The sequence below is a fragment of the Giraffa tippelskirchi genome, chromosome 4 (genome assembly GCF_054371585.1).
Source record: "Giraffa tippelskirchi isolate mGirTip1 chromosome 4, T2T-mGirTip1v1.2.pri, whole genome shotgun sequence".
Lineage (NCBI taxonomy): Eukaryota > Metazoa > Chordata > Mammalia > Artiodactyla > Giraffidae > Giraffa > Giraffa tippelskirchi.
In genome coordinates, this window is record NC_137278.1 from 174,240,077 (window position 1) to 174,384,255 (window position 144,179).

At 40.5% G+C, this 144,179-nt stretch overlaps 2 protein-coding genes, 1 long non-coding RNA gene and 1 other non-coding gene across 36 annotated transcripts; 2 read left to right on the forward strand and 2 right to left on the reverse strand.

Annotated features, from left to right (window-relative positions):
* The first annotated feature begins 370 nt into the window (after positions 1 to 370).
* Positions 371 to 81,811, forward strand: AMN1 (antagonist of mitotic exit network 1 homolog). Of its 30 annotated transcripts, XR_014082425.1 has the most exons (10): positions 371 to 509; positions 4,230 to 4,290; positions 27,894 to 27,990; positions 36,208 to 36,340; positions 37,820 to 37,964; positions 40,365 to 40,582; positions 40,893 to 40,949; positions 52,046 to 52,157; positions 56,638 to 56,863; positions 62,555 to 64,053. XR_014082425.1 is itself a non-coding variant. In XM_081591647.1 (9 exons), the coding sequence occupies exons 4-9, from the start codon at positions 36,224 to 36,226 to the stop codon at positions 80,189 to 80,191; spliced, it is 723 nt and encodes a 240-aa protein (XP_081447773.1). In that variant the 5' UTR covers positions 371 to 509; positions 4,230 to 4,290; positions 19,050 to 19,159; positions 36,208 to 36,223; the 3' UTR covers positions 80,192 to 81,811. The 30 variants fall into 30 exon arrangements, 24 of the variants coding, with proteins under 24 accessions (XP_081447773.1, XP_081447761.1, XP_081447769.1 ...); XR_014082423.1 differs by lacking the exon at positions 4,230 to 4,290; XR_014082424.1 differs by lacking the exon at positions 4,230 to 4,290 and having other exon boundaries at positions 371 to 489.
* Positions 81,812 to 88,334: 6,523 nt separating this feature from the next.
* On the reverse strand, positions 88,335 to 97,808 carry ETFBKMT (electron transfer flavoprotein subunit beta lysine methyltransferase). Of its 4 annotated transcripts, none has more exons than XM_081591629.1 (5): positions 97,676 to 97,808; positions 96,933 to 97,184; positions 95,148 to 95,530; positions 92,828 to 92,958; positions 88,335 to 89,569 (listed from the first exon to the last, which is right to left on the reverse strand). In XM_081591629.1, the coding sequence occupies exons 3-5, from the start codon at positions 95,471 to 95,473 to the stop codon at positions 89,226 to 89,228; spliced, it is 801 nt and encodes a 266-aa protein (XP_081447755.1). In that variant the 5' UTR covers positions 95,474 to 95,530; positions 96,933 to 97,184; positions 97,676 to 97,808; the 3' UTR covers positions 88,335 to 89,225. The 4 variants fall into 4 exon arrangements, with proteins under 4 accessions (XP_081447755.1, XP_081447754.1, XP_081447753.1 ...); XM_081591628.1 differs by having other exon boundaries at positions 95,148 to 95,582; XM_081591627.1 differs by lacking the exon at positions 96,933 to 97,184 and having other exon boundaries at positions 95,148 to 95,582.
* Positions 97,809 to 121,160: 23,352 nt separating this feature from the next.
* On the reverse strand, positions 121,161 to 131,249 carry LOC145546017 (uncharacterized). Its single transcript, XR_014082427.1, has 3 exons — positions 131,053 to 131,249; positions 130,458 to 130,650; positions 121,161 to 124,192 (listed from the first exon to the last, which is right to left on the reverse strand). It is a non-coding gene; the product is annotated as an uncharacterized LOC145546017 (long non-coding RNA).
* A 192-nt stretch (positions 131,250 to 131,441) lies between these two features.
* Positions 131,442 to 131,550, forward strand: LOC145504021 (U6 spliceosomal RNA). Its single transcript, XR_014052014.1, has one exon. It is a non-coding gene; the product is annotated as a U6 spliceosomal RNA (small nuclear RNA).
* Positions 131,551 to 144,179: the final 12,629 nt, after the last annotated feature.

Genomic DNA, 144,179 nt, shown 5'->3' on the forward strand with positions numbered 1-144,179 from the left:
AAAACACGCCCTCTGACGGTCATGGTTTCTTTACCTAAGAGGGTCTCCGGTGTGCGTCCACTAACGCTGGGCCCAGCATGGACTGCACCCCTGTAGTAACAGCGGCCATGCGCAGAGGCGCGAGGTTCCAGGGGGTACTAGGGGAGGTCCGGCGCCTGGCTAGCCCACCAGGGAAACCGCCCGAGCCACGCCGGAGGGACTGCAGAATGACAACTCCCACAGTCCTTCTCAGAGCCCAAGACTTCTCTCTAGTTTATCACACTGTCGCTCCGGGGCAGCGTGCAGGGTTCCGCCCCGAGGGGGCTACGCTATCCCTCCGTAGTCGCGAGCGCGCCGGCGCCTGGTCACCGGAAGAGGCGGGTGACGTCACGAGGTACTACGCGTTGCGCTGGAGGCGGGAGTTGACAGACGGTCTCTGGCTGAATCTCCGCGGCCCCGAGACCGTGGAAGAGGCTCCGAAGGGCGGCCGCGATGCCCAGCCCCGAGCGGGTCAGTCAGCTCCTGGATCTGTGAGTCCGCCCCGGCCCGCCTTCCCCTCGCCCCGCCCCGGCACAGCCCGCGCCCGCCGCTCCTCTCGGCACCCCATCCCCGCCCCCTTCCTGCCTCCCATCGAGTAGGTCCACAGGCTGTTTCTGCTCCTGGGTCCGAGATTTGTCCTGTCCTGGCTGAGGACAATCGTGCCAAGTGGGCTGCCCGGCAAGCTTGCCCCTCTGTCCCCCGATAGGTGTCCGAACTCAGCCTTGACAGCTCCTCGCCCAGGCGATTCCTGGCAGTGGCCTGTCTCTGACGGGAGCTAAAAGCCTTAGTAAAATAAAACAAAACACTGGATGGGGCTCTCAAAAGCCTTCAGCAGAGTTACACCCAGTTACTGTAATGGGGATGATTATTGATTCTGTGACACAGCGCTTAAATCCCTGATTGCGCTTGCTGGGTTCAGCTCCCGGGTCTACCATTCTCCAGCTGTATGTCTGTGGAAGAGTAGCTTAACCTTACTGTACCTGAGTTATGGATCAACAAAGTTAGTATAATAACAGTACCCATCTCATGGCGTTATGTGCTGTGCTTAGTCGCTCAGTCGTGTCTGACTCTACGACTACATGAATTGTAGCCAGCCAGGGGGCTGGCTGTCCATGGGGATTTTCCATGCCTGTAAAATATTCATATCAAGTTAAGCTCTCTGAAATTTCTGTTAATACTAGGCAGTCTTCTAAGGATTTACGTATGTTAAATTTACTCCTCCCTGTAACGCTATGACCTGTAACTGGCTGGTATTAAAACAAATTTCAGACCCCCTAACTTGATATGAATATTTTATAGGCATGTCGTTATAGGATGGCTTATAAAGTGAGCATAAGGAAGTTCTTTAACCTTTGCAATGGTTTATGACATTAGGAGTTTACAGATGGTAGGAGACTGGTTAACAGTGATTACTTTAGGCTATTTTAAGACTATTTAAGTTGATTTTCAGAGGCATTTACAAGAAATAAGTTTCACTTATGTTCATGATATAAACTAGATTTGGTTTTGCTTATGTGACTTAACTGGTTTGGTCACCTTGAGGGATTTTTCAAGTCTGATCTCCATTTATTTTATTTAAAAAAATCCCCAACTGTCAGTCATTCTCTCAGCAAGCTGAGAGTGAACCAATCTAGTGTTACTCTCACTACTCCTTCAATGTAGGCATTGGGATGGATGGTCATGTAATTGCCCTTGCCGGCAGTTGCATAGTCACCCTGGACACTGGCAGTGGGATCTTTGTGTTCTTCCAGTTGTCTTAACACTAATGGATAACATTTGATGTGTGAGTAGCCACTGAAGACATTTAGAACTCTAAAGAGGATACAATGCATTAAGGAGGCTAATATGATGACTATCAGGAGAATAATAGCCAAGTATTGAAAAGGATTCTCCAGAGCAGAGATTTCCAACTAAATAATCAAGAGAAGCATGTATGTGTTAAGTCACCTAAGTCATCTGTGACTCTTTGCGACCCTATGGACTGTAGCCTGCAAGGGTCCACTGTACATGGGATTCTCCAGGCAAGAGTACTGGAGTGGGTTGGCATTTCCTTTTGCAGATCTTCTTGATCCAGGGATTGAACCCGTGTTTCAGAAGTGTTGCCTATTTGATGAAAGATTGTCATCTAGTCTTTTAGATCTTTTTGGTATGTTAACATAGAAATTTTTTTTTTTAAACCAGTTATGCTGTTAACGAATCACAAGTCCGTGTGCCCAGTGAGGCGCATCAATACTAAAACATTAAGAGTTTGAAACAGATTTATTACAGATTCATACAAGGAGATGAGTGGCTCATGCCCTAAGAACCCCAAAGTTACTGAAAGCTTTCAGCAAGCCCTTTAAAAGTAGAAGGTGAAGGAGAGGTGTGGTTAGTTGTTACAAACTTCTTGTGTCAGATCCTTTGCTCTTAAGGTCAGGTCATGGTCAGGTAACAACATTCCGGTAAATCTCTACCAAATGAATGTTATTCTGTGTCTTGACAAGAAAGGCAAGGTCCCAGGGCACAACTTTCACCCTCCAGGAGCCCAGTCCTGGCTAATAGGAGGCAGATCTCAGTTGGCTGCTCTCTCAGGGCCAGGTTCCCACATCCTGCCCAGATGTCATCTCTAAGGGAGCCAGGCGCCCAACCCAACTGGCCCTCAGTCTCCTCAGGCCACCCAGATGGGGAGACCAGGTTCAAGGCCTGGGCCAAAGCTAGTGGAGGGCCTTAGTAAGGACTTTGGAGCCCTATAGAAGAACATAGTTCTTAGTGTGTTCCCTGGGTTCTCCAGCTCACCTGCTGGCCCAAGGCTGAGTGAGGTGGAGGGCCTCCAGGAGAAGGTCTGAATCTGCCTCTTACCTCACTCTTCATCCAATGACCACCACATGAACGACCCTTGGGTAAATCACTTCCCTAATGGTCCCTCATTGACAGTTGCTTGTGGGCAGGGCTCACTGAGGCACTGAGCAATGACTGAGCAAGCCCTGTTGCCTAGTAACAGGGTGCAGAGTAGTGAGGCACAGCAATGGCTGCCTGCTAAGGGCTGTGCTCATCTTGCTCTCTTACAATAGTACATGCGCCTCCATCTTGGGTAGTTAGGGTGTCTAAGGCTATGCAGTTGTCTAAAATAACTCTGGCTAAAGAATTTCTAGATTCTTGCTGTGATTATAGAGTTTTGCAGGGGATAAGGTCTCTCCTAGTGAGATTTAAGTGCAAGTTTTGTTGGTGTCTCTTCCAATAAACTGAGTCTCTAGGTTTTAATATATGAGGCATTGTCTTCTTTTAGAAGCAGACCACAAAAAGCTTTATGGACCTGGTGGAAATAAGCCTTTCAATATTACATTAGTGTCTTATGGTACTGAACTATGTCATGGTTACTTAGGATGGGATTAACATGCTGCTGCTGCTAAGTTGCTGCAGTCGTGTCCGACTCTGTGCGATCCCATAGACGGCAGCCCACCAGGCTCCCCGTCCCTGGGATTCTCCAAGCAAGAACAGTGGAGTGGGTTGCCATTTCCTTCTCCAGTGCATGAAAGTGAAAAGTGAAAGTGAAGTCACTCAGTCGTGTCCAGCTCCTAGTGAGCCCATGGACTGCAGCCTACCAGGCTCCTCCATCCATGGGATTTTCCAGGCAAGAGTACTGGAGTAGGTTGCCATTGCCTTCTCCGGGATTAACATGAAGATGCCTTATTTTAGGAAGTGGTATGATAGCTAACTGGAGAAGGCAATGGCACCCCACTCCAGTACTCTTGCCTGGAAAACCCCATGGACGGAGGAGCCTGGTGGGATGCAGTCCATGGGGTCTCGAAGAGTCGGACACGACTGAGCGACTTCACTTTCACTTTTCCCTTTCATGCATTGGAGAAGGAAATGGCAGCCCACTCCAGTATTCTTGCCTGGAGAATCCCAGGGTCGGGGGAGCCTGGTGGGCTGCCATCTATGGGGTCGCACAGAGTCGGACACGACTGAAGCGACTTAGCAGCAGTAGCAGCATGATAGCTAAGCTTCCATGTAAGTAAGCTTCTATGTGGTGTAAGCAATCAGTTATTTAATAACTATTTCTATGGAAACAAAAGAAAGGCAAAGATTAAAGATTAGTTGGAACAAATTATAAATGCAGTTGTTGAGTCTAGAGAGCAGCCAGTCAAGAAAATTTTTGGAGCTGAGCTTAGATTTTTAGATGGTGGAATGAAGATGGCAGTTTCAAACTGATAGATTTTCCTGGTTTGCAGTTTGAATGTCAGTGATGATGTCATCAGGTGTTCTGCTGAGGTCTGAGTGGCCTACATAGAAGTAAGTATGAAGGTTGTTTTTTTGTCTATGCATGATCCATTGTGGTGAATTCTCTGAAGTCTATATCAAGACCTATAGCTATATCTTGTAGGGTTTGAGGAAAAGAATAGTTTTAGTTTTAATTTCAAGTCAGAAGGGTGGGAGAAAATTGAAAATATTAGTTTGGAGAGTTGTAGCCAGATGTTAGAGAAAACCATAAGAGTTCGGGATCCAGTCCAGTTTACAGTTAGAAACAAAACCCCAAAGAAAATAAGCAGGACTAGAATTTGATTGTGGGTATGCCAAAGTTTTCTGTTTAAACATAATTTTTCTCTCTATAGTCATTTTTACTAAATATAATCATAGTAAGTAATCTGTTTGTAAAATGAGTCTAGTCTCGTTAAACTTGACTTGTTATTTACATAAATACAGCAAGAATAGATTTTATGTGCTCTCAAATATGATATTCCAATCAAAGCTTTGATAATATCCAAGGGCCTTTATTGACTCTATAGAGTCAACTTTAGGGACTTCTCTGGTGGTCCAGTGGTTAAGAATCCACCTTCCAATACAGTGGACCCAGATCCGATCCCTGGTCAGGAACTAAAATCCCACAGGCCCTAGGGCAAATAAGCCCCCACGTACTACAACTGCGGAGCCCACTAGCTCTGGAGCCTGTGTGGCAACAAAAGATCCCTCGTGTGACAGCTAAGACCTGTCACAGCCAGAAACAAACAAACAAACAAATAAATAAATAAATATATATTTTAAAGTCAACTTCAGATACTTAAAACTGACTTAACAAGGAAACTCAGGTTACATCTTTAAAAGCCTCTTTATGCTAAGAAGCCAAGCCAAGGACTTAGCAGTTATGTCCTATTACAGGGAGAACAAATTCTTATTGAATTTATGCAAATATGTATTGCCATGAAAATAAGGATGCTCAATAACAGGGTTTTTAAAATTTGTTTTAATTCTGAAGGAGTCAGATAAGGAGAAAAAGAAAAATGTTTCATTTTTGTTTACAAAAGTATACCAAATTGTTGTAGTTTTAGATAACTTAGAAGGAGAGGGAAAAAAAGATTTTTAAATCTGGAAAACAAGCATTAAAGAACAACGTTTCAAGAAAAGTCATAAAAGTTAGTTATTTTCATCAGTTCATTTGGTCCCTTGGAATTAATCTTTATTTTCCCTAATCTTGGGTTAGCAGTTTTATGAATTAAGCAGTTTCTCCATTAGAGTTCTAGAAATTCTTACTCAGTTTACTGGTGTGATCTTAAAATTATCAGAAAGCTATATTTTAGAGTACTTGTTAGGGTCCTTTCTGTGAATCTCCCCAAAGACAAAGCATTCTGGCCTGTAGTTGATTGTAAATGCTTTCCGAGAATTAAGAGTATAACAATAACTCTCTGTGAATGACAAAAGACTTAAAAATAGCCATGGTTAAAGATCTGATGAGAGTTCCCTATTAACAAAAATGATGAAATTGTCAGATAAATTCAGTTATTTCTACGACATACAATATTTTAAGATGACTGATAACATTATACTAGGATGTGTCAGATTTCTAAGAATTTCATGCAATTTCTGGAACACATATTAATAACATTTTGCTGTTGTTCAGTCACTCAGTTGTGTTCGACTCTTTGCAACCCATGGACTGTAGCACACCAGGCTTCCTTGTCCATCAGCAATTCCCGGAACTTGCTCAAACTCATGTCCATTGAGTTGGTGATGCCATCCAACCATCTCGTCCTCTGTTGTCCCCTTCTCCTCCCGTCTTCAATCTTTACCAGCATCAGGGTCTTTTCCAATGAGTTGGCTCTTTGCATCAGGTGGCCAAAGTACTGGAGCTTCAGCTTCAGCATCAGTCCTTATAATGAATAATCAGGATTGGTTTCCTTTAGGATTGACCAGTTTGATCTCCTTGCAGTCCAAGGAATTCTCAAGAGTCTTCTCCACCACAGTTCATAAGTATCAGTTCTTCTGTGCTCAGCCTTCTTTATGGTCCAACTCTCACATCCATACATGACTACTGGAAAAACCATAGCTTTGACTAGACGGACCTTTGTCAGCAAAGTAACTTCTCTGGTTTTGAGTATGCTGTCTAGGTTGGTCATAGCTTTTCTTCCAAGGAGCAAGCGTCTTTTAATTTTATGGCTGCAATCATCATCTGCAGTGATTTTGGAACCCAAGAAAATAAAAAGTCTGTCACTGTTTCCATTGTTTCCCCATATACTTGCCATGAAGTGATGGGACCAGATGCCATGATTTTAGTTTTTTGAATGCTAAGTTTCAAGCCAACTTTTTCACTCTCCTCTTTTAGTTTCATCAAGAGGCTCTTTAGAGAACCCCGTGAACCCCATGAACAGTATGAAAATTCAGACAAAAATTAGTGTAAATAAATAATTTTTTTTATAAAACCAAAAAGCCTTACCTCTTGTGATGTTGCAGAGGTTCAGTTTTCCCAACTAATTACAGACCTGATAAAGATAACATGAAGCACAGGAAATTAATTTGCTAAGACACAGAATCTTTAGTTTCTAGACAGATTACACAAAAGGTAAAGAAAAACCTTTTATAATATCAAGAGCAGACCAGTAATCTAAGAAACGTTTTAACACCGGGGGCAGGGAACCTTCAGTTTGTGTCAGTTTATTACTGAGCTCATTTTTAAAACCCTTATAAATAAATCTATGTAAGTTTAGCTAAATTTGACCTTTCAACATAAAATTTATAAACAAGCAACTTTCTGTATTCATTTAGACTTTGAATTAGTCCTTTTTCTCATTTTGAAATAATCAGTAATTTTACTTTACAAAGTTAGTGTATAGAATTACTTTGTTTCTTTCCATAACAAAAGCAGAACCTATTCTTTACATACTCTTCCCTGATAGCTCAGTTGGTAAAGAATCCACCTGTGATGGGGGGACCCCAGTTGAATTCCTGGGTCAGGAAGATCCCCTGGAAAAGGGATAGGCTACCCACTCCAGTATTTTGGGGCTTCCCTGGTGGCTCCATTGGTAAAGAATCCGCCTGCAGTGCAGGAGACCTGGGTTTGATTCCTCAGTCAGGGAGATCCCCTGGAGAAGGAAGCAGCTACCCACTGCAGTTTTCCGGCCTGGAGAATTCCATTGACAGAGAAGCCTGGCAGGCCACCGTCAGTGGGGTCTCAAAGAGTTGGACACAACTGATCGACTTTCACTTTCATATAGAAATACATCCCATTTCTCTCTCATACCTTGTATACAAAGTTGTTTTCTTTCATTTTTGTTTCTAGTATTTATTTTTGTATATTGATTATTAAATTTAACTTTTATTAACATTTATTTTCCAGTGGAAACTCAGAAGCATGCAGTTGTTGAACTGTCTGTCATATAGCAGCATCCTGTAGTAGATTAGCAAATTCATGAATACATAATTACAAAACATTATATTTTTAGAGACATGTTTTTTTACAGTACAACTTTTTCTTACAGTTTCATTGAGAAATAATTGACATGCAGCACTGTGTAAGTTTGAAATATACTGCATAATGACTTGACTGACATATACAGTAAGTTCAGTGAACATCTATCATCTTATAGATACAAAATAAAATGAAAAAAAAAGATTTTTCTCATGATGAGAACTCTTAGCAATTATTCTCATAACAACTTCTATATGTGACATACAGTGTTAATTGTATTTGTCATGTTGTACATTCCATCCCTAGCACCTATTTATCCTATAACTGCAAGTTTGTACCTTTTAATGCCTTCATCCAATTCCTCCTGCCTCTGGTAATCACAAATCTGATTTCTTTCTATGAATTTGGTTTTTGTTTTTAAAGTATAATTGTCCTACAACATTATATTAGTTCCTGTTACACAACATAGTGATTCAGTATTTCTACACATTTCAAAGTAATAACCGCAATAAATCTAGTTACAATATCTCACCATATAAAGATATTTTATAGTTATTGATTATATTCTATACACTGTGTATTTCATACCCATGACTCGTTTATTTTGCAACTAGAAGTTTGTACCTCTTAATCCCCGTCATCTATTTTTTCCTCACCCTATCCCCTCCCTCTGGCAGCCATCTGTTTGTTCTCTTTATCTGTAGCTATATCTGTTTTGTTATGTTCAGTTTTGTTTTTTAGATTTCACATATAAGTGAAATTACATAGTATTTGTCTTTCTCTGTCTGACTTATCTCACTTAAGCATCATGCCTTCTAGGCCCATTCATATTGTCGCAAATGGCTATATTTCATTCTTTTAATGGCTGAGTAATATTCCATTTTGCAATATATATCACATTTTTATCCATTCATCTCTTGATGGGTGCTTAGGTTGCATCCATATCTTTATTACAAGTAATGCTGCATTGAACAAAGTGTAGTATATATCTTTTTAAATTAGTTTTTCTTTTCTAAAGATAAATACTTAGGAGTGGAATTGATGGATCATATGGTGGTTCTATTTTAAATATTTTGAGGAATCTCCATACTGTTTTCCATAGTGGCTGCACCAGTTTACATTCTCACCAGCAGTGCACATGGCTTCCTTTTTCTTCACATCCTTGTCAGCACTTGTTACTTCTCTTTTTGATAATGTCCATTCTAACAGATGTGAGTTGATATCTCGTGGTTTTGATTTGTATTTCCTTGATGATTAGTGAAATGATCATCTCTTCACGTGCCTCTTGGCCATCTGTGTGTCTGGAAATATATCTATTCCGGTCCTCTGCTCATTTTTTAAGTTGTTTGTTTTTTAATGTTGAGATGGATGAATTCTTTGTATATTTTGGATATTAACCCCTTATCAGATATATTGTTTGCAAATATCTTTATATGCACTTTTGTTTTGTTGATAGTTTCCTTCACTCTGCAAAACCTTTTTAGTTTAATTTAGTCTCATTTGTTTATGTTTGCTTTTGTTTCCCTTGCCTGAGGAGACATAACCCTACAAGTATTGCTAGGAAAAAACGTCAGAGAGCTTAACTACCTATGTTTTATTCTAGAATTTTTATGGTTTCAGGCCTTTCATTGAAGTCTTTAATCCAGTTTGAGTTTATTTTTATATATGGTATGAGAAAATGTTCTAATTTTATTCCTTTAAATGTAACTGTTCAATTTTCCCAGAAATGCTTACTGAAGAGACAGTCTTTTCCTCATTGTATATTCTTGCCCCTATGTCATAGTTTAACTGACCGAAAATGTTTATTTCTGGACTTTCTATTCTGCTCTATTAACCTAATGTGTCTGTTTTTGTGCCAGTACAATACTGTTTTGATTTCTGTAGCTTTGTAGTACAGTGTGAAATGAGGAAGCATGATACTTCCATCTGTGTCCTTCTTACTCAAGATTGTTTTGGCTGTTGGGGGGTCTTTTGTGTTTCCATACAAATTGTCAGATTATTTTTTCTAGTTCTCTGAAAAATGCCAGTGGTGTTTTGATAGGCATTGCATAGAATCTGTAGATGGCCTTGAGTAGTATGATCATTGCAACAATATTAATTCTTTCAGTTCATGAACACAGTGTATCTTTTCATCTATTTGTATCATCTTCAATTTCTTTCATCAGTGCTTTATAGTTTTCTGAGTACAAATCTTTTACCTCCTTAGTTATATTTATTCCTAGGTATTTTATTCTTTTTGATGTAGTTGAACATGGGATTGTTTTTTTAATTCCTCTGTCTGATAGTTCATTGTTAATATACAGAAATGCAAAAGATTTCTGTATATTGTATCCTGCAAGTTTACTGAATTCATTGATCAATTATGGTTTTTTAGATGGTGGCTTTTGGATTTTCTATGTGTAGTATCATGTCATCTGCAAACAGTGATGGTTTTAATTCTTTGCTTCTTATCTCGATTCCTCTTATTTCTTTTTCTTTTCTGATTGCTGTGGCTCAGACTTACAATACTATGTTAAATGGAATTGGTGAGGGTGGGTATCCTTGTCTTGTTCCTTATCTTAGAGGAAATGCCTTCAACTTTTCGCTGTTGAATATGATGTTAGATGTGGGCTTGTCATATATGGTCTTTATTATGTTAAGGTATATTACTTCTGTACCAACTTTGTTGAGAGTTTTTATCATAATTAGATGTTGAATTTTGTCAAAAGTTTTTCTACATTTATTGAAATGATGATATTTTTCTTCAATATATTAATGTGGTATAACACATTGATTTCTTTGTGGATATTGAACTATTCGAGGATGAGATTGATTCATCCCATCCCTGGAATAAACCCCCACTGAACATAGTATATGACTGTTTTAATGTACTATTGAATTCAGCTTGCTAATATTTTGATGAGGATTTTCACATTTATGTTCATCAGTGATGTTGGCCTGTAATTAGCTTTTTTGTGATATCTTTGTCTGGTTCGGGTATCAAATTGATGATATTCACTCACAGAATGAGTTTGGAAGTGTTCCTTGGCCTGCAATTTTTTGGACTAATTTGGGAGGAACAGGTATTAACTTTTTTCTTAAATGTTTGGTAGAATTCACTTATAAAGCCATCAGGTCCTGAAGTTTTGTTTGTTGAGAGATTTTTTAATTACTGATTCAATTTAATTCAAATTCATAACTGGCCTGTTCATATTTTCTATAGTGTAATTTTTTAATCTGCAAGTTCAGTTCAGTCGCTCAATCGTGTCTGACTCTTTGCGACCCCATGAATTGCAGTACACCAGGCCTCTCTGTCCATCACCAACTCCCCGAGTCCACCCAAACCCATGTCCATCGAGTCAGTGATGCCATCTAACCATCTCATCCTCTGTTGTCCCCTTCTCCTCCTGCCCCCAATCCTACCCAGCATTAGGGTCTTTTCCAATGAGTCAACTCTTCGCATGAGGTGGCCAAAGTATTGGAGTTTCAGCTTCACATCAGTCCTTCCAGTGAACACCCAGGATTGATCTCCTTTAGGATGGATTGATTGGATCTCCTTTCAGTCCAAGGGACTCTCAAGAGTCTTCTCCAACACCATAGTTCAAAAGCATCAATTCTGCGGCGCTCAGCTTTCTTCATCGTCCAACTCTCACATCCGTACATGACCACTGGAAAAACCATAGCCTTGACTAGATGGACTTTTGCTGACAAAGTAATGTCTCTGCTTTTAAATATGCTATCTAGGTTGGCCATAACCTTCCTTCCAAGGAGTAAGCATCTTTTAATTTCATGGCTGCAATCACCATCTGCAGTGATTTTGGAGCCCAGAGAAATAAAGTCTGACACTGTTTCCACTGTTTCCCCATCCATTTCCCATGAAGTGATAGGACCAGATGCCATCATCTTAGTTTTCTGAATGTCGAGCTTTAAGCCAACTTTTTCACTCTCCTCTTTCACCTTCATCAAGAGGTTCTTTAGTTCGTCTTCACTTTCTGCCATAAGGGTGGTGTCATCTGCATATATCAGGTTATTGATATTTCTCCTAGCAATCTTGATTCCAGCTTGTGTTTCTTCCAGCCCAGCGTTTCTCATGGTGTACTCTGCATAGAAGTTAAATAAGCAGGGTGACAATATACAGCCTTGACGTACTCCTTTTCCTATTTGGAACCAGTCTGTTGTTCCATGTCCAGTTCTAACTGTTGCTTCCTGACCTGCATACAGGTTTCTCAAGAGGCAGGTCAGATGGTCTGGTATTCCCATCTCTTTCAGAATTTTCCACAGTTTATTGTGATCCACACAGTCAAAGGCTTTGGCATAGTCAATAAAGCAGAAATAGATGTTTTTCTGGAACTCACTTGCTTTTTCGATGATCCAGCGGATATTGGCAATTTGATCTCTGGTTCCTCTGCCTTTTCTAAAACCAGCTTGAACATCTGGAAGTTCACGATTCACGTATTGCTGAAGCCTGGCTTGGAGAATTTTGAGCATTACTTTACTAGCATGTGAGATGAGTGCAATTGTGCGGTAGTTTGAGCATTCTTTGGCATTGCCTTTCTTTGGGATTGGAACGAAAACTGACCTTTTCCAGTCCTGTGGCCACGGCTGAGTTTTCCAGATTTGCTGGCATATCGAGTGCAGCACTTTCACAGCATCATCTTTGAGGATTTGAAATAGCTCAACCGGAATTCTATCACCTCCACTAGCTTTCTTTGTAATGATGCTTCCTAAGGCCCACTTGACTTCACATTCCAGGATGTCTGGCTCTAGGTGAGTGATCACACCATCGTGATTATCTGTGTCGTGAAGATCTTTTTTGTACAGTTCTTCTGTGTATTCTTGTAATATTCTGTGTAACCTGCAAGAGCCGTGTTTATTACTAAAACTTAATAGGTACTTCTCTTGTGGTTAAGAAAAAACTATTAAAAATTCCAACATATGGAGGCTAAACATCACGCTTCTGAATAACCAACAAATCACAGAAGAAATCAAAAAAGAAATCAAATTATGCATAGAAACGAATGAAAATGAAAACACAACAACCCAAAACCTATGGGACACTGTAAAAGTTCTGGGAGAATAACATTGAAACATGTATATTATCATATGTGAAACAGAACACCATTCCATGTTCGATGCATGAGACAAGGGCTCAGGGCCGGGGCAATGGGATGACCCAGAGGGATGGGATGGGGAGGGAGGAGGATGGGGGGTCCAGGAAGGGGAACACATGTAAACCCATGGCTGATTCATGTCAATGTATGGCAAAAACTATTACAATATTGTAAAGTAATTAGCCCCCAACTAAAATAAATAAATTTATAAAAAAAAAAAAAAGAATCTGCCTCCCAATGCAGGGAACTCGAGTTCAATCCCTGGTTGGGAAGCTAAGATTCCACGTGCTTCAGGGCAGTTAATCCTGCACGCCACAACTAGAGAGAAGCCCTCACACTGTAATGAAGAGCCTTTGTGTCACAAGCAAGATCCCAAGTTTTGCAACTAAGATCCAACATAACCAAAAATAAAATAATAATAATAAATATTTTTAAAAAATTAAAAAATAAACAAGTGTGAAAATTAAAAGGCAAAAGTAGGTAAAAATTTATGTTTCAGTATATTATCATATTTAGAAGCGGTCTAGAAAAACTATGATAGGTAATGAATATCCATCATTTAATTTAACTTAGTGTAAACTTTTGTCTTACATCTATTTAATCTACTTGTTTTTAATAAATATGCTTGGCCTTAAACATTAAACAGCTTATAATCATCTTATATTGTTTTTCTTGCTGACAAATTTTGTAGCATAGAAATAGCACAAACTTCTTTAACTATTAAACCTGGGTAGAATTGGTTGTGTGTTCACATTATATTTAATATCAACAACCCTGAGGACAAGCCTGTTTTATTAAACCGACACATTTAAGTTGGCTTTTATTTAGCAAAGTTTATTCCAGATTATACAAACTTGAAAAACATATGGGCTAGTCTCTATAATTTATATAATTGCTTAATTTCCTTTAAGTAGATTAAATAGAGCTCTTTAAAAATTATCACATAACATACATGAATTTGTGTATACATGCATCTATATGCATAAATAGACAGACCCAGAGATCATATAACTTTCATTTTAAAATTTTAGCCATGCATCAGGTACAATAATATAAAGCTTAAAAATAAATAAATAAATAAAATAGCTGGATCCACATTGTTTCTGACAGATAGAATAAATTAAGGTTACCTGCTTATGGCCAGAGTTTGTTTTACCAAAATTTTTCTGTTTGTGTGCTGTAAGGATTCTTTTAGGGAAGCTATTTTTGGTGTCATTTTGTCTTTTAGAAGTTTTTGCCTACCGTTGTCTCTTGAGAAGTTTGGGATGTTCTTTTTTTAAGGGTGTCACTAAGGTGGACTATCATATCTAAATTAAAGATTCCTCAAAGTGGCCGCTGCAAATCCAGTTATCCTTCATAACATTCACCCATTTTTTCAAAAAGTTGCAAGATCTTGGTCTGTGATTTGGACCAGGTAGAACCCATCTTCACCTTAGATTCTCTAGGACATCTTAACTCTGAGGGGTCCTGTTTTTGAACAGCTGTTCTGAAACCGGGGGATTACTCCTCCCCACCCCCCACTTTTTGAATAGAGTTGGGTACTTACCAAAAAGTTTCAGTAACAGTTCTTAGTAAAATTGGAGAGCTCAACACAAAAGGGAGTGATGCTTGGATCCAAGAGAGATTTACCGTGAAACTCCACGGTCAGTGAGAAAATAGTGAGCATAATGAACTCTATTAGTACTGGCACGTGTTTACTCACTAGGCTCTTGACTAATCAGGGGTTGTCTACAGGTCCCACTTCTGACACCAAAAACTGTCAAAAGAAAATAAAGAGAGATTTATTTGTTATGAATATTTTTTTGAATGAGGAAGAAGCTATTCATAAACAGACTTCAAACTGAAAGTGGTTAGAAGTTCAGAGTTATGTACTTACAGATGGTTTATAAAGTGTGAATGAGGAAGTCATTTAACATTTACAATGATTGGCTATTACAGTGGAAGTTTATGGATGACAGGAATTTGGTTGAAAATGTTTAGCTTATACTATTTTGGAAGATGATTTAATTTTTGCCTATTGTTGTCAGAAGCATATACAAGAAATAGTCGAAGTTAACTTTTGCTTAAGTTCATGAAATAATCTAGAGTTTCACTTATGTAGCCTAACTGGTTTTGTTTTCTTGGAGGATTTTCAAGCTTGGTTTCTATTTTATTTTAACACTAGCAAGTAATATATACTACTAAATGCTAGTTATTATTATTGTCAATTATTTCACACCAGAAATTGTGCTGGAAATTGCAGTTATAAAGGCAATTGCTTATCTCCAGGAGCTTTCAGTCCATTAATATTGCCACAAAAAAAGTTAAGACTGAGAAGAACAATTGCTTTAATCTACCAAATGCCTTCTAAAAAATAAGATTTGACATTTATGTTATATCTCATAAACTTCTGGCCCTCAGTCCACAATCACTTTTCATAAAAGTGAAGTCTGTTGATTCTCCTTTATGTAGACTCAGACTTGTATAGAGTCCTGAATAAGTATCTTGGTTTAGTTCTTGGCATAGTTTTTATACTTCATCCAAACAGAATATCTTTTCTGTCAGTAAAGACAGAGTGGTTCGGCATCTGAGAAAGCCGAGCAGTCATGGCACATCAAAGGGTTCTTGGGGCACATCAGAAGTTTCCCAAGGCCCATGGGGGCGGCAGAGGTCTCCTCCACCCACCGACGCCTCAGCCTTCATCCATGGCATCAGCCTCAGGCTTCATGGAAGTGAAAACAAGCCAGGAGTAAGACAAAACCAGTACAAATAAATCCACAAGTCAAATTCAAGGAAAGCAAAGAACATGATAAGCAAAAGTTACCAGAAAGATGGCAGAGTAGAAGGATGTGCACTCATCTTCTCCTATGAGAACTCCAAAGTTGCAACTAATAGCTGAACAACCATCAACAGGAGAATGTTGGATCCCACCAAAAAAAGGTACCCCATGTCCAAGGGCAAAGGAGAAGCCCCAACAAGACAGTAGGACGGGCGAAATCGTGTTTTGAATCAAACCCCATACCCACTAGAGAAGCTCGAAGGGCTCAAACAAAACATTATGCGCATCAGGACCCAGGGACCCCACAAGAGACTGAGCCAGACCTGCCTTTGAGTGTTTGTCTCCTGTGGGAGCACGGATCAGCAGTGGCCTGCTGCGAGGACAGGGACTCGGGCTGCAGCAGACCTGGGAGGGGTGGCGTGTGAGCCCCACCATAGAACCACTGAGCAGACAACCCACAAACAGGAGAACAATTATACAAAAGAATTTCTCACGCTGTTGCAAAAGTTCCAGGGCCACAACATATTTCCCAACCTGGGGATCCAGTAAAGGGACTGAGAACCTCCAGGGAATTTGACTTTGAAGGCCAGTGGGATTTAACTACAGAACTTCCACAGGACTGGGGCAACACTCTTGGAGGGCACAAACAAAACCTTGTGTGCACCAGGACCCAGAAGAAAGGAGCAGTGACGCCAATAGAGACTGAGCCAAACTTGCCTGTGAGTGTCCAGGAGTCTCTGGGGGAGGTGTGGATCGACAGTGGCCGGCCATGGGGTAAGGAGCACTGAATACAAGAGTCCTGGCCTAAGCCCTTTTGAAGAAGGTCACCATCCCCATACCATAGTTTGGCCTAAGACCAAACTACAGGGAGGAAACAAAGCCCCACCCATCAACAGAAAATTGGATTAAAGATTTATTGAGCATGGCCTATCAGAGCAAGACCCATGTTCCCCCACAGCCAGGCCCTCCCATCAGGAAGCTTCACAAGCCTCTTATCTTTATCCTTCAGAGGGCAGACACAATGGAAACCACAATTACAGAAAACTAACCAAACTGATCACTTGAATCATAGTCCTGTCTAACTCAGTGAAACTGAGCCATGATGTGTAGGGCCACCCAAGACGGATGGGTCATGGTGGAGAATTCTGACAAGAAGTGGTCCACTAGAGAAGGGAATGGCAAACTACTTCAGCATTCTTGCCTTGAGAACCCCATGAACAGTATGAAAAGGCAAAAAGATATGACATGGAAAGATGAACTCCCCAGGTCAGTAGGTACCCAATATGCTACTGGAGAAGAGTGGAGAAATAGCTCCAGAAAGTAGGAAGAGGCTGAGGCAAAGTGAAAACAATGCCCAGTTTATACAATTATAATTATATGTGGAAGTGGCAAATAGATTCAAGAGATTAGATCTGGTAGATAGAGTGCCTAAAGAACTATGGATGGAAGTTTGTATCATTGTACTAGAGGCTATGATCAAAACCATCCCCAAGAAAAAGACATGCAAAAAGGCAAAATGGTTGTCTGAGGAGGCCTTACAAATAGCTGGGAAAAGAAGAGAATCGAAAGACAAAGGAGAAGAGGAAAGATATATCCATCTGAATGTGGAGTTTCAAAGAATAGCAAGGAGATTAGAAAGCCTTCTTAAGTGATCAGTACAAAGAGATAAAGGAAAACAATAGAATGGGAAACACTAGAGATCTCTTCAAGAAAATTAGAGATATCAAGGGAACATTTCATGCAAAGATGGGCACAATAAAGGAGAGAAACAGTAAGGACTTAACAGAAGCAGAACATATTAAAAAGAGGTGGCAGAAATACACAGAACTATATAAAAAAAGATCTTCATGACCCAGATAACCACGATGGTGTGGTCGCTAACCTAGAGCCAGATACCCTGAAGTGCAAAGTCAAGAGGGCCTTAGGAAGCATTACTACGAATAAAGCTAGTGGAAGTGATAAAATTCCAGCTGAACTACTTCAAATCCTAAAAGATGATGCTGTGAAAGTGCTGCACTCAATATGCCAGCAAATATGGATAACTCAGCAATGCTCATAGGACTGGAAAAGGTCAGTTTACATTCTAATCCCAAAGGAAGGCAATGCCAAAGAATGTTCAAACTACTACATGATTGCACTCATCTCACACACTAGCAAAGTAATGCTCAAAATTCTCCATTCTAGGCTTCAGCAGTACGTGAATTGAGAACTTCCAGATGGTCAAGCTGGATTTAGGAAAGTCAGAGGAACCAGAGATCAAATTGCCAACATCCATTGCATCATAGAAGAAGCAAGAGAATTCTGGAACATCTACTTTTGCTTCGTTGGCTATGCTAAAGACTTTGACTGTGGGGATCACAGCAAACTGTGGAAAATTCTTCAAGTGATAGGACTATCAGACCACCTTATCTGCCTCCTGAGAACTCTGTATGCAGGTCAAGAAGTATCAGTTAGAACCAGACATGGAACAGTGGACTGATTACAACTGGGAAAGGAGTACGTCAAGGCTGTATATTGTCACTTTGCTTATTTAACTTCTATGCAGAGTTATCATGTGAAATGCTGGACTGGATGAAAAACAAGCTGAAATCATGATTGCCGGGAGAAATAACAATAACCTCAGATGTGCAGATGTTATCACCCTTATGGGAGAAAGCGAAGAGAAACTAAAGCACCTCTTGATGAAAGTGAAAGAGAAGAGTGAAAAAGCTGGCTTAAAACTCATCATTTAGAAAACTAATATCATGGTATCTGGTCCTATCACTTTATGGCAAATAGATAGGGAAACAATGGAAACAATGACAGACTTTATTGTCTTGGGCTCCAAAATCACTGCAGACGGTGATTGCAGCCATGAAATGAAAAGGTGCTTGCTCCTTGGAAGAAAAGCTGTGACCAACCTAGACAGCACATTACAAAGCAGAGACGTTCCTTTACCGAAAAAGGTCAATGTATTCTAAACTATGATTTTTCTAGTAGTCATGTATGGATATGAGATTTGTACTATAAAGAAAGCTAAGCGCTGAAGAATTGATGCTTTTGAACTGTGGTGTTGGAGAAGACTCTTGAGAGTCCTTTGGACAACAAAGAGATCAAATCAGTCAATCCTAAAGGAAATCAGGCCTGAATATTCATTGGAAGGACTGATGCTGAAGCTGAAGCTCCAGTACTTTGGCCACCTGATGCAAAGAACAATGAGCCATCATTGGAAAAGACCCTGATACTTGGAAAGATTAAAGGCAGGACAAGAGAGGATGAGATGATTGGATGGGATCACCAACTCGATGGACATGAGTTTGAGCAAGCTCCGGGAGTTGGTGAAGGACAGAGAAGCCTGGCATGCTGCAGTCTATGGGGTCGTTAATAGTTGGATACGACTTAGTGACTGAACTGAACTGAATTGAAAGACACAGTAGGTTAAGAGTAGAAGTTAGGAAAACAGACTACCTGGGTTCTATACATACACTTAACTTTTGCTAGTTATATAGTCTTATACAAATGATGTAACTTGTCTTGGTTTCAGTTTTCTCATCTGTAAATGAAAGATCATGGTGATATTACCTGCCTTATTGAACTGCTATGAAGATTAAAAGCCAGTACATGTAAATTCCATGAAATAGTGGTTGGCACATAGTAAGTATTCATTTGTATTAGTTATTAATCTTATTTCATACCTACCATGAAAAGCAGTGTAACAAGGGCTTTGTTACCTAAGGCTTGGCCTTTTTTTCCTAAGATGTGGCTTAATTCCTGTCTCTTAGTTCTGAACTCTATTCTAAGGTTCCTTGAGGGTTCCATGCAAACGATCCTCTGAACCTCTGTGGGCAGAATCAAGTCTTCTGTCTCTTTGTACCCACAGTTTCTTATTTTTAGGAGTTAGCATTCAGGTAAGCACCCTCTTCCAACAACACAAGAAATGACTCTGCATATGGCCAATGTGTAGATGGTTGCCAGATGATCAATACCAAAATCAGATTGATTATATTCTTTGTAGTCAAAGATGGAGGAGCTGTATACAGTCAGCAAAAACAAGACCAGGAGCTGACTATGGATCAGATCATGAACTTCTTATTGCAAAATTCAGACTTAAATTGAAGAAAGTAGGGAAAACCACTAGACCATTCAGTTATGACCTAAATAAATCCCTTAAGATTATACAGTGGAAGTGACTAACAGATTCAAGGGATTAGATCTGAGAGACAGAGTGCCTGAAGAACTATGGATGGAGGTTCCTAACGTTGTACAGGAGGTGGCTACCAGAACCACCCCCGCAAAAAGAAATGCAAGAAGGCAAGGTGGTTGTCTGCGGAGGCCTTAGAAATAGCTGAGAAAAGAGAAGTGAAAGGCAAAGGAAAAAGGGAAAGATATACCCAACTGAATGCAGAGTTCCAGAGAATAGCAAGGATCAATAAGAAAGCCTTCTTAAGTGAACAATTAATGCAAAGAAATAGAAGAAAACACTAGAATGGGAAAGACTAGAGAGCTCTTCAAGAAAATCAGAGATACCAAGGGAACTTTTCATGCAAAGATGGGCACAATAAAAGAGAGAAACAGCAAGGACCACACAGAAGCAGGAGAGATTAAGAAGAGGTGCAAGAATACATAGAAGAACTGTACAAAAAAGGTCTTAATGATGTGGATAACCACAATGGTGTGGTCACTACCTACAGCCAGACATCCTGGAATATGAAGTCAAGTGGGCTTTAGGAAGCATTACTACAAACAAAGCTAGTGGGGATGATGGAGTTCCAGCTGAGCTATTTCAGTTCCTAAAAGATGATGCTGTGAAAGTGCTGCACTCAATACACCAGCAAATTTGCAAAAAACTCAGCAGTGGCCACAGGACTGGAATAGGTCAGTTTTCATTCCAATCTCAAAGAAAGGCAATGCCAAAGAATGTTCAAACTACGACACAATTACGCTCATTTCACATGCTAGCAAGGTAATGCTCAAAATCCTTCAAACTAGGCTTCAACAGCATGTGAACTGAGAACTTCCGGATATACAAGCTATATGTAGAAAAGGCAGAGGAACCAGAGATCAAGTTGCCAAACATCTGTTAAATCATAGAAAAAGCAAGAGAGTTCCAGAAAAACATTTACTTCTGTTTCACTGACTACACCAAAACCTTTGACCTGTGGATCACAACAAACTGTGGAAAATTCTTAGAGAGATGGAAATACCAGACCACCTTAGCTGCCTGCAAGAAACCTGTATGCAGGACAGGAAGCAACAGCTAGAACTGGACATGGAACAACAAACTGTTTCAAAATTGGCAAATGAGTATGTCAAGGCTGTAGTCACTCTGCTCATTTAACTTATGTGGAGAGTACATCATTGAAATGCCAAGCTGGATGAAGCACAAGCTGGAATCAAGATTGCGGGATGAAATATCAATAACCTCAGATATGCAGATGACACCAGCCTAATGGCAGAAAGTGAAGAACTAGAGAATCTCTTGATGAAGGTGAAAGAAGGGAGTGAAAAAGCTGGCTTAAAACTCAACATTCAAAAAACTAAGATCATGGCATCCAGTCCCATTGTGCATACAGGCTAAGTTGCTTCAGTCATGTCCGACTCTTTGTGACCCTGTGAACTGTAGCCTATTAGAGTCCTTTGTCCACCGGATTCTCCAGGCAAGAATACTGGAGTAGGTTGCTGTACCCTCCTCCAGGGGATCTTCCCCAGCCAAGGATCGAACCCACATCTCTTGCAGCTCCTGCATTGCAGGTGGAGTCTTTACTGCTGAGCCACCAGGGAAGCCCCCAGTCACGTCACTTCATGGCAGATAGATGGGAAAACAGTGGAAGTAGTGACAGACTGTACTTTCTTGGGTTCCAAAATCACTGCGGACAGTGATTGCAGCCATGAAATTAAAAAATGCTTGCTCCTTGGAAGAAAAGCTATGACAAACGTAGACAGCATATTAAAAAGCAGAGACACCACTTTGCTGACAAATGTCCATATAGTCAAAGCTATGGTTTTTCCCATATTCATGTATGGATGTGAGAGTTGGACCATAAAGAAGGCTGAGCACCAAAGAATTGATGCTTTAGAACTGTGGTGCTGGGGAAGACCCTTGAGAGTGCCTTTGACAACAAGGTCATCAAACCAGTCACTCCTAAAGGAAATCAACCCTAAGTATTCATTGAAAGGACTATTGCTGAAGGTGAAGCTCCAATACTTTGGCTTCCTGATGCAAAGAGCTGACTCATTCAAAAAGACCCACATGCTGGCAAAGATTGAAGGCAAAAGGAGAAGGGTCTGTCAGTAGAGGATGAGATGATTAGATAGCGTCACTGACTCAGTGAACATGAGTTTGAGCAAACTCCGGGAGATAGTGAAGGAGAGGGAAGCCTAGCATGCTGCAGTCCACAAGGTTGCAAAGATTCAGACACAACTGAGTGACTGAACAGCAACAAATTCAGTTAAGCATGCATTTAAAAACACACGTGGCATATGAACCACTATGCCAATGATTGTTGGGAATAACTAACATGAAAGAGGTATAGTCTTATGGGACTAGCACAAGTATATAAATAACTATATATAATATAGGTGGAATAATGACAAAAAGAGGGATTAACAAATGGAAGTACATTCAAGAGGAAGTAATAAGAACAAAGTCTGACAAACAGGAAAGTTAGAACTATGTGAGAAGACAGAAAGTAGTATTTCTGTCTGGCTGGAAAATACAGTATTAATAGTGGAATAGTAAGACATAAAACTGGGTAATTAGGAGCAGAATGTTGGCCACCAGAATGAAATTACTGTTTAATTCTGTAGCAATGGAAAGTTATTGAAGGTTTTGGAACCATGCTGGGAGAGAGAGAGAGTCGAATTAGGGAACAGCTAAGAATAAGGAGACAGGAAACTTCTAAAATTTTGGAAAGAGGTAGAGAGAGCCCAAACCGAGAGACATATGTGATGATGGTCATTGCAAAATTCATTCTGGTAAAAGAGAATTGGAATGTCCATCACTGGGAGAGGTGCCATGGAGTAGTATGCAGTTGCTAGGAGAGTAAAGAATAGATGTGTATATGTTCACTTGGATGGAACTTGAAAACGTAACGCTTAGTGAAAAAAGATGAAATGAGAACATATGAAGAAAAATTATCCAAAACTTTGAATTAAAACAAAAAGACTGACTACATGACCTTCATTGTCCTGTTGGAGTGTTGTCTCCCGTGTTAAGGCCCATATTTTCAGATAATATTTTCTAACCTTTTGGGGTCAAAATATGTTCAGACTAGTTATTCAGCAAGTGATTTCTGGAGTTACCTTGGTTTTTGTTACCTTCTAACAAGGTAAGGAACTTGATCCAGAATAGCAGTCAACTGTTACTAAGTGCACTGTTTAGTCCAGAGGAATGGGACTTCTCCATGATGTAAACTGCTTGGTTTACATCCTTGCATTAAGTTCCTAATCTCTTCACTGGGCCAGCATTTTAATAGCACTGCCTTTGGCTCTGAGCTATGGTGAGCAGTTTTGAATAAAGGGAACAAAGAAAGACAGAAGTTAAAAATTACTCCGAAGTTTTTAACTTTGTTGACCAGGAATATAGTGATATCGTTAGATAATTATGGAGGAGTGTCTTACCAGGAAAATTAATCAGTTAACATCCAGTTGAAATAACAAATAGGCAGTTAGAAATATAATTTTTAAAAATTTTAATTCAGTTTATTTAAACTAAAAAAAGCCCAACAGTTCACCTATTTCTCCCCAACCGCTACCCCCAGCCTCCACCTCTAAGAACCACCAGTCTGTTTTCTGCATCTGTGAACTTTTGTTTGGGTTTTCTGTTTTGTTTTGTTTTTATACTCCACAAAGAAGAGAAGTCACATGGTATCTAGCTTTCTCTGTCTGACATCTCACTTACCATAATGCTCTCTAGGTCTATCCATGTTGCTGCAAATGGCAAGATATAATTCTTTTTTATGGTTGAGTGATATTCTATTGTATATATGCCACATATTTCTTTATACATTTATTCATTGATGGACACTTAGGTTTTTTCCATATCTTAATATTGTAAATAATGTTGCAATGAACATGGTAGTGCAGATACCTTTTCAAATTATTATTTTCATTTTCTTTGCATCAGTTCAGTTCAGTCACTCAGTCATGTTCGACTGTTTGTGACCCCATGGACTGCAGCAAACCAGGCTTCTCTGTCCATCACCAACTCCTGGAGTTTACTCAAATTCATGTCCGTTGAGTTGGTGATGCCATCCAACCATCTCATCCTCTGTCATCCCCTTCTCCTCCTGCTTTCAGTCTTTCCCAGCATCAGGGTCTTTTCCATTGAGTCAGTTCTTCTCATCAGGTGGCCAAAGTATTGGAGTTTCAGCTTCAGCATCAGTCCTTCCGATGAATATTCAGGACTGATTTCCTTTAGGATTGACTGGTTTGATCTCCTTGCAGTCTTTGCATAAATAAATATTTCTTTGCATAAATACCCAAAAGTGGAATTCCTTCCTGGATCATATGGTAGTTCTATTTTTAATTTTTTGAGGAACTTCTATACTCTTTTCCACAGTGCCTGCATCAACTTACATTCCCGCTAACAGTGCACAAGGCTTCCCACTTCTCCACATCCTCTCCAATACTTGTTATTTCTTGTCTTTTTGATAGTAGCCATTCTGGCAGGTATGAGATGATATCTCGTTGTGATTTTGATTTGCATTTCCTTGATGATTATTGATGTTGAGCATCTTTTCATTGGCCATCTGTGTGTCTTCTTTGAAAAAATATGTTTTAATCTGAAAGAGATATCAAGGATTAAGTCTAAGATTAGGAATAAACTCCTTATAGATGGTAGGTGAAGCCATGGTTAAATTTAAGGAAGAGGATATAGGGAGAAGAAAAGGAGACCAAAAGCCAAATTTTATGCAGCACTTACATTAAAAGCAGGCATTTTGCCTGCAGTCATTTCTTTGTTAGATTAATTCACCATATAACTGATTGGCTAAATATTAATAAGTTGTTTCTTTTAACTATAAAGCTTAGGGCAATTTATTGGATGAGAAATCTATCTCTCCTCCCATCTCCCACCCCTCCCCCCTTTTTACAGCTTTTGCAGATTTATTAAGTTTTAGCTGACCACTTTTTATTTTTGTCTTGAGAATTGAGACCACCTGTGTTAACCTTTGGGATTAAGAACTAAAATTATTTATGTCAATATAGCTTTTTGCTCCAGGAAATTTTTGCCATCAGTTTATCTATGTAAACATTTGGTTATGAGGATAAACATTTTGATTGGTAGGGCAAACATTATGTTTATTAGGATAGATTTTTCAGAAAGCTTACTTTAAGACCCCATGTCCATCAGTGTTAAACTATTATGTCACAAATTTTGCTTAATCCTATCCCATTCCCTATCTGGGATGGAGAGAACCTTCTTAAACCCCTCAAGCTTATATCCCCAAATCCTGAATGTACTCTTCTCTAGCTTTCTGCTCAGGGCTTCCCTGATAGCTCAGTTGATGAAGAATCTGCCTGCAATGCAAAGACCCCAGTTTGATAGCTTTTCCCTATTAGCTCTCCCCTATTGAAACATTATCAAAACCCTGTTAAACCCTCACGGCAGTTAATTTAATAAACTTGCTCTGTTTGACCGACTTTTTGGATGGTCTTTGTGAGCCATTTAATAGTTCTCATAGCAGCATTTTAAGAAATATTTCATTTGTTTCTGTCCCAGATCTCTGCTAGTGCTGCTGGAGGGAACTGGAACAGAAAAAGGAAACCATTTACCATGTGGAATGCATGGCACAGCCTGAGTTCAGAGAAGAGGCCAAAAACAAAATGAAAAAGATCGAGAGAAAGAGAGGGGGGAGAAAAAGGGTACTACTGTAGAAAAAATTAAAAATATAGATGGATTGTGTATAAAGGAAAATATAAGAGGAGTGAAGATGGAATTTGATCTTTCTCTTCTTCAAACTAATGTTTTTAGCTTGGTCTTGTTTCATGAATGTTGGTAGAAGATTTGGGTCTTGGGTCAGAGATATCAAGAACTTTATTATTCATTGCACAATAAGCAGCATGAGCCTTAGCATGCTTATGTCACTTCCCCTTGACCTCCAAGACACACGGCAGCAACACAGAAGGCCAAGACAGATGTCTACCCAAAGGATGGGTTGTGTTACAGGAGAGAAACTCTGAATTTGGAAATTCTGCATTTTATAGCAAGCAGTAATAACCTCTTTGTCCTGGAGGGAGACATTACTTTATCCCACAGGTTGCTCATTGTAAAGAGAACCCTGAGAGAGGCCCAGATAGAGTATCAGGGTTTTGTTTTTTTGTCATTCTCAGCAAAACAGGCAGGACCATGAAAAATCACAGGGTAGTGCCTTTCCCAACATTTCACCTTTTTGCCCTACCACCTTGGCATCTGACAAATTATCACATGGGCATGACACTTCTTTACCATGCTGATTAATTGGCAGAGGCTAGGACCAAATGTATTTAATTTATGGCATATAGAAATCAACTAAGGCTATTAATGTTGCTCCCAAAAGGAGGATGAAGCCAACCAGCAATATTGACTTCAACTATGCCTCCAGAATCCCAGACTCAAACAACTGGGATTAATCACAGGGGAGACTAGTAGGTCTTATTTCAGACAACCAAGACATAGCATAAGCCCAGGATGGTGTCCGTTGTGACCTGCACAAGGACATTTACATTTTCCTGTTAATTTTTGGTGCTGTTATCAGTAATGACAGGAACAATAGATGGGCCAAAAAAGAAATCCAACTGAGAGATATCCCATGGCCTATTCTGTACATAGAAACATATGAAACAAAGAGATACTCTAGTTTGGATTTACTTTTAAACTTGATTTGGATCACCATGACATTGTTTTGTTTTTATCACATGGGACAATGTCTCTGAGTAGTTGCAGCCTTGATTGTTACACATAAAATAGCCCAAGATCACTTGAACATCAGGGGAAACCTGTGTTTATATCTGTCATATTGAAACAAGATTGTGTTGGTCAACTTTTTCATACCCTTATAAAGAGAGGCTAGGCAAAGCAGAATAGTTCAGGGTCTTCCATATTCACATGAATTTTTCTGTAATCATAGCACAAACACAATGATGAGAAATCTAGCAGTAGGTCAGATTGTCAGCTGCAGCTACTACTTGCCCCAGGTGGATCATATTAATTGTTTTGCCAGGGTGCAGTGCTGAGTCTAGAGGATGAATGGAACATGAATTTCTCCCCTTCCTTAAGTACTTCCCAGAATCTAAAGTGTTCCTTCTCCAGGTTCTGGAGTTATTGCTACCCTTATGATCACAAAATTGGTGTTCCCGTTACCAGTACACATGCTATCACTTTTTTCCAATCATCTCCTACTCAGCAGAGGTCAAGTGCAGAAGAGATAAGAGTATTTTTACAAAAGTTATAGGGATCCATTATATTTCCCACCATGATGGGCATGGGCTACTGCAGGGAGACTTAGTGAGCAGTTTATTCAACCGAGTGGTCATTATTTTCATAGGACAGAGGTTGGCAAACTTTTCCTATAAATGGCCAAAGAGAAATATTTTCAGCTCTGTAGGAGAGCTTTTGTAGATCAAAAGCAACAATAGATAATATATAATAAACTGTCATGGCTATGATTCAGTAAAACTTTATTTATGGAAAAAAGCAAAAGATCAGGCTCAACCCACGGGTTATAGTTTGCTGATCTAGATCTAGACTCCAGTGACTCTGATCTAGTATCAGTTCAGTCTGAAAGGAGAAACCAAGTGACTAAAACCAGATTAAGTTTGAATTCCATAAGCTCCTTTTTGGCCAGGTTGCCATTCAGGTGTACCAACCAGGCTGGCTTGGGGTGGCTGTTAGAGAAAAGAAAAATGCATCATGTTCAGGAAATATCATAGTAAAATTCTATTTCTTTATTGAGAGTGACTAATAAATATTAGTAGAGGTAATTAGTTAAGGTAATACTGGCTGTTACTTATAACCAATAAACTCCAAGGGTTTAGCAATGTCACACACAATAAGCTTATTTCTCATTCATGTAAATACCCAGTGTGGATAGTCTTAGTTGGCTGATGGCTTTCCTCCACATGGTAATTCAGGATCCCAGGCATCTCACATCTTGTAACTGTACTATCACCAAGGACCTCAGAGTGTTCTGCATCTAGCTGCTAGTATTAGAGGGTCTCCTGCAGAGGCAAGGGGAGGCTCTGGCCAATTGTGAGGACAAAGACATTGGAAGCAGCAGTTCTGAGAAGTAATCATCATTGTGAGCCCTCTCAGAAGCCACCATTAGCCCCACCAAACAGCCTGTAAAAAGTAGAATTCTAAAATTTCAAAATAGGTCAAGATAACCCCTTTCATCCGATCTTTGTCTAGAAGGCGGCCAAGAAGATGTGAACTCTTTCAGTGGATGCTCGCATTTAGTGACCAAACTACCTCAATAAGATGTATGGACCAGGAGAAGGTGAAGCAGGTAGAGTTAGAAATCTCTCTAGTTGACTTTTTTAAAAACTCCATTTATCTCTTACTGAAACCAACAGCTCAAGGATGATAAGGAATATGAAGTGTCCATCAAATACCTTGACTATTGGTCCAGTATTGACTGGACCTTTGCATTAGAAGATATCATACAGTCTGACTGAATATGGTCTAAAAGGCCAAAAACATAATACATTTTATGTTATAGTCATTGTGGCTGGAGTTGGTTTATCAGATTGGAACAGTGACACCATAAACTGAAAAGATAATGACAAGAGGGATCAGTGGAGATGCCAAGACAAGTGGTCAAAGGCTCAATATAGTCAGCTTGTCAGGAGTGAGAGGGCCTATTTCACTTGGAGACAAACAGGTTAACTTTGGAAAGAAGGTACAAGACTGGCATGTAATGGTAGTTTTAACATCAGGCACATGTAATCCTTACTTTCCTAAGCCATGATGGTGGACGTGTCACCATGTTCAGTATAATGATGAATTTCCAGTAGAAATGACAGGGATCTGGGTAGGGCATACTTAATTAACAGTGTCATCCCAGCCCATTCCATTGGAGAATGAGCCATTGCGATATATATATCAGCTATAATTTGTTTCTATAGTTCACAGTCCTAAAGAGGAATATCTTTAATTTGCCCATCTGTAGTCTTCCAAATTGCAGACCAAGTGACTAGGCAGTTGGCAATAGTCCAAAAGTCAGTAAAAACATATGGCTTAATCTTAGTAGTATTACATTGTCTAAGGTAGGTATTGGCAAACTGCTTATAAGTTCTAGACAGTAAATATTTTCAGTCTTTCAAGAAATACAGTCTCAGCTCTGTCATTATAGTGTGTAAGCAGCCATAGACAACACATAAATGAACAGACATGGCTGTGTTCTAAGAAAACTTCATTTATAAAAGCAAATAACAGGTCAGATTTGGCCCATAGGTCATAATTTTCTGACCCCTGGACCTAAGGGAGGCCCAGGACAATGGTAACAGCTTTTATTTACCAGAAACTACCTTTAAGAGGACTCAGATGTTGGACTTAGCAAAGATTTAAAAAAACTACTATAAATATGTTCAAAGAACTAAATTATGCCATACTTAGAGAAGTAAGGGTAAAAATAGTTTGGCAGTTCCTCAAAAAGTTAAACATAGAATTACCATTTTTACCCAGAAATTCACTCTTAGGTATATCAGTTCAGTCGCTTAGTCGTGTCCGACTCTTTGCAACCCCATGAATCGCAGCACGCCAGGCCTCCCTGTCTATCAACAACTCTTGGAGTTTACCCAAACCCATGTCCATCAAGTCAGTGATGCCATCCAGCCATCTCACCCTCTGTCGTCCCCTTTTCCTCCTGCCCCCAATCCTGCCCAGCATCAGGGTCTTTTCCAATGAGTCAACTCTTCGCATGAGGTGGCCAAAGTATTGGAGTTTCAGCTTCAACATCAGTCCTTCCAATGAACACCCAGGACTGATCTCCTTTAGGATGGACTGGTTGGATCTCCTTGCAGTCCAAGGGACACTCAAGAGTCTTCTCCAACACCACAGTTCAAAAGCATCAATTCTTCGGCACTCAGCTTTCTTCACTGTCCAACTCTCACATCCATACATGACCACTTAGGTATATACCCAACATAATTGAAATTGAGTACTCAAATATTTCTACACAAATATTCATAGCAACACTGATCACAGCAATCCAAATGTGGAAACAACCAATATGTCCATCACCAATGAATCAATACACAAAATGTGGTATATCCATACAATGAAATATCATTCAACCATTAAAAGGAATGAAGTACTGATATATGCTACAACATGGATGAACCTGAGAAACATTATGCTAAATGGAAGAAACTAGACATAAAAGTTCACATTTATATGAATAAATTTATATGAAATATCTAAAACAGGAAATTCCATAGCAGAAGAAGCATATTGGTGGTTTCCAGGTACTAGGGAAAGAGCGGAATGGAAACTGACTCCTTAGTAAATGTAAATTTTCTTTTGGGCTAATGAAACCATTTTATAAGTGGATAGAAGGGGTGGTTACACAATATGAATATACAAAATGCCAAGGAATTTTACACTTTAAAAGGTTAATTTCATATTATGTGAGTTTCACCTCAATTTCAAAAAAAAAGGAAAACAAAAGAAGTGAAGATGTGATGACAATGTCTCATGAAATAGATGAAATCGTCATCATCATTCAGTTGATCAGTGGTGTCTGACTCTTTGAGACCCCATGGACTGCAGCATGCCACACTTCCCTGTCCTTCACCATTTCCTGGAGTTTGCTCAAATGCATGTCCATTGAGTCAGTGATGCCATCCAACCATCACTGTTGTCCCCTTCTCCTCCTGTCTTCAATCTTTCCCAGCATCAGGGGCTTTTCCAATGAATCGGCTCTTTGCATCAGGTGGCCAGAGTATGGGAGCTTCAGCTTCAGAATCAGTCCTTTCAATGTACATTCAGGGTTGATTTCCTTTAGGATGGACTAGTTTGATCCCCTTGCAGTTCAAGGGACTCTCAAGAGTCTTCTCTAGCCCCACAGTTCAAAGGCATCATTTATTTGACGCTCAGCCTTTTTTATTGTCCAGCTCTCACATCCATACATAACTACTGGAAAAACCATAACTTTGACTATACAGACCTTTGTTGGCAAAGTAATGTCTCTGCTTTTTAATATGCTGTCTGGATCTGTCATTGGTTTTCTTCCAAGGAGCAGGCATCTTTTAATTTCATGGCTGCAGTCACCATCCACAGTGATTTTGGAGCCCAAGAAAATAAAGTCTGTCACTGTTTCAATTGTTTCCCCATCCATTGCCATGAAGTGATAGGATGGATGCCATGATCTTTGTATTTTGAATGCTAAGTTTTAAGCCAGCTTTTTCACTCTCTTCTTTCACCTTCACAATAAATTGTGGAAAATTCTGAAAGAGATGAGAACACCAGACCACCTGACCTGCCTCTTGAGAAACCTGTATGCAGGTCAGGAAGCAACAGTTAGAACTGGACATGGAACAATAGACTGGTTCCAAATAGGAAAAGGAGTACGTCAAGGCTGTATATTGTCAACCTGCTTATTTAACTTATATGCAGAGTACATCATGAGAAATGCTGGGCTGGAAGAAACACAAGCTGGAATCAAGATTGCCAGGAGAAATATCAATAACGTCAGATATGCAGATGACACCACCCTTATGGCAGAAAGTGAAGAAGAACTAAAAAGCCTCTTGATGAAAGTGAAAGAGGAGAGTGAAAAAGTTGGCTTAAAGCTCAACATTCAGAAAACTAAGATCATGGCATCTGGTCCCATCACTTCATGGAAAATGGATAGGGAAACAGTGGAAACAGTGTCAGACTTTATTTTTCTGGGCTCCAAAATCACTGCAGATGGTGATTGCAGCCATGAAATTAAAAGACACTTACTCCTTGGAAGGAAAGTTATGACCAACCTAGATAGCATATCAAAAAGCAGAGATATTACTTTGCCAACAAAGGTCCGTCTAGTCAAGGCTATGGTTTTTCCAATAGTCATGTATGGATGTGAGAGTTGGACGGTGAAGAAAGCTGAGTGCTGAAGAATTGATGGTTTTGAACTGTGGTGTTGGAGAAGACTCTTGAGAGTCCCGTGGATTGCAAGAAGATCCAACCAGTCCATCCTAGGGGAGATCACTCCTGGGTGTTCACTGGAAGGACTGATGTTGAAGCTGAAACTCCAATACTTTGGCCACCTCATGCAAAGAGTTGACTCATTGGAAAAGACCCTGATGCTGGGCAGGATTGGGGGCAGGAGGAAAAGGGGACGACAGAGGATGAGATGGCTGGATGGCATCACCGACTCGATGGACATGAGTTTGGGTAGACTCTGGGAGTTGGTGATGGACAAGGAGGCCTGGCATGCTGCGGCATGGGGTTGCAAAAAGTCGGGCACTACTGAGCGACTGAACTGAACTGAAATGAATGCCTACATTATTATTTGGTCTCTTTTGACTGTTTTTCTTTGTTTTCCACATTTCTCACTTCTCTGATTAAACTTTCTCTTTGTCTAAAGTTTTCCACAGACAAAAGGCAGACAGAGGACATGGAATAGGGGTAAGGACCATAGGGTCCTGCTCCGTTTCAAAATCTTACAAATTGGATTACTGTCTTTACAAAGAAGCTCCAGAGAAATCCCTAGCCCCTTCTACCATAAGAGGACACAGAAAGAAGGTTCCAGCTGTGAATCAGGAAGAGAACCCTAACTCAACCATGCTGGCACTTTGATCTTAGACTTCTAGCATCCAGAACTGTGGAAATTCTTTTGTTTAACAAATCTATCCAATCTATGGCATTTTGTTATTGCAATTCAACCAGACAAAGACAATGTCCTTAAGTGGAGGAAAACTCAAACTTTCACTATGAGGTTTGCTTTCACAACACAAAGAACACAGGATTCTCACGCAAACCTACTTCTGCCAAAGAAGTGTTAACAGTCAAAATTTACAAAGTACCTAAAGAACAAAATAGCATGAAAGAGACTCAACAGAAAATAGGACAATTGACACTTTATTAACTACGGACAATAGAATAACTTGAAAGATATTTTAAAACAAATATATTGGAAATGTTCAAAAACAAAGGAACAGTTATCCTTAAGAGATGAATATAGATAAAATAACAGATAAATTAAGGAAAATTAAAAGCCCTAAGAAAGAAAAATGTAGTCATTGAAATAACCACCTAAATTCCCTTGTATGTTTCATAAGAGGTGATAGACTGGACTTTGACCACATCCAGTGTGTTGAAAATAAGACCTACTGGTTCCCTTCCCCCACTCCACACTTTTTCACAGTTAGCTGAATCTGGGGCCCAGCAGTTACTTTTGAGGTCGTTACTGCAGGTTGGCCTTATCCTGCTGCTTGGAGTACTACTGATAGTTGTTCACTCACTAAGTCACATATCCAACTCTTTGTGGCCCTGTGGACTGTAGCACACCAGCCTCCTCTATCCTCCACTGTCTCCGACAGTTTGCTCAATTTCGTGTCCATTGAGTCAGTGATGCTATCTAACTACCTCATCCTCTGCCACTCCTTTCTCCTTTGCTTTCAATATTTCCTTGGATCAGGGTCTTTTCCAATGAGTTGGCTATTGATAGTAGCTTTAATTAAGTGCTTTAAGAGACAAACTGAACAGATTAGGTTTTAGCCTCTGTTGGTCAAATTAAAGTAGCTGATAGAGTGGCGTACTTCCATGAATATTTGAATTCAGCCAAGAACTTATTGGGGTGGATTGTTGGAAGAGGCAACACCATGGACCTGCACATTCTTGCTGGGTATACCAAGAATGCAGGGCCTTGATTACCTAGGCCTTTTTTCAAGGTTGCATTTGTAGTAAACAGCCTTGAGAGATGAAGTATTTCCTCCTTCCAAAAAGAGCAGACTTGCTTCAGTTTGCTATAAAAATGGTGAACCCCCTCAAGCTCAGTGTTTCTGTCTTGTAATATAACCCACTACATGAGTAAACATCTATCTGGACCAACCTTCCTACATTATACTGTAGGACCTGGGGCATGGGGAACCAACACAAACATGAAGCTCCAGCTACTACGCTTTTTCTTTTTTTTAATTTATTTATTTTTGACTGAGCTGGGTCTTTGTTGCTGCCCATGGGCTTTCTCTAGTTGCAGCGACCAAGGTCTACTCTGCTCATTGCGGTGGCTTCTCTTGTTATGGAGCGCAGGCTCTAGGGTGCACAGGCTCGTGGTTGTGAAGTATGGGGTTAAGTTGCTCAGCCGCATGTGGGTTCTTAATTCCTGGACCAGGGTTCAAACCACAGGCCCCTACACTGGCAGGCAGATTTTTAACCACTGGACCACCAGGGAAGTTCCCTGGCTACTGCTCTTATCATGAGTAATAAAGTCATTTTTCACTGACCCAGCATTCTTCTGCCAGCATTCATAAAATGGTAATAAAGCTAACTCATAAACTACTAAGTAGAATCAACTCTTCAGGTTCTGCACGACTCTTGACAATTACAAAAATCAATTACTAGAGAGTTTTTAAGTCAAAAATGAAAGATAAGGGACTTCCCTTGTGGTCCAGTGGTTAAGACTCCATGTTCTCACTGCAAGCGGCATGGCTTCCATCCCTGGTCAGGGAACTAGGATACCACATGCTGTAACTAAGACCCAGCACAGCCAAATAAATAACTATTTTTAAAAATATACAAGTATTGCAAACTAAGAATTCTACAGATTTAGTAGAAAGAATAAGAACATAGAAGAATTAAATGATACTAATCAATGAATAATCACATACACAGTGGCTCATATGGTAAAGAACCTGTCTGCAATGCTGGAGGCCTGGGTTCGATCCATGGGTTGGGAAGATCCCTTGGAGAAGGAAATGTATTCTTGCCTGAAAAATCCCATGGACAGAAGAGCCTGGTAGCCTACAGTCCATGGGGTTGCAAAGTGTTGGACACGACAGAGATTAACACACATATAATATATCCGTGTGCACATACATATACATACACAGAGAGAGATATTTAGACACGTATATATAATACACAGAAAGAGAACATTACAACTCTCAGATAGAAAATATAGATTTTCTGAATATTTATAGAGCACATACAAAATCAGTCATGTATTTGACTACAAAAATAGCTCATAAATTTAAGTAAAAAACATAGCAAAATAGGTAAAGGATATGAATAGATTATTTTGAGGAATAGATAGCCAGCAACTTTATGAAAAGATGTTAAATTTACTAGCAATTAGAGAAATAAGAATTAAAGTAGTAATGAGATACTACTTTTCACTCACGATATCTGCCAACATTTAAGAGTAAGCAGATCTTAAAAATAGTGCTCAGTGAAAAACTAAACAAATCTATGACGAATACCACACACATAAATTAGAAATACATCCATAGAACAATCATGTTAAAAGGACACATACAACAAAAGGATCTACATTAGACATTAGAATGATTTCCTAGAGTGGGGGAATGAGATTGGGAAATGGACATAATGAAAATAAATGGAAAAATAAATAAATAAAATGAACAATAACATCTGCTGCTTAGCAATGTAGATGAAAAGGAACTCTCCAACACTGCTGATGGAAATATGAAGAAAATAATCTGACAACATATGTTAATATATCCTAGAAACAGTGGAATGCTCCTCAATAGGGGATGACTAAGTCATCCACACTGTGAAATACAATATTTAGCCACTAAAGGAGAATTAAAACTATACTTGATGCTTTAAAGAATTATTATTAAATGAAAGAGTTTGTAGAAAAGTGAGTATACACTGATGCCATTCTAAGAAACAGGGATCTCTCCCCACCCCTAACCTAACCTTTAAAATGTATGTGTGAGAACACAGATACATGTGTGAGTGAATGTGTGTGTGTGTGTACAAGCACAGAGGAAAAATAAGAATATACAAGGAATAGCATGAGAAACTAAACTAATGGAAGGGGAAAAGATAGGAGAAAGAAAGGCAAAGGCAACCAAAAGAAGGAAAGAAAAAGACTGCACTAAAAAAATTCAAGTGTGTATGTGTGAAAGTATTTGTAGGCAGAAACTAAGAAAGATTTGTATTTATTTAACATACAATTATCTCAGATAGTTGGAATTTCAGGCCACATATCAATATGAAGTATGTTGGTCGTATGGGTCTTGGTTGTTGCCTGCCTTGATAACTCTGTGATACATAATACTGGCACTAAGTTTATGATCTCTCTGATTTGTACTAGTTGTGAAATCTTTGTTGTTACAGTTCTTTCTTGGTTCTTATACCTGTACAATTTTTAAGAAAAATAGTGAAAGCAAGTTTGTTGGACTAACACATAAAATTTGTCAATTAGTAGGCCCTAGTTTAAAGTTTAGGAATATATGTGACTGAAAACTTGGTAGTAACTGTATATCTTAGGAATTGGAGAGACTGACTTAAGAAAAATTCTTTGTCATTTAGAATGCATTTTAGTAAGTGATGGATGCTGAGAAAAAGTTGTAGAGGAAAAGGGCAACTTGTTCATAACTGAGGCTTTTGAATCTTACCAAGCTTAAGTTGTAAATATTCATTTAAAATATACAACCATTTTTTCTTTCTTGTTTATGAAAGAACTAAGTGCTAACAAATGCATTAAACAAATATTAGGAGTCAGTACCTGTATAGTGTAATTTACTGTGTTGTATTTGTATTCCAGATGCCTTTGGTGCTTCATGAAGAATATTTCTAGATATATCACAGACATTAAGCCTTTGCCACCCAACATAAAAGATAGACTCATCAAAATTATGAGCGTGCAGGGGCAGATAACAGATTCAAACATAAGTGAGGTAAGAATATATACAAATATAAAGCAAGCTTATTATATTTTACTGTTCAGCTATGATTTCAGATTTTTGGAACAATGTTTTATATTAGGATGAGTAATTTTAGAATATACTAAAGTTCTGTTTTTCTCCAGATAACCATAATGTCCTTGTGTAAAAGCTTCTAAAAAAATCTCCCATTGACTTCCCTGGGGGTCCAGAGGTTAAGACTCAGCGCTTCCAATGCAGGGGGTACAGATTTCATTCCTGGTTGGGGAACTAAGATCGCATATGCTGAGCAGCCAAAAAACAAACAAAATAAAAATTAAAAATCTTCTCCCACTGTTCCTTCAGTTATTCCCCTTGTCTTCATGGTACCTCCATGAACTGCATATTTTCAAGAAATGTTGAACTTTTTGGTTAAGTATACCTTAGTAAATCTAGAAAAAATTAAAATGCAGAGTGAAAAAACAAATGGCAAAAATAAAGACCCACAAGAAGAAATATGAATGTTACATTGTGACTCTAAGACTCAAATCACACCTACGTGTAACAGTACAGTGTGCAGTACACTTGGATATTTTCTGTTTTATTCTAGTATGTCTTATTTCAATTAAAAAATGTTGATCATAGCCTACTAGATTGATTTTATCCATTCAGGGATAACAATCAGTTAAAAATCATTCTTCTAAACTCTTTTCATTCTTCTTCTGGCTACCTCACTCCATCTAACTTATATTACTCCCTTTCCCTATATAAATGTTAGTTGCTCAGTCATGTCTGACTCTTTGCACCCCACGAACTGTAGCCCACCAGACTTCTCTGTCCATGGGATTCTCCAGGCAAGATTACTGAGTGGGTTGCCATGCCCTTTTCCAGGGGATCTTCCATATCCAGATATTGAACCCAGGTCCCCCACATTATAGGCAGATTCTTTACCAACTGAGCTTCCCAGGAAGCCCTTTCCCTAATTAAGCTAAAATTAACAATTCTGTAAGAGAGAATGTATAGTAAAGCTTCTGGCCTGAATAAAAATACCAGCTTTGCCACTCTTTCTGACACTGAACCTCATTTCTCTTAACTGTAAAATGGGTTTGCAACTATCATCACTCACTGCCTACAGAGATTAAAGACTCGTATCTGCTGAGCAAAGAGGCACGTAGCTAGAATCTCTCATGATAGCCAGAAACTACTGGAAGAGGATACACACCCCACTACCTTGGTTCTGCTTCCTTATCTAATGGGTTCTTATTCTGTACCAGCTGTCTCAGTAGAGCTCTGTCCCAGTACAACTTTGGGAACACTATAAGCTGCACCCTCAGTTGGAAGTAGACTTGGTTTTTTCTGCTTTTTGTACCTGTCTCCACACAAATGCATTTCTGTATTCTTTGCTATAGTTTTCACCTGCCTCTTCTCTGTTATGACCATCAAAACACTGAATATGGAATAAATATTTATGTTTATAGGAAATTTTAATTTTTCAAAATAATGTATGTATTATAGATTTTACATCCTGAAGTCCAAACTCTAGATCTCCGAAGCTGTGATATTTCAGATACTGCTCTCCTGCACCTGTGTAACTGCAGAAAACTGAAGAAATTAAATTTAAATTCCTCAAAAGAAAACAGAATTTCCATAACTTCAAAAGGTATGTTTATTAACACTGAACTTATTGGTAGAGAACTATTCACCATAGTTTTGGAGCAGAGAAGCAGAAAATATGTTAAAAGATAGTATGAAGATGTCAGTCAGTTCAGTCGCTCAGTCGTGTCCAACTGTTTGCTACCCCATGGACTGCAGCATGCCCGCCAGGCTTCCCTGTCCATCACCAACTCCCGGAGCTTGCTCAAACTCATGTCCATTGAGTTGGTGATGCCATCCAACCATCTTATCCTCTGTCGTCCCCTTCTCTTCCCGCCTTCAATCTTTCCCAGCATCAGAGTCTTTTCCAGTGAGTCAGTTCTGAGAACCCCATGAACAGTATGAAGGTGTCAAAAAAATAGAAACTGTATTTATCAATAAAAATATTCAAAATAAACTAGAGAATCCTAATTAGAATTCTTGCTTACAATCAGTACTGAAAGTTAGGAAATACATTGTCAGTACTTAAATTTTAAACATATTTAAAATAAACATGGCTAGATAAATATTTTAAATATTTTGCCTAGTATAGTGAAGCAAGAAATGACCAGTTCATAACTTTGTTAAGACTTTTTTGTTGTAATATTACAACAGAAAGTTAAATCGTTAGCATATATTTACTAGATTCTCTCCTATCATCCTGTATAACACATAGCTTTGTAGCCAGAACTGCCCCATTTTGAACTGCACAAAACTTGAAATGTGTATTTTCAAGTTGCCTCATTTTGAGCTGCACAAAACTTGAAACATGTATTTTCCACTCCTGCTGACCTAAGCATGCCTCAAAACTATTTTAGACAATGACTAATTGACTGAAAAAGAACTAATCTTGCTTGCTTAATTCCAGATACCAACCTCAAGGACATAGGCAGGGAAGCTGAAACAATTTAGACTATAAGCCAGTCACATAGCAAAAGCACCAAACACCCAGTTCTCGGAAAGATATAAAGATCTAACACACACTCCTAAGTTGTTTTCACAGGAAGCAGACCAGATGAAAACTGCTGACTGCAAGCATGTAGACCCCAGACCAGTTGAAACCAGAAGACTGGTGATGTTTGAAACTTTACCTTGATGCCAGCCAATCTGAGAATTGTGTATGAACTGCTTGTGTACCTTGCGGCCCCCTCCCTCACACAGGCATCTCCCAACTGGCAACTTGGAGATGCTCTTAAGGACGTCAGTCTACCATCTTCCCAGTTTGCCGGCTTCCTGACTAAAGCAACTTTAAGTTCTCCAGCTACGCTTGTCTCTTGAGTATTGACCTTCTGAGTGGCAGGAAGCTGAAATTGGGTTTGGTACCGACCTTGTCCAGTTACAGTGTTTTATAACCAGGCAGACTGCATGTATCAGTGTGACTGTTACATGAATTAATGGATTTTTACCATTTTTTAAAAATATAAAATTTTTACTCTTTTCAATATAAGAAAGAGGGAGTTATTTGGCTACCTAGGTTTCTGGAAAATTTTGTAGGTAGTTGGCTCTATTTTACAATTAGCTTGGTTAGCAAGTTAGGATATTCATAATATTGCAAGGAAGCATAAATTTTAAAATGTTTACACAAATACTGACTCTCTAAAAAGAACTTTCATGCTGAACACTAATGAATAAAGTAAGAGTTCTTTCTTAAGACATAGTAAACAATAAAAAGGACCTACACATGAATTTACCATCTTCCATTTTGTGTATTTTGCCCATAAAGGTGTCTTTTAACAGTGCTATAATGTTTGTCCATGACTGAAGGGCCCAGCATTCCTTCAGTACTTTTGTTATTTATATGGCACATCATCACGTACCTGTCACCAAAATGCTTTTACATCAGTTTACTTGGATTTAAGGGCCTCTCTTTTCTTGACCCTCGGTAAAATCTAAGGTTCGTCCAGGCTAACAGAGAAGGAGCATGGTGGTAGGAAAGGGTGGAATCAAAGAGGGAGGAGAAAACACAGAAACGTGGGTATGATTTCTAAGGATAAGCACGAAAGCTATTACTTAAGACATTTGCAACATTTAACTTTTGATTTCTTTTCAGAGTCTACAAGAAAATTAACTTTATTACTTTAAAACTTTTAACAAAAAGGAGAATCATCTACTATTTAATTACCTAATTTGGTTCTGAATGATTTTTGGTCATTTCCTAAAAGCAAATCTAATCATACAAATGGCATGTCATTAATTGCAGATATTCTGAAGAATATACTACAGATTGTATAGAGAATTCTTGAAACATTCTAAAAGAGTTTTAAATAATGACAGCATCACTGAAAAAATAGTATATTCCCCACATGAACTACTTTGGAAAAGGCTAATTGGATATATCAGCACTGGTGATTACTAAAATAAAAATCAGTCACATGTCTCATATATAAACATCTATAATTCATTGACACAGAATTATATTTTCCCTCAGGAATAAAAGCTGTGGCTTCATCTTGTTCTTACCTGCATGAAGCTTCTTTGAAAAGATGCTGCAATCTCACTGATGAAGGAGTCCTTGCTCTTGCACTCAATTGCCGGCTGTTAAAGATCATTGATTTAGGAGGCTGCTTAGGTATTACTGATGTGTCCTTGCAGGCATTAGGAGAAAACTGCGCATTTTTGCAGTGTGTTGATTTTTCAGCTACTCAGGTAAATGAAATAAAACTTGAAATGTAGAGACTATATGTATTTATTTGCCCAGTATATTTCCATAATTCATCAGAACACAATTTTTTTGTTGTTGCTGAAATTATTGACTTCATATTTTGATACTTAAATAATTGCAATATAATTTGGCACCCTCCCCTCAATTGTTTTAAGTAAGGATGGAAGGTATGTGTGGCTAAAACACATGTTTGCTAAATGGGAGGAAATAAAACAATATCTAAATAATAATTTTTAGAAAAATATGCTTCCATCATCTCCATTTATGTGCTGTGTTCTTTTTCCCTGTGCTTAGGTATCTGACCATGGTGTGGTTGCGCTTGTTAGTGGACCTTGTGCCAAGAAATTAGAGGTAATTTTAAAATATCTATAGAGATGATAACTGAATTTATATTATCCTCAGAAATTCTTTATTAAACCTAGAAGACAACCAGTGCCTTATTCTCAATTAGGTATTTCCAAGGACTTTTTCCCCCTCCACCTCTTTATTCCAGAGTGAAAAAAAACTGGTAAAGTTAGGAGATAAAGTATGCTTTATAAAAAACCCATTTTACTTCCAATAAATATTCTTATTTTCCAGAGGTTTTAACTTCTAATACATTTAAGGATAGTCTTATTATGGATAAAGATAATGAAAATTTATCAATGTATAATTTAGGATTTTCATGTCTGACTGATATTTTTGCCAGGACTACTTAATGCTCTTGCCAGTGTATTTTTCTTGACATCATATTTATTCTCTCTTGATCATCTTTTTCTGAATCTATGAAGGCATCCAGAATATACCACTGTGGCATAAAGATTATTTTGAGCTGAAGATGTCTAAGAAACAACAGAGGCTAAAAAAAAAGATTTCGTCTGAACCGCCTCCCACCCCCACTGTCTGCCTAAAAGCAGACACTTCCAAAAGAATTCAAATGCCTCAAATCATTTTTAAGGAAGATTTCCAGATGAGAAATTGCATTAAACAGACATTGTCACAAGATTATCATAACTCCCATCTATTTTCCTAAAGGTCCATTTTGTCTTCACTAAAAGTCATTTGTATGACTGTTAAGTATCCTTTCTCCCTCTCCTCTTCCCCTATTAAGATGGTATATAAACTAAATTCTAGCCATTTCTTTGAACCACGACCTTTGTGAGCTTGTGAATAGATTTTGCCTTTCCTCTTGTTAATCTTATTGTCAGTTTAATTTAAAGGCTTCCAAAGACAAATATAAGCGGATAGAGAAAAGGTTTTTCCTCCCCCAGAAGCCACATTGTGCAGCTGTTTAAAAAGATCTTAGTGTTCCTCCTTTGTATTCAGTGACAGATGTGGCACCTGTAACCTGTTTCTAAATATTAAGAAGTCTTTTGTCCCAAGATTTTGATTTTTTTCCTTTCCCAGTTTACAGTGTTTTAGTTTGTTTTTACTCTTAATTAAAACAACAACAAAAAGTCACATCAAATCCTTTTTGGAAGTAAGCAGCCTATAAATGAATTATACATGTTAGTAACCACTATTAGAATGGTAGTGCCATGTTTTTGCCAAAATATTTCTGCTTCATTTATTGCCCAAAGAATTTTTTTTGTGATGTTTATATATCTGCATCCTGCTTATATGTATATATATATATGTGTGTGTGTTTGTATATATAAAATAGCATATATATTTTTATGAATCTTTTCATTAAGAAATTTATTTATTTTTTTTTAAATGAAGTTCCAAATTCCAAATTGCATTCTAACTGTAGGGGCAATAAATTGCCATAACTTTTACTGTTTTAAATACAAACATTTGTTGAGCACTTAATATGCTGTCCTCCATACTACTGCCTTATGTTCACTAGGTTATTTTGTTTTTACAGCATTATCCTATAATCATCATCAATTTTATCAAAGCTCTCAAACAGTTAACCTAGTTTATCACTTCCTAATAAAACCACCAGGAAATTAGTTGTTGTGCAGTGGAAGGGAATATACCTACATATTTACTTCAGCTTTATAAAATAAAGACCACCTAGGCAGACTGAGGAAAAAATCCAATAACCAGTGCATTGGTCATTGTAACGTTATTGAATTTTTCATCTTTTCAGTTTCCCAAAGCTTATTTCTGTAAGTATCAAAATATTTTAATGAAAATGTTTCTAAAATTTGTTAGAACTTAATTCCTTCCTTAAACAAAGGAACATATTTTAACATTTGACTCATTGCATCTTTGTGACCACAATTTCTGACAAATTGAAATGCAAACATCTTCATTTTTTTTAACTGATTCTTCTCTTTTGGGTAATATACATACCTACAGTTTTCAGATACCCCATATCTAACCTGTTGCTTTTAATTTGTTCAGTTCCCAGAAGTTAGGGGCTTCCCTCATAGCTCAGTTGGTGAAGAATCCACCTGCAATGCAGGAGACCCCGGTTTAATTCCTGGATAGGGAAGATCTGCTAGAGAAGCGATAGACTACCCACTCCAGTATTCTTGGGCTTCTCTTGTGGCTCAACTCAGAGAAGGCAATGGCACCCCACTCCAGTACTCTTGCCTGGAAAATCCCATGGATGGAAGAGCCTGGTAGGCTGCAGTCCATGGGGTCGTGAAGAATCAGACACGACTGAGCGACTTCACTTTCACTTTTCACTTTCCTGCATTGGAGAAGGAAATGGCAACCCACTCCAGTGTTCTTGCCTGGAGAATCCCAGGGATGGGAGAGCCTGGTGGGCTGCCCTCTATGGGGTCGCACAGAGTCAGACACGACTGAAGTGACTTAGCAGCATCTTGTGGCTCAGATGGTTAAGAATCCACCTGCAATGTGGGAGACCTGGGTTCAATCCCCGGGTTAGGAAGATCCCCTGGAGAAGGGAAAGGTTACCCACTCCAGCATTCTGGCCTGGAGAATTCCATGGACTGCATAGTCCATGGGGTTGCAAAGAGTTGAATATGACTGAATGACTTTCACTTTCACTTTCTGGAAAGTTAAATATCAAGGTTGCTAAATAGTTTACAATTTGAAAATAAGTTTGATTGAAAGTCTAAGAACCTCTCCTAAAGATTGCCATTTAGTAAAAACATATGTTACAGCATTTATGGGCTTCCCTGATGGCTCAGACGGTAAAGAATCTGCCTGCAATGTGGGAGACCTGGGTTTGATCCCTGGTTTGGGAAGATCCCCTGGCAAAGGAAACAGCTACCCACTCCAGTATTCTTGCCTGGAGAATTCCATGGACAGAGGAGCCTGGCAGTCTACAGCCCATGGGGTCACAAAGAGTTGGACGTGACTGAGCGCCTTTCACACACACACAGCATTAACTGAATGTCAGTATTGACTCTGAAATCTCTATTGGTCAGAGTTCTCAGTGAGAGTGGATCATTTTGTTCATCACTCGGTCATCATTCTATACGTAGGTTTTACTAGTTCCAGTCACACAGTAGTACCTCAATAAATGTCATATTTTTAACTTTATATCACAGTCATTTTATAGTTTTCTACAATCTTCATGGTTAAAATTTAATTTGCTGTGAAAGAATTATTCATTTATTAAACAAATATTGAGTATCTGCTAAGTTCTAGGCACTGTCATATCAGAGAACAAAATCTGTCCATGTTATGTATCACTTTTCCTTAATTGTTTTTCTGATGTTGGTACTTCAGCTTATTTACAGCTTTTATCTATTGGAAATAATCATGTTGGGACATATCACTTTTTTCTTCCTTTTCTGTAATTAAATCCCTAAAACAACACAAGTGTTCTTCCTTCTCCATAATTAAGTCCCTAAAACAACACAAGTGGATCAATTCTACGTCGTGGTCTATTGTTGTTCTTCAGTCTCTTAAGTCACGTCCCACTCTTTGTGACCCCATACCATAGCACAGCAGGCTCCTCTGACCTCCACCATCCCCTACAGTTTGTTCAGATTCATGTCCATTGGGTTGGTGATGCTATCTAACCATCTTGTCCTCTGCTAGCCCCTTCTTTTGCTGTTGCGGTCCTTTAATGGACTGGAACCTGGTGGTCCGGAGTTGACGATAAGAAAGTAAAAGAGAGAAAGAGGCTAAAATTCCCTGGTTTACGCAGAGAGTCAATAAAACCCTTGAACAGGGCTTGCACTGCTCACAAAGGCACAGGGTGTCCTCTCGAGGAGGTCTTGAAAGCCCGGGCAAGAAAGTGAGCTCAGTGGGTTTCCACGCTCCAGAGAATTAGCCGGAGAAAAAGAGATAGAGATAGAAAGAGAGAAAGAAAGACACAGGGACCCAAGCTCTGATGGAACAAGGGTGCTTTATTCAACAATGTGTGAGTATATATACTGTTTTACAAGGTAGCTTTTTCCACAAAGATCAAAAGACCAGTCTTACAAATTACCAAGGAAACAAGGAGTAATAGGGGTCATAAAGCTAGAAGACAATCCATATCAAAAGGAAGAGGGTCGTAAATAATCACTTACACCATATGGAAAAGCAAATGGAGGAAATGCATGCATTCCTCACTCCTGGGAGCCACGTGCCAGGAGCTGATAAGGAACAGAGGATTTATGAGAGACAGAAAACAGCGCACAGGAATCCTCCTGTTAAACATTCTCTGACATTTTGCCTTCAGTCTTTCCCAGCACCAGAGTCTTTTCCAGTGAGTCAACTCTTCATATCAGGTGGCCAAAGTATTGGAGCTTCAGCTTCAGCATTTGTCCTTCCAAAGAATATTCAGGGTTGATTTCCTTTAGGAACGACTGGTTTGATCTTGCAGTTCAAGGGACTCTCAAGAGTCTTCTCCAACACCACAATTTGAAAGCATCAATTCATTGGAACTCAGCCTTTCTTGTGAGGACAGAGAAACATGGTGTGTTACAGATTGGGATCGCAAAGTGTTGGACACGACTTAGCAACTGAACAACAATAACATACACTGAGAACAACAGATGGAAGGAACAGTGTTCAACTCAGGTTTCATTTAAAATATATTAAGGCATTTAAAAAAAGAAAATATTCAATTTTGGCAAATACAGGTCCTAGCAAAAATTTCAAATTCACAATATAAACTTCATGGGAAACAATTTAGCAATGTGAATATAGGACCTTTTAAAAAACTCTCACATCTATACATGACTACTGGAAAAACTATAGCTTTGACTATAAGAACCTTTGTTAGCAAAGTGAAATCTCTGCTTTTTAATACACTGTCTAGGTTTATCATCACTTTCCTTCCAAACAGCAAGCATCTTTTCATTACATGGCTGCAGTCACCATTCACAGTGATTTTGGAGCCCAGGAAAATAAAACCTGTCACTTCTTCCACTTTTTGCCTTCTGTCACTGCTTCCACTTTTTGCCATTAAGTGATGGCACCAGATGCCATGATCTTTTTTTTTTTTTTGAATGTTGAGTTTCAAGGCAGCTTTTTCACTCTCCTCTTTCACTTTCATAAAGAGGCTCTTCAGTTCTTCTTCACTTTCTGCCGTTAGAGTGGTATCATCTACATGTCTGTGGTTGTTGATTCTTCTCCCAGCAGTCTTGTATTCCAGCTTGTGCTTCATCCAGCCTGGCACTTTGCATGATGTACTCTGCATATAAGTGAAATAAGCAAGGTGACAATATACAGCCTTGTTGTACTAATTTTGAACCAGTCCATTACTCCATGTCCATTTCTAATTGTTGTTTCTGACCTGCTTATAGGTTTCTCAAGGTGGTCTGCTACTCTCATCTCTTTAATAATTTTCCACAGTTTGTTGTGATCCACACAGTCAAAGGCTTTAGCAGGGTTGATGAGGCAGAAGTAGATGTTTTTTTGGAACTCCCTTGCTTTCTCCATGATCCAATGAATGTTGCCAATTTGATCTCTGGTTCCTCTGCCTTTTCTAAACCCAGCCTGTACATCTGAAGGTTCTTTGTTCACTTACTGTTGAAGCCTAGCTTGAAGAATTTTGAACATTACCTTGATAGTATGTGAAATGAGTGCAATTGTGTGGTAGTTGGAATATTCTTTAGCATTGCCCTTCTTTGGGATTGAAATGAAAACAACTTTTCCAGGCCTGTGGCCACTGCTGAGTTTTCCAAATTTGCTGGCATATTGAGTGCAGCACTTTCACAGCATCATCTTTTAGATTTGAAATAGCTCAGCTAGAATTCCATCACTTCAATTTGCTTTGTTCATAATATGCTTCCTAGTGCCCACTTGACTTCTCACTCCAGGATGTCCAACACTAGGTGAGTGACCACACCATCATTGTTATCTGGGTCATTAAGGCCTTTCTTGTATAGTTCGGTGTATTTTTGCACCTCTTCTTAATATTTTCTGCTTCTTTTAGGTCCTTACCATTTCTGTCCTTTATCATGCCCATCCTTGCATGAAATGTTCCCTTGATATCTCCCGTTTTCCTGAGGAGGTCTCTAGTCTTTCTCATTCTGTTGTTTTCCTCTGTTTCTTTGCATTGTTCATTTAAGAAAGCTTTCTTATCTCTCTTTGCTGTTCTCTGGAACTGTGCATCCAGGGCATGTACCTTTCCCTTTCTCCCTTGACTTTTGTTTCTCTTCTTCCCTCAGCTATTTGTAAAGCCTCCTCAAACAACCACTTTGCCTTCTTGCATTTCTTTTTCTTTGCGATGGTTTTGGTCGCTGCCTCCTGTACAATGTTATAAACCTCATTTAATAATAACCTCATATAAATGTCCATAGTTCTTGAGGCACTGTCTCTACCAGATCTAATCTCTTGAATCTATTCATCAGCTCCACTGTGTAACCATAAGGGATTTGATTTAGGTCATACCTGAATGGCCTAGTGGTTTTCCCTACTTTCTTCAATTTAAGCCTGAATTTTGCAATAAGGAGCTCATGATCTGAGCCACACTCAGCTCTGGCTCTAGGTATAGAGCTTCTCTATCCTCGGCTTCAAGAATATAATCAATCTGACTTTGGTATTGACCACCTGGTTATGTCCATGTGTAGAGTCATGTCTTGTGTTTTTGGAAAAGGGCGTTTGCTATGACCAGTGTGTTCTCTTGACAAAATTCTGCTAGCCTTTGCCCTGCTTTATTTGATACACCAAGGCCAAACTTGCCTGTTATTCCAGGTATCTCTTGACTTCCTACTTTTGTATTCCAATCCCCAAGGATGAAAGTTCAGTTCAGTCACTCAGTCGTGTCCGACTCTCTGCGACCCCATGAATTGCAGCACGCCAGGCCTCTCTGTCCATCACCAACTCCCGGAGTCTAGCCAAACCCATGTTCATCGAGTCGGTGATGCCATCCAACCATCTCATCCTCTGTCGTCCCCTTCTCCTCCCGCCCCCAATCCTACCCAGCATTAGGGTCTTTTCCAATGAGTCAACCCTTCGCATGAGGTGGCCAAAGTATTGGAGCTTCAGCTTCAACATCAGACCTTCCAATGAACACCCAGGATTGATCTCTTTTAGGATGGATTGACTGGATCTCCTTGCAGTCCAAGGATGAAAAGGACATCTTTTTTGGTGTTAGTTCTAGAAGGTATTGTAGGTCTTCATAGAACCGGTCAACTTCAGTTTCTTCAGCATCAGTGTTTGGGCATAGACTTGGATTACTCTGATGTTGAATGGTTTGCCTTAGAAATGAACCAATATCTTTCTGTCATTTTTGAGGATGCACCCAAGTACTGCATTGTGGACTCTTTTATTGACTGTGAGAGCTACTCCACTTCTTCTAAGGGAGTCTTGCCCACAGTAGTAGACATTATAGTCATCTGAATTAAATTTGCCCATTCCCATCCATTTTAGTTCACTGATTCCTAAGATGTCAGTGTTCACTCTTGCCATCTCCTTCTTGTCCACATCTAATTTACCTTGATTCATGGACCTTACATTCCGGGTTCTTATGCAACATTGTTTTTTACATTGTCAGACTTTACTTTCACCACCAGATGCATCCACAGGTGAGTGCTGTTCCCACTTTGGCCCAGCCGCTTCATTCTCCTGGAGCTGTTCGTAATTGCCCTCCACTCTTCCCCAGTAGCATATTGGACACCTTCCTATCGGGGGGGGGGGGGGCGCTCATCTTCTGGTGTCATATCTTTTTGCCTTTTCATACTGTCCATCGGGTTCTCCAGGCAAGAATATTGGAGTGGGTTGCCAACCCCTCCTCCTGTGGACCACGTTTTGTTAGAACTCTTCAGTATGACCCATCTGTTGGGTGGCCCTGCATGGCATGGCTTATAGATTCAATGAGTTATGCAAGCCCCTGCCCAACAACAAGGCTGTGATCCATGAAGGGGTTCATTGTCTGTCACCTTGCCAATTCATGTCATAGGATGCCTTTTCCATTGTAAAATATATGATGTTTTCACCTCAGTTTTCATGAATTTTCAATATATCCAAGTGTCCTTTAAGATATGATTAATTATAATAATATGTACACCAACATAATATCAACTTTTCAATAGAAAAGAAAAACTACTACCATAGGTATACATATCAATTATTAGTTGAATCTTACTTTCAGAATTGTTAAAAAATTTTTTGGTGTTAGCAAATATACATAAAATTTACTGTTTTAACCATTTTTAGGGTACAATTCAGTGGATTTAAGTACATTCACATCGTTGTGCAGCCATCACCATTAACTATCCCCAGAACTTTTTCATCATCCCAAATAGAAACTCTTTACCCTTTAAACAATAACTCCCCATAATCCTTTCCCCCAGCCTCTGACAACCTCTGTTCTATCTTCTGTCTTGATGAATTTATCATTATACTGCCGTTTTTAAAAACCATTCATCCACTGATATGGTTCCACCTTTTGCCTTCTGTGAATAGCTCTACTATGAACATAGGTGTATAGACATCTATTTACATCCCTGCATGCAGTTCTTTTGAGTATATCCCTAGAAGTGAAATAGCTAGATAATATTCTAATTCTATATATAATTGTTTGAGGAACTGCCATACTGTTTCCATAGCAACTGTACCCTTTTACATTCTCACTAGCAATGAGAAAGTGCTTCAAATTAGAACATTAAATAAAAGATAGATAATATTTCAAATATATGAAAATGTATAGAAATTTTTATAACAGACCTGTGAGCCAACCACTTGAATTTAAACATTGTCTGCATTTATTCCAGCCAATTATTTTTTAAAAAATTATTAAATTTGATATCTAAAGCTCCCTCCCTTCATTTATTCCCCTTCTTCCTTCAGAGGTAACCACGCTTCTGAAAATGCCTGTGTATCTTTCCTTCCATGTTTGAATATTTCATCTGTCGTTCTGTGTATATGTGTGTATATCTGTGACTGTTGTTTTTCGGTTGCTCAGTCATGTCTGACTCTGCAATCCCATGGACTGCAGCACTCCAGACGTCCCTGTCCTTCACCATCTCCCAGAGCTTGCTCAAACTCATGTCCATCGAGTCAGTGATGCCATCCACCCATCTCGTCCTCTGTCATCCCCTTCTCCTCCTGCCTTCAACCTTTCCCGGCATCAGGGTCTTATCTAACGAGTCAGCTCTTCGTATCTGGTGGCCAAAGTATTGGAGCTTTGGCTTCAACGTCAGTCCTTCTAATGAATATTCAGGACTGACTTCCTTTAGAATCAATTGGTTTGATCTCCTTGCAGTCCAAGGGACTCTGAAGAGTCTTCTCCAACACCACAGTTCAAAACCGTCAATTCTTTGGTGTTCAACCTTCTTTATGGTCCAACTCTCACATCCATACATGACTACTGGAAAAACCATAGCTTTGACTATACAGACCTTTGTTGGCAAAGTAATGTATCTGGTCTTTAATATGCTGTTTCAGTTTGTCATAGTTTTTCTTTCAGGGAGTAAGGGTCCTTTAATTTTGTGGCTGCAGTCACCATCTGCAGTGATTTTGGAGCCCAAGAAAATAAAGTCTCTCACTTTTTCCATTGTTTTCCCATCTACTTGCCATGAAGTGATGGGACCAGATGCCATGATCTTCATTTTTTGAATGTTGAATTTTAAGCCTGCTTTTTAACTCTCCTTTTTCACCTTCATCACGAGGCTTTTTGGTTCCTCTTTGCTTTCTGCCCTAAAGGTGGTGTCATCTGCATATCTGAGGTTATTGATATTTCCCCCAGCAATCTTGATTTGAGCTTATGCTTCATCATTTGTGATCAGTTCAGTCGCTCAGTCGTGTCCAACTCTTTGCGACTGCATGGACTGCAGCACGCCAGGCCTCCTTGTCCATCACCAACTCCTGGAGTTTACTCAGACTTATGTCCATTGGGTCAGTGATGCCATCCAACCATCTCATCCTTTGTCATCCCCTTCTCCTTCTGCCTTCAATCTTTCCCAGCATCAGGGTCTTTTCAAATGAGTCATGTGTTTTTAAATAGTGCATAATAGTTTCATATCATATGTGTTGTTTTACAATTTGATTTTTTATTCAAAATCATGTTTTAAAATTTTTTTCAAGCTTTATTGGAGTTTAATTTACATACAATAAAATTCACCTATTTTAAGTGTACAGTTTGCTGAATGTTGGTAATTGTTTTACAATCTTATAACCACTACCACAATTAAGGATAGAATATTTCCATCACCCCAAGAGGTTTTCTCCCATCTCTTTGCAGTCAATGCTCTGCTGTGGCCTTCCCCCAAGCAACCACTCATTTGTCAACAGTTTTGCTTTTTCTATAATATTTTCTATGAATGAAATCATGCAGTATATCATCTTTTGGTTTTTTACTGTTTTCTTTACTTCTTTCATTTGGCATGATATTTTTGAGATACATCTATGTTGTTAAACATGTTAATATTTCATCCCTTTTTTTTTTGGCTGAGTAGTATTCCATAGTCTGGGTATAACACAGCTTGCTCATATATTCAGCTTTTAGGTTGTTCCAATTTTAGACTATTATAAATACTGCTGTGGACATTTGCATACAAGTCTTTGTGTAGACATATGATTTCATTTTGGGGGTAAATAACTAGAATGGAACTGCTGTGTCATATAGTAAGTACATGTTTAGCTTTATAAAATGCCACAACACTGTTTTCTAAAGTGTCTGAACTAACATTATGTTTAAGATTTATGTCTATTAATACAAGTAAATGTTTTACTTTGTAACTGTTTTCTCTTATTACAATATATTAATGAACCACCATTTACTTACCCAATCTCCACTTATTTACTATTACAAGTAATATTTCAGTTGACATATTTATAAGTTGTTTCCTTCCACACATGTACAAGCATTTCTCTATATATAATGGACATCTTCAGTTGGAATTAATTACTGGGTTCTGGAGGATACTTATTGTCAGTTTTAATAGATACTGCCAAACTGCCTTATAAAGTGGTTGGGCATTTAACTTTTAAAGCTGCTATACCTTCCAAATTACTATAGACTTTCATTGGTCCTTCCTATAGAGTTTTTCCTGCAAGTAGGTATTGGGGGTTTTGTTATCAGAGTACAGTATTTCCCAAGCATTTCACACTGTTATTATTGTCCTGTTTTTTCTTTTGGTTATACTTTCTTTATTTTTAAACAGGAGATTCATATGGGGCATTGTGTGAACCTGACTGATGAGGCCGTTGAAGCTGTCCTTACTTGCTGTCCTCAGATATGCATATTACTCTTCCATGGATGCCCTCTAATAACAGGTTAGTATAAGGCTGTGTGTGTGCATGTGTGTGTGTTAGTTGAGCAATGACTCTTTGCGACCCCATGGACTATAGCCTACCAGGCTCCTCTGTCTGTGGAATTCTCCAGGCAAGAATACTGGAGTAGAGTGAGCTGCCATTCCCTTCTCCAAGTGTGTGTGTGTGCTAAGTCGCTTCAGTTGTGTCCAACTGTTTGCAACCCTATGGACTGTAGCTTGTCAGGGTCCTCTGTCCATTTGGATTCTCCAGGCCAGAATACTGGAGTGGGTTGCCATGCCCTCCTCCAGGGGATCTTCCCAACCCAGGGATTGAACCCATGTCTCCTGAAGCTCCTGCATTGCAGGTGCATTCTTAACCACTGAGCCACCAGGGAAGCCCCTCCTTCTTCAGATCTTCCTAACCCAGGGATTGAACCCAGGTCTCCTGCATTGCAGGCAGATTCTTTATACCATCTGATCCACCAGGGTAAGTATGAGGCTGCTTGGGTTCAAATCTTGGTTTCATCTTTCAATAACTGTGTAACCTTGAGTAAATTACTTAACCCATTCCATTATTCAGTTTCCTCATCTGAAGGTGAGTATAATGACAGTACCTACCTTGTAAACTTAATCATGACAACACATTTTTTGGTGCCTAGCACATAACCGAGGGCTCAGTAAATGTTAATCATGATGATGGTGATGGTGATGGTGGTGATGGCCAAGGCTCAATAAATGCTAACTGTGATGATAAGGATGATGGTGGCAGTAGTAGTGGTCATGATATTAAACGTGATGCTTTATGTAGTCAAGTTTATAATATTACATCCATCAAATATGCTAAATGACCTGTTAACTGTAATTACACCAAGCTGTAGCCATTGAGATTCAGAATCATTTGGCTGATGTGGTACTTCACTTAATTAGTCACAGCCTTTGGCTTGTATAAGAGCCATGACACCTCTTTCACATTATTCCTACTCATGGGTCCCCTACCACAATATAAACCTGGTTCTCACTTGTCAGTCAGTACTTAATGCCCTGCCCTTGCAGCTTATTTTCCTAATTATAGTTTAATAGTTACTGTCCTTTTGACAACTTCCACTTTTTCTGTTTGAACTGCCAATCTAAACTAAGCCTGTAATGGGTTATATTTGGTTATCAAAGACATCTGTAATGAAGGCTAAAATCTTATTCTAGGTAGACATTTTTCAGAACACTAAAGCCAAAACTTTAGTTGGAAACTATTACCAGTGGGTACCTCTGGGGAAGGCTGTGGAGAGACAAGAGTAGGAAAAAGCCTTCACCATATACCCTTTTGTTCTTTTGAATTTTGTACCATGTGAATGATTTTACCTATTAAAAATTAATAATCATAATTTTAAGAAAATAATTTAGAACCAGAAAAATTCATGTGACTGAGTACAGGGAATCAGTTAATGTGAACACTATTCTGAGGGTTATGAGAAGGCAGGTAGAGGCTCTCTAGTCATCAAACAAAGCAGAAAATTATATTTTAACAAGAAGGCTATTATTGTAAGGTGGAGGAGACCACAATATGTGAAATGTAATTGCAGCCATTTTTGATAATAGGTCTTTTCAGGATACCAACTAAAAGTGTGTAAATCTACTCAGTGAGGTATATGTATGTTTAATCAATACACTGAACAAGAAAGTGGTATTCATAAAGTGACTCCATTTTCCTCTCACTATATTGATTACAAATTTGCTCTAAAGGAGTTAATTTTTCCCAAACCCCAATGAAAATCTCAAACATGTGCCACTGACTTTTCTTATCATTCTCATCCCGTGTGATGCTCCAAACGAGTTCAAATTAAAGCTTTTCACTCCTCCAGTTAGCTCAGGTTTGCTGTAGGTGGAAAGACTGCTGTGTTAAGGGAACATTGTTAGTTTCCCTGTTTTCCCTCCTGATTCTCCTCTTCCTTTCCTAATTCACCCAGCATAGTTTCTGACCTCAGCAATGTTAGCGCAGGGTAGGACTGCGGTGAGCAGGAGGGCAGGTAAGGGAAAGAAAAGTCTTACTTGAGCACTTACCGCTGTGATCTAGTGGCAGCACCATGGGCTCAGTGGGTGAGCTGATCCTGATCCATACTCTTACAAAAGTGGGGCACTGTTGACCTTCTTCAGAGACCACTTTCTGCCACTCCCCTCTTCACTGCATATATCTCCTATCTACAGTTCTCTTGATTCAAGCAAATGTGTCTCCTGGCTAGTAGCGAACGTTTTCTTCCTCTGCCCGCATGCCTTTAGCAGCATTCCTTCAGTTTCTTTCTGTTGAGGTTGCCTCGACCATCACGGTTGCTTTCATGAGCAAAATACAAGGCAACCCATGCCAGCCCCCATCTGTCCACAGGAAACAATACTGTAGATGGTGAGAGTGCAGATATTTCCCCACTTCAGTCCTCTCTTTAGCCACACGGACTCTTAACATAGCCTGCTTTTTAGTTTTCTTAGGTCTGATGTGTACTGTTTGTGATGTGTATCGTGTTCCCCAAGCTCCAACGGATGTATCAGATTCTCCAACTGATCCCCTTGGAGCCCTCTCTCGCTAGGCTTGAAGGGAAGAGCAAGCACCTGCAGCCCTCTTTCTAGAACTCAGATCACAACTGTCTTCAAAGAAATCCTTTCTTTAATTTCCAGTTTTCCATCACTTCCCATTTTTACACTTTTATATCTTTGAATGGATAAGGCACCAAAGATTTCAAAATCATTTTTCAGCCAAGCATTTGCAAGTCATATACAAGTGGTCTGGTACCTCATTTTGGAATGAGAGAGTAGCTGGTACCTCTAGTCCTAGAACCTTAGCTGGAATAATTCTGGTTTAATGTTCTGTTATATTTGTCTCAGATCAGCCTGACTACTTAACACATTATAAACTCAACCTTTGTTAATTTTACGTTGATCATCTTTCTGGTTACAATTTGGAAATAGTTAATTTGGCATTTTGTCTCTACTTCTAATAGAAGTGAAAACAGACTATACACAATCAACCAGAAAAGCTTCTCCTTGGGCAAACTGCTTAAAACAATTATCAAAGACCTTATAGGTAATGAAATATTTAGAAGGTACAACCAAAAACTGAAAATTTGAGTACAAGACCAATATTAAAATGCTTAAATGTGCCTGTATTAATATAGAAATGACTAATGAATATGAATTGAAAATATGTTGCAGTGATTAGTTTGATTTTTAAAGCAAAAAGACAGTTTTGAGATAAATTATATAATTACTGAGATTGCTGGAAACCAAAGATATATTATCAGCTGGTGAATTAAAGAGAAATGCCTATCTAGTATGATTATGTAACACTGGATATAGATTACTGGAGTGGGTTGCTGTTTCCTTCTCCAGGAGAGCTTCTTGACCCAGGGATCAAATCCAGGTCTCCTGCACTGTAGGTGGATTCTTGATTGCTGCACCACCAGGGAAGCCCCTGACTATAGACACTAGGAAAGCTTAATCCCACTCTTTTCCCGTCTATATAATAACTCAAACTACTGAATTTACCAACTCTCATGTGGCCTAGCAAAGGGATGACAAATAACCTCCCTCCTCAGTCTCCTGGGAGTTCCCTTACTTTACTTCCTTTCCAAGACTCATACACACACCCTTTTGGAAGTTCTTCTGTTGTGTGGGACTCCCCTTCCCTGCAAACCTAGCAAAGGGCTGCCCAAGTAAATCTCCTTGTATGCTACTGCTACCTTGTGGTCATATCTTTTTTCTTGTTCTGCCACACAATCCCTTGCTCAAGGTATGCAGCATAAAACAAAATATGTTTATATGTCCAAAAAGTTTAGGAAATCTATCACTATTATGAATATTCATTTTTCAAAGACTCTAAGAAATACTGTAGCTAAGAAACTTTTTTATCTGAGTGCCAAGGAGTTAGAAATTTTCCTCTACCCTTTTAGATTCTTCTGGCTTATCTAAGACGTAAATTGACAGGAGGCAGGTAAAGAGGAGAAAATCAGAATTTACATACATGGGAGAGACCCAAGAGAACTGAGTAACTAGCCAAAATGTCTGAAACCTTCACCTTAACATCTTCAGCAGCTAAAGAGGACATGCAGGGGTAGATGTTTGGAACTTCAAAAGAGATGAAGGCAATTCACATGGAGATAAAAAAGCAAATGCTTGGCAAACAAATATTTGCTGGGCCATGCAGAAACAATGGAACATAAAGGTTCTCTGAACTCTAGGCCCCTCAGTGAGTTTCCCCCACCACACCTGGCCCAGATTCTTTGCAGATAATCTCTGATGGGGGCAGGAGGACTTGATCGGTACTTCCTTTAGGCAGTAAGGGGAAAGGGCAAAGTTTCTTCTTGAGTCTTTTGGGCCTTGATTGTTTTCGGCTTGAAATAATCCTGATGACAGACACTTTGGGATGGCTACAAGGTTTTGCTCCCCTAAACAAGCATTTCTCAAATTTTTTTAACACAGGATAATTTATGTTTTTTTTTTTTTAATCCCTGTTTTCACAGAATAGGAAAGTGAGAAACTGAAACGGTACTTGCCCATTATGACAGAGTTTTTACTAATAGTGCTAAGATTAAACAAAAATCTCAAGATGAAGTGAAATGAGCACCACTCCTCAGTGTCAGCCACACATAGGCACTTGCCATGGGAGCCTGCCATCTACCTCTACAAGGATTCAATCTTGTGCTGCGGTAGCTGTTGACCTTCAACACCCCCTGAAAGGAGTTCAAGGTGGAGAAATGAGGCACTCTGTGCTGGTGGGGAGGGGGAAACTGGCAGGTCAGGTCTTCAGATAGTTAGATATTTTCAGGAGCTGATTTTATAGACCCAATTCTTGTATCTCATCTGTAGAAAAGTGCTAAAATCCTTCATGGAGACGATTGTTTCTCATGACCAGCAGAAAGCTTCACGAGGCTTGCAGCAACTTTCTGGGAAAATGTGTGCTTGATTTCATATACTTTCCCTTCCCCAAAATCACATATATCCTGACCTTTCCCCTTACCTCTTTGGAGCATATTCTCTGAGGTGCTGTCTCCTGGGCTGCAGTCCTCATTTTGCCCCCAAATAAAATTTATCTCGTAACTCTCACATTATGCATTTTTTTAAGTCAACATTGGTCTCCTCAGTTCAGTTCAGTTCAGTTGCTCAGTGGTGTCCGACGTGTTGCGACCCCATAGACTGCAGCACGCCAGGCCTCCCTGTCCATCACCACTGCCGGAGTTGAGTCAAACTCATGTCCATTGAGTCAGTGATGCCATCCAACCATCTCATCCTCTGTCATCCTCTTCTCCTTCTGCCCACAATCGTTCCCAGCATCAGGGTCTTTTCCAATGAATCAATTCTTTGCATCAGGTGGCCAAAGTATTGGAGTTTCAGTTTGAACATCAGTCCTTCCAATGAACACCCAGGACTGATTTCCTTTAGGATGGATTGGCTGGATCTCCTTACAGTCCAAGAGACTCTCAAGAGTCTTCTCAAACACCACAGTTCAAAAGCATCAATTCTTCGGCGTTTAGCTTTCTTCACAGTCCAACTCTCACATCCATACATGACTACTGGAAGAAACATAGCCTTGACTAGACAGACCTTTGTTGACAAAGTAATGTCTGCTTTTTAATATGCCTTCTAGGTTGGTCATAACTTTTCTTCCAAGGAGTAAGTGTCTTTTAATTTCATGGCTGCAATCACCATCAGCAGTGATTTTGGAGCCCCAAAAAATAAAGTCAGCCACTGTTTCCACTGTTTACCCATCTATCTGCCATAAAGTGATGGGACCGGATGCCATGATCTTAGTTTTCTGAATGTTGAGCTTTAAGCCAACTTTTTCACTCTCCTCTTTCACTTTCATCAAGAGGCTCTTCAGTTCTTCTTCACTTTCTGCCATAAGGGTGGTGTCATCGGCATATCTGAGGTTATTGATATTTCTCCCGGCAATCTTGATTCGAGCTTGTGCTTCATCGAGTCCAACATTTCACATGATGTACTCTGCATATAACTTAAATAAAAGGGATGACAATATACAGCTTTGATGTACTCCTTTCTTGATTTGTAACCAGTCTGTTGTTCCATGTCAGTTCTAACTGTTGCTTCCTGACCAGCATACAGATTTCCCAAGAGGCAAGTCAGGTGGTCTGGTATTCCCATCTCTTTAAGAATTTTCCAGTTTGTGGTGATCCACACAGTCAAAGGCTTTGGCATAGCAAATAAAGCAGAAGTAGATGTTTTTCTAGAAATCTCTTCTCTCCAAAACACTGAATAACTTAACTTTATGGACCTCAACTTTCCCTTATGTATAACTGTCAATCATAAATTTGGGTGATCTGATAATAATACAGGAATTCCTATACAATGGCTTTTATCATTAAAGTTTCTTAAAGAGAAAAAAGCTGAAGTTTTTCAACTACCCAGATCGTCTCTACTCTTCACTCTTTTCTGTCAGCATTGCACCATTGTATATCTTTGCTACCATCATTGAATAAAAATAAGTCAGTTCAGTCGCTCATCGTGTCTGACTCTTTGTGACCCCATGGACTGCAGCACGCCAGGCCTCCCTGTCCATCACCAACTCCCAGAGTTTACTCAAACTCATGTCCATTGAGTTGGTGATGCCATCCAACCATCTCATCCTCTGTTGTCCCCTTCTTCTCCCGCCTTCAACCTTTCCCAGCATCAGGGTGTTTTCTAGTGAATCAGTTCTTCATATCTGGTGGCCAAAGTATTGGAGTTTCAGCTTCAACATCAGTCCTTCCAATGAATATTAAGGACTGATTTCCTTTAGGATGGACTGGTTGGATCTCCTTGGTGTCCAAGGGACTCTCAAGAGTCTTCTCCAACACCACAGTTCAATAAAAATAAAATGAGTTAATATATTCACCTTATGTTTATTAATTTCTTTTTTCTCCAAAGAAGACAAATGCTTTTTTTAACCCGATAAATGAAAGTTCTTTCTTCTTTCCTATCCTAACACTTTATATGCTTCCTCTTTTATATTCATGTGATTGCTCACATCTGACTAGATAAAACAATATGATTTATATTCTGTAAAAGGAGGGTATGTATAGGACTTCCCTGGCAGTCCACTGGTTAAGCTTTACCTTCCAATGCAGGGGGTATGGGTTTGATCCCTGGTCAGGGAGCTAAGATCCCACATGCCTCTAGGACAAAAAACCAAAACATGAAACAAGCAATATTGTAACAAATTCAATAAAGACTTTAAAAATGGTCCACTTTTAAAAAAGAATGTATGTATATACATATGTTTGTGCAATTCTAGTATTATGACCATCCTCAAGAAAAAGAAATGCAAAAAAGCAAAACGGTTGTCTTAGGAGGCCTTACAAATAGCTGTGAAAAGACGGGAAGCGAAAAGCAAAGGAGAAAAGGAAAGATACACCCATTTGAATGCAGAGTTCCAAACAATAGCAAGGAGAGATAAGAAAGCCTTCCTCAGTGATCAATGCAAAGAAATAGAGGAAAACAATAGAATGAGAAAGACTAGAGATCTCTTCAAGAAAATTAGAGATACCAAGGGAATATTTCATGCAAGAATGGGCACAATAAAGGACAGAAATGGTATGGACCTAACAGAAGCAGAAGATATTAAGAAGAGGTGGCAAGAATACATAGAAGAACTGTACAAAAAAGATCTTCACCACCCAGATAATCACGATGGTGTGATCACTCATCTAGAGCCAGACATCCTGGAATGTGAAGTCAAGTGGGCCTTAGAAAGCATCACTACGAACAAAGCTAGTGGAGGTGATGGAATTCCAGTTGAGCTATTTCAAATCCTGAAAGATGACGCTGTGAAAGTGCTACATTCAATATGCCAGCAAATATGGAAAACTCAGCAGTGGCCACAGGACTGGAAAAGGTCAGTTTTCATTCCAATCCCAAAGAAAGGCAATGCCAAAGAATGCTCAAACTACCACACAATTGCACTCATCTCACACGATAGTAAAGTAATGCTTAAAATTCTCCAAGCCAGGCTTCAGCAATACATGAATTGTGAACTTCCAGATATTCAAGCTGGATTTAGAAAAGGCAGAGGAACCAGAGGTCAAATTGCTAACATCTGCTGGATCATCAAAAAAGCAAGAGAGTTCCAGAAAAGCATCTATTTCTGCTTTATTGATTATGCCAAGGCCTTTGACTGTGTGGATCACAATAAACTGTGGAAAATTCTGAAAGAGATGGGAATACCAGACCATCTGACCTGTCTCTTGAGAAACCTGTATGCAGGTCAGGAAGCAACAGTTAGAACTGGACATGGAACATCTGACTGGTTCCAAATAGGAAAAGGAGTATGTCAAGGCTGTATGTTGTCACCCTGCTTATTTAACTTATATGCAGAGTACATCATGAGACATGCTGGGCTGGAGGAGGCACAAGCTGGAATCAAGATTGCCAGGAAAAATATCAATAACTTCAGATATTCAGATGACACCACCCTTATGGCAGAAAATGAAGAAGAACTAAAGAGCCTCTTGATGAAAGTGAAAGAGGAGAGTGAAAAAGTTGGCTTAAAGCTCAACATTCAGAAAACTAAGATCATGGCATCCGGTCCCATCACTTCATGGCAGATAGATGGGGACACATTGGAAACCTTGTCAGACTTTATTTTTGTGGGCTTCAAAATCACTGTAGATGGTGATTGCAGCCATGAAATTAAAAGATGCTTACTCCTTGGAAGGAAAGTTATGACCAACCTAGACAGCATATTAAAAAGCAGAGACATTCCTTTGTCAACAAAGGTCAGTCTAGTCAAGGCTATGGTTTTCCCAGTGGTCATGCATGGATGTGAGAGTTGGACTATAAAGAAAGCTGAGTGCCGAAGAATTGATGCTTTTGTACTGTGGTGTTGGAGAAGACTCTTGAGAGTCCCTTGGACTGCAAGGAGATCCAACCAGTCCATCCTAAAGGAGATCAGTCCTGGGTGTTCATTGGAAGGACTGATGTTGAAGCTGAAACTCCAATACTTTGGCCAGCTGATGAGAAGAGCTGACTCATTGGAAAAGACCCTGATGCTGGGAAAGATTGAGAGCAGGAGGAGAAGGGGATGACAGAGCATGAGATGGCTGGATGGCATCACCGACTCAATGGACATGGGTTTGGGTGGACTCAGGGAGTTGGTGTTGGACAGGGAGGCCTGGGATGTTGCGGTTCATGGGGTCACAAAGAGTCGGACATGACTGAACGACTGAACTGAACTGAACTGAGTGTTATGTTATCCTCAAAGCAACCTGACCCCCAAATAGGCAGTTACTCATCTGATTCCCTGAATTAATAAGTTTATCTTCTACTCTGTGTTTCTAAGTTTTTTATAAAATTTCATAAGATTTCAATCAGACTTTAAGGAAAACTACACATTATAAATTAGGTATTGAAACTGTTAGAAGCACTCTGATTTTATATCTGCAGAAGAGAAAAAAATTAAGCTGCTGTTTAAAATACTGTAAATTATAGACATTATGGAAAACAGGAAAATAATTTTAAAATGTATTATTTTAAATTCATTTATGTCTGCTATGATTTTCAGTAATATCAACTCACACAGTGTTGTTAATCTCCTTAATTGGACATGTATTTCTATTTCTAACCATTACCTAAACATGTTTCTCAGTATTCACAGCCATCTCGGTTTAGATTTTGGAAGGCCAATAAAGGAATTAGCACAAACATCCTTATGTTTATATTGAGAGGCAGGAAAACCCAACAGGAAATCTGCCACTTTTGGTTCACTTGACTCAAATTTTAGTGATATCTGAGAATTTGTTTCAGCTTGATTACTTTACAAGCAAATTCTTTAGATTCCTGGATAATAAATATGTCAAGATTTACCACATTGAGCCAAGTGGTTTGTTTCAGAGTTTCCTGTAATTAAGCTGATTCCTTGCTTCAAGGACAACTACTTTTTAAATTTCATATATTTCATTTTCTGCGTCCTATATTATTCTGTTTCTTCATCATTCTTTAGTCATCTATTACTAATCCAGCATGACAGAACTTCTTTATGCCACACACTTGTAATGAAATATTAGAAAAAATGTGTGCAGCCTCACTTTTTTACCTGTATATTCTATTAAAATGTGTTAATTACATTTCCCTTGATCATTTGAAAGACTTAGTTTGTTAATTTATATTCCCATAGTTTCTTCTTTTTCTTGGGGCTTCAACAGCTCCCATAGTGAATTTCTTTCAAAAAGTGGTCTCCATCTACATTAGTCATAGATTTTTTAAAAGATGGTAAAGTAAAAGATTCCTCAGAAGTCGTCTACACAGTTTCTTTTTTTGAAAGATAAGGGAACAGAAATACAGTGAATTTAGGTGGCTTGTCCCAGATATTAGAAATAGGTACTAGTAGAACTGGAAGTGAAAAACCTAAATCACCTAATCCACAATCTCTACTTCTTTTTCTAATAGAGCAACTTCCTAAGCCTTTGGTGTCAAGTGGCTTAACTACTAATAGAGAAGGGAAGAAAGTAGGAGAGTGACATCAAGCATCAGTAGTGTGGTTGGTATAAATGACCTTTAGAATCGTTTTCAGTCCTGAGTCTGGTTTTGGTGAGTAGCAGAATTGTTGTTTAGTTGCGTAGTCATGTCTGACTGCCAGGCTCCTCTATCCATGGGATTTCCCGGTAAGAATACTGCAGTGGGTTGCCATTTTCTTCTCTGGGGGATCTTTCAGACCCAGGGATCGAACCCAGGTCTCCTGCATTGGCAGGTGGGTTCTTTACACTGAGCCACCAGAGAAGCCCGAGTAGCAGAATAAGCCACCCCAAATATGCCTCTTTGGCATAAGGATTATTTTAAGCTATTTTTCCTGAGAATCAGCAGACACTGGAGGAGCTCTGAAAAGGGTAGAAGTTACCCTTTTGTAAATAGAGTATACATTTTTAAAGAGAATCTTCATTTGTAAAATGTCTCCCTTGGTGTCTTCCTCTCTGTACCAAGAGGAGAGTGAAAGTGAGAAGAGAGGGATGACTCTAAATCAGAATCATATTCAGTGGATAAGGCACTTTAAAGCTTTATAGTGAATCTTACTGTTACCAAACTGAAATTGGGTCTCTTCACCCCATGTGCAGCAAAGCCAATCTTCTGACACCAAGTGGTGGTGAGGGAAAGTGCAGGGTGCCAAGCAAGTAGTGTGGGCAGCTGATTCTCAAAAGGCGGGAACTCCCTGATGGCTCTCAGCCAAGGGTTTTTAAAGGCAACATAAGTGATGAGGGTCGCAGGGCGCATGATCAACTCATGCATGTTTTTCTGATTGGTTGGTAGTGAAATAGCAGGTTGTTTTGGGAATCTCAAACATCAGTCTCCTGGTTTCAGTCAGTCTGGGGTCAGCCAAAATGCGGGTGGTCATCATGTAGTCAACATCTTCCATTTGGTGAAAGGGGTGTTAGTTTCTGCAGAAAAACTCAAAGATATGCATCAGATTATTATCTGTATCCCTTCAGGAGGAACTAGGAGTCCTGTGACTCTGTTGTTCAAGCTAGGATTACTTTTCTTGCTTGACTGCTTTCTTTGTTTCTGCATTTTCTATTTTTCTAATCATTAACTGTTTAAGTCTGCTCTTTGGAACTCAGGGAAGCCTAGTAGACACAAGGTTTTTCTATAAATAAGAAGTGGGAGACATGGAGGGGATTGTACCTAGGAGGACCTGGCAGAGTTTGGTTTCATTACCCTTGTTAATTGTACTTTTACTGGTAACTTTCCATAACCAGTTTGCCAACAATCCCAACATCTCTTAATTGTCTTTAGCTGAAAATGGTGGTAACTTGGGCCATCTCAAGGAGTTTACTCATTTTTCCTGATTATCTCCCATATATATATGAAGTATTCTTGTTGATAAACTTCTGTTTGTTTTTCTTTTGTTAATTCGTCTTTGGTTACAAGGGGATCTCAGCCAAGAGCTCAGAAGGGTAAAGAATCTTTTTCCTCTTCCATAGTTTCTACAAAATATTCTGGCAAGAGATCATGAAATACTTAAGAGACGCCACAGTTTCTCCCTATAGCATAAGAAACTTACAGGCATCAAATATTCCTCCTATTGACTCACTGCCCTAAGTACTCTATATATTTATGAGGAAAAGCTGCCTGAGGAGACTGAGTAATGTAATACTGGAAAAGATTGAGGGCAGAAAGAGATGAGGGCATCAGAGGATGAGATGGCTGGATGGCATCACCAATGCAATGGACATGAATTTGGGCAAACTCCAGGAGATGGTCAGGGACAGGGAGGCCTGGCATGCTATAGTCCATGGGGTTGCAAAGAGTCAGACACAACTAGGCAACTACCCTCTAGCATCAAATTTTGTAATTACATTAATATACACTGTATTCTCAGAGCTAGAGGGAAAAGTGTTTTTCTATTTATGTGTAATAATAAATTCCTACAGAAGAATGACACAAGTATAATCAGAAGATAAATATTTACATATATTTGATAATAAATTCATAATTAGTAAAAATGCCAAAATAGTCTTAGAAACACCAACTAAAGTATATCAGGAAGTATATGTTTCCCATTTTGTTCTTTTTCAAAACTGTATTGACTGTTCTGATTCCCTTAAATTCCTGTGTAAATACTAGGATCATTTTGTCAATTTCTTTTTTAAAAATTAGGTGGCATTTTGCTAAGGATGGCATTGAACCTGTAGATCAGTTTGGGGAGTACTGCCATCTTAACAAAAACTCTTCTGATCTATGAAAAAATGGATAATGATCCATGAATCATTTATTCTGATCTTTGAATAAATGGACACCTTCCCATTTACTAGACCTACTTTCATTTCTTTCAACATCTTTTGTAGTTTTCAGAGTACAAGTTTTTCACTTATTTTGTTAAACTTATTCCTAAGTATTCTTTTTGATGGTAATATAAATGAAATTATTTTCTTAATTTCATTTTGTAACCAAACCCAGGTTTGGCTGCTTGCCTCTCATATGCCAGTAATTCAAGAGGCAAGTGTCAGTAGAAAACAAAGTGCTTTAATCAGAAAACCTGGAGGAATTCCCTGGCATTCCAGCAGTTAGGACTCCATGCTTTCACTGCCGATAGCCTGGGTTTGGTCCCTGGTGGGAGAACTAAGGTCCTGCAAGCCTCCTGGAATAGCCAAAATAATATAATAATAGTGAAGGAGAAGAAGAAAGAAAGCAAAAAGGTGACAATCTGGGAAGATGGTGGATTCATGCCTAGAGACTAACTCCATGGACTCTGCTCAGTGATGACAGTTTTTAAAGGGAAAGATGGGAGAAAGAATCTTAGTGACACATCAAGGTAGGAAGTTGAGTAGAGTGCAGACTGGCTGACTCTTTCTTCAGAGAGAAGAAAACCTTGCCTGCATGATCTGCCTGCAGGATTGCTAAGGGGGCTGTTGGGGTTAGAGAGCCAGTCATTTTTTAAACTACTTAATTTTTCACTCTGACTTCTTTTTTATCCAGGAAAAGAATCAACAGGTTAGACAGGGCATAATGTGCATTCAGGAGAGCATAAGTCAGATGTTCGTTTCAATTGCTTACTGATTTCATTTCTATAATTAGCTCTTTTAAGATTAGAGGGGAACAGAAATGGGCAAACACAAAAGGGGCAAAGAGCTACTTTCAATTTTTGGATTGTTCATTGTATAGAAATAAATTTATTTTTGTATATTGATCTTATGCACTACAACATTTCTGAACTCATTAATTCTAATTTTTAGTAGATTCCTTAGAAAATTCTATATACCATATTATGTAACTACAATTAAAAAAAGTTTTACTTTTTCCTTTCCAACATGAATGGTTTTTCTTTTTCTTCCTTAATTTCCATGGTTAGAACCTCCAGTGCACTGTAGTATAGAAATGACAAAAGCAGAAATCTTTGTATTTGTTCCTGATCTTAGGGGGAAAGTAGTTAGACTCTCACCAGGAAGGTGGCAGCTTTTTCATATATGTCCTTTATCAGGTTGAAGAAGTTCCTTTCTGTTTCTAGTATGCTAAATGTTTTTATCATGAATGTTGGATTTTATCAAATGTCTTTTCTGTGTCTTTTGAAATGATTCATGTCATTTTTATCCTTTATTCTATTAACATGGTATAGCCATAAGCAAAATAATGTCCCCACCCAAATACGTCCATGTTCTAATGGTTAGGACCTACAAATATACTGACCTTACAATAGGAAGATGATCCTGAGTTACCTAGGTCAGCCCAGTGCAATCATTGTTGTTCAGTTGCTAAGTCATGTCCAACTCTTTGCCATGCCATGGACTGCAGCACACCAAATTCCCTGTCCTTCACTATCTCCCGGAGTTTACTCAGATTCATGTCCATTGAGTTGGTGATGCCATTAAACCATCTGGTCCTCTGTCATCCCCTTCTCCTCCTGCCCTCTATCTTTCCCAGCATTAGGATCTTTTCCAATGGGTCAGCTCCTCCTATCATGTGGCCCGAGTATTGGAGCTTCGGCTTCAGCCTCAATCCTTCCAATGAATATTCAGGATTGATTTCCTATAGGATTGACTGGTTTGATTCTCTCTTGCTGTCCAAGGGACTCTCAGGAGTCTTCTCTAGCACCACAATTTGAAAGCAACAAATCTTCGGCACTCAGCTCTCTTTATGGTCCAACTCTCACAACCATACATGTTGTTGTTTTTCAGTCACTCAGTCGTGTCCAACTCTTTGCAACCCCATGGACTGTAGCATGCCAGGCTTCCCTTTCTTTCACTGTCTCCCAGAGTTTGCTCAGATTCATGTCCATTGACTTGGTGATGCCATCCAACCATATCATCCTCTGTTGCCCCCTTCTCCTCCTGCCCTCAATCTTTCCCAGCATCAGGGTCTTTTCTAGTGAGTTGGCTCTTCCCATCAGGTGACCAAAGTATTGGAGTTTCAGCTTCAGCATCAGTCCTTCCAATTCAAGGTTGGTTTTCTTCAGGAATGATTGGTTTGATCTCCTTGCAGTCCAAGAGACTCTCAAGAGTCTTCTCCAGCATCACAGTTAGAAAGCATCAATTCTTTGGAAATCAGCCTTCTTTATGGTCCAACTGTCACATCTGTACTTGACTACTGGAAAAACCATAGCTTTGACTATATGGACCTTTGTTGGCAAAGTGATGTCTCTGGTTTTTAATATGCTGTCTAGGTTTGTCATCACTTTCCTTCCAAGGAGCAAGTGTCTTTTAATTTCATGGCTGCAGTCACCATCCACAATGATTTTGGAGCCTGAGAAAGTAAAATCTGCCACCGCTTCCACTTTTCCCCTTCTATTTGCTATGAAGTGATAGGACCAGATGCCATGATCTTAGTTTTTTTCGATGTTGGGTTTCATGCCAGCTTTTTCACTCTCCTCTTTCATGTTCTTGACTTCCTACTTTTGCATTCCAGTCCCCTATAATGAAAAGGACATCTTTTTTGGGTGTTAGTTCTAGAAGGTCTTGTAGGTTTTCATAGAACCATTCAACTTCAGCTTCTTCGGCGTTACTGGTCGGGGCATAGACTTGGATTACCGTGATATTGAATGGTTTGCCTTGGAAACGAACAGAGATCATTCTGTCGTTTTTGAGATTGCATCCAAGTACTGCATTTTGGACTCTTTTGTTGACCATGATGGCTACTCCATTTCTTCTAAGGGATTCTTGCCCACAGTAGTAGATATAATGGTCATCTGAGTTAAATTCACCCATTCCAGTCCATCTTAGTTCGCTGAATTGCGAAGAATTCTGAATTCCTAGAATGTCAACGTTCACTCTTGCCATCTCCTGTTTGACCACTTCCAGTTTGCCTTGATTCATGGACCTAACATTCCAGGTTCCTATGCAATATTGCTCTTTACAGCATCGGACTTTGCGTCTATCACCAGTCACATCCACAGTTGGGTATCGTTTTTGCTTTGGCTCCATCCCATCATTCTTTCTGGAGTTATTTCTCCACTGATCTCCATTAGCATATTGGGCACCTACTGACCTGGGGAGTTCATCTTTCAGTGTCCTATCCTTTTGCCTTTTCATACTGTTCATGGGGTTCTCAAGGCAAGAATACTGAAGTGTTTTGCCATGCCCTTCTCCAGTGGACCACAATCTGTCAGACCTCTCCACCATGACCCATCCGTCTTGGGTGGCCCCACACGGCATGGCTTAGTTTCATTGAGATAGACAAGGCTGTGGTCCGTGTGATCAGATTATCTAGTTTTCTGTAGTTTTAGTTTTAGTGTGTCTGCCCTCTGATGCCCTCTCGCAACACTTACCGTCTTACTTGGGTTTCTCTTACCTTGGGCCTTGGGTAATTCCTCTTACCGCCGCCGCCGGCCCCAGCCCCCGGCCTGGCCTAGCCCCTCTCGCCTGCTGCCCCCGGCCCCCCCGCCCCCGGCCCAGCCTAGGCCCTGTCAGCCGCTGCCCCCGGCCCCCGGCCCGGCCTAGCTCCTCTCGGCCGCCACCCCCAGCCCCCGGGCCCCGGCCCGGCTTAGGCCCTCTCGGCTGCCGCCCCCGGCTCCTGGCCCCCAGCCCGGCCTAGGCCCTGTTGGCCGCCGCCCCCAGCCCCTGGCCCGGCCTAGTCCCTCTGGGCTGCCACCCCTGGCCCGGCCTAGCCCCTGTCGGCCACTGCCCCCGGCCCCTGGCCCGGCCTAGGCCTTCTCGGCCGCCGCCCCCGGCCCGGCCTAGCCCCTGTTGGCCGCCGCCCCCGACCCCCGGCCCCCGGCTAATAGAGTTTTGCCACCAGAACACACTGGTAATAGCAAACACCCTATTCCAACAACACAAGAGAAGACTCTACACGTGGACATCACCAGATGGTCAACACCGAAATCAGATTGATTATATTCTTTGCAGCCAAAGATGGAGAAGCTCTATACAGTCAGCAAAAACAAGACCAGGAGCAGACTGTGGCTCAGATCATGAACTGCTTATTGCCAAATTCAGACTTAAATTGAAGAAAGTAGGGAAAACCACTAGACCATTCAGGTATGACCTAGATCAAATCCCTTATGAGTATACAGTGGAAGTGACAAATAGATTTAAGGGACTAGACCTGATAAACAGAGTGCCTGATGAACTATGGACAGAGGTTCGTGACATTGTACAGGAGACAGGGATCAAGAAAATCCCCATGGAAAAGAAATGCAAAAAAGCAAAATGGCTGTCTGAGGAGGCCTTACAGATAGCTGGGAAGAGAAGAGAAGCGAAAAGCAAAGGAGAAAAGGAAAGATATTCTCATCTGAATGCAGAGTTCCAAAGAATACCAAGGAGAGATAAGAAAGCCTTCCTCAGCGATCAGTGCAAACAAATAGAGGAAAACAACAGATTGGGAAAGACTAGAGACCTCTTCAAGAAAATTAGAGATACCAAAGGAACATTTCATGCAAAGATAGGCTCGATAAAGGACAGAAATGGTATGGACCTAACAGAAGCAGAAGATATTAAGAAGAGGTGGCAAGAATACACAGAAGAACTGTACAAAAAAGATCTTCACCACCCAGATAATCACGATGGTGTGATCACTCACCTAGAGCCAGACATCCTGGAATGTGAAGTCAAGTGGGCCTTAGAAAGCATCACTACGAACAAAGCTAGTGGAGGTGATGGAATTCCAGTTGAGCTATTTCAAATCCTCAAAGGTGATGCTGTGAAAGTGCTGCACTCGATATGCCAGCAAATTTGGAAAACTCAGCAGTGGCCACAGGACTGGAAAAGGTCAGTTTTCGTTCCAATCCCAAAGAAAGGCAATGCCAAAGAATGCTCAAACTACCGCACAATTGCACTCATCTCACATGCTAGCAAAGTAATGCTCAAAATTCTCCAAGCCAGGCGTCAGCAATACGTGAACCGTGAACTTCCAGATGTTCAAGCTGGTTTTAGAAAAGGCAGAGGAACCAGAGATCAAATTGCCAATATCCGCTGGATCATCGAAAAAGCAAGAGAGTTCCAGAAAAACATCTATTTCTGCTTTATTGACTATGCCAAAGCCTTTGACTGTGTGGATCACAATAAACTGTGGAAAATTCTGAAAGAGATGGGAATACCAGACCATCTGACCTGCCTCTTGAGAAACCTGTATGCAGGTCAGGAAGCAACAGTTAGAACTGGACATGGAACAACAGACTGGTTCCAAATAGGAAAAGGAGTACGTCAAGGCTGTATATTGTCCCCCTGCTTATTTAACTTATATGCAGAGTACATCATGAGAAACGCTCGGCTGGAAGAAACACAAGCTGGATTCAAGATTGCCGGGAGAAATATCAATAACCTCAGATATGCGGATGACACCACCCTTATGGCAGAAAGCAAAAGAGGAACTAAGGAGCCTCTTGATGAAGGTGAAGGAGGAGAGTGAAAAAGTTGGCTTAAAGCTCAACGTTCAGAAAACTAAGATCATGGCATCTGGTCCCATCACTCCATGGGAAATAGATGGGGAAACAGTGGAAACAGTGTCAGACTTTACTTTTTTGGGCTCCAGAATCACTGCTGATGGTGACTGCAGCCATGAAATTAAAAGACGCTTACTCCTTGGAAGGAAGGTTATGGCCAACCTAGATAGCATGTTTAAAAGCAGAGACATTACTTTGCCAACAAAAGTCCGTCTAGTCAAGGCTATGGTTTTTCCAGTGGTCATGTATGGGTGTGAGAGTTGGACGGTGAAGAAAGCTGAGCGCCGCAGAATTGATGCTTTTGATCTGTGGTGTTGGAGAAGACTCTTGAGAGTCCCTTGGACTGCAAGGAGATCCAATCAATCCATCCTAAAAGAGATCAATCCTGGGTGTTCACTGGAAGGTTTGATGTTGAAGCTGAAGCTCCAATACTTTGGCTACCTCATGCGAAGGGTTGACTCATTGGAAAAGACCCTAATGCTGGGTAGGATTGGGGGCGGGAGGAAAAGGGGACGACAGAGGATGAGATGGTTGGATGGCATCACCGACTCGATGAACATGGGTTTGGGTAGACTCCGGGAGTTGGTGATGGACAGGGGGGCCTGGCTTGCTGCAATTCATGGGGTCGCAGAGAGTCGGACACGACTGAGGGACTGAACTGAACTGAACTTTCATGTTCATCAAGAGGCACTATAGTTCCTCTTCATTTTCTGACATTAAAGTGGTATCATCTGCATATCTGAGATTTTTGATATTTCCCCCAGCAAGCTTGATTCCAGCATTTCACATGAGGTACTTTGCACAGAAGTTAAATAAGCAAGGAGACAATATACAACCTCGGCATACCACTTTCCCAATTTTTAACCAGTCAGTTATTCAATATCAATTCTAACTGTGGCTTCTTGACTCATACAGGTTTCTCAGGAGGCAGGTAATGTGAGTTGGTATTCCAATGTCTTTAAGAATTTTCCACATTTTATTGTGATCCACACAACCAAAGACTTGAGCATAGTCAATGAAGCAGAAGTAGATGTCTTTTCTGGAATTCCCTTGTTTTCTCCATGATCCAACAAATGTTGCCAACTTGATCTCTGGTTCCCCTGCCTTTTGTAAACCCAGCTTGTATATCTAATAATTCTCAGTTCATGTACTGCTGAAGCCTAGCTTGATGGATTTAGAGCATAACCTTGCTAGGATGTGAAATGAGTGCAATTTTATGGTAGTTTGAACATTCTTTGGCATTGCCCTTCTTTGATATTGGAATGAAAATTGACCTGTTCCAATTTCTGTGGCCCCTGCTGATTTTTCCAAACTTGCTGACATATTCAGCACAGCGCTTTAACAGCATCATCTTTTAGGATTTTAAATAGTTCAGCTGGAATTCCATCACTTCCACTATCTTTGTTCATATTAATAGTAATGCTTCCTAGTGAAAGTTGCTCAGTTGTGTCTGACTCTTTGCAACTCCATAGACTCCATGGACTATAGAGTCCATGGAATTCTCCAGGCCAGAATACTGGAGTAGGTAGCCTTTCCCTTCTCTGAGGATCTTCCCAACCCAGGGATTGAAGGCAGGTTTCCCACATTGCAGGTGGATCCTTTACCAGCTGAGCCACAGGGAAGCCCAAGAATACTGGAGTGGGTAGCCTATCCCTTCTCCAGCCAATTGTCCCAACCCAGGAATCAAACCAGGGTTTCCTGCATTGCAGGCGGATTCTTTACCAGCTGAGCTACCAGGGAAGCCCTCTAAAGGTTTGGCCTGCTTTAATTTAAGGTTCCAGTTCTCACATAATCCAGTGAATACATCCCGTTCACTAGCTAATGAGCAATAGGGTGAATATTCCCATCTAGGAATAAAAACTTCATCAACCTTAATCTCTTTTTTTCTTAAAGAGTGGCATTTTGTCTCACAAATCCTGTTCACAACACCAATTAATGTTTTGCCGAAAGTTTTCACTTTCATCTCAGGTTCAAAGGATTTGTTAACAAAATAAGCCACTCGTTATATACAAATAAATAATACAGATATTTATTAGAGAACTATCTACCTTACTTTCAATATACTAACATTAAAAGAAAAGAGAAATAAAAAGAGCAGAGAGTACATCACCAAATTGGGTTTTGACCAACATCCAGACTTAAACAGTGCTGGAAAGTCCCGTGTCACAGCACATCTGGAGTCCCAACTGGGAAAGGGTCCCAGGCAGCACGTCTGCTCCATGGGTGAGACTTCCAGTGCTTCCTAATGCCCACTTGATTTCACACTCCAGAATGTCTGGCTCTAGCTGAGTGACCACACCATTGTGGTTATCTGGGTCTTTAAGACCTTTCTTGTATAGTTTTTCTGTGTATTCTTGCCACCTCTTCTTAATCTCTTCTGCTTCTGTTAGGTCCTTACCATTTCTGTCCTTTACTGTGCCCATCCTTGCATGAAATATTCCCTTGATATCTCCAGTTTTCTTGAAGAGATCTCTAGTCTTTCTCATTGTATTGTTTTCCTCTATTTCTTTGCATTATTCATTTAAGAAGGCCTTCTTAATTCTTCCTTGCTATTCTCTGGAACTCTGCATTCAGTTGGGTATATTTTTCCCTTTCTTCCTTACCTTTCACTTCTCTTCTTTCCTCAGCTATTTGTAAAGCCTCCTCAACCAACCACTTTGCTTTCTTGCATTTCTTTTCCTTTGGGATGGTTTTGGTCACTGCCTCCTGGTCAGTGTTACAAACTTCTGTCCATAGTTCTTCAGGCAATCTATCTGTCACCTCACTGTGTAAGGGATTTGATTTGGGTCAGACCTGAATGGCCTAGTGGTTTTCCCTACTTTCTTCAATTTAAGCATGAATTTTTCAATAAGGAGCTCATGATATGAGCCACAATCAGCTCTAGGTCTTGTTTTTACTGACTGTATAGAGTTTTTTCATCTGTGGCTGCGAAGAACGTAATCAATTTGATTTCAGTATTGAGCACCTGGTAATGTCCATGTACAGACTCATCTCTTGTGTTGTTGGAAAAGGGTGTTTGCTATGATCAGTGTGTTTTCTTGACAAAACTCTGTTAGCTTCTGTCCTGCTTCATTTTGTACTCCAAGGCCAAACTTGCCTGTTATTCCAGGTATCTCTTGACTTCCTACTTTTGTATTCCAATCCCCAAGGATGAAAAGGACATCTTTTTTGGTGTTAGTTCTAGAAGGTATTGTAGGTCTTCATAGAACTGGTCAACTTCAGTTTCTTCAGCATCAGTGTTTGAGCATAGACTTGGATTACTCTGATGTTGAATGGTTTGCCTTGGAAATGAACCAATATCTTTCTGTCATTTTTGAGGATGCATCCAGGTACTGCATTGTGGACTCTTTTATTAACTGTGAGAGCTACTCCACTTCTTCTAAGGGAGTCTTGCCCACAGTAGTAGACATTATAGTCATCTGAATTAAATTTGCCCATTCCCATCCATTTTAGTTCACTGATTCCTAAGATGTCAGTGTTCACTCTTGCCATCTCCTTCTTGTCCACATCTAATTTACCTTGATTCATGGACCTTACATTCTGGGTTCTTATGCAACATTGTTTTTCACATTGTCAGACTTTACTTTCACCACCAGATGCATCCACAGGTGAGTGCTGTTTCCACTTTGGCCCAGCCGCTTCATTCTTCTGGAGCTGTTCGTAATTGCCCTCCACTCTTCCCCAGTAGCATATTGGACACCTTCCTACTGGGAGGCGCTCATCTTCTGGTGTCATATCTTTTTGCCTTTTCATACTGTCCATCGGGCTCTCCAGGCAAGAATATTGGAATGGGTTGCCAACCCCTCCTCCTGTGGACCATGTTTTGTCAGAACTCTTCAGTATGACCCATCTGTTGGGTGGCCCTGCATGGCATGGCTCATAGATTCAATGAGTTATGCAAGCCCCTGCCCAACAACAAGGCTGTGATCCATGAAGGGGTTCATTGTCTGTCACCTTGCCAATTCATGTCATAGGATGCCTTTTCCAATGTAAAATATATGATGTTTTCACCTCAGTTTTCATGAATTTTCAATATATCCAAGTGTCCTTTATGATATGATTAATTATAATAATATGTACACCAACATAATATCAACTTTTCAATAGAAAAGAAAAACTACTATCATAAGTACACATATCAATTATTAGTTGAATCTTACTTTCAGAATTGTTAAAAAAATTTTTGATGTTGGCAAATATACATAAAATTTACTGTTTTAACCATTTTTAGGGTACAATTCAGTGGATTTAAGTACATTCACATCATTGTGCAGCCATCACCATTAACTATCCCCAGAACTTTTTCATCATCCCAAATAGAAACTCTTTACCCTTTAAACAATAACTCCCCATAATCCTTTCCCCCAGCCTCTGACAACCTCTGTTCTATCTTCTGTCTTTATGAATTTGCCATTATAATCAGATTTTTTAATGTGAAAATTCATGTGTCCTGTCACCACAGCAAGACTGTCCATGAAGGGGAAAACAGTGTACTACATTAATTAATTCCCAAATGTTAAGCTAACCTTACATTCCTAAGATAAATCCCAGCTGATCATGTCATATAATCCTTTTTCTGTGTTGCTAGATTTGGTTTGCTCTTGTCTTGTTGAGGATCTTTGAATACATATTCATAAGAAATACTGACCTGTTGTTCTTCTTCTCTGTGTGTGTAATGTCTTTGTCTGGCTTTTGTGGGAAGGCAATACTGTCCTCATAGAATAAACTGGAAAGTGTTCCTCCCTCTCCTATTATAGTTGAGGTATAAACTTCTATACATAGTTTTCTTATAGTTGCTGTCTTCATCCATCCTTTTACTTTCAACCTATTTGAAATCTGCCATTAATCTAGATTTCCTGTAATAATAGACTTCCTCTGAAATAACCAATGATATTTTTAAAACAATGAAAACTCCATTTATTATATTTTTAGGGACTTAACAAAATTACCTGCCAGTGTAAACATTGATTTCACAACTATAATTTCTTGCTTCCAAACACTCTATGGTTCTCTTTATGTACTAAATCTGAATGTTTGACTTATTTTTGTTTTACTTAAAATAAAATCTAGTAACCGTATGTTGGGCCCTCTTTTTTTCCTTGTTGTTGCTGTTTAGTCATCTCCGACTCAGCAACCCCATGGACTGCAGCACGCCAGTCTTCCCTGTCCTTCACTATCTCCCAGAATTTGCTCAGACTCATGTACATTGAGTCGGTGATGCCATCCAACCATCTCATCCTCTGTTGCCCCCTTCTCCTCCTGCCCTCAATCTTTCCCAGCATCAAGGTCTTTTCCAGTGAGTCAGCTCTTTGCATCAAATGACCAAAGTATTAGAGCTTCAGCTTCAGCATCAGTCCTTCCAATGAATATTCAGGGTTGCTTTCCTTTAGGAATGACTGGTTTGATCTCCTTGCAGTCCAAGGGACTCTCACGAGTATTTTCCAGCACCATAATTTGAAAGCATCAATTCTTCAGCACTCAGCTTTCTTCTTTATGATCCAACTCTTACATCCATACGTGACTACTGGAAAAACCATAGCTTTGACTGTACGGACCTTTGTTGGCAAAGTGATGTCTCTGCTTTTTAATATGCTGTCTAGGTTTCTCATAGCTTTTCTTCCAAGGAGCAAGTGTCTTTTCATTTTGTGGCTGTAGTCACCATCTTCAGTGATTTTGGAGCCCCAAAAAATAAAGTCAGCCACTGTTTCCATTTTCCCCCCTTCTGCTTGCCATGAAGTGATGGGACCAGATGCCATGGTCTTAGTTTTTTCAATGTTAAATTTCAAGCTAGCTTTTTCACTCTCCTCTTTCACCTTCATCAAGAGGCTCTTTAGTTCCTCTTCGCTTTCTGCCACTAGGGTGGTGTCATCTGCATATCTGAGGTTACTGATATTTCTCCCGGCAGTCTTGATTCCAGCTTGTGCTTCATCCAGCCCAGCATTTTGCATATGTACTCTGCATATAAGTTAAATAAACATGGTGACAGTATACAGCCTTGACGTACTCCTTTACCAATTTTGAACCAGTCCGTATCTGGTTCTAACTGCTGCTTCTTGACCCACATACACATTTCCCAGGAGGCACGTAAGGTGGTCTGGTATTCCCATCTCTTTGAGAATTTTGCACAGCTTGCTGTGATCCACACAGTCAAAGGCTTTAGCATAGTCTCTTTAAGTCTGAGAACCACTAAGACTAGGTTAGAGATATGTTATACATACAACATAGATTTTTAACTGCTTTACAATGTTTTGTTGGTTTCTGCCAAACATCCAATCAACCAGCCATAGGTATACATATGTCCCCTCCTCTTAAACCTCCCTCACTCCTCCCACCGTATCCCACTCCTCTGGGTTGTCACAGAGCACTGCTTGAGCTACCTATGTCATACAGCAAATTCCCACTGGCTATCTATTTTACATATGGTAATGTATGTTTCAATGCTACTCTCTCAATTTGTCCCACCTTCTCCTTCCCCCGCTGTGTCCACAAGTCTATTCTCTATGTCTGTGTCTCTATTGCTGCCCTGCAAATAGGTTCATCAGTATCATTTTTCTAGATTCCATATATATGTGATAATACACAATATTTGTTTTTCTGACTTACTTACTGACTCTAGGTTCATCGACCTCACTAGAAATGACCAAATTCATTCCTTTTTATAGCTGAAACTCCTGAATAATTTTTTAAAATAATTAATTTATTTTAATTGGAGGCTAATTACTTTATAATATTATAGTGGTTTTTGCCGAACATTGACATGAATCAGCCATGGGTGTACATGTGTCCCCCATCCTGAACCCCCCTCCCACATCCCTCCCCATCCCACCCCTCAGGGTTGTCCCAGTGCACCAGCTTTGAGTGCCCTGTTCCATGCATCGAACTTGGACTGGTCATCTATTTATGGCTGTATATTGTCACCCTGCTTATTCAACTTATATGCAGAGTACATCATGAGAAACGCTGGGCTGGAGGAAGCACAAGCTGGAATCAAGATTGCCGGGAGAAATATCAATAACCTCATATATGCAGATGACACCACCCTTATGGCAGAAAGTGAAGAAGAACTAAAAAAGCCTCTTGATGAAAGTGAAAGAGGAGAGTGAAAAAGTTGGCTTAAAGCTCAACGTTCAGAAAACTAAGATCATGGCATCCGGTCCCATCACTTCATGGCAAATAGATGGGGAAACAGTGGAAACAGTGGCTGACTTTATTTTTGGGGGCTCCAAAATCACTGTAGATGGTGACTGCAGCCATGAAATTAAAAGACACTTACTCCTTGGAAGGAAAGTTATGACCAACCTAGACAGCATATTAAAAAGCAGAGACATTACTTTGCCAACAAAGGTCCGTCTAGTCAAGGCTATGGTTTTTTCAGTGGTCAGGTATGGATGTGAGAGTTGGACTATTAAGAAAGCTGAGCACCAAAGAATTGATGCTTTTGAAATGTGGTGCTGGAGAAGACTCTGAGAGTCCCTTGGACTGCAAGGAGATCCAAACAGTCCATCCTAAAGGAGATCAGTCCTGGGTGTTCATTGGAAGGACTGATGTTGAAGCTGAAGCTCCAATACTTTGGCCAGCTGATGTGAAGAGCTGACTCATTGGAAAAGACCCTGATGCTGGGAAAGATTGAGGGCAAGAGGAGAAGGGGACAATAGAGGATGAGATGGCTGGATGGCATCACCGACTCGATGGTCATGGGTTTGGGTGGACTCAGGGAGTTGGTGATGGACAGGGAGGCCTGGCATGCTGCGGTTCATGGGGTCGCAAAGAGTCGGACACGACTGAGCAACTGAACTGAACTGAACTGAACTGACTATACATGTTTCAATGCTATTCTCTCAAATTATCACACCCTTGCCTTCTCCCACAGAGTCCAAAAGTTTGTTCTTTATATCTGTGTCTCTTTTGCTTCTTGCATATAGGGTCATTGTTACCATCTTTCTAAATTCCACATATATGCATTAATATACTGTATTGGTGTTTTCCTTTCTGACTTACTTCATTGTACAATAGGCTCCAGTTTCATCCATCTCAGTAGAACTGATTCAAATGTGTGCCTTTTAATAGCTGAGTAATATTCCATTGTGTATATGCACCACAGCTTTCTTATCCATTCATCTGCTGATGGATATCTAGGTTTCTTCCATGTCCTAGCTATTGTAAATAGTAGTGCGATGAACATTGACCCCGGTGTTCTCTTGGGGAGACCCTAACGTGTCTCTTTCAATTCTGATTTCTTTGTTGTGTATGCCCAGCAGTGGGATTGCTGGGTCATATGGCAGTTGTATTTCCAGTTTTTTAAGGAATCTCCACACTATTCTCCATAGTGGCTATACTACTTTGCATTCCCACCAGCAGTGTAAGAGGATTCCCTTTTCTCCAGATCCTCTTCAGCATTTATCCTGAATAATTTTTAAAGTAATAAAATTTTAGCAGTATTTTTGCATTAGAAGATATTATAAAACTGACTTTGTAAACGTAAACCATATTAAAATCACTGCTATATACTGTGAATAACTGAAAACCATCTAAATGTCTAGTCATATATATTGGTTAAATTATAAGGAATTCATATAATAGTTATCTATTTAAAATCGTGTTTTATAAGTATATGACATGGAACATATTCAACAATAGGTTAAGTTGTCCTGTTCTAGTAACTACTCTCTCCTCTAACTTTTTTCAGCATGTTGCAGCTTCTCAAGGTGTTTTACCATACCTGCTGGCTTTCTTTAATCATGCTTTCTTTAATCACTCCTTTGTAAATGGTCATTTCATTAACCGCTGTTCAAACATGCTACTTTAGTTCGTCATCTAATTCTTGGCAGGACCCTGAGAAAGTTTAACCCTGTAACTCTCTGTTTAGTGTAATTAAGATAAAATTACAGGACTTCTCTGGTGGTCTAGTGGATAGGAATCCAGCTGCCAAAGCAGGGGACATGGTTCGAACCCTGGTCAGGGAAGATCCCAGATGCTGCAGAGCAACTAAGCCTGTGTACCACATCTACTGAGCCCATGCTCTAGACCCTGTGAGCCGCAACTACTGAGCCCTTGTGCCTAGAGCCTGTGCTATACAAGAGAAGCTACCACAAGGAGAAGCTTGCTCACTGCAAAGAAGAGTAGCCCCCACTCACCACAATGAGAGAAAGCCCCTGAGCAACAATGAAGACCCAGCACAGCCAAAAAAAAAACGATGTGATTACCGAGAAAACAAGAAATGCCTGTTTTTTCAAAGTATTAACTATGTTTACTGCAGCTGTTAAGTCTCTCAGTCATGTCCGACTCTTTGCAACCCCACAGACTGTAACCCACCAGGCTCCTCTGTCGATGGAATTTTTCAGGCAAGAATACTGGAGTCTATTGCCATGCCCTCCTCTAGGAGATCTGCCCAGCCTAGGGATCAAACTCAGGTCTCCTACATTGCAGGCATATTCTTTACCATCTGAACTACCAGCAGGGAAGTCCAATAATAGTGATGGCTACCATTAATTAAATGTATTTTTAGTTTATACTATGCTTTGTATATCATCTAAGTCTTTTAACCCTATGAGGTATAATAGTCATCATCCCCAGTTTATACATGAGGATACATTCAATATCTTTGATTACTGTGAATTAATATATTGTCATTGTTTTCTTTTGTAGATCATTCACGAGAAGTCTTGGAGCAATTAGTAGGCCCGAACAAACTAAAGCAAGTGACGTGGACTGTGTATTGATGCTCACTGAAGCTTATCAAATCTATGATCTTCATACTACTTTCCCTGGAAACAATTGTCTCAGAGATTGGCTTTCCAATAGTATGATTTATGCTTTGAAGTTAACCTGGCTCTTAAACATTTTAATAGTGCTTTTATTTCTATATATAAGTTCGTTGATGAGTGAGTGTTCTTGAAATGGCAATTATAGCATGCCCTCTGATATATTGGGGGAGGGTATTGTGTTTTTTTTTATATTGGGGGAGGGTCTTGTTTTTTTTTTAAATAAGAAAGTTTTAAGTTACCTGTTTCCCCTGGAAATTTCATTCTCCTAACTAGATATTTGAGCTGCTATAAGAGATGTTTATCACTGTGGATAAACAGGAGAGTTCTAAGTTATTTCTAAAAGCATAGTTACCTTCCTAGCTATTTTCTGGCTACTGCCTTCCAAAGTATTTAAATGTCCACTGGCCAAAAAGCAAAGCTGAATATCAGGCCTGTATATTCTTCACAAAAATTATTATTTCAATGAAACAAAGAAATGTGATAGTTTAATGTCATAATCTCGGATATCATATACCTTAGCCATTTAGCATATGAGTGATACTGAGGCCTTTGCCCGGCCACTTATTACATTGATTTTTATGGCTACTTTCCCCCAATACATGTTATTTATCTACAAACTTTCCTCCTTAAAAACTGCACTCAAGAATGTGTAAGAATGAGTGAATACGAAATAGCATCACAGAGGTTGTATCCTGAAGCTCTATTCGTTTCACATCGTAAAATAAACAGCACAGGTCTTAGTTTTCAAATGAAATGTATTACTATCTATAATCACAAAATTCTCTGAAATATACTGTGCTTAGACTACTCCCAAATTCACTATATTCCCTGTGCCAAAAGCCTTTGTCAGTGGGACCTTCTTAAAGACTTCCTATTTTAACTGTGATACAGTGAATAACAGGGAAAGTATGGTATGGTAGATTTCTTGGACATATGTAGAGGGACAGGTTTACATATTCAACTCTACTTGTCCTTACTATTAACTACTTTATAAATGTGCTATGTTTATAGTGTATAGTGTACAATATAGTGTATTGCAACTGCAAAGGTGGTACATGTGTGTATGTATAAAATGGGTAAGGCCTATTCCATCTATGAAATTTCTCTAAAGACAATTTCAGTAAGATTTAATACTGAACACCTAACCAAGTCACTACCGTTTTCCCCTTTTGAAGAAACTAGTTTCAAGATCTAAAGTGTCAGGTTTTTAAGGTCTATAAAGGATTTATCATCCTAAAGCAGCTTGTGGCTTGATCTTTTTCTTATATCACTGGTTGTATCAGCTATTTTTCAGCACCCTGCTTAAAAGTCTGGTCTCCCATCCCTATCCTACCTATAACTGTCACCCTTACCTGTCATTCTGAACTCTATTTTTCCCCTCTCCATCTTTTACCATCTGACATCTTATTTTTTATCTGTCTGCCCACCCTAGTATATAAGCTTCATGAAGACAGACATTATTTCTCTTTTTTCACTGCTGTATCTCCAGTACCTAGAACAGTGTCTGGTATATAATAAGCACCCAAATATTTGTTGAATAAATAGACAAGAAAATAAATAAAAGTAATACCCATACTTCAAGTTTCTGGTCTGTGACATGTACAGAGATTGGAAGTCATCACTCTTGTCCCCACAAAAGCTGAACAGACTGAAAATCACGAAGCAGTACAGCACTGTTTGAAAGTAGAGTTGTATTAGTTGTAGATGTACACTGCAAACTGTAAACTCTAGGGCAACCGGTAAAATAAATTTTAGTAAATATGACTGATGTCCTAAGGGAGGGGAGATGAAACCATATAAAATGCTCAATTACACCAGAAAAGGGGGCTTCTTTGGTGGCTCAGTGGTAAAGAATCCGCCTGCCAATGCAGGAGAGACATGAGCTCGATCTCTGGTCTGGAAAGATCTCACATGCCATGGAGCAGCTAAGCCAGTGCGCCTCAACTATTGAGTCTGTGCTCAGGAGTCCAAGAGCCGCAACTACGGAAGCCCACACACCCTTGAGCCCATGCTCCACAAGAAGAGAAGTCATGGCAATAAGGAGACCACACACCACAACTAGAGAAAGCCTAAGCAGCAACAAAGCCCCAGCCCAGCCAAAAAACAAAAAAAGATAAAGGAGAATTCTCCAGTGGTTCAGTGGCTAAGGACTCTGCACTTTCACTGACAAGAGCCTAGGTTCTATTCCTGGTGCAGGAACTAAGATCCCACAAGACTTGCAATGCAGCCCCACTCCCACCCCCACGCCACAAAAAAAGATAAAATCAGAAAAAGGAGAAAAAGTAGAACACAAAAAAGAAAGAACAAAGGCAAGGAATAGGGAACAGCTATAAGGATGGTAGAAATTAATCCAACTAGATCAATAATGTCTTTAAATGTTTAAATGTGAACAATCTATTTGTTAAAAGATATATTTATTTAAGGTTTTGGCTGTGGTGGGTCTTTGTTGCTGCGTGCAGACTTTTCTCTAGCTGTGATGAGTGGGGGCTACTCTGATTCGGTGCTCAGGCTTCTCTTGTTGCAGAGCACAGGCTCTAGGCACTTGAGCTTCAGTAGTTGCAGCAAGTGTGCTCTAGAGCTCAGGCTTAGTGTTGCATCACACAAATTTAGTTGCTCTGCAGCATGTGCATTCTTCCCAGAGCTGGGATCGAACCAGTTTTTCCTGCATTGGCAGGATCTCTGAAGAAGATTTAGCTCCAGGACCAGGGACCAGGCTTGATCACTCAAGAGCTTTAGTGTAGCAAAGTTTTATTCAAGTATAAGAGGGGACAGAGGAAGCTTCTAACATAGACATCACAAGGGGAATGGACAGCACCCCACTCACTAGTCTTAGCAAGGGAGCTATATACTTTTTAATTGGTTATAACAATAAATCAAAAGAATGTCTCAAGGTTACAAAGATCTTACTAGCTCCACTCCCACAATTTACATTTTAAGATGACAGTTCAGTTCAGTTGCTCAGTCCTGTCCAACTCTTTGTGATCCCATGGACTGCAGCACGCCAGGCCTCCCTGTCCATCACCAACTCCCAGAGTTTACCCAAACTCATGTCCATTGAGTTGGTGATGCCATCCAACCATCTTATCCTCTGTCGTCCCCTTCTCCTCCTACCCTCAATCTTTCCCAGCATCAGGGGCTTTTCCAATGAGTCAGCTCTTGGCATCAGCTGGCGAAAGTATTGGAGCTTCAGCTTCAACATCAGTCCTTCCAATGAACACCCAGGACTGATCTCCTTTAGGATGGACTGGTTGGATCTCCTTGCAGTCCAAGGGACTCTCAAGACTCTTCTCTAACACCACAGTTCAAAAGCATCAATTCTTTGGCACTCAGCTTTCTTTATAGTCCAACTCTCACATCCATACATGACTATTAGAAAAACCATAGCTTGACTAGATGGACCTTTGTTGACAAAGTAATGTCTCTGCTTTTTAATATGCTGTCTAGGTTGGTCGTAACTCTCCTTCCAAGGAGTAAGCATCTTTTTAATTTCATGGCTGCAGTCACCATCTGCTGTGATTTTGGAGCCCAGAAAAATGAAGTCAGCCACTGTTTCCACTGTTTCCCCATTTATTTGCCATGAAGTGATGGGACCGGATGCCATGATCTTAGTTTTCTGAATGTTGAGCTTTAAGCCAACTTTTTCACTCTCCTCTTTCACTTTCATCAAGAGGCTCTTTAGTTCTTCTTCACTTTCTGCCATAAGGGTGGTGTCATCTCCATATCTGTGGTTATTGATATTTCTCCTGGCCATGTTGACTCCAGCTTGTACTTCTTCCAGCCCAGCATTTCTCATGATGCATATTAAGTTAAATAAGCAGGGTGATAATAAACAGCCTTGACGTACTCCTTTTCCTATTTGGAACCAGTTTGTTGTTCCATGTCCAGTTCTAACTGTTGCTGCCTGACCTGCACACAGGTTTCTCAAGAGGCAGGGCAGGTGGTCTCGTATTCCGATCTCTTTTAGAATTTTCCACAGTTTATTGTGATCCACACAGTCAAAGGCTTTGGCATAGTCAATAAAGCAGAAGTAGATGTTTTTCAGGAACTCTCTTGCTTTTTCGATGATCCAACAGATGTTGGTAATTTGATCTGTGGTTCGTCTGCCTTTTCTAAAACCAGCTTGAACATCTGAAAGTTCAAGGTTCACATACTGTTGAATCCTGCCTTGGAGAATTTTGAGCATTATTTTACTAGCATGTGAGATTAGGGCAGTTGTGCGGTAGTGTGAGCATTCTTTGGCATTGCCTTTCTTTGGGGTTGGAATGAAAACTGACCTTTTCCAGTCCTGTGGCCACTGCTGAGTTTTTCAAATTTTCTGGCATGTTGAGTGCATGTTCACAGCATCATCTTTTAGGATTTGAAATCCTCAACTGGAATTCCATCACCTCCACTAGCTTTGTTTGTAGTGATGCTTCCTAAGGCCCACTTGACTTCACATTCCAGGATATCTGGCTCTAGGTGAGTGATCATACCATGGTGATTATCTGGGTCATGAAGATCTTTTTTGTACAGTTCTGTGTATTCTTGCCACTTCTTCTTAATACCTTCTGCTTCTGTTAGGTCCATTCCATTTCTGTCCTTTATTGAGCCCATCTTTGCATGAAATGTTCCCTTGGTATCTCTAATTTTCTTGAAGTGATCTCCAGTCTTTCCCATTCTATTGTTTTCCTCTATTTCTTTGCATTGATCACTGAGGAAGGCTTTATGTCTCCTTGCTATTCTTTGGAACTCTGCATTCAAATGGGTATATTTTTCCTTTTCTCCTTTTTTTTTTCACTTCTGTCTTTTCACAGCTATTTGTAAGGCCTCCTCAGACAGCCATTTTGCTTTTTTGCATTTCTTTTTCTTGGCGATGGTCTTGATCCCTATCTCCTGTACAATGTCACAAACCTCCGTCCATAGTTCATCAGGTACTCTGTCTATCAGATATAAGCCCTTAAATCTATTTCTCACTTCCACTGTATAATCGTAAGGGACTTGTTTTAGGTCATACCTGAATGGTCTAGTGGTTTTCCCCACTTTCTTCAATTTAAGTCTGAATTTGGCAATAAGTAGTTCATGATCTGAGCCACAGTCAGCTCCCGGTCTTCTTTTTGCTGACTATATAGAGCTTCTCCATCTTTGGCTGCAAAGAATATAATCAGTCTGATTTCGGTGTTGACCATCTGTGGTCCATCTGTGTCCATGTGTAGAGTCTTCTCTTGTGTTGTTGGAAGAGGGTGTTTGCTATGACCAGTGCGTTCTCTTGGCAAAACTCTTATCAGCCTTTGCCCCGCTTCATTCTGTACTCCAAGGCCAAATTTGCCTGTTACTCCAGGTGTTTCTTGACTTCCTACTTTTGCATTCCAGTCCCCTATAATGAAAATACATCTTTTGGGGGTGATAGTTCTAGAAGGTCTTGTAGGTCTTCATAGAACTGTTCAACTTCAGCTTCTTCAGTATTACTAGTCAAAGCATAGACTTCAATTACTGTGATACTGAATGGTTTGCCTTGGAAATGAACAGAGATGATTCTGTCGTTTTTGAGACTGTATCTAAGTACTGCATTTCAGACTCTTTTGTTGACTATGAGGCTACTCCATTTCTTCTAAGGATTATTCAGAAAGTTCTTAGGAAGGAGAAATATGTCCTTAGCAGGATACGTTGTTATATAGTCACTGGTACAGAGTTTCAGGAAAAACATATCCTTGAGCAAGATGAGTTGTTTTGTTGTGCAATCATCAGCTCTGGGTTTAAAGAAAAAAATTTGTCCTTTTCTCCTCCTTGAGAACTCCAGACCCCTATCTTCTTCTTGGGGACCCCGGACTTCTTATCAACCTACCTAGGAACTGACTCTCAGATTCTCAACCACTGCACCACCAGGGAAGCTCATATGTTAACAGTCTTAATACAAACCGGTTTGTTAGCTATTAAGTCATTTCAAGGATCACTGTTACATATATGTGGGAGATTTTAAATATTTTAAGTAATATTTGAATATCTCAAACACCTTCTTGTACCCTTCTCATAAATAATTGAGAAGATAACAGAAATAGGGTTGTAGATATTTAAAATTAAATCTACTCTTGGCCTCTTCAAGTCAATGTCCAACAGTGCTCCAGAGTATAATTCCCTTTAATTTTCTCCTTATCCTGCTGAAAAAGACACTACCCAGCAGAATATCCTGAATTTTCAAAGAATATGTCAACAAAACTCTTTCTCCTCAAATAGCACCCAATGCCACTATAGCCTATAATTTCCATTAATGTTTACCAATGTGGAATCAAACTTTTGAGTTTATAATTGACCCCCAGTAGATCAATGGAAATTGGATACAAGAATTGATTTATTGGGTTATAATAATCTCTGACTTCCAAATTCAGGGGGCTCTCAAGTGTCTTCTCCAACACCACAACTTGAAAGCATCAGTTCTTTGGCGCTCAGCCTTCTTTATGCTCCAACTCTCAAAACATCTGTACATTACTACTGGAAAAACCATAGCTTTGACTATACGGACTTTTGTCGGCAGAGTAATGTCTGCTTTTGAATATGCTGTCTAGGTTGGTCATAGCTCTTCTTCCAGGAGCAACTGTCTTTTAACATCATGGCTGCAGTCATCATCCACAGTGATTTTGGAACCCAAGAAAATACAGTCTGTCACTGTTTCCATTGTTTCTCCATCTATTTGCCATGAAGTGATGGGACCAGATGCCATGATATTCATTTTTGAATGTTGAGTTTTAAGCCAGTTTTTTCACTCTCCTCTTACACCTTCATCAAGAGCCTCTTTAGTTCCTCTTCACTTTCTGCCATTAGAGTGGTGCCATCTGCGTATCTGAGGTTATTGATATTTACCCCAGAAATCCTGATTCCGGCTTCTGATTCTTCCAGCCCAGCATTTCCCATAATGTACCCTGCATAGAAGTTGAAATAAGCAAGGTGATAATATACAGCTTTGGTGTACTCCTTTCCCTATTTTGAACCAGTCCATTGTTCCATGTATGGTTGTAACTTGCTTTTTGACCTGCTGGCACCCCACTCCACTACTCTTGCCTGGAAAATGCCATGGACGGAGGAGCCTGGTGGCCTACGGTCCATGGGGTTGCTAAGAGTCGGACACAACTGAGAAACTTCACTTTCACAGGTTTCACAGGAGGCGGGTAAGGTGGTCTGGTATTCCCATCTCTTGAACAATTTTCCAGTTTGTTGTGATACACACAGTCAAAGGCTTTAGCATAGTCAATAAAGCAGCAGCAGATGGTTTTCTGGAATTCTCTTGCTTTTTCCATTATTCAGTGGATGTTGGCAATTTGATCTCTGGTTCCTCTGTCTTTTCTAAATCTAGCTTGTACAACTGGAAGTTCTTGGTTCACATACTGTTAATGCCTAGCTTGGAGGATTTTGAGCATTAGCTTGCTAGCATGTGAAATGAGTACAATTGTGCAGTAGTTTGAGCATTCTTTGGCATTGCCCTTCTTTGGGATTGGAATGAAAACTGACCTTTTCCAGTCCTGTGACCACTGCTGAGTTTTCTAAATTTGCTGGAAGCAAATTTTCTAAATTTGAGTGCAGCACTTTAACAGCATCATCTTTTAGGATTTCAAATAGCTCAGCTGGAATTTCATCACCTCCACTAGCTTTGTTCATAGTAATGCTTCCTAAGGCCCACTTGACTTCACACTCTAGGATGTCTGGGTGTAGGTGAATGTTGGCAATTTGATCTCTGGTTCCTCTGTCTTTTCTAAATCCAGCTTGTACATCTGGAAGTTCTTGGTTCACATACTGTTGATGCCTATAACTACACCATAGTAGTTATCTGAGTCATGAAGATCTTTTTTGTATAGTTCTTCTGTGTATTCTTGCCATCTCTTCTTAATATTTTCTGCTTCTGTTAGGTCCATACTGTTTCTGTCCTTTATTGTGGCCATCTTTGCATGAAATGTTCCCTTGTTATCTCTAATTTTCTTGAGATCTCTAGTCTTTCCCATTCTATTGTTTTCCTCTATTACTTTACACTGTTCACTTAGGAAGGCTTTCTCATCTCTCCTTGCTATTCTTTGGAACTCTGCTTTCAAATGGGTATATATTTCCTTTTCTCCTTTGCCTTTTGATTCTCTTCTTTTCTCAGCTATTTGTCAGGCCTCCACAGACAACCATTTTGCCTTTTTGCATTTCTTTTTCTTGGGGATGGTTTTGATCACTGTCTCTTGTACAGTGTTACAAACCTTCTAAACTCTTTATCTATGTTTCTTAATTGATGCCCTATTATGTACTAATCTTATACTAGGCACTTTATACTTTCATTTAATACAATAACCTTTTGAAGTACAGTACAAATTTATTACTATTAACATGTTATAAGTTAAGAAATGAAATCTCAGAGAGCTTAACTCACCCAAAATGCCAACTAGAAAGTGACAGAGTGGTCACACTCTAAAGCCCATGTACTCAGTATCATACTAACTGCATCTCTGATATTTACAGGTAATTTTTTTAAATATAGTATTCTTCTGTATTTTTTATTTTAATTCAAAGATACACTGTAATTGTTCTCAACTATAGAAACAGACTCTGCTAAAACATCTAATTCCAAAAACCTTTAAAAAAATCTAATTCCTCTCTGCTATTTACATTACATGTGGTTACTACTGGATACTGCCTTGTATAATTATATTCCTATAGCAGGATGAGGGCATGGCAACCCATTCCAGTATTATTGCCTGGTGAATCCTTATGGACAGAAGATCTTGGTGGGCTACAGTCCATGGATTGCAAAGAGTTGGATATGACAGAACAACTAAGCACATCAGTAAAACTAGAAAAAAAATTACAGATAGAGATTTCTGCATTTGGCTTACTATAGAACAAGTTATAAAGGCTGACAAAATTTTAACCTTCCTATTGGAAGCAAGATTTACCATTTAACACAAATTGCCTTCTTTTAACCAGAGAGTCTTTTCAGGTTAAACCCAAACATAGCTATATCCCCTATTGGAGGGACTTCAACAGCTCAAGGCTGAAACTGCCACACTGTGCTTGTCGTCAGTCCATTGTTATCCTGCCTTGTAGGCTCTGGAAGTGAATATTCTGCCACTTTCTGCAGTTGATGCTGAATGCTATGTCCACTGAATTGGGGTCGCCCAGGGTCACCAATCAGTACTTGAGTTCTGTGGGCCTCAAAGCAGTTCTTCAGCCATTGAAGCAGACTGTCTGCAAGGTCTTCATCATAAAACATATCTCCAAGCACAACGAGGTCCCACTTATCTTGTTCCAAATCCAAAATGTTTTTGATTAAAATGGGAAAAGGATTCAGTTGGTTCAACTCACAATTTAGTGTAATAGCCATTCCTGCAACTTTAAAAAAAGGACATGGTGAATTGGTATATGCTAAGTTATTTTAATTTCCTACTGATTAACTTAAATAATTTAGAGAATCTCCAATAGGTTTTTTTCCCCTTTCTGTTGAAAGCTGTTTTTTTAGGTAAAGAAGCCTAAACTATATGCCAATGTAAGCTATTTCTTACAATGCTCAAATATATAACTATTCTGAAAACAAAGCAAATGATACCACACACCTGGAAAAGGAGAGGTTTTAAGGAATATTTGCTTATCTCAACAAGACCATTTAGAACTAACACCAAAAAAAGATGTCCTTGTCAACCTAGGAGGTTGGAATGTAAAACTACAAATCGAGATATCTGGAGTAACAGGCAAGTATGGCCTTGGAGTACAAAATGAAGCAGGGCAAAGGCTAACAGAGTTTTGTCAAGAGAACACACTGGTCATAACAAACACCCTTTTCCAACAACACAAGAGACAACTCTACACATGGATATCACCAGATCAGCATCATCATCACCAGTACCAAAATCAAATTGATTATATTCTTTGCAGCTGAAGACTGAGAAGCTCTATACAGACAGTAAAATAAAGACCTGGGTCTGACTGTGGCTCTGATCATGAGCTCCTTATTGCAAAATTCAGGCTTAAATTGAAGAAAGTAGGGAAAACCACTGGGTCATTCAGGTATGACCTAAGTCAAATCCATTTTAATTATATAGTGGAGGTGATGAATAGATTCAAGAGATTAGATCTGGTAGACAGAGTGCCCGAAGAACTACAGACAGAAATTTGAAACACTGTACAGGAAGTAGTAACCAAAAGCAAAAGAAATGCAAGAAGGCAAAGTGGTTGTCTGAGAAGGTCTTACAAAAGGTTGAGGAAAGAAGAGAAGCAAAAGGCAAGGGAGAAAGGGAATGATAAACCCAAATGAACGCAGAGTTCTAGAGAGAGATAGGAAGGTCTTCTTAAATGAACAATGCAAAGAAATGGAGGGAAACAACAGAATAGAAAGACTAGAGATCTCAAGAAAAATTGGAGACATTAAGGGAACATTTCATGCAAGGATGGGCATGATAAAGGACAGAAATGGTAAGGACCTAACAAAAGCAGAAGAGATTAAGAAGAGGTGGCAAGAATACACAGAAGAACTATACAAAAAAGGTCCTAATGACTCAGATAATGATGATGGTGTGGTCACTCACCTAGAGCCAATATCCTAGAATGTGAAGTCAAGTGGGCCTTAGGAAACATCACTATGAACAAAGCTAGTGGAAGTGATAGAATTCCAGCTGAGCTATTTCAAATCCTAAAAGATGATGCTGTTAAAGTGCTGCACTCAATGTGTCAGCAAATTTAGAAAACTCAGTAGTGGTCACAGAACTGGAAAAGGTCAGTTTTCATTCCAATCCCAAAGAAGGGCAATGCCAAAGAATGTTCAAACTACCGTACAATTGCACTCATTTCACATGCTAATAAGATTATGTTCAAAATCCTTCAAGCTAGGTTTCAGCAGTCAGTGAATGGAGAACTTCTAGATGTACAAGCTGGGTTTAGAAAAGGCAGAGGAACCAGAGATCAAATTTCCAATATCCATTGGGTCATAGAGAAAGCAAGGGAATTCCAGAAAAACATTTACTTCTGCTTTATTGGCTATGCTAAAGCCTTTGACTCTGTGGATCACAACAAACTGTGGAAAATTCTTAAAGAAATGGGAATACCAAACCATCTTCCCTGTCTCCTGAGAAACCTGTATGTGGGTCAAGAAGCAATAGTTAGAACTGGACATGGAACAATGGACTGGTTCAAAATTGGGAAAGGAGTACACCAAAGCTGTATATTATCATCTTGCTTATTTAACTTCTATGCAGGGTACATCTTATGAAATGCTGAGCTGGATGAATCACAAGCTGGAATCAAGGTTACTGGGGGAAATAGCAATAATCTCAGTTATGCAGATAATACCACTCTAATGGCAGAAAGTGAAGAAGAACTGAAGAGCCTCCTGATAAGGATGAAAGAAGAGAGTTTAAAAAACTGGCTCAAAACTCAACATTCGAAAAACTAAGATCATAGCATCTAGTCCCATCACTTCATGTCAAACAGAAGGGTGAAAAGTAGAAGCAGTGACAGGTTTTATTTTCCTGGGCTCCAAGGTCACTGGTGATGGAGACTGCAGCCATGAAATTTTTAAAAAGGCTTACTCCTTGGAAAGAAAGCTATAACAAACCTAGACAGTGTATTAAAAAGCAGAGACATCACAAAGCCAACAAAGGTCCATATAGACAAAGCTATGGTTTTTCCAGTAGTCATGTATGGATGTGAGAGTTGGACTTTAAAGAAGGCTGAGCACCGAAGAACTGATGCTTTTGAACTGTGGTGTTGGAGAAGATTCTTGAGAGTCCCTTGGACTGCAAGGAGATCAAACCAGTCAATCCTAAAGGAAATCAACCCTGAATATTCATTGGAAGGACTGATGCTGAAGCCCCAATATTTTGGCCACCTGATAGGAAGAGCCAAGTCATTGGAAAATACCCTGGTGCTGGGAAAGATTGAAGGCAAAAGGAGATGGGGCAGCAGAGGATGAGATGGTTGGACAGCATCACCGACTTAACAGCCATAAATTTGAGCAAACTCTGGGAGACAGTGAAGGACAGGGGAGCCTGGCGGGCTTCAGTCCATTGGGTCACAAAGAGTTGGACATGACTTAACAACTAAATAACAACAACAATGAAGACTTTTGGTTTGTCACAGTTGTACAAGAGACAGGAAAACAAGGCTTATGTTTGAGCAGGATGACAACTTGGAACTGAGAGTCCTATATATAATAAGGCTCCTCAAGGGCTAGATCCTCAGTGAAAGGGAAGACTAGAGAAAATCAGGTAAAATTAACACTTACCTGTCTCAACTTGGGTTCAAATGGTATAAAATCTCCCTCAAATGCCCAGGTCTATCTTCTTGGGTTTTGGTCAAATAAACACTACCTACATATTTCAGGAAATCCCTAGCCCAGAGATGACCAACAGTAAGTAACTGTTCCCAGGTTGGTATCACTTTGGGATATCCGCCAGACACAAATAGAAGTCCTCCTGTCAAAAATGCACCATCAACTCGGCCTTTCAGGGCTCCCACAAACAATGTCCCACTGAGTTCACTAAATTAGATTATGAAATAAAACATAGAAATGGCTTATGGTGTTTGAGCAACTGTAGATATTTATCCTGGAGGAAAAAAAAGGTGAGCTCAAAATATTTGAAAATATGACAGTCTTACTAGGGTCTATGTCATTGGCCAAGATCCTTAAGGCTCCACTCATCTTAGCAGCGATGGCTGTAGCTCCACATCCACTCCCAATATCTAACACAGATTTTCCTCTGACAACATCAGGATTATCCAAAAGATACCTAAATTAGAAAAGGGAAAACATAATCTAAGACAGATGGGAGGTCAGTAAGAGGTGTCCAATATTTATACTTTGGATTGATTGCACAAGGAAATAGTGAAACTTAGCAGAAGAATTCAGTCCAACATTGGCAAATTTGGCCTGAATAGAGTGAGAAAAAAATGTCAGTTTTAAGAGCTGGGCAGAGATGGCAGAGAGAGGACCTAGTCATTTTGGTCTGTCTCTTTACCAAGTGTGAAGAGCAGTTCCATACAACTGACTAATCATGCTCTTCAAGTCAACTTTTTAAAGCATTGAGCACTCACTATGATTCAGAAACTACCAACCACCAAAAATACAGACTGACAAAATACTGTTATAATCAGGACTCAGTAAGCTAGATCCAAAATTCACTGTCTCCTTTTCATTGTTCATCAGAAAGTGGTTTTACCTACAGCTTGAACTATATAAAAATGACCTCTCTGGAAAGGTACCATCAAAGTCCAGTTCAACCAAAGGATTTGGACCTGGGCTAAGCAGTTACCAAACAAGTGAAGATGAATGGGCAAACACTGAAATAATCAATGTCAACTGACACTTGACCTCAGTACTGGAAAATTTACTCAGCAGAGGAAATTCCCTGGTTGTCCAGTGGTTAGGACTCCACATTTTCACTGCCAAGGGCCTATCCCTGAGATCCTGCAATCCAAAAAAAGACTAAGGAACAATGGCAAGGCAGGGGTGTAGTGCCCCATCTAAAGGGCATCTTTCTTGAGGTAACAGTTGCCACAACAGAAATTAGGTGTTAGCAGAGATTTAAATCTAATGTTAGCAGAGATTCTTTCTTTCCTTCTTTCTTTTTTGCCATGTGTTTTGGCTTGCAGGATCTTAGTTCCCTGAATAGGGATTGAAGTTGGACCAGGCAATGAAAGTGCCGACTAACTCCCCATAGATTCTTATTTTTCAACTGAAGTAAATTTTTACATGCTTCAAGTTTTAAATGATAGAAACTGATTGTTTTAAAGTTTATAAGTAAAACAAGTTTACAAGTTTACAAAAACATATCCATTTTTTTAAAATAGAAAACACATCTGTGGATGACCAATTTGTGACCTCTGATTCATTCTCTTAAGGAATCTGATTGCCCTTACATTTGGAGTTGATACACAACAATTTGCATAGGTATCATTTACATATATACCACTTATTTTTTTAAATGATACAAGTAAATATAGGAAAATTTGGCAACACAACAGCCAGAAAATTGGAACTGATACCACCTGGAAAGTTTTCCAGAACTCAGGATTTTCCAAAAAGCTCTATGTTTGCATTTATTTATTTTTCATTTTAAACTATATACAAACTGGACTTCCCTGGCAGTCCAGTGGTTAAAACTCCATGCTTCCAATACAGAGGACACAGGTTCAATCCCTGGTAAGGGAACTAAGACCCCACATGCCACATAGCATGGCCAAAGAAATAAAAATTTTAAAAACTACATACAATCTGAATTCTGCTAGACCATACCATTCCTGTGAAAGAGAAGTTCTTATACATTTCCTTTCACAGTTTTGTAACCTCAAGGCATTAAAAAATTATATCATTTACCAATCTAAGAGCAAAGACTAGATTAAAATGCTGAAAGTTCTTGCATTTGTTTCAGCGACTGTTTTAATAAAAAGCATTGTGTGTATATGTGAGAAAATGTCCTTTGCAGTATGGGGAGTTGGAAGGGGGGGACCTTAAAAATGCAGATTCAAGTTCACCTTTGTGATGTCCCAATCACTCATATCCCTCATTCTTTGGGAGCTTGGGAAAAGGAAGTGGTGGAGGGAGCAACATTTATAGGATTAAACCAAGAGAAGGAATGGGGGGCTTCAAGTTCCACCAAGGATCTGCATGGGCCATGCATCACAAACCATGAACCTGAGAACAGTGTGAGATTTCTGGATCATTACCAGTTACCTAGGGTCTTGACAGCTGACCTAGGATTTCTCTTGGGGAGAGAACGATATATGGGGCAACACTTTGGTAAGCTTGGAATAGAAGGGAAAACCATGCAACAAAGCAACCCAGAACTGTTCCTAAACTCTAATAAAAGAATTTGGGGCTTTTTTGAGGAGCAGGGAGAATGCAGAGTTGGAAAGGACAGAAAAGAGAGAGGTTGTGAGGAGCCCTGAAGGTTCCCGCTTCACTTAAGGCCATACATACCTAGACAGGGCTTGGCCCCCTGGCCAGTAGATTGCCCAGTAAGGATCCCTGAGGGGCCACAGGTCAGCTCTCTCCCACCAGAACTTGCATCTGGGGGTCAAAAGCCGCAACTGGATTTCAGGAGTGAGGCTGCCACTGCTGGTGACTTCAGTGTTCTCCTCCAGGAAAGCTTTCATCTCAGGGTCCAAAAGGCTTCCAGTTCCTCTCCAGGGGCAGTGACCCCAGGGAAACAAGGGGAAGCCACTGCTTCTCACAGCCTTCCAGAGGACAACAGAGCGGTTCATGGGAAATGATGCAAACACTCTCCAGCCTGGGCTCAAAGCCATCAGTCCAGTCCCAAAGCACAGGTATGCTGGTGTTGCTCTTGGTAAGAGCTGCTTCTCCTGGGGAAAGAGTCTGGTTGCCCAACTGATCTCAGCTGGAGTCACTGGACCTCTAAAAACACAATAATAATGAAAACTCTGACACTTCTAAATCCTATCACATAGTAAGAAAATATTAGTGTTACCTCTGTAGCAAATGATGCACGAGTGCAAGTTCACTTTAGATGAAAATTTTTGTGCGTTAATTTAGGAAAATCCTGTCTTCCAAAACATGCCTTTTCATTCTTTGTGAACAACAGAATCCTTTTAATAATTTAGAAAACCAAATATACAAGCATTTGATTTTGATAGAGTCCTCAGGAACATTCCTGTTACATAAAATAAGGTATACCCTTAACATTCTTTCATTCATTTAATAAATCATTTTCCTTTAAGCAGACACTGTGCTTGATAACCGTGAACAAAATAAAAAGTCCCCATCTTCAGGAAACTTAGATTCTAGCGATGGGATAGAGCAGGTAATCAGGGCAAACACAGTTCTTACCTTTATGGCATCTAGCTAAGAGTTGTGCAGATTATCAAACTGTAACTGTGGTTAGAGATATATAAATTATACTGACTGATCAATAAAGATAACCCTAGCACATGGGGGCTTTGCTGGTGGTCCAGTGGTTAAGAATCCACCTTTCAATGCAACAGATTCAATCCCTGGTCTGGGACTAAGACCGCTTGTCACAGCTGCTGAGTCTTCATGCTCTACAGTCAGTGCACCACAGCTAGAGCAGCCTGCCCGCTGCAACAAAGACCCAGCCCAACCAAAAAAAAAAGATAGCCCTAGCATAAAACATCAATGTAATTAAGATTGTTTTTCTCCTAAAACAAACAAAACTATGGATTTAATTGTAAGAAAAGAATATCAAATCACTTTCTGTAAATACCTCTGATGAGTCATCTTCACCAAACCTGGACTTAATAGAAAGACGTTTTGATTAAGTAGGAATGAGGAAGCGAAGTTGAAACGCAAATTACACACCAAGTTGTTTGGGACCTTTGGTCTGTTCTGCATAAATATTTTAAATAGTCTTAAATTCACCCAAATATTTAGAGTTGTTCAGCTGCCAAGTCATGTCTGACTCTTTGCAACACCATAAACTGCAACCCTTCCAGGCTTCCCTGTCCTTCACTGTCTCCCAGTTTGCTCAAACTCATGACCATTGAGTCAGTGATGACATCCAACCATCCGTCTCATCCTCTGTCACCCCCTTCTCCTCCTGCCCTCAACCTTTCCCAGCATTAGGGTTTTTTCCAGTGAGTCAGCTCTTCCCATCAGGTAGCCAAAGTACTGAAACTTCAGCTTCAGCATGAGTCCTTCCAGTGAATCTTCAGGTTTGATTTCCTTCAGGATTGACTGGTTCGAACTCCTTGCTATCAAAGGGTAGGGGCCCCAAATTCAAATGCCTACCTGGGGTCAGACTGGTGATAAATGAGTGATGCAGGCTGGTTGCTGGTAACAGAGAGGCTGTGGCAAACTAGAAAGTGTTTCAAAACAGTTCAAAGGAGCCAGCAAACTGCTGCTTGTCCTGGGACATATGGCCAAATCTTTCCATTTTTCAAGATAATCCACGGACTTCCCTGGCAGTCCAGTGGCTAAGACTCCCAATGAAGGGGGCACAATCCCTGCTCCTGGAACTAAGATCCCATCTGCTGCAAGTTCCTACCGGGAAAAAAAAAAAAAATTCCCACTTTTAAACGCGGGAAATTAATGAAAATATCAAGACAGAAGGAGGGTCAAAATGCCTGTCAGGCCACTAGTTTGTGAACTCAGGATAGATTTTAAGTGGGTGTCAGCCCACATTTATGCCCTTATAATCACATGGTCTCTTAACAGCCTGACCTCATTGGACTAATTGCGTAGGAAGGATTGGGTCAGCCCTTGAGTCTAAGGTTTAAAAAGAAAGCAGAGCAAATACGAAACGATTTTGGACATAGTGTCATCCAAACCGATGCCGCCCACTCCCACGCCAAGCACTAATGAAGCATCCGTTATGAATATGTGATTAAGTGGTGGACACTGGGTATTTGGATTAATTAGTAAGAAGACAGGTTTAAAAGTGCAAGCTCCAAAAGTGTTAGCACGTTATTTTCCTCCGAGGAGGATGTGAGTCGATCTTAAAGGGGCAGGCACAGTCTTCCTTATCTCCTTACCTGTATGTGCTAACACTACCCTGGGGAGCAAAGCACAGGGCAAGTCAGTCTTTGCCTTTGCGCCTCTTTTGGCGCTTTCTTACAACTGCACTCGGGATCCAGAGTTCCGGCGGAGCCTGCAACCCCCGCCCCCGCCCCGACCTCCTTGCTCCTCCCTCTTTCCCGGCAGTGCTCTCTCCCTTCACGCGGACTTCTTAAAGGCACAGAAGTGTGAAACCACAGGGTGCCCCGACCTCGCTTGGAAAATAAAAGAATGTCAAATACTGATTTCTAAAAAACATGCTCTGAAGCCATGAAGCATCTGCTTTGTGCCAATCACACTTCTAGGTACTGGGCATAGGGTGGTGAGCCGAATAGACACAGCATAAACCCTTAATGACACATTCAACTGGGATTAAATCATAATATGTCCTCCCTATTATAATAATTTTCATACACGTACAATCTTTTTTGTTTCCTTAATTGTAACTTGTCATTTCAATTAATGCTCACTGATTCTATTGTTAGTAATAATTCCTAATAGATGTTCAAGATCGATTTGTCTAGGGACTTCCCTATCAGTCCAGTGGTTAAGACTCTCATTACCCAATGCAGGGGGCATGATCCCTTTTCTGGAAACTAAGATCCCACATGCCACATGGTGTGGAAAAAAAGAAAAAAAAAAAAATCCAGATCGGTTTGTCTAAGGATTGTAGTTTTTAACCAGCTAATGTATTCTATCCCAGAGACAGTTTTTAAATTGATCTTCTTTCCATCCCTCGCCTTTCCCTTAGTTCTGCCTTATGATTGCTTGCCTGAATTCCTGCAACTGGTCTCTCTGCAGTCCTGCCTTCCTCTATCCCATTCACTATTGTGCAGTTTAAATGTTTTTTTGTGAAACTTTCATGCCATAGTCCAAAAAAAAGGATTCCTACAAGATAAGCATGTTGAAGCTGAAACTCCAATACTTTGGCCACCTGATGCGAAGAGCTGACTCATTGGAAAAGACCCTGATGCTGGGAAAGATTGAGGGCAGGAGAAGAAGGGGACAGAGGATGAGATGGTTGGATGGCATCACCGACTCAATGGACATGGGTTTGGGTGGACTCCGGGAGTTGGTGATGGACAGGGAGGCCTGGCGTGCTCTGGTTCATGGGGTCGCAAAGAGTCGGACACGACTAAGCAACTGAACTGAACTGAACAAGATAAGCTAAGCAGATAAGCCAAAAGAAACAAACTGTAAGCCCTGAGAAGCAAACCTGGACTTTCTTTTCTATTGTTTGCTGTTGATTTTTTATTTTTATTTATTTATTTTTGTCACAGGGCGAGATCTTAGTTCCTTGATCAGGGGTTGAACCTGTGCTCCCTGCAGTAGAAGCCTGGAGTCTTAACCACAGGACAGCCAGGGAAGTCCCTTTTGTTCTTTCTAATTGAGAGAAAGAATTGTCTCTCTTTTATCAAAATTGACCCAAATGCAACCAAGCAGATCTGTCAATTTTCTGGTAACAACTGAGCTATCATCTGACCTTGTGATTTTTGCCTTTAAATATCTGCCTACATCTTTGTACACATTCCAGTTCCCTAATAACTGGACACTCTTGCAAGTAAAAAAATATATATCTCATACTCAAATTTGTCTTTAAAGGTTTTTTTTGAACAAGTTATTTAAGTATACTTATTAGCTGTGTGACCTTGGGCACATTATTAAACCTTCCTAATGAAGGGGATCAGGATATACCACTGTGGCACAGGAATTGTTTTGAGTGAAAGAGATTTGAGTTTCTGAAATCTCTTATCTACCTAAAGCAGACTCTCCCCAAAGAACTCAATTGTCATAAAACCCCTCCTTGAAAACACCCTTAATCTTCTTGGACTTGAAAAATGGACACCACACCCAAATAGACATTGTCTCAAGGTTATCATATCTCTTATCTATTCTCTTAGAAAACCACTTGTCTTTCCAAAAAAGTCATTCCTATAAGTTCCCTTTCTCTCTTTCCCTATCACCTATGATGGAATAAAATGTATGTTTTTTAAGGCAGGACAAGAAAATTTAAGCATAACACATGCCCTCCCGGACAGGGCTCTCCTTAATGTGCAATGTGCTTTTTCATTATACATTAACCAGACCTCCTCAAACACAGGAATGTCTGCTCAACCATAAAGTTCGTTTTTCCCTTTTTCTGACGCCAGCAATGTGACTCCTTAGAAGATAACATTCCTTTCCTAATCCTGTAAGGGGTCATGGTGACCTGCTGCTCCCTTCCTACATGTAGATCTGGACTTCATATCTCTGCTGAACTGTAAAATGTCAGTGTACCAGTTTGATGAACGATCCTTTGTCTCAAAAATGTATATAAGTGTGCTTTCAACTTCTAATCAAGGGGAACAGTCTGCAGTTATCTGACTGTCTCTAGTGTTATAGCCTTCAGATTGGCTAGGAAAAAAAACAGAACAAATCTCTATTTCTTCTTTAGATTGACTATTGATTAATTTTTCATCAACACCAACTGAGTTAGATGTATAAACACAAAAATTTAACCACTCCCTATGAGCTACTCATCACTGAATTCTCCTGTGTGTATGGTAGATGTTGCATATGTAAACTCAGGTTTTTTTCCTCCTGTTAATCTGTCTTCTGTCAGTTTAACTTACAGATCCCAGACAGTGAACATAAGAAGGTAAAGAAAACCTTTACCTCCCCTAAACTAAGTATCAGTTTGCTGCTGCTGCTGAGTCGCTTCAGTCGTGTCCGACTCTGTGCGACCCCATAGATGGCAGCCCACCAGGCTCCCCCGTCCCTGGGATTCTCCAGGCAAGAACAGTGGAGTGGGTTGCCATTTCCTTCTCCAATGCATGAAAGTGAAAAGTGAAAGTGAAATCGCTCAGTCGTGTCCCACTTGTCGCGACCCCATGGACTGCAGCCTACCAGGCTCCTCCGTCCATGGGATTTTCCAGGCAAGAATACTGGAGTGGGGTGCCATTGCCTTCTCCGAAGTATCAGTTTTCTCGTCTGTAAAATAATGATGATGACAATAACAATGTATTGAGAGGATTTAATGAGATAAAAGTAAAGTGCTTGGAACAGTTCCTGACATCGTGAACAGTGTGATTATCATTATTGAAACAATGGAGTTAGTGATGGTATTAATAAGACACAAGACTGGAAGATGAAGATCGGGTTTTAAGTGAAGAGTGATGGGATCAGATTTGAGTTTTAGAAAACAGTTTTAAACTGTGGGTATCAAAGAGAGAGGTTGGACTGAAGGAGACATCAGTTGAAGAACCTGGTGGTAACCCAAGCAAGAATTGATGAAGGCATGGGAAGAAATGGACACATATGAGTGTGACTCAGCAAAAGCCATTGGCAGGACTTGGAGACCAATTAAATATGCTTGCTTAACCATGTGCGTGCATGTGCTTAGTCACTCAGTTGTGTCCAACTTTGTGACCCCACGGACTCCACCCCGCCAGGCTCCTCTGTCCATGGGATTCTTCAGAAAAGATACTGAAGTGGGTTGCCATTCCCTTCTCCAGGGGATCTTCCCAACCCAAGGATCGAACTCAGGCTTCCCACACTGAGGGCAGATTCTTTACCATCTGAGCCACCGTGGTTAAGCTAGCTATGCTTAACCATAATGATAGACAATCTAAGGGCAAGATGTCATTTTTTTCTTTATCAGCTTGACCTGGGCTCTTAATCACCATGCTCTCTGATCTCATTCTTCCCTGCTTGAAATCCTGTCTGACTTCCCAAGCATTCAATATCAGAGCTAAATTCCTGATCACAGCTTCTTAAGCTCTTAATCAGTCCCTGCTTACCCATCTTGCCTTTAGAAAACCCTTTCTCTCCTACAGTTTGTTTTCTTGTAGCAAGCCCTTGTCCTCTCACTTCATGCTTTGCTTCCAACAAAGTTGCCAGGCCCACCATACACACATCCCCTCCTCACTGTCCCTAACCACCTCCTCACTTTTCAGAATGCAACTCATAGTTAAAGCCCTCAGAAACCGCCCCCAACACACACACTGATCTTGACATTTCATTAGGTTCCTATGGGCATATCCAGCAAGAAACCATGCTAACTGTCATTGTCTGACTCCTCTACTGGACTTAGAGGAAGACCATTTCATTCCTCTATCTTCTGCCACAGTTAAGACACTCAATAAATTCTGTTAAATGAAAGAAAAATCAAATAAAGGAGGAAGTGAACAAATATTACATAGCAGTATCTCATTTCCAAATTTTATTTTTAACAGCTTTTTTGAGGTAGAATTGACATACAATAAATTTCACAAATTTCAAGTGTACACTTTGATGTCTTGCTATGAAATTGTCCCCAAAATCAAGAGACTGAACATCTTCAGGGCCCTCTGTTATCCCTCCCTCTTGCCCTTCCCTACATCCTCTCCATCCCCAGGTAGCCTCTGATCTGCTTTCTGTCAGTATAGATTAGTTTGCATTTTCTAGATATTTATGTAAATGCAGTTTTACAGTTTGTACTCTTTTTTTTGTCTTTTCACTCATCATAATTATTTTGAGATTCATCTATGCTATTTCATGCATCAGTTATTCATTCCTTTTCATCACAAAGTAATTTTCCATTGCATGTATGTATTGTTGTTGCTTTGTTGTTCAGTTGCTAAGTTGTGTTCAACTCTTTACAACCCCATGGACTACAGCGCACCGAGCTTCCCTGTCCTTGACTATCTCCCAGAGTTTGCTCAGACTCATGTCCATTGAGTCAGTGATGCCATCCAACCATCTCATCCTCTGTCTCCCCCTTATCCTCCTGCCCTCAATCTTTCCCAGCATCAGGGTCTTTTCCAGTGAGTCAGTTCTTCCCATCAGGTGGCCAAAGTATTGGAGCTTCAGCTTCAGCATCCATCCTTCTAATGAAGATTCAGGGTTGATTTCCTTTAGGATTGACCGAGTTCAAGGACTCTGAAGAGTCTTCTCCAGCACAATTCAAAGCATCAATTCTTCAGTGCTCAGCATTCTTTATGGTCCAACTCTCACATCCTACATGACTACTGGAAAAGCCAGTATGTATGTATAATATGTGTTTATTCATTTATCTGTTGATGAATATCTGGGGGATTTTGTTTGTTTACTATTATAAACAAAACTGCTGCAAACTCTCATGTACTAGTCTTTGTATGTGCTCAGTCGGTTCAGTCATGTCTGACTTCATGCAACCCCATAGACTGTAGCCTGTCAGGCTCCTCTGTCCATGGGATTCTGCAGGCAAGAATACTGGAGTGGGTTGCCATTTCCTTCTCCAGGGGATCTTCCTGACCCAGGGATTGAACTTGCGTTTCTTACATCTCCTGCATTGGCAGCCGGGTTCTTTACCACTAGCATCACCTTCAGAGCACCAAGTCTTTTATAGACGTATGCTCTTTTTTTCATTGGGCAAATACTTAGGAGGGAAATGGCTAAGTCACACGGCAGTGTGATTAACTGCAAACCTTTTCCAAAAGGGTTGTCATTTTACATTTCAATCATCAGTGAATGAGAACCCCAATCTTTCAAAGAGATGAGAAAAATTCTGCTTTTCTGAGTTGCTTCAGTTCAGTTCAGTCACTCAGTCGTGTCCGATTCTTGCTACCCTATGAACCACAGCACGCCAGGCCTCCCTGTCCATCACCAACTCCTGGAGTCCACCCAAACCCATGTCCACTGAGTTGGTGATGCCATCCAACCATCTCATCCTCTGTCGTCTCCTTCTCCTCTCGCCTTCACTTTTTCCCAGCATCAGGGTCTTTTCCAATGAGTCAGCTCTTCGCATCAGGTGGCCAAAGTGTTGCTACCTAGTCGTTTTACAGTATGAAAACACTACTCACACCAAGAGTCTGGACATTTAGAAAAAACTTGAGTTGAGGATACCCACAGTAAGTTCCTGCTTTGCTTTCCGCAAGGCACCTTTTAAAATAACAACTTAGGGGATAGCCTGATGAAAGTTAGCAAACTCTGCCCAACCACCTTGAGTAATAGGTGCTTGCTACCCTGCTCTCCACCTCCTGCTTGCCTAGCTCTCCTTTCCCACAGCTCAATGTACCCCCCCTTGCTTCTGGGATCTGTAAGTAATAATAAATCTTGTGATTCTACTTCCTTTGTGTGGGTATATTGAAACTACATCTTCACTTAACATGACCCATGGACTTCACTTCCCCAAAGTGGGAGCTTATTTGCTGAGGGAGCTACATGCTGACCCTGAGTGACTTTTGCCCCTTCATTATTCGGGTCATAATCTACATATTCTTATATATGTGCATGTGTGCTCAGTCACTCAGTCATGTCCGACTCTTTGTGACCCAATGGACTGCAGCCCACCAGGCTCCTCTGTCCATGGGGATTCTCTAAGCAGGAATACTGGAGTGGGTTGCCATGCCCTCCTCCAGGGGATCTTCCCAACCCAAGGATCAAGCCTAGGTCTCCCTCACTGCAGGTGGATTCTTTACTGACTGAGCCACCAGAGAAGCCCATTCTTATATACACACCTAATTTATTTTTAGCCGCACGTGGTCTTTGTTGCCGCATGGACTTTTCTCTATTTGCTGCGAGTGGGCACTATTCTCTAGTTTTGGTGCACAGGCTTCTCGTCGTGGTGACTTCTCTTATTGCAGAGTACGGGCTCTAGGGCAAACAGGCTCAGTAGTTGTGGCTCCCAGGCAATAGTGTACACGCTTAATAATTGTGGTGCACAGACCCAGTTGCTCTGTGGCATGTGAAATCTTCCTGGACCAGGGATAGAACCTGTGTCTCCTGTATTGGCACCAGATTCTTTACTACTGGGCCAACAGGGAAGCCCTCTACATACATTTAATTCAGTACACAAGCTCTGCCTTCTCAACACATTCCACATCCTCATCCACACTTCTTTCTTTCTGATTATAGACATCCTAGTGGGCAGTACTCTTGCCTGGAAAATCCTATGGATGGAGGAGCTTGGTAGGCTGCAGTCCATGGGGTCGCTAAGAGTCGGACACGACTGAGCAACTTCACTTTCACTTTTCACTTTCATGCATTGGAGAAGGAAATGGCAACCCACTCCAATGTTCTTTCCTGGAGAATCCCAGGGACGGGGGAGCCTGGTGGGCTGCCGTCTATGGGGTCGCACAGAGTCGGACATGACTGAAGCGACTTAGCAGCAGCAGCAGTAGGCATGAAGTGCTATTTCATCATGGTTTTAATTTGCATTTCCTCAAAGACTAACAATGTCTGAGCACCCAAATTGTTGCATTATTTTTCTGATCTTTCATAATTTGGGCACATTAAAAGCAGGCATTTTTTATCTATGTTTCTCCTTGGTGCTGGAAGAATAGTTCAATAAAGCTAGTGGAATTATCTGGAATTATGAGAGAAAAATAACCTTTTTTAGAGAATTTATTTATAAATATAACACAGTTGGTAGATGTTTATAAATACTAATTCTAAATAAATTTGTAAATATAGTTATTTTAAAATTATTTTATTTATTTGTTTATTTCTGGCTGTGCTTGGTCTTTGTTGCTGTGCATGGGCTTTCTCTAGTTGCTGTGAGGTGGGGTTTGCAGTGCACGGGCTTCTCATTGCTGTGGCTTCTCTTGGTGTGGAGCACAGGCTCTTGAGTGCAGGCTCAGTACTTAGTTACTCCCCAGCATGTGGGATCTTCCCTGACCAGGGATTGAACCTGTGTCCCCTGCATTGGGGAATAGATTCTTAACCACTGGACCATCAGGTAAATTCTTGTAAATATATTTCTAATAAAATATTTACTTCAATCAGCCTTGAGATCTGAACAACAGATAAACTGTACTCAGGCAAGTGTGATTTGCCTCTGCCATCCCAGAATGTTTTTTGCCAGACTTTTAAATGAAGTTTGAGGTTTTGGATTTTCTAGATCTTTGGCTTCCTCTTTTCTCCCTCAAACTGCCCTTGCAAAAAGTCTATAGCACCATGTCTGTTTTAGGCTTCCTTTTCTCAGTTCCTTATCTGCATTTGCAGTCTTTAGTTGGTCACTTGGCAAGCTTTTATTTATTTAATTTTATTTTTTTGTCTGCACCTCACAGTGCATGAGATCTTATTTCCTCGATCAGGGATCAAACCCACACCCCTTGCAGTAGGGGCACAGAGTCTTAATCACTGGACCACCAGGGCAATCTCTAGACAAACTTTGAACACCTGTCGCTAAATCTTCCCTAAAAATTCCGACATCTGGCCCTTGAAGACCAGTCTGTTATAAAAAAGTCTGTTATAAAAAGAGAGGTTAAAGCCTCAACCAACTAAATCCCTAGTGCCATCTAGTGGTAGTTTAGGTGTGTCTGAGCTAAAATGGTAAAAATTAAAAAATAATACACAAGATTCTCACCCACGATTTGACCACATACTGGTATACATTTTTAGTTGTAAGATGCAGCAGAAATATTTATCACTGATTAATGTTAAGGCCTAAAATTTATGAAAGAATTGGTATCACCCATGGTTCTATCTCTGTCTCACACAAACACACACACACACACACTCCACAACTAACCCATCAGGAAATCTGTAGGCTTTACCTTCAAAATTTACTAGAACCTGAGCTCTCCTCATCACCTGCAGTGCTTCGCTCCAGTACAGCCACTGTGAGGGGATTATTGTGACGGTCTCTGAACCAACCCCTAGATTTCTGACCTTCTTCTCCCAGTGGTCTATTAACAACAAGAAAGCTAAAGTGCTCCTCTGAGAAGGAAGTGAAGTTATCAGCACTTCACTGGAGCCCTCTGACAATGCCCTATTGTTCCTTCCAGGCATGTCCAGCCCAGCCCCTTCTCTGACTTCCACTCGGACTGCTTTCCCCGTTTTGACGAACTTTCATACACATTCGACCAACCTCTACTGTTTTGTTTTTTGTTTGGCTGTGGCGTGTGGTTTGTGAAATCTTTTTTTTTTTTAATTACTTTTTAAATTTGTTTTTGGCTATCCTGAGTCTTCGTTGCTCTGTGAGCTACTCTTAGAGTTGAGGTGCACTGGCTTCTCATTGCAGTAACTTCTCTTGTTGCACAACATGGGCTCTAGGGCATGTGGGCTTCAGTAGTGGCGGCTCCCCCACTCTAGAGCACAGGCTCAGCTGTTAGTTGCTGAGCTTAGTTGCTCCATGGCATGTGCGATCTTCCCAGATTGAACTCATGTCTCCTGCATTTGCAGGCAGATTCTTCACCACTGAGCCACCAGGGAAGCCCAGTTTGTGAGATCTTAGTTCCCCAACCAGGGATTGAACCCCATCTCTTGGCAGTGAAAGCATGTAATCCTAACCACTGGACGGCGTCAGGGAGTTCCTTCAATGACTGTCTTAAGTGTTTTGTTTTGTTTTTGGCTGTGCTGAGTGTTCATTGCTGCGGGTGGGCTTTTCTCTAGTTGCGGTGTGCAGACTTCTGTTTACTATGGCTTCTCTTGTAGCAGAGGATGGGCTCTAGAGCTCTCAGGCTTTGGTAGTTGGGTCATGTGGGCTCTAGAGCAAGGGCTCAAGAGTTGTGGCACGTGGGCTTAGTTGCCCCGAGGCATGTGGAATCTTTCCAGACCAGGGATCGAACCTGTGTCCCTGCATTGGCAAGCGAACTCTTAACCACAGGACCACCAGAGATGTCTAGATTAACTTTACCTGTTCTAGAGTTTCACATAAATGAAATTACACAGTTTTTACTCTTCTGTATCTGGGCTTCTTTTGCTCAGCATAATGTTTTTGAGATTCAGCCACACTGTTGCTTGTATTGTTGTATGGATCCTTCACTCCTTTTTCTTGTTCAGTAGCATTCCACTATCCGAACATACTTCAGTTTGTTTACTTCTTTTTCTGATTACTGACAATTGAATTATTTCCAGTTTGAGGCCATTATTAATAAAGTATCTATGAATATTCTTCTAGAATTCTTCTTGTGAGCATATGTTTTCGTTTCTCTTGGGTAAATATCTAGAAGGGGAATTACTGGACTATAGGATAGGTGTATGTTTAACTTTATAAGAAACTACCAAACAGTTTTCCAAAATGGTTATAACATTTTAAGATGCTCACCAGCTGTAAGAGGTCTACATCATGGACTGTGGTCCATTTCAATGTTAGCCATTCTACTGGCAGTAGGGTAGTATTTCATTGTGGTTTTTAACTTGTGTTTTTCTGTAACTTAATTTCCACATGCTTATTGAAGGCTGGGGTTTTGTCCATTTTATTTATTGCTCTATTACCTGACCATTAGTGCAAGGTGGAACTCACATTAGGAGATAAATAAATATCTATCACAGTGCTTTAGTTCCCTAAAGTGCTGTTTAAATTTTTAAAAATTACTTTATGCCTATGGTGGTGGGAAATGTGAGAACTATTAATAAAATTTAGGTAACTGATTGAAAGGGCTTGGGCTTCCCCCATGGCTCAGCAGTGAAGAATCCACCTGCAATGTAAGAATGTAGGAGACCTGGGTTTGTTGGAGACCTGGGTTTGTTTGATCCCTGGGTCGAGAAAGATCCCCTGAAGGAGGGCATGGCAACCCACTCTAGTATTCTCTCCTGGAGAATCCCTTGAACAGAACAGCCTAGTGGTCTACAGCCCAATGGGTCACAAAGAGTTGGACATGACTGAAGCAACTGAGCACACACACACAACTGATTGAAAATTATCCTTGGATCTTTAACTGATACGCTCAGAATTCTTAAAGTGTTGTTCTTCAGTTGCTAAGTCATGTCCTACACTCTGCAACCCCATGGACTACAGCATGCCAGGCTTGCCTGTCCTTCACTATCTCCCAGAGTTTGCTCAAATTCATGTCCATTGAATCAGTGATGCCATCAAACCATCTCATCCTCTGCCACCCCTTCTCCTTTTACGTTCAATCTTCCCAGCATCAGGGTCTTTTCCAATGAGTCGGCTCTTGACATCAGGTGGCTAAAGTATTGGAGCTTCAGCTTTAGCATCAGCTCTTCCAATGCATATTCAGGGATGATTTCCTTTAGGATTGACTGGTTTGATCTTGCAGTCCAAGGGACTCTCAAGAGTCTTCTCCAGCATCACAGTTCGAAAGCATCAATTCTTTGGCACTCAGTCTTCTTTATGGTCCAACTCTCGTATCTGTACATGATTACTGGAAAAACCATAGCTTTGATTATCCTGACCTTTGTTGGTAAAGTGATATCTTTGTTTTTTAATATGCTGTCTAGGTTTGTCATAACTTTCCTTCCAAGGAGCAAGCATCTTTTAATTTTATGGCTGCAGTCATCATCAGCAGTATTTTGGAGCTCAAGAAAGTAAAATCTGTCACTGCTTTCACTTTTCCCCCTTCTATTTGCCATGAAGTGATGGGACTGGATGCAACAATTTTAATTAATATAGAGTTGTAAGTCAGATTTTTTTTTTAATATTTGAGGAAAGTCCTTTAATCAATAGTATTCCATCTATAGCTTGTTTTTACTATGTTTTCATTGATTACATTTTAAACTTCTCAAAATCCAACTATAAAAATGGATCATAGCAAAAAAAAGTATCACTAAACCGTTAATTCATAATGTTGTAATCAATAATGTAACATTGAAATGTGCTTTGCTATACTTAGAACTTTTGAAGAAAGTAATCCTTTTTATTTCCTTTTTAAAAACTTTTAAAAATTTTATCTTTAATTGGAGGATAATTACTTTACAATATGTGATGGTTTCTGCCATACATCAACACGAATGAGCCACAGGTATACATATGTCCCTTCCTTCTTAAACCTCCCTCAAAACTCCCTCCCCAGTCCACCCCTCTAGGCTGTCACAGAGCACCGGCTTTGGCTTCCCTGTGTCATACAGCAAATTCCTGTTGGCTATCTAATTTACATATGGTAATATATTTGTTTCATTGCTACTCTTTCAAACCATCCCACCTTCTCTCTCCCCCACTGTGTCCAAAAATCTTTTCTCTATGTCTGCATCTCTATTGCTGCCCTGTAGATAGGTTCATTAGTACCATCTTTCTAGATTCCATGTATATGCATTAATATACGATACTTGTCTTTCTCTTTCTGAATTACTTCATTTTGTATAATAGGCTTTAGATTTGTCCACCTCATTAGAACCTTCTTAAATTCCTTTTTATAGCTGAGTAATATTCCATTGTGTATATTCCATTCCAACTTCTTTATCCATTCATCTGTCAATGGACATCTAGGTTGCTTCCATGTCCTAGCTATTGTGAATAGTGCTGTGATGAACATTGGGGTATATGTGTCTTTTTCAGTTATGATTTCCTCAGAGTATTTGCCCAGTAGTGGGATTTCTGGCTCATATGGTAGCTTTATTCCTACTTTTTTTTTGTTAAGAACTCTCCATGCTGTTCTCCATAGTGGACATATCAGTTTTCATTCCCACCAACACTGGAAAAGGGTTCCCTTTTCTCCACATTCTCTTCAGCATTTATTGTTTGTAAACTTTTTGATAATGGCTATTGTGACCAGTGTGAGATGATACCTCATTGTAGTTTTTATTTGCATTTCTCTAATAATGACTGATGTTGAGCATCTTTTCATATGTTTATTAGTATGTCTTCCTTGGAGAAATGTCTGCTTAAGTCTTCTGCCCACTTTTTGATAAAGTGAAAGTGAAGTCACTCAGTCATGTCAGAACTTTGCAACCCCATGGAATGTAAGCTACCACACTCCTACAACCATGAGATTTTCCAGGCAAGAGTACTGGAGTGGGTTGCCATTTCCTTCTCCAGAGGATCTTCCCAAATGATAGGAGTGTTTGTTTTTCTGATATTGACCTGAATGAACTGGTTGTATATTATAGGGATTGGTTCTCAGTTGTTTCTTTTGCTATTATCTTCTCCCATTCTGAGGGTTGTCTCTTTTTTTTATTTATTTATTTTTAATTGAAGAAGAATTGCTTTACAGTATTTGTTGGTTTCTGCCAAACATCAACATGAATCAGCCATAGTTATACATATGTCCTCTCCCTGAAGGTTGTCTTTTACTCTTATTTATTATTTCCTTTGCTGTGCATAAGTTTTTAAGTTTAATTAGCTCCATTTGTTTATTTTTGTTTTTATTTCCATTGCTTTAGGAAGTGGGTCACTTCAGGATCTAGCTATGGTTTATGCCAAAGACTGTTCTGTCTATGTTTCCCTCTAAGAGTTTTATAGTTTCTGGTCTTACATTTAGGTCTTTAGTCCATTTTGAGATTTTTTTGTGTATGGTATTAGTATGTCTTTTTCATCATAGGGGACTGGAATGCAAAAGTAGGAGTCAAGGGATATCTAGGGTAACAGGCAAGTTTGGCATTGGAGTACAGAATGAAGCAGGGCAAAAGCTAACAGAGTTTTGCCAAGAGAACTCGCTGGTCATAGCAAACACCCTCTTCCACAACCCAAGAGACAACTCTACACATGGACATCACAGATGGTCAATACCAAAATCAGATTGATCATATTCTTTGCAGCTGAAGATGGAGAAGCTCTATACAGCCAGCAAAAAGAAGACCAGGAGCTGACTGTGGCTCAGATCATTAATTTCTTATTGTAAAATTCAAACTTAAATTGAAGAAAGTAGGGAAAACCACTAGACCATTCAGGTATGACCTAAATCAAATCCTTTGTATTATACAGTGGAAGTGGCAAATAGATTCAAGGGATTATTAGATCTGATAGAGTGCCTGAAGAACTATGGACAGAGGTTTGTAACATTGGACTGGAGGCTGTGATCAAAACCATTCCCAAGAAAAAGAAATGCAGAAAGGGAAATGGTTGTCTGAGGAGGACTTACAAATAGCTGAGAAAATAAGAGAAGCAAAAGGCAAAGGAGAAAAGGAAAGACATATGCATTTGAATGCAGAGTTGCAAAGAATAGCAAGGAGAGATAAGAGAGCCTTCCTCAGTGATTAGTGCAAAGAAATAGAGGAAAACAATAGAATGGGAATGACTAGAGATCTCTTCAAGAAAATTAGAGATACAAAGGGAAGATTTCATGCAAAGATGGGCACAATAAAGGACAGAAATGGTATGGACCTAACAGAAAAGAAGGTATTAAGAAGAGGTGGCAAGAATACACAGAAGAACTATACGAAAAATATCTAATGACCCAAGAAACCACAATGGTGTGATCACTCACCTACAACCAGACATCCTGGAGTGTGAAGTCAAGTGGACCTTAGGAAGCAATTCTACCAACAAAGCTAGCAGAGGTGATGAAATTCCAGCTGAGCTATTTGAAATCCTAAAAGATGATGCTGTGAAAGTGCTGCACTCAACATGCCAGCAAATTTGGAAAACTCAGCAGTGGCCACAGGACTGGAATAGATCAATTTTCATTCTAATCCCAAAGAAAGGCAATACCAAAGAATGTTCAAACTACTGCACAGGTGCACTCATCTAACACGCTAGCAAAGTAATGCTCAGAATTCTCCAAGCTAGGCTTCAACAGTATGTGAACTGTGAACTTCCAGATGTTCAAGCTGGATTTAGAAAAGGCAGAGGAATCAGAAATCAAATTGCCAACATCTGTTGGATCATAGAAAAAGCAAGAGAACTCCAGAAAAACATCTACTTCTGCTTCATTGACTATGCTAAAGTCTTTGACTGTGTGGATCATAACAAACTGAAAAATTCTTCAAGAGGTGGGAATATCAGACCACCTTACCTGCCTCCTGAGAAACCTCTATTCAGGTCAAGAAGCAACAGGTAGAACCAGACATGGAACAACGGACTGGTTCAAAATTGAGAAAGGAATATGTCAAGGCTGTATATTGTCACCCTGCTTATTTAACTTATATGCAGAATACATCATGTGAAATGCTGCGCTGGATGAATCACAAGCTGAAATCAAGATTGCCAGGAGAAATATCAATAACCTCAGATATGCAGATGACATCACCCTAGTGGCAGAAAGAGGAGAACTGAAGAGTCTGCTGATGAAGGTGAAAGAGAGAGTGAAAAACCTGACTTAAAACTCAACATTCAAAAAACAAAGATCATGGTATCCTGTCCCATCACTTCATGGCAAAAAGATGGGGAAACAATGGAAACAGTGACAGACTTTATTTTCTTGGGCTCCAAAATAACTGCAGATAGTGACTGCAGCCATGAAATTAAAAGATGCTTGTTCCTTGGAAGAAAAGCTATCACCAACCTAGACACCTTATTAAAAACCAGAGACACTACTCTGCTGACAAACGTCTGTATAGTCAAAGCTATAGTTTTTCCAGTAGTCATGTATGGATGTGAGAGTTGGACCATAAAGAAAGCTGAGCGCCAAAGAATTGATGCTTTTGAAATATGGTGTTGGAGAAGATGCTTGAGAATCCTTTGGACAGCAAGGAGATCAAACCAGTCATCCTAAAGGAAATCAGGCCTGAATATTTATTGGGAGGACTGATGCTGAAGCTGAAGCTCCAATATTTTAGCCACCTGATGCAAAGAACTGACTCATTGGAAAAGACCCTGATGCTGGGAAAGATTGAAAGCAGGAGGAGAAGGAGACGACAGAGGATGATATGGTTGGATGACATCTGTGACTCGATAGACATGAGTCTGAGCAAGATCCAGGGGTTGGTGATGGACTGGGAAGCCTGGCCTGCTTCAGTCCATAGGTTCGCAAAGAGCCACACGTGACTCACTGACTGAACTGAACTGATGGTGTTAAGAAGTGTTCTAAATTCATTCTTTTACATGTAACTGCCCAGCTTTCCCAGCACCACTTCTTGAAGAGACTGTCTTTTTTCCATTTTACATTTTTGCCTACTTTGTCAAAGATAAATTGCCCATATGTGAGTGGATTTGTCTCCAGGGTTTCTATTCTGTTCCATTTGTCTATGTTTCTATTTTTGTGCCAGTATCATACTGTCTTGATGACTGTAGCTTTACAGTAAAGCCTGAAGTCAAAGAGGGTGATTCCTCCAGCTCCATTCTTCTTTCTCAAGATTGCTTTGGCTATTCAGGGCCTTTTGTGTTTCCATACAAATTGTGGAATTATTTGTTCTACTTCTGTGAAAAATACCATTGGTAGTTTGATAGGGATTACACTGAATCTGTAGATTGCTTTGAGTAGTATAATCATTTTCACAATATTGATTCTTCCAATCCAAGAACAATGTATATCTCTCCATCTGTTTGTGTTAACTAATTTCTTTCATAGCATTTTACAGTTTTCTGCAAACAGGTCTTTTGTCTCTTTAGGTAAGTTACTCCTAAGTATTTTATTCATTTTGTTGCAGTGGTGAATAGGATTGTTTCCTTAATTTCTCTTTCTGATTTTTCATTGTTAGTGTATAGGAATACAAAGGAGTTCTGTGTATTAATTTTATATCCTGTGACTACTATTTTCACTGGTTAGCACTAGTAATTTTCTGGTGGAATCTTTAGGGTTTCTATATAAAGAAACATGCCATGTGCAAACAGTGTGAGTTTTACTTCTTCTTTTCCAATCTGGATTATTTTTATTTCTCTTTCTTCCCTTATTACTGTGGCTAAATCTTCCAAAATTATGTTGAATAATAGTGGCAAGAGTGGGCACCCTTGCCTTGTTCCTGCTCTTAAAGGAAATGCTTTCAATTTTTCACCATTGAGAATAATGTTTGCTGTGGGTTTGTTGTGCTGTGCATGCTAAGTTGCTTCAGTTGTGTCTAACTCTTTGCGACCCTAAGGACTGTAGCCTGCCAGGCTCCTCTGTTCATGGGATTCTCCAGGCAGGAATACTGGAGTGGGTTGCCATTTCCTCCTCCAGGGCATCTTCCCCACCCAGGGATTGAAACCACATCTCTTATGTGTCCTGTATTGGCAGGCGGGTTCTTTACCACTAATGCCACCTGGGAAGCCTGGGTTTGTTGTATATGGCCTTTATTATGTTGAGTATGAGAAGCTCACACGCTGCAACTAGAGAATAGCCCCCACTCGCTGCAACTAGGGGAAGCCCTGAGCAGCAACAAAGACCTAGCACAGTCATTAATAAATAAATAAATAAAATCTTTTCTAAAATAAATAAATACAATAAAATAGATAAGTTCCCTCAGCTCACAACCCACCTTCTTGGTAACCACCTTTCCTTCAGGCCATAGAAGGGCCCATGCTCTGTTCTAGAGGGTTGTCTCCTACAGCTTGTCTGTACTGTAACCCTGCCTCCTGAATCAGATGGCCTGAGAGAGGAAATGACTGAATTTGGACTTGGAACTGAGAAGACTCCTTGGAACCACCTGACTCCTAAGAGCTGTCAGAATATATTTCCCACCAAGTGAAATGGACAGTAGATGTATTGAATAGATAAAGTCATGCATGGAGAGATACAGTGTAACCAGGGCCTATGGAAGATACAAAGAACTATTAAACACTGTTCTTATCTTCAAGGAAGGGACAGGAAAGATAAATTGAGCAAAAGGGAGTTCATATTGTGCCCAGGTCATAAGGTAGTCCCTAAAAGTCAATGATAAATTAGTCAAAGTCCTCAGGAAACTTATCATCTTATGGAGAAAATTAGCAGAAGGACACTTACAGTTTTCAATTCTAGCACTAAGCATAGGGTGCTGAAAGCACTCAGAGGCGATCTTCCTAATCCAAACTCAGGGCCAGGGAAGAAGCTTCTTTAAGAGAAGCCTAAGCTAATTCTTGGAGAAGGCAATGGCACCCCACTCCAGTACTCTTGTCTGGAAAATCCCATGGACGGAGGAGCCTGGTAGGCTGTAGTCCATGGGGTCGCTAAGAGTCAGATATGACTGAGTGACTTCACTTTCACTTTTCCTGTTCATGCACTGGAGAAGGAAATGGCAACCCACTCCAGTATTCTTGCCTGGAGAATCCCAGGGATGGCGGAGCCTGGTGGGCTGCCGTCTATGGGGTCGCACAGAGTCGGACACGACTGAAGCAACTTAGCAGCAGCAGCAAGCTAATTCTTGGTGTAATAGTAGTTAGCATTATTAACAGATCATTGTTTCGTTTAATCTTCTCTATGACACTATGTGGCTTCCCAGGTGACCGAGGGGTAAAGAATCTTCCTGTCAATGCAGGAGATACAGATTCAATCCCTGGGATGGGAAGATCCCCAGGAGGAGGAAATGGCAACCCACTCTGTTATTCATGCCTGGGAAATCCCATGGACAGAGGAGCCTGACAGGCTACTGTCGATGGGGTCGCAAAGAATCGGACCACAACTTAGTGACTGAGCACACGCACAACACTATGTGGTAAGTACAAATATTATGTCCAATTTACAGATGAGGAAACAGCTTTGGCGAAGTTCAGGGACTTGTTAGAGGTCACACAGCTCTGAAGTGGTAATGCTGAGCAGCTCTAACCAGGCATAGTGAGTTTAACCACCCATACTCATAACCACTGTGCTGCTGCAGCTCTCTAGCAGTTCATGGGGCTGGATTGGGGAAGGGGAACTTCAAGGAGGAGAAAAGTGGATGGGTGAGAGTGCAGGATGTGTCCTGGAACGGAATTCAGATAGTTCAGAGTGGCTAGATTGAGAGAGTGAAGGGGAAAGAGCAGGAACAGTAGGTTGGAAGAGGGACTCATAAAAGAGAACCGCTGATGATTTTAAGCATCAAGAAAAAGGATAAGATTCTGAAAGTATGCAGAATGAATCATTGAAAGTGTATGACTAGAGTCAAGGAAATCAGACAAGAGATGGTTGCTTAATTCCAGTAAAATGATGACCTCAATGAAGATTGCAACAGGAATGGAGAGAAAGAACAGATTCAAGAGACACAGAAACATTATACTCAGAAATGTGGCGGTCAGCTGTTTTTCTACCCGAGCAACACACTCTAAGGGGCCTTTTCAGATTCTTGGTAGAGTCTAGAAATTTTGCAGAGAACTAAGGCAAATGCACTGCAGACTTTTTTCCTTTGTTGATAACACCCATCATTCTGACTTGAAGAATTGTATGTGTGCTTAGTTCTGCTTACTCCCTCAGTCATGTCTGACTCTTTGTGACCCTATGGACTGTTGCCCGCCAGGCTCCTCTGTCCATGGGGATTCTCCAGGCAAGAATATTGCCATGCCTCCTCCAGGGGATCTTCCCAACCCAGGGATTGAACCCAGGTCTCCTGCACAAACCCAGGTCTCCTGCATTGCAGGCAGATTCTTTACCATCAACAACGGGAAGTGGCAATACTTCTCTAAGTAAAGAAGTCCAAGAAAAAAATTTGTACGGAATATGTAAATTCAGTTTGAGTTCATCTTGAGTTTGAGGTAACTGAGTGAATCTGGGATTAAGGGATATTCTTAATATCCCTGAGGCAGCTGGATATATTTCTGGAATTCAAGAGAGTTCTGGTTTGGATGTGGTGTAGACAGTCTGCAAGATGACCAGGTGCCCAGACCTGAGAGGTTTCCTGGAACATGAGATTTTCAGTGCTAAAACCAGGACAGTTGCAGGCAGAGCAGGACAGCTAGTCACCCTAGGACAAGTCTGGGACCCCAGAGAGAAAGTTGAGTTAGAAACATATATGTAGGCAGCACCAGTCTATAAGTGACAGCCAGGAAGGGATGGAATCACCCAAGAAAGATATTTGTTGTATAAAGAAAAAACTGCCGAGGAACGAATCTTGAGGATTGATAACACCAAATGAAAAGGTAGAGAAATAAAAAACTGGCTCTCTATTGGTTGTTTACCCAATAGCCATTCTCCTTGCTTTAATTTTGGGCCACAATGTACTCAGCTGAGGGTGAGCGGTGGACAGTCCAAGCCAGTTAACGGCAATCGTCTCCCCCTTTCCAGGGATTGGTTTAAGGGTGGGCATGTGACCCAGTTCTGATAAATGAGAGTCATTGGTCCCTTCAGCAAGCAAGGACTGATTGCCTACCAGGTACCAAAGCTGTGGGGATACAGTTGAGATGAAAATCCTTAACTTCACGGAGTCTACTTTTTCATGGATAAGAAAGAAAGAAAGGTGTATGTCGGCTATTGATAATCCCTAAGAAGAAAAATCAGAATAAGGGGAATAGGTTAAAGTGGATCGAGGTAAATCAAAATTTTATTTGGAGGAATGGAATGGCCTCTGGTAAAATGATATGAAATAATGGGACACTGTCCCGGTGGCAGATACCTACCAGAGATTTCAGCGCCACCTGGTGACCACAGAGGCAGATACCACTGAATCAAGTCCAGGGGAAAGAGCCTGGATTCTTGATGGCCTCTGGATTCTTGACATCACTGAGCAGCCAGACAGGGGTGGAAAAGGAGAGAAGGACAGGAGGGAAGAAAGTCATCAAGCTTTGTATCCTAGAAACTAAGGGGAAGGAAAGTTAACAGTTTCAAATGCTACAGGGAGACCAAGGAAGATAAATGTTTGAAAAGTGTCTAATGGTGACCTTGATCAGGGCCATTTCAGCAGAGCTATGATCACGTGATCACACATTCTCTGGGACCCTGGTGTGGAAATGGAAGGTGAGGAGAGGACACAACAGCCAGATGAGGGATATAAACCAGAGGATGAAACTCATAAATCCATAACTACATCTAAGCTTGTTTTACATTGAGGAAAAGTAAAAAACAATAGACAGGGGGAAAGCGAAAGACATGGGAGTTAATTGATAGAGACTGTATTCAGGGGCAGGGAAACCACAAATGTACAAACTGCTTTTCTTCTCGTAGAAAGCCAAGTCCTTTCGGGCTTCCAAGGCCCCCCTACAGCTCTGCTCCCATCCCCAGCCCCCTCCCCGCACCCCTCTGAGGCTTCCGTCCGGCCTTCTTGCTGCTCCTCCCTCCAGCTGCTCATCGTTCTTCCCCCAGATATCTAAGTTCTCCCTTCCTTCCTTCTATGCTCTGCTCACAGATCACCTTTTCAAGGAGTCTCCTTGACCAAGTGATATAAAATAACACCGCCACGGGCACTCCGCACTCCCAAACCCTTGCCTAATTTATTCCCATTGCACTTATTTCCACCTGACCTACCGTTCGCCTCACTTTCTTAATCGTCCACTGCCTGTCTCCCCACAACGAGACTACAAGCTCCACGAAAACAAGGCCTTTGCTTTGTTTTCGGCACTGAGAACATTGTGTGGCACATAACAGGCATCCAACCAATATTTGTGGAATGAATGAATATGTGGCAAACAAGCAGCGGAGACAACATACGAACTTAGAAAAAGGAGTCACTGCTGTGAGATGGTGGTCAGCAAAGGCTCAGGTCCAAGAAGGCAGCATGAACAATAGGCGCTTGTATACTGCCCGCTAGATTTTGTTCTAAGTACTTTACATAAATTGTCTTTTAAGTTTCAAAATGGGTCTAGAATGTAAGTGTTCTTGTGACCTCTGGAGGCACAGAGAGGGTAAGTCAGGTACTTGAAATCTCATACATAATTCACAGCACAGCTGAGATGACAGACATAGGCCGTCTGGTTCCAGAACTGAGCACATAAAGACCAGGTTCTATTCCCTTAGCCTTTAAGGATTTAGACTTGAGGGTGAGAGAGGAGAAAGATATTTCGGGCACAGAGTGAAAGGCCAGAATTTACAAGTTCTTTATGGAAAGAATAAAGAGCCCAGTCTGACTGCAGAGGAGCATTCATGGGCTCCAGGAAATGGGAGACAAAATTAGAAAGACCGGGTGGGGCCAGCTGGTGGACAGCTCAATTGCCAGACTTAGAAGCTTAGATTCCATTAGGAATTTCAACCGGGAGTCATGGTAGACATGTGATCAGAGGAGTAACAATATGTCAACAGCAGTGCAGTAGCTGTGGGCATGTTAACGGCCTCTGAAAATAAAGCAGACACATTTAGGAATATTGGGAGGGTGAAAGAAAAGCTTTCTCGTCACCAAGCTCAAACTACTCTGTATTTTAATTATGTGTTTTAAACAGATGAAAGGGTAGACTGACAATCCTCACCAACTTTCCTGTCTCCAGCAGACAGACTTAGACCTTCTAGTCCATAACTGGGATTCCCAGGAGGTGCTATGGTAAAGAATCTGCCTTCCAATGCAGGACACAAGCGATGCAGGTTCAATCCCTGGGTGGGAAAGATCCCCTGGAGGAGGGCATGGCAACCCACTCCAGTATTCGCGCCTGGGAAATCCCATGGACAGAGGGTCTGGCAGGCTGCAGTCCATGGGGTTGCCACTGTGAATAGTGATGATGCAGTCACGACCGGTAGCACCCGAGTACTGCATTTCACATCATTTACATAAAGTATTTCATTTAATCTGCACAGCAACCTGTTCATGAGAGGAAACTGATGCTTAGTTCTAGAATCATGGACTGTTAGAATGGAAAGGAACTTTACTATCATCCATGTTATCATTTAGTTTTCTCTACAACATCTGAAACTCACCAGAGTCCAGCCTGTCCAGTTCTAGCTGCTACTGAGAAGAGGGATGGAGAGTATTTCACAAAGTCAGTCTCTCACTCTCAGCCCAAAGTGATCCTTAGAAGCTAAAAGAACATTGAAGAAGAGACTTCCCTGACAGCTCAGTGGCTAAGACTTAGAGCTCCCAATATGAGCGAGGGGCCCTGGTCCGATCCCTGGTTAGGGAACTAGATCCCACACACTGTAACTAAAGATCCCGAGTGTCACAACTAAGAGCCAGCACAGCCAAATAAATAAATAAGTACATTTTTTAAAAATCAAATAAAAATATCACAAATAGCTCAAGGATAGTAAGTGTTGTTACTTCAGAAATTGGAATATGTATATCTTTACACAGAAACATTGTAATAGATAATATTTAGTTCCTAGGCCCTCAAACAAAAGACTGTTTAAGCCATGCTGTCACTTAAGACTTTCATGTTTGCAGTTTAAAAACAATTTTAAAACCATTCTTTGGGGAGGGAAAGGAGAGAGAGGTTCAGAAGGGAGGGGATATATGTATCCCTATGGCTGATTCATGTTGAGGTTTGACAGAAAACAACAAAATTCTGTAAAGCAATTATCCTTCAACAAAAGAAATGAATCAGTCATAGGGATACACATGTTCCCTCCTTCTTGAAAGTCTCTGCCACCTCCCACCCATCCTGCCCCTCTAGGTTGTCACAGAGCACTGGTTTTGAGCTCCCTGAGCCATGGTTTTCCCTTACTTCAATGAAAAAAATCAGAGAAAATTTAAAAATAAAAACAACATGTAGACCACATTAATAGAATGCAATTGAGACATAGAGGGTTCTCAAAAAAGCACCTCCTGAGTTTCAGTTGAATGCTCACTAGTTGAACTATGAAGGAAAAGAAAACAATTAAAGAATATGAGCCAAGTATTAGAAATAAATATTTGAAGAGTATGAAATAAAATGAAAGATTTGATTACTCATTTTAGTTCTCTTTAGTTTTAACAACTAAAACTCCCATAACACATTAAGTTCATATAGAGTACCTAAATCCAACTTTCAAACTTTTGATTCTCAGAAATGCTGCACTGTAAGTACAGGAGTAAAGAGATGGCCAGGACAAAGCAAGGAAGCCCCTGTGCCAGGTGATTCCCCAGGGTGGCCACCAAGGGGCACCATCAGCTCATTCATAAATAACTTGCTCGGGGAGCTGTAAGTGAGGGAGGGCTGTTTCCAGTGTGGTTTAATAAGGAGCTGTTTCACGCATTCATTCAGTTGGGACTTGTACAACTTAGTATTTGTAGCTGAGAGACTGCCAGAGATTCAGAATGTAATTTGGCTTTTGCTGTGTCACTGAACACATCTCCTGTATAAATGCAGTCTTGATTCTCACTTCTCCATTCTCTTAAGGGCTTATAGAATTATTCCATTTCCGACAAGGCCCCAGTAGCTTCATCTGCTAGAGTGGATTCTCTTATCTGTTTGAACTCTGAAACACTGAATCTGAGTAAGAATTTGACCTTAGATTTTTTATTTAAATTAGATAAACTGTTGCACTTACATTTATCTGCACAAGTGCTATTTGTGTCAAGACAGGAGGCAGATTCTAGACCAAACTAAACTCCCAGTCAAGAAAATGGCAGTCATGCAGCCCTCTTGGTTCCTACGGCTCTGCTCCCGGGGAGACACCCGGTTCTGCTGAGTGATCTTGCACTAATTGCTGTCCAGTATGCTTTCCCTTTTCAGGTGTTTCCTGTTGCTGACAATCTGCTTATTTTAAGGCCTAAGTTACTGTAAACCATTTAAAAGACAACTTGATGTGAGAAGCTTTGGCTGGTAAGCCTTGCTGCCTGCTAAAGAGGGTCTTCCTGGGAAGCAGAAAGCTGGTGGGAACCTCACATCCAGGATTTGGCCCCAAAGTCAGCTTTGACAAGACACAAAGATAGAGACTTACACCACCGCATTCCCAAGAGTCTACTGTACAAAGAACAATACACTGTCATTTATTACAGCATAATGAGCAAACAGGGTAGAGGATCACTGATGGAGGCTCCTCCATGGTTTGATGAAAAGAGCTCTTATTGAGTTGTTTCAACTGATGGTAGCCTGATCCATTAGAAGCAAGTTCTGTTTGTTCATTTCTCAAGGGGCACGTCGTTTCCACGTGTGGGGAATGCATTTTCCTGTAATGTCCCTCACATACTAGACTGTGTGTGTGTGCGCGCGAGCGCTTAGTCACTCAGTTGAGTCCACTCTGTGACCCCATGGACTATAGCCCACCAGGCTCCTCTGTCCATGGAATTCTCCAGGCAAGAATACTGGAGGGGGTAGCCATTCCCTTCTCCAGGGGATCTTCTCAACCCAGGGATAGAACCCGGGTCTCCTGCACTGCAGAAAGATTCTTTACCACCTGAGCCACCAGGGAAGCCCTTTAAAGTTAAAAGTGAAAGTGTTAGTTACTCAGTCGTGTCCAACTCTTTTGCAACCCCATGAACTGTAGCCCTACCAGGCTCCTCTGTCCATGGGATTTCCCAGGCAAGAATACTGGAGTGGATTGCCATTTCTTCAGTGGATCTTCCCATCCCAGGGGTCAAACCCACGTCTCCTGCAGGAGATCCTGCATTGGTAGGCAGGTTCTTTACCACTGAGTCCCTTAGGAAGCCCAGGGAAGCCCTTAAAACAGTATGAATGTGCCTTATTGTACAGTCACTCACCACACTGTACACCCCACACGCTGTTCCTCCTCATGTTGAGGTGGCCCCTCTTTCCAATAAAGAGTAAGGATGTTCATAGCATGGTGTTAAGATAGTGAGGCTCTGCCAAGTAACAAATAAACCCTGAACTCTCAATGGCTGAACAGTATAGAAATTTGTTTCTCGATCGTGCTGATGTTCCTGGTCAGAGGGTTTTCCGGGACAACTGTTCTCTAAGCAGCAACTTCTGGGATTGGTGCTGCCAATCACACACCTCTGCCATCTCAGAGTCTTCACTTTCAGCCTCACAGATGGAGAGACAGCCCAACAAAAAGAGCGTGAGGAAGTTTTATGTAAGTTCAGTTCAGTCAGTCGCTCAATCATGTCCAACTCTTTGCGACACCATGAACCACAGCACGCAGCGCACCAACTCCCAGAGTCTACCCAAACCCGTGTCCATTGAGTCAGTGATGCCATCCAACCATCTTATCCTCTGTCGTCCCCTTCTCCTCCTGCCCTCAATCTTTCCCAGCATCAGGGTCTTTTCAAATGAGTCAGCTCTTCGCATCAGGTGGCCAAAGTATTGGAGTTTCAGCTTCAACATCAGTCCTTCCAATGAACACCCAGGACTGATTTCCTTTAGGATGCACTGGTTGGATCTCCTTGCAGTCCAAGGGAATCTCAAGAGTCTTCTCCAACACCACAGTTCAAAAGCATAAATTCTTCAGCTCTCAGCTTTCTTTATAGTCCAACTCTCACATCCATACATGACTACTGAAAAAACCATAGCCTTGACTAGACAGACCTTTGTTGGCAAAGTAATGTCTCTGCTTCTTAATATGCTGTCTAGGTTGGTCATAACTTTCCTGCCAAGGAGTAAGCGTCTTTTAATTTCATGGCTGCAATCACCATCAGCAGTGATTTTGAAGCCTCAAAAAATAAAGTCAGCCACTGTTTCCACTGTTTCCCCATCCATTTGCCATGAAGTGATGGGACCAGATGCTATGATCTTAGTTTTCTGAACGTTGAGCTTTAAGCCAACTTTTTCACTCTCCTCTTTCACTTTCATCAAGAGGCTCTTTAGTTCTTCTTCACTTTCTGCCATTAGGGTGGTATCATCTGCATATCTGAAGTTACTGATATTTCTCCTGGCAATCTTGATTCCAGCTTGTGCTTCCTCGAACCCAGCATTCTCATGATGTACTCTGCATAGAAGTTAAATAAGCAGGGTGACAATGTACAGCCTTGACATACTCCTTTTCCTATTTGGAACCAGTCTGTTGTTCCATGTCCAGTTCTAACTGTTGCTTCCTGACCTGCATACAGGTTTCTCGAGAGGCAGGTCAGGTGGCCTGGAATTCCCATCTCTTTCAGAATTTTCCACAGTTTATTGTGATCCACACAGTCAAAGGCTTTGGCATAGTCAATAAAGCAGAAATCGATGTTTTTCTGGAACTCTCTTGCTTTTTTGATGATCCAGCAGATGTTGGCAATTTAATCTCTGGTTCCTCTGCCTTTTCTAAAACCAGCTTGAACAGCTGGAAATTCATGGTTCATGTATTGCTGAAGCCTGGCTTGGAGAATTTTGAGCATTCCTGGGAAATGTAGACTTCCTATGAGTGCAGAAGGAAATGAAATGATTTGGTGAACACATAGAATCAGCTCTGCCATGATCATGAATCATTATTTCTAAAAGGAAACTTTCTGTAAACATCAAGTTCGTCTTCCATTTTAATCTCACCTTCTTGGATTCTATAACATTTCTAATAACAGGGAGAAATTAAGTCAAAATTTTTCATCCTTGTGATTTTATTGCCTGTATAACCTACATAAGTATCTTAATCTACATCAGATTTCACTTAACCTGGAAAAATATTTTAATTACAAGCCACCCTTCATAGATGGAAGAACACTGACCACACTGTCCCTCACCCTAACATTCCACCTTGAGACTTCACATCATGTTACAGTTGGAACCCACAACCATTTGCAAGGCCTTGCTTCTCCACAGTTGCAAAGCCTTAACCCTCCCAAACACAACAGAGAACATTAAACTAGAGTAAAGTTTTCAAATTCCTGACACATATTAATCTTCGGGATTTAGGAATGAGATACCAGAATTCTCAAGAAGCCCAGAAACCATTTTCCTTAAAATACTGCCAACATTCTTCCTACTCTTTATTCATGATTATGAATATTGGAAACAAATATAATAATTAATAAATATTATGTTTAGTGGAATTGCAGAGAACTATAGCCTGTGGCAAATATTAAAACACTGAAGAAAAGTGAATGAATATTAGTAGATAGTATTTGAATAATGTAACATTCACATCTCCCAGCAAGGTTAACAGCACTATCAGAATCATGTGTGAAAATTGCCAACTTAAGCATCTGTTGTCTTCCCAAACGTGTTATTTTTGTAACAGCACTCACAGGATTTGTGTAAGGTATATGATGCACATAATTGAATTCATACTTTCTTTGCAAGAATGACTCACTGTTAGCAGCAGAATACACACGTATAACATGGCAACAGCTGCAAGCAACACGGCCTGATTAGATGGTGACCACTTCTCTCTAAGTGTTGACTCCAGTCTCAGCTCCATGTCAGCAAAACCTTGCCGAGCAAAGCTCAACAGAATTCTGGCACAGACATGGTGAATTAGGACAAGTGCAGCTAACTCCCAGAGAAGGCGATGGCACCCCACTCCAGTACTCTTGCCTGGAAAATCCCATGGACGGAGGAGCCCGGTAGGCTGCAGTCCATGGGGTCGCTAAGAGTCGGACACGACTGAGCGACTTCACTTCACTTCACAAACCAGCCTTGGTCCTCCTGCTTAATCCCAGACCTGAGCACTGCTAGTTCCATTACCACTGATGCCTCCCATTGATTCTGATAACTAACCTTCCTACGTGGGCCTTAATGGAAGATACAAGTATAAACAATATCTTAGAAAAGGGAACCTTCCTACGCTGTTGTGGGAATGTAACTGGTACAACCACTATGGAAAACAATATGGAGGTTCTTCAGAAAACTAAAAATAGAGTCACTATATGATCCAGCAATCCCACTCCTGGGCATATATCCAGAGAAAACTCTAATTTGGAAAGATACACGCATCCCAATGTTCATATCATTATTTACAATAGCCAAGACATGGAAGCAAACTAAATGTCCAAACATATTCAGTGAAATACTATTCAACCATAAAAAAGAATGAATGCCATTTGGAGCAATATGGATGGACCTCAAGATTATTATACTAAGTGAAGGAAGTCAGACAGAGAAGACAAATGTCGTACGATGTCACTTATATGTAGAATGTAAAATATGATACAAATGAAATTATTTACAAAACAGAAACAGACTCACACAAAACAAACTTACAGTTACCACAGGGAAAGAGGGAAAGGGATAATCAAAAGTTTGGGATTAGCAGATACAAACTACTATATATAAAACAGATAAACAACAATATCCCACAGTACATAGCACAGGAAACTATATTCAGTATCTTGTAATAAACTTGTAATAATGGAAAAGAAAAAACCAATATATTAAATCTGCAGATTGAAATAAAATGTTTCATATATGATCTCAATCTCATAACACATCTGACAGATAACAATGGCAGCATTATTTCCTCAATCTTAAGATGAGAAAAAATGATGAATATGAAAGTTGTGATAAATTTAAACAGGTCAACTTTTAATACGGCTGAACTGGAATCAGTGTTTCTTTTTTATTCTTTGAATAGATAACTGAATGTCTTCTAGTGCCGGGCACTTAATGAAGTTTTCATTTTATCAATGGTGAAGATATTTACAGAGGTAACCTCTTGTTATGAATATCTGGTTAAAATATCATAGTGGTAGAGCACTATTCTTCACCATTGATATAAGCACATTCCCTTCTAGAGAATACAAAGAAATAAAATGAAAACTGCAGTAAGTGCCTGGCACTAGTAGGCATTCAGTTATCTATTCAAATAATAAAAAAGAAACACTGATTCCAGTTCAGCCGGGAGAAATATCAATAACCTCAGATATGCGGATGACACCACCCTTATGGCAGAAAGTGAAGAAGAACTAAAGAGCCTCTTGATGAAAGTGAAAGAGGAGAGTGAAAAAGCTCAACATTCAGAAAACTGAGATCATGGCATCTGGTCCCATCATTTCATGGGAAATAGATGGGGAAACAGTGGAAACAGTGGCTGACTTTATTTTTTGAGGCTTCAAAATCACTGCTGATGGTGATTGCAGCCATGGAAAGTTATGACCAACATAGACAGCATATTAAAAAGCAGAGACATTACTTTGCCAACAAAGGTCTGTCTAGTCAAAGCTATGGTTTTTTCAGTAGTCATGTATGGATGTGAGAGTTGGACTATAAAGAAAGCTGAGTGCTTAAGAATTGATGCTTTTGAACGGTGGTGTTGGAGAAGACTCTTGAGAGTCCTTTGGACTGCAAGGAGATCCAACCAGTCCATCCTAAAGGAGATCAGTCCTGGGTGTTCATTGGAAGGATTGATGTTGAAGCTGAAACTCCAATACTTTGGCCATCTGATGCCAAGACTCTGACTCTTTTGAAAAGCCCCTGATGTTGGGAAAGATTGAGGGCAGGAGGAGAAGGGGACCACAAAGGATGAGATGGTTAGATGGCATCACCGACTAAATGGACATGGGTTTGGGTAAACTCCAGGAGTTCGTGATCAACAGGGAGGACTGGAGTGCTGCAGTTCATGGGGTTGCAAAGAATCGGACACAACTAGCGACTGAACTGAACTGAACTGAATCATATCTGAGCACTTTCATTAACTGTTTCTTAATGACTGATGCTAAGAGCTAATTCATCCATCTTTGCAGCCCAGAGAGGAAGGCTTGGGGAACTGTCAGAGATAGGAACTTGGAGCACTTTCCAACTTATAAAGTGTCACTAACATCTCCTCTAATATAAGCCTCAATTTTCAAGTAGCCTGGTGTGCTGTAGTCAATGGGGTTGCAAAGAGTTGGACATGACCACTGAACTGAACTGACTGGGTTTTTGTTGCCACTCTCAGGCTTCTCTTGTTTTGGCCTGGCTCAGTAGTTTCACCCACTGCATTCATTGCTTCAAGTTAGCAGCAATTTCTACTGCGTTCCTATTGTGTTTATACTACAGTGAAGCTTTGCAACAGGCCAGATTCAACTGCACAAAGTTCCCAGGTGACCACGGTTGCAGTCTCATTAGTTACCACTGAAAAGCCACATAGTAGCAAGCATGTAGCCCACTCAACTCCTGTAGTTAAAACCAAAAAGCAGCTGGGATAATATTGAACTTGCCCCTGGGAGGTGATACAGAGTTGTGACTGAGAGTTTGGGACACTGAGCCCAGACAGCTCAAAATCTGGCTTCATTTTTCACCAGTGGTGCAACTTGAACTGTGACCTCCTCTGTGATTCTGGCTCCTTATCTGTACATGGGTAACTAATAGCACAGCCTCAGAGGTGGCTGTGAAGATGAAGGGCAGCAGAGTATGCCTGCTCAAAACAGGCCACTTTGGCCTGAGGATTATTTTGAGCTGGGGGCTTCCCTGATAGCTTAGTTGGTAAAGAATCCGCCTATTATACAGGAAATGTGGGTTCGATCCCTGGGTTGGGAAGATCCCCTGGAGAAGGGAAAGCCTGCCCCCTTCAGTATTCTGGCCTGGAGAATCTCACGCGCTGTATATTCTCTGTACATGGGTAACTAATGGCACAGCCTCAAAGGTGGTTGTGAAGATGAAGCATGGCAGAGAATGCTAACTCAGAACAGGTCACTTTGGCCTCAGGATTATTTTGAGCTAAAGGTACACAGCAAGTGAGCTGACCAGCTCTTTTTTCTTCCTAAAAGCAGGAGATAAATTGCCCTATGGCTTTCCTAATGGCTCAAGTGGTAAACAATCTGCCCTCAATCCAGGAGACAAAGGGGGCTCCCGTTCGATCCCCGAGCAGGGAAGATCCCCTGGAGGAGAAAACAGCAACCCACTCCAGTATTCTTGCCTGGAAAATCCCATGGACAGAGGAGCCTGGTGGGCTACAGTCCAGGGGGTTGGACACGACTGAGCACGCCCACACTGTTGGAACTGGAAACCGGCCTATGAGAGATGTCCTGCCACTGAAAGGAAACAACCTTATCATCAAGGGTGGGAAGGTGAAGGCAAGAGACTTCTGTGCAAACAGACCTTGTTAAAATAACTCTTATCTTTCTTTAGCTTCCTTGTTTATTTTAGTTAGTTTTCCACAATTACCTGTCTTTGTTCATTAGGTCTTTATTTCCTTATGAGGGCTTTCCTGTCACATTAAAATTATACTAAATAAATATGTATGCTTTTCTCTGGTTAATCTGCCTCATGTAAATTTAAATCTAATGCCCAGATGAAAACTCTAAGTTGTTCAGTCACTAAGTCGTGCCCTACTCTTTGTGATCCCATGGATTATGGCACACCAGGCCCTTCTGTCCTCCACTCTCTCCCAGAGTTTGCTCAAATTCGTGTGCATTAAGTTGGTGATGCTATCTAACCATCTTATCCTCCACCGCCCCCTCCTCCTTTTGCCTTCAATCTTTCCCAGCTTCAGGGTCTTTTCCAGTAAGACTCTTCACCTCAAGTGGCCAAAGTACTGGAGCTTCAGCTTCAGCAACAGCCCTTCCAATGAATATTCAGGGTTGATTTCCTCTAAGATGGACTGGTTTGAGCTCCTTGCAGACCAAGGAACTCTCAAGAGTCTTCACTAGAACCACAATTTGAAAGCATCAATTCTACAGCCAAAGGTTGGGTAAAATTTTGCCTCCTCTACAGGGATTAAATAAGATAACTATGTATCTGAAACACCTTAATATGGAAGAAACACTATTATTATCTACTAAATATGTGCATATATGTGAATATGAATGTAAATGCAAAAAAAAAATGCTCTGGAAGGGAGCACATGAAAATTGTAGTAGTTCTCATTCTAAGGAAGGGGAGTGCGATTCAGGGGAAGGGTTGGGAATGATGAGTGACTTTTACCATTTACTCTGTATTTTTCTGAATTTTAATTTTTTTCAATGAGAATTTCTTCATCAATGAATTATTTACGGAACTTTAAAAGTGATATATAGGGAATTCCCCAGCAGTCCAGTGGTTAGGACCTCGAGCTTCCACTGCAAGGGGCATGTTTGATCCCTGGTAGGGAAACTAAGATCCCACAAGCCTCATGACCCAAAAGCCATGTGACACGGCCAAATAAAAAAAAATTTTTTAATTAAAAAACTGACATGTAAAACTCAACCTTTGCAGTAGTGTTAGAAAAATCACACCATGTACTAAAAGTACCTATCAATTAATCAAGTAAAACAGGTTTTGTATTTTCTAAAATAACTTGAAAATATCTTTTAAAAAATACAAATCTGATTTTTTTGAAATCATATCAGTTTTACCACAGGACAGGATTGCCTTAGGAAGTAGATAAAGCAATGTCATAGGAAACTGTATTAATGTGCTCCAATCACAACATCTTAGAACCCTCTTGTGGTGTAATTATAATGGAAGTTCTTACATGACGATGCCAACCTTTTTCATTACTGTGTCACTGTCTAGCGTGGTCATTGCTTTTAGTCTTCTGCAGTCATATCATCATGACTATTTGAGTTTCCACACCATAAACATATTTATATGACAAAAAAAGAAACATGCTGCTGTCATTACTTCACCTAGGCCACAGCCACGCATTATTATATACGACACCTTTTATTAGAGGTAATAAAAATCACAACAAAAATAAACTTTTAAATTTAAAGCCAATATTCTGCACTAGTCCAGAATATTTCTGGTGACTTCTGTGCCTCATGTCTGGGAATATTAAAACAATAATTTACCTGAGCAGTTTATCCCTTATTTCAAGGGTGTAAACTCTGGGAAGAGAAGCTGTGGTAGAGATGCTTCTGGAGCTCCTATTCCCCCAGACGGAGCCTAACTGTACCCACGGAGGCCTCTGCGGACCTTTCCTCCGTTTCCAGGTGTATAGAGAAAGCGCAGGGACGGTAAAGGTGGAAGCTTGAGATTTCCCAGCTGGTGAAAATGAGTCGAAGATAACTAAGTTAGAGAAACTTCTTCAGTATGGTCAACCATTTACACTATCCCAAAGGAAATAAATCCTTTTCCAGACGGATATTAGCGGGGGCGGGCGTTGGGGACAGATGTGTGTGGGGTTGGGGGTGGTAAAGAATCCCCTTGCCAATGCAGGAGTCGGGGTTCAATCCCTGATCAGAGAAGTCCCACATGCCGAGGAGCAACTAAGCCCAAGGGCCACAACTACCGAGCCTGTGCTCTAGAACCTGGGACCTGCAACGACTGAACCCTTGTGTTGCAACTATTAAAGCCAGTACGGCCTAGAGCCCAGGCTCCAGAACAAAAAAGAAGCCACCACAATGAGAAGCCCTCCCACGGCAACTAGAGAGTAGTCCTACTCACCACAACTAGAGAAAAGCCCGAGCAGCAATGAAGACTCAATACAGGCAAAAAAAAAAAAGAGAGAACAAACAAAAACGTCTGCCTTAAAAAAAAAAAAGAGAGAGAAGAAAAAAGAGGAAGGAGGAGAAATGATAAACCAAAAGGGGCAAAGGAGTGGCCTTTGAGGAACCAGCCCAGATGAAAGCTCCTGCGATTGCATAACATAACCACCAGGTGGCGCACGGGAAAGCATCAAACTCGGGCCCTCGGCGGACTACAGTTCAGTTCAGTCACTCAGTCCTGTCCATTACCAATTCCCGGAGCTTACGCACGTCCATCGAGTCGGACTACAGTCTTGAGTTAAAGCCACCAGCCCCTTAGGTTCCCACCAGTAGTGAAACAAAGCAAGAGTGGTCTCGCTTTGGCCGCACATATACTAAAATTGGAACGATACGGAGAAGATTAGTATGGCCCCTGCACAAGAATGACACGCAAATTTCTGAAGCGTTCCATATTTTGTGCCCTTCCCCACTGTCCAGACACCGTTTACCTCTTAGCCCCCAAGGAAACGCTTTTTGTCAAAACCACAACGCCTGGCACTTAATGCTGAACTTGTGATTTTTCACTATAAAAAATAAAGCAAGGGTGACTGTAAACGCCGTGAAATTGTGCCGCGTAGATAGGAGGGGATTGGGAGGGGCTCATAAAAGGGTTTGGGTTTCTGTTAGATGATTTAGGGAAGAGTTCATCAGGGTGAGGCTTGCTCTGGACCAGGTGCGGTCCAGAAAGGAGGGGTAATTTGGTGATTGAGTATCTTAATGATTTTCATCAAAGACAGGAATGGGATCAAGCTAACGCCGTCATTCAGAAAGAACCATAAAGAAGCGGTAGTTACTCGTGTTAGCTAGGAAATGGTGGCGGGGGTAGGAGGGCGCAGGGCAGGAGGCGCGGGAGTTGTTTGAATTGTTTCTGTGGTTCTAAGAGCTGTTTTGGTTTGTGCTGAAGGCATGGTTGCAGAATGGTCTCTGCCTCACTCCACAGAGGGCTCTTAGGAGACAGTGCCTTTCTGAGAAAAGATTTATGACTGGTAGGTACTAAACCAGTTCCCAGCTGTGGGGGCCAGGCCAGTTGCCAGCTGACAGCTGTGGACACTTCTTTTTTTTTCTTTTTTTCACATGCTTCCTATCCTCCGGTTCCCTGATGTCAGAAGGAGCATCCTAGGAAGTCATCCCCAGGGAAGCCTGTGGCATGGTAGCTAAATGGCTGAACCATGGCTTCAGACTGACCTGACTGTGCTTCTCAAGTCTACCATTCACACTGGCTGTGGGACCTTGGATAAGTTATTTAACTTCTCTGTGCCCGTTTCCTCTTTTGTAAAAGAAAATAAAAATAGTACATGGACACTGGGAAACTGGGAAAATGAAATGAGATAGCATATGTAAAGCACAACAGTGCCTAACACATGATAGGCATTTAACTTAGACTGATCTACCCTGTTCTGGAGGAGGAAATGGCAACCCACCCCAGCATTGTTGTGTAGGAAATCCCGTGGACAGAGGATCCTTGCTGGACAGAGGATCCTTGCGGAACTACAGTCGAGGGGGTCACAAAAGAGTCTGACACAGCTTAGCGACTAAACAACTACAACCCTGTTCATTATTTGTCAGAGGTCACAATGCTCAATGCACTCTGGAAACCCATAGGGGACTGAAGAATCAAATAATATTCAGTTTATGAAAACACTTCTACTATCAGAAGATGCTCATGCATATACTACTATTATATATAAAGTAGATAACTACTGATAATAAGGACCTACTGTATAGCACAGGGAACTCCATCAATACTCTACAATAGCCTATATGGGAAAAAAGAAGGGATATATGTATTCACTTTGCTGTTCACCTGAAACTAATACAACATTGTAAATCAACTATACTCCAGTAAATTTTTTTAAATGTGTTCATTAAATAATATTTTTCTTTTTTCTGACAACTTGAAAATAAAATCAGAATATTAAAAAGAAAACAAAAAGAAAATTGCTCATAAATGAAGTTGAAGGGTTCTCTTTTATTTCTGGTTTGTCCAAAGCATATCTATTCCAGACTTAGTAAGAAGAGACTTGTATTCAAAAGGATTACTGCAAGGGGGGAAGGAAAATACTGCAGTGAGAGAAGGCTGTGACATAGGTTTGCTGCAAGCATCTCAGAGTTGGGCAAAAAGATTTTCCTCTGTTATAGAGAGGGGTAAACAAGGCTGGGAAGAGCTAGACTCAGGGAAGTGGGATGAAACAGTGGTGTGAGGACTTCCCTGGTGGTCCAGTGGTTAAAAATGTGCCCGTCAATGCAGGGTACACGGGTTCAATCCCTGGTCCAGGAAAGTCCCACATGCCACAGAGCAACTAAGCCTGTGTGACACAACTCTAGAGCCCAAGCGCCACAACAAGAGAAGCCACTGCGATGAGAAGCCTGTGCACCTCAACTAGAGAGTAGCCCCTGCTTGCCGTCATTAGAGAAAGCCAATGCGCAGCAATGCAGACTCAGTGCAGTCAAAAATAATTTGGAAAAAAAAAAAAGAACTTAAAAAAGAGTAGCAGGAATGGATGGATGGTAGATTCGAGAATGTTTGACCCTATTCTCAGAAGCTTTGTGTTGTGCTGTGTGTTTGATCACGTCTGACTCTTCGTGACTTCATGGACTGTAGCTCGCCAGGCTCCTCTGTCCATGGGATTTTTCATTCAAGAATACAGAACTGGATTGCCATTTCCTTCTCCCAAAGGATGTCTCTGACCCAGGGATCAAATCTGCATCTCTTGTGTCTCCTGCATTGCAAGCAGATTCTTTACCACTGAGCCACTGGGGAAGCCCTTTCTCAGAAGCTGAGGGTGGGCCAAAGTTCAAGGATCTAGAGGAAGGAGAGAGCTTAACCAAAGTTTGGTTAACATTATTGTGTTGCATTTATTGGTGGGGACAAGCAGTTCAGCTAATCATTTATGAGGCAAAGAAAGGAAATCATGAGGGTCTATGTCTGGCCTTGTCACAGTAAACAAGGGACATCTTGTCTACACTGGCCAGGAAAGGACAGGTCTTGGTATTAAGCAAAGGCTGCTGGGGGGTTTCTTAATCCCCACCAATGTTTTCCAGGATAACAGGGCTCAGGGAAGATTCAGCATTTATTCAGATTGCAAATTATAATACATGTTTCCTATTTCTCAAATTGCTGTGTATCACATAAAGGATGAAATATCCTGAGAGATCATGGATTCTTACATAGAGGCGAGGGTCTGCAAGGCAGAAGGCCCAGGGAAGGGCTGGTTTATTTGCCAAGCCCTTGGCAAACTGAACTGTTTAGAATGTAAAACTTGTGTGGCTCTTGCATTTCTTCGGGCCTACAAGTGAATTCTGGTGACTCAGTGGTGGAGAATCCATCTGCTAATGCAAGGAGACACAGGAGACACTGGTTTGATCCCTGGGTCGGGAAGATCCCCTGGAGAAGGAAATGGCAACCAGCTCCAGTATTCTGCTGAGATAATCCCATGGACAGAGGAGCCTGACAGGCTACAATACATAGGGTCACACAACTGAATGACTGAGCATGCACGCAAGCACAAGTGGATCAATAAAAACTAAAACTTGAAATGAGGCAACATCAGCACAGATGTTGAAACCACATTTTAGTTCAAACCCTGTTGAGGGCCCAGCTCTCTTCCAGGGCTTTGGGGAGTCTCGGTGTTAAAATGTTGCTCAGCCCACACCCTCTGCAGGGCGATTGCTGTAAGGAGTCCAGCCTGCATGTAGACCCTCTCCCTCTCATTCTGTCCTCTCCTTTAGAGCCTTTCCATCTGCAGTGACACAGCTTGAGGCTGCTCACATATTCCACTGTGGAGCTGGGCAATCTTGTAACTCCTGCATTTTGCAATGTGTCCTGGAGGCAGCCTGGATCTGCGGTAGACCTGAGAGGCTCCCCACGCCTGCCCCCCACCTCGGGGAACGTCTTTATTATACGCTCTTGTCAGGTTCTGAGCAGTCAAGCTTTGATTTACTTTCCCTTCCGAGAGCCAAGGGAATAAAACTGTCAAGTACAAGCTGATGATTTGAACTAGTTCTGAGGATTTATGAAAATGCTCAAAATCCAAGCAGGGCGTGAGGAGAAACAGCCTGACGTCCTCAGCCAGGAAGTGCGTGCAGCGGGTCTCGCCACCTCCCCACTCCACCGACCGCCGCTTCCTCTTTCCTGAAAAGATTCCTCTCCCCCTCCTCCCCACCTGTCAGGAGACAATGCTCTCCCCTTCTTGAAAACAAAACCAAACCCTGCCTGTTCTCAGAGAGAGGATGTGAATCAGAGGATCCCATAACTGTAAGGAACTTGACTGACTTGTCTGATCCCCCCTCCCTCCTTTGGGAAACTACTTGTGACTCCACATTTGGAAAGTTAGCTCCCGCCCTTTTTCTTTACATCTAGGAAGGTTCTAATTATGAATCTTTCTAGGGGCTTCCCTGGCAGCTCAGACGGTAAAGAATCCACCTGCAATGTGGGAGACCTGGGTTCGATTCCTGGGTTGGGAAGATCCCCTGGAGGAGGGCATGGCAACCCACTCCAGTATTCTTACCTGGAGAATCCCCATGGACAGAGGAGACTGGTGGGCTAACAGTCCATAGGGTCACAAAGAGTCAGACACAACTGAGCTACTTAAGCACAACTGCAGGTGTCCATACACACTCAGTCCTCTCTGGTTCCTTTCTTCACATGAGCTCAGAGAGCATTGTGTATTTAAATTCAAAATAGATGAATGGTAAGTATTAGTTTTACTTGAAGATGAGCAGAGCTTACAGTGGGGAATTGACAGGAAGCAAACTAGAGACATGAGCTAAGAAAGCAGAGGAGGACTTCCTCAGTGAGTGGCCGCCTATTCAGATGAAAGGCAAAGTAAAATTCCTCCCAAAGAGACGCAGGAACAGTTGGAGAGCAAAATCCTTCTAAGGCTTGCACCTTGACAAGCATATAGACTTTCTGAGGCACTGCAAACTGTATAAACTGGCTCAATCCTCTTTGAAATGCATTTGTTAGCATTTAGAGAAAAGAAAGCAATGGCACCCCACTCCAGTACTCTTGCCTGGAAAATCCCATGGACGGAGGAGCCCGATAGGCTGCAGTCCACGGGGTTGCTAAAGAGTCGCCCGACTGAGCGACTTCACTTTCGCTTTTCACTTTCATGCGCTGGAGAGGGCAACGGCAACCCACTCCAGTGTTCTTGCCTGGAGAATCCCAGGGACGGCGGAGCCTGGTGGGCTGCCGTCTATGGGGTCACACAGAGTCGGACACAGCTGAAGTGACTTAGCAGCAGCAGCAGCGGAGAAAAGAAAATTTTACCTTTTGACCCACATTTTAAATACCTATTAATAGCTAACTATCACAAGTCATAGAGCTTAATATGACCATTTTTTAAAAAGATTTATTTATTCATTTGGCTGTGGTGGGTGTCTTTGCTGCCGTGAGAGGGTTTTCTCTAGTTGGGTCCAGTAGGGGCTACTCTGTTGCAAAGTGCAGGCTTCTCACTGTGGTGGCTTCTCTTGTGTGGAGCACAGGCTCGAGGCACATGGGCTTCAATAATAGCAGTTCGGGGGCTCGGTAGTTGTGGCTCTCGGGCTCTAGAGTGCTGGCTTAGTAGTTGTGGTACATAGGCTTAGTTGCTTTGCAGTATAAGGGATCTTCCTGGACCAGGGATCAAACCAGTGTCCCTTGCATTGGCAGGTGAATTCTAAACCACTGGACCACCAGGGAAGCCCTTTTCAACCACTTATTTTGCAAGTGGTTTTACAGGTAAGCAATTTCAGGACTCCACAGGGCAGTCTGTCTGCCTGGCTTCATGTGGAGGCAGCAAGGTCTAGTGATAGCCTTGTAGGTGGCGTCCTTGCTCATGTGTCTGACGTCTCACTGATCCTTGGGCTTTTCTTGATGCCCACCTGGGGCTTCAGACCCCAGGGCTTCTTCATGTGGCTTGAGCTTCTCATAGCATGATGGTTTCAAGAAAGCTGCACTTTCTAGAAGTAGGAAATAGATGTTGCTAAGGCCAGTTAAGGGCTATACCTGAAACAGGAACAGTGTCACCACTGCCATATTCTAATGGTCAAAGTAGTCACAGAGCCCATCTAGGTTCAAGGGGAGTGTCAAGTCCTTGTTGCAGAAGAACAATGGGGTTGGGAGATATTATGTGGCCATCTTTAGAACATACAACCTATCACAACCCATAATCTTTTTAGGAATATATCACATGGAAATTATGCCAGAGAAGTACAAATCAGAGAAGTTCATCACAGCTTTTGTAGGAAAAAACCTCCAAACAATGGAAACAATCAGACATGACTGAGTGCACACACACACACAACTCCCAAATAGGAGGAAATAATAAAGAGATTTAAGTAAAAGTGATATTTAAAGTATGCAGCAACCATTTTGGTACTCTGTGAAGGCTTCAGTTTCCACAAGCAGCCACGGCAGGTTTCCTGTGAGATGGTACAAGATGAGAGACCAAGTGGGCATCAAGCATGTCCACTAGGTGTGGGCCCATCAGAGCCCAATCCTGCCCCGCAGAGGGCCAGAGAAGCCAGAGGAAGGCTGGGTGGGTCAGGGGGCGGAAGAGGAGGAAGTGCTAGGGTGAGTTTTCACCTTTTAGGAGGAATTTTAATATTTTAACAGAGTGCAATAACTGCAGTGTAAAGCCAGCTGAAAGTCAGCTGTGATGTTAGTAAGGTTGGTGTTAAAATATTTCTCTTTTCATTCTGGATTCAGAAAAATTGTTTTCAAAATCAGAGATTGGGTTTCAGTTTTGCTCTGTTTCTTGTCTTGCAAATAATCAACTTGTTCTATTTCTAATCCTTGGATAAAATCAACCACCTATGCAACCAATCTATCAAATATGGGAATGTGATTTATAAGATATATTCATTTTAACATAATTTCAGCATAACAAAACAATACATGGAGACAAACTCAAAATTCAAATTCCTGCAAGTTCAATCTGAAAAAATGTTTGTATTACTATTGTTATCTAAGCTAGGTGACTATCAGTAAGACTTTAATATTGCTTACTGTATATTATTTGGTATCAAAGTTTTCATTTTTTCACATTTGTAAATGACATTATGATTGTGCTTTTTAAAAAAGAGTCAATATCTTAGATGTACATACTACAGTATTTCTGATGATATATTTTATATCTGACAGTTAATTTCCAATAATCTAGTGTAGTGGAGTGTGGGGTTATAAATGAAACAAAATTGGCCATATAGCGATACATGTTGAATCCAGGTAATCAGTATGTAGTAGGAGTTTAGTCACTAAGTCATGTCCAACTCTTGCGACCCCATGGACTATAGCCTGCCAGGCTCCTCTGTCCATGGGATTCTCCATGCAAGAATACTGGAGTGGATTGCCATTTCTTTCTCCAGGGAATCTTCCCGACCCAGGAATTGAACCCAAGTCTCCTGCACTGCAGGCAGATTCTTTTCCAACTGAGCTACGAGGGAAGCCCAGTACATAGCTATGAGGGAATCAGTACATAGGGGCTCGTTATTCCATTCTTTCTACTTTGTCTATGTTTGGAAATTTCCAAAACAAAAAAATTAAGAAAAAAGTTCAATATTTATGCAATCTTTGGAGAGTACTGCTGTTCAAACAAAAGGACACAGGATACCAGACAGTAAATTATTTTCTGCATTTCACTTGTTTTAGGTTCTCTTTTTTTTTCTTGAAAGGGTTCTGTGAAATTGTACATTTCAAGATGAATATAAAAAGTAGTATGTATTTATCCATAATTTCCTTTTAGCAGTTTCTGGGTGTCTCCTATATACTTCCAATTATAGCAATGAGAGTAAATAATTCCCCCTAATTTGGTCTTAACACTCAACTGCTGTCACATTAATTGCTACCTTTGTGTAGCTGCTGCCTAGCAATACATTACTAGACAAGACAGATATTTTAGAACACAAATTCGGATATTAACTTAGCAAGTTTTTCATTTCTCATTAAGTTACCTTTTTTAAGGTGAAAAAATTTTAATTCTGTTATTGGCTTAGTTCTTTATTATAATCTGGGCACACTTTGTCTTAGAGGAGTCTCCAGAACTCACTTTTTACCCAACAATGTTTGAAAGATGGTTCCACAATACTTTAACATTTCTAGCTATCAATTATTTTTTATATTCCTAAATAAGACACTCTTGCCACCCTTACCACCAACATCCCTTCACAACCATGTGAAGATATAACTTGGAGATGGCTGTCTGCACACCAGGAAGAGCACTCTTCCCAAACAACTAAGCTGGCCTTTTGATCTTGGATTTTTCAGCCTTCAAAACTGTGAGAAATAAATTTCTATGCTTAAACCTTTCAGTCTGTGATAATTTGTTACCTGAAGCCTTAACTAAGACATGGAGTTTGGTGTTTTATAAGCCTAGATAGCAATTTTGTAAAGTGATAAAAGTTAAGCAAACAACTAAATTTAAGGACAGAACAGCTAAAAACAGAGAGTTGAAACTGTATTATCTGGCTCAAACCTTGAAGAAATGGGAGTGTAAACTGAAAATGGTTTTTTCCTGCTCTTGGTTCTTCAGTACTAGACAGTGTTCTTTCCTGCTGCTGCTGCTGCTGCTAAGTCGTTTCAGTCGTGTCCAACTCTGTGCGACCCCATAGATGGCAGACCACCAGGCTCCCCAGTCCCTGGGATTCTCCAGGCAAGAACACTGGAGTGGGTTGCCATTGCCTTCTCCAGTGCATGAAAGGGAAAAGTGAAAGTGAAGACGCTCAGTTGGGTCCGACTCTTAGCGACCCCATGGACTGCAGCTTACCAGGCTCCTCCGTCCATGGGATTTTCCAGGCAAGAGTACTGGAGTGGGGTGCCATTGCTTTCTCCGGTTCTTTCCTACTCTTAGTTAATAACATGCATATCTAAAATTAAGCCTCTTGTGTTGCCTTGGATTCTGTTACTTTAAATAGGCACCCACCAGATTATAATTTTTACTTGTTTGAAGATTGTTGGAGTCTGATATTAATTTCTTTCCTGCCAAAAAATCACAATGGGCAAGCTGGAAGTCAGAAACAATTATTCAGGATAGTACAATTAAATTGGCTTTTCTCCCAGCATCTTTCTTGTTATCTTTAATTATCGTTGGAGTCTGAAGTTCAAGGAAACAGTCATAGGAGAAGAATTCTTTTACAAAGAGAGGGGGAGAGGGAGAGAGATTGTGAGAGAAAGAGTCCATAGTTTTCCTAAAACAGAAGCGGTACTTTCCACAATGTATTCTAAAAACTGTCATGTAATCGAAAATTGCTCCCTGGAAATGATTGAGGGAGTTCTAAGCTTGGAGGATAACAGTTGCTTAGAAGCAACTAAGGTGAATAAACGTCCTACAATTTCTTTCTAAGATTTCAAGGCTAATTCAATGATGTGGTTATGTCTAAATTGCTAAGCTTAAAATAATTGCCTCATGAATAGTCTTATTGATTATGACTGAAAAACACAGAGGATCTGTGTTCTATTTTTAGTTTAAACATATGCTCTTTGTCGAGGAAGCCGAGGGATGCATTTAGTCAACTTTCTGAAAGAGTAAACTGTGATGTGTGGATGTGAAGAGAGAGAAAACAGTTCCTAACCTCCATAAGCTCTCAGCTACACAAGTTGGAAGAAAAAGATTTATATATATGAATTAATTAATATTGCAAGAATAAATTATGTAGGACTAATTACAAATGCCTCTGAATTCAGAGTGGGAGAAAGTAGACGAGTGAGAGTTCTGTAATTTAGAGAAGGTATTCGAAATTGTATACAAAGTCTGAAACTGAGAACTCAGGTTTAAATTCCGGCATGTGGTAAGAGTCTAAAAATGGGGGATCCAAAATACACCCAAATCAAAATTGGTAGTTTTATGTAGTTGGCTCTTCAATTTGGTGCTTTCAACCGTGAAATTTAGAGCTGAAACTGAGGAAGATTACACATTTATAACATGAAATCGAGTTCATTACCAAATAGCCAAAGTAAATAGTTTCGATGACTGAAAATTATGCATACATAAACATTATACCCTGCTACATTTCAACATTTGTAGTTACTTATATTCTTGAGACTATTTTGGACCTCCTTATGTGCAACACTGTAAATCTATAGGACTCTGACATAGCACTAGAACACTGCCTGACATACAGTAGGCACTCAATAAGAATTCTTGAGGACTTCCTTGGAAGTCTAGGGATTGGGAATCTGCCTGCTAATGCAAGGGACATGGGTTTGCTCCCTGCTCTGGGAAGATTTCACATGCCTTGGGACAACTGAGCCCGTGTGCCACAACTACTGAGCCCACATGCCCTAGAGCCCGGGCTCTGAAACGAGAGAAGCCATTAGAGTGAGAAGCCTGTGCATTCAACTAGAGAAAACCCGCATGTAGCAATGCAGCAATGAAGACCCAGAGCAACCAAAAATAAACAAATAAAATTATTTAAAAAAGAAATTGTCAATTCATTCTCCACTATGCATGCATGTGTATATATGCATATATTCAATATGACTTTATCTATAGTCATTCAAATTACCCTTAAGAACAAGCCAGTAAAATAGTTACAAGTGTGAGTTATGTATATGAGAATGACTATGATTCACAATGTTGATAATCTTTTCTCACAGAAAAATACACATACACACTTAAAAAGAAAGATTTTGAATTACAAAAAAGCAATAGATGTCTGTTGTACAATTTTTAATAATTTATAAATTTAATATTCAGAGATATGAAAAATAAAAAGTGGATGCTTTTCATATTTTTTAAACACAAACATATCTATAGTTTATTTTTAACACAGAATCATACTACATATTTTCTTTCTTGATTTTCCATTCAACCATATAGTGGATAATTTTTTTTTTCCATCAGTGCAACTTCTTTCTCAGCATTACACCATATAAATATGCTATAATTTATATAACCATTTCCTCTTGGTAGAAATAAGATTGTCTCCATTTTTTTTAATATCATAAACAATGTTGCAGGTAATATCATTGCACACGTACCCTTTACCTGTGTGTTTTTGTAGGAGAGGTTCTGAGAAGCAGAACTGTTGAACCGAAAGTTAGGAGTGTTCTAAACTTTGATGGAAGATCTGTATTTTAATTGCTACTCTTATATTCTCAATCTTGGCTTTGTGACAAGGAACCCATCCAACCAAAGAAACTATCAATTTCTTCCTCATTCTATGGGGCTTCTCAGTGGGGAGCCTGCCTTAGCTGCCCAAGAGTCTACTGGCTTATTGTTGTTACCTCCTTGAGAAGAGATAAGGCTGGGTTGTTTTTTTCCTCCAGAATATGGACTTATATATCCTTTCCTTTTAGGTTTAAAATACGTATGATTTTTTTTTTTTAAACTGGGAAGGATCTTACAGATCAATCCCCTTATTTGGGGGGGGAATACTTTTAGTTGCAAGTAAAAGAAAAATAATTCAAACTGGCTGAAACACTAAAAGGAATGTATTGGCTCATATTAAATGACAAATTTCAGATACTGAGCTGGCTTCTTGTGTGATTTGACCCAGGGTTCACAATACAATCTGCTTTTCAGAGTTTCTCTACTCCTTGCACTGACCTGTATGTTGGCTTCATCCTTGGTCTGGCTTTCCCCCATAGGGCTACCAGCAATTCTGTGTTCTTCCTTACTGACATCCAAGATGAGAAGATGGTGCTCCTTCCTCCAACTGTCAAACAAATGTTCTGAACCTCACACTAATAGACCTGCCGCTGCTGCTGCTAAGTCGTGTCAGTCGTGTCCGACTCTGTGCGACCCCATAGACCAGCTTAGGACAATTGTACATCTCCAAATCATTAACCCTTGAAAGGGTCATAGGTTCACAAAGCCTCACCCTAGAGTTAGTGGTAAGGCCAATCCCACCCAAACGACATCCAGGCTACACAATGAAGGGAGGGGAATGGATTCTGATTAAACAAACACTCCTTAGGGAGGAACTTCCTTTCCTCTTGCCTCATGTTTCCATAAGGAGGGACTTCTACTACTGTAACACTTGTGGCCCCTCCTTTACCCATTGCTTACTGTTCTCGTGGGTGATGGATAGCAAAGTCTAACATTCACAGTCCTCATTTCTCTGATGGAGGAAGCTAATCTAATTAAATGTTGCAAGCATTGAAGATTCAGCTGTTTTCTTTCCTCCTGGAACTTACATGGGATGGCAGTACAAGGGTAAATGTAGATGCTCTGCAGTCTCAAATGTTCCCTTCTGTGTGCTGTGTCAGGATATGGCCTGGGGGAAGATTTCTGAACACAAAATGCAATCTATCAACAATTGAGGATATAAATTTATGATATTTTAAATATAGTTTGCTTTGTTTCAAAAGTAGACAGATAAGGTACACTTAGTTTCTATAGGTTTATGTATTTATAGTTATATAGAGATCTTGAGGGCTTCCTAGGTGGTGCTAGCAGTAAAGAACCTGCTTGCCAATGTGGGGAGATGTTAAGAGACTCGGGTTTGATCCCTGGGTTGGGAAGATCGCCTGGAGGAGGGCATGGCAACCCACTCCAGTATTCTTGCCTGGAGAATCCCATGGACAGAGGAGCCTTGCAGGCTGCAGTCCACAGGATTGCACATAGTTGGACACGACTGAAGTGACTTAGCACGCACGAACGCACAGAGATCTTTAAAACATACAGAAATACAGCTTCTTTTCATATCTTTTGAGTCAGGGGCTGAGTGGATGTGTGCTGCTGCTGCTGCTAAGTCGTTCAGCCATGTTCGACTCTGTGCGACCCCATAGACGGCAGCCCACCAGGCTCCGCCATCCCCGGGATTCTCCAGGCAAGAATACTGGAGTGGGTTGCCATTTCCTTCTCCAGTGCATGAAAGGGAAAAGTGAAAGTGAAGTCGCTCAGTTGTGTCCAACTCTTAGCGACCCCAGGGACTGTAGCCTACCAGACTCCTCCGGCCATGGGATTTTCCAGGCAAGAGTACTGGAGTGGGGTGCCATTGCCTTTTCCGGAGTGGATGTGTAGATAAGTCTTTATACTTTTTAGCCTGGGGTAGCCTGAAGGTTTTGCCCAATTCTTCCTATCAACATTCTCCAGACCAAATCACACTTAAATATGTGCTTTTTTG

Bases quoted from the DNA above. Each gene is read 5' to 3' on its own strand.
- AMN1 (XM_081591631.1), top strand. From the start codon at position 472: ATGCCCAGCCCCGAGCGGGTCAGTCAGCTCCTGGATCT. The intron at 36,341-37,819 runs GTAAGAATATAT...TATGTATTATAG, and splicing joins CAGATTCAAACATAAGTGAG to ATTTTACATCCTGAAGTCCA. The intron at 52,158-80,117 runs GTTAGTATAAGG...TTTCTTTTGTAG, and splicing joins TGGATGCCCTCTAATAACAG to ATCATTCACGAGAAGTCTTG.
- ETFBKMT (XM_081591627.1), bottom strand. From the start codon at position 95,473: ATGGCTTTGAGCCCAGGCTGGAGAGTGTTTGCATCATTTCCCATGAAC. The intron at 92,959-95,147 runs GTATGTATGGCC...TTTCTAATTTAG, and splicing joins GGGGGCCAAGCCCTGTCTAG to GTATCTTTTGGATAATCCTG. The intron at 89,570-92,827 runs GTAAGACTGTCA...CTTTTTTTAAAG, and splicing joins GGCCAATGACATAGACCCTA to TTGCAGGAATGGCTATTACA.